Source organism: Strongylocentrotus purpuratus, unplaced genomic scaffold (genome assembly GCF_000002235.5).
Source record: "Strongylocentrotus purpuratus isolate Spur 01 unplaced genomic scaffold, Spur_5.0 spur5_scaffold_2, whole genome shotgun sequence".
NCBI lineage: Eukaryota > Metazoa > Echinodermata > Echinoidea > Camarodonta > Strongylocentrotidae > Strongylocentrotus > Strongylocentrotus purpuratus.
The window spans coordinates 15,751,218-15,878,199 of NW_022145605.1; the positions used below are offsets into that span (position 1 = coordinate 15,751,218).

Here is a 126,982-nt window from a genome sequence, read left to right on the forward strand (position 1 = left end):
GACAAGGCAAATGCTCAATAGTGAATGATGCTCGCTACCAGTTATTCAGAATGAAATGTGCATCAGAATTTGCTATGCCTCCCAATGCTGACTCATTAAAGCAACACATTCTGAGAGCAAATTATCAAGCTGCAATCTACAAGCGAAGTCTGATTCAGTTTCAACACACAACTCCCTGAACATCATGGCTGGAAGGTGTAAAATGGTTTCATCTTTATCATGCTTCCGATCTGAAAGGTGTGTGCAGCATTGTGTTTTCTGGTTGTCAGTTCATCTCTCTGTTCAAACATCATTGGTTTCAAACTTGTTTTGTGCCCCTTTAATTTCATTCTAAACACCTGTGTATAAGCAAAACAGCAAAAACAAAATTTAACCAAGCTATTAATTTGTGTATATGCTATATTTTGTAAATGTTCTGATTTTCCCCCATGTCTGAAGGAGGTGGACCAGCTCCACAGATGTCTTTTATAGACAGCCTAATTTTGGAGATGCTGGATCCAGAGGTGGTGGATGGCATACAGAATTCACAAACAGAGGCTGGAGTTGTAAGCATATATATTTAATTTTGAAGTCATACATGAACTTGTTTACAAACAAACAAGATGGCAGCCTCCTCCACAGAGAAGGAACTGCCCCGGTTCATGTTGATTACCGATGAGGATTTAGAGGAGTTTATCGGTTCTACAGACAGTGAAAGCACTAGAAAGCAAATACGGACTGTCAATATCCAAGGGGTACCGGTACTGTTCTCCTCACTTAAAATCGAAGTGCATTACCCCTTGTCCTTGCTACCAGTCAGGGAAGTTTGGTAAAAACTAACAAGTCAAACTTGATGTATTAATGGCATCGAAGATTCCACTGATAATGTCAAGTGCGAGCCCCCCAAGCAATTAACAATTACAATCGATGGGATGGCAATTGTCCAACAGATTAACCAATCAAAACTGCAGGGACCCAAAACGTTTGCAAATCTGGCAAATGTACTTCTGAGACGTGTTATCCAATCAGCCATCGCTCATGACTCAAAAGAGGTTCGGCGTTTTGTTACAGATACATATTGGGATGTATCAATCAAGAATGCAGAGAGGCTCAAACGTTCAAGGGATTCCAAGCTGCTAAGAGTATTTGGAGCAAAATCTACCCCAATAGTGGTCAACATTTCTCAGCTTCAGTAAACACAAACAGACCTCATTGACTCCTACAGCTGTCTCCACATTCATATGACATTTTTGTTGTTGTTGTATTCTATTGTAAAGGTTTATGTTTTCTTGTAGGCTATGTTTTGTATTTTATATGTTTTTATGATGTTTTTATGATGAATGAAATAAAATAAAATTCAAACTGCAAGGTGTGAAGGTGATATTTGCCCGCCAGCAGAGGTACTAATTGTCACTCCAAATCACCTCAGAAAGATGGAGTACATACTCAGGTTGTTGAAGAACTGGCCTGCGATCATGAAGAAGGTGATATCTGGTATAAAATTCAATAAAAAGGGGCGCAAGGAAAGCCTGTATCTGCATCTGGTAAGCCCGACCTCGTGGGCCAGGGAAAAGCAGCTGCAGCAGAACCACGAAGCGTAAGTCGTCGGCTACAACCCCGCTCGAAGGGGGTAGCATTGTGGAAGCAAAGCCTGCTGGCTTCGCGGAGTCAGTTCTGAATTAAAACCCAAGTCATGGAAAGTTTTCCAAGACTAAGAAAGTGTCCCAGAAACAAGGGGCAACTGACTCAAGCTCATGGCTTAGCAAACAGGAAGCAATGTTTGAACAATCTTGCGAAGAGACAATTATGGCACCTGAAATCCATGATGGAGATTTTGTGCTCAAATTTCTTTCTCCTCAGGCTGCATTGTTTTTCGTGTACGGAGGTTTCTTTACGATCAAGAACTACCCGGGAAAGGCTAAGTGCAACAGATGACGAGTCCCAAGGACAGGACACGCAAGTAAAATCTCTCTCAGGCTGCATTGTTTTCGTGTACAGAGGTTTCTTTACGATCAAGAACTACCCGGGAAAGGCTAAGTGCAACAGATGATGAGTCCCAGGGACAGGACATGCAAGTATAATCTCTCTCAGGGGATGGAACACTCCACACCCTGGCTGCGCAAAATCTAAGTAAAATACTTGTGACGTTTCATGACGTCATAATTTTGTTAACAGTTTCAGAGCTGTGGTTGATTGATTGCGTGTATTAATCTCTGCGATTAAATGATTTTATGCGACGATGAAATCTATGGGAAATTACGTGTTAAACAAATTAATATATTACGGTATGATTCAAGAGCATCTGGAGATATTTACATGTATGTATTATACTCCATTCATTACATATCAATATGGATTCTGCAACCAAAAGAAAACCAAATTTCTCTGGCCGAGAGAGGAGCATTTTAATTGATGAATATAGGAGTAATTTGAATGTTCCGAGGCTGAAGCTGGGATCAAGCTGAACATTCCATGATAGAGAGATATGGCTTGGAAGAACATTACATCAAAGCTAAAAGCAATGGTGGACGGCTTCAGGACAGTGGGAGAGGTAAAGAAAAAGTGGAACAAGTTCTGGAGATATTTATGTATTGTACTCCATTCATTACATATCAATATGGATTCTGCAACCAAAAGAAAACCAAATTTCTCTGGCCGAGAGAGGAGCATTTTAATTGATGAATATAGGAGTAATTTGAATGTTCCGAGGCCAAAGCTGGGATCAAGCTCAACATTCCATGATAGAGAGATATGGCTTGGAAGAACATTACAGCAAAGCTAAAGGCAATGGTGGACGGCTGGAGGACAGTGGGAGAGGTAAAGAAAAAGTGGAACAAGTTCAGCGCACCCTTTGAGTTGTACAGGGGCTACATCGTCCGCACCCTCTATTCCTTGTTATTTTGTTCCTGCTTGCACCGGTAGTCTGCACTGCACGAGATCAACATCATCGCACCCTTGGCATTATGTCCTGTTTGGATCAACGTAAACTTTTTGTCAAATAAAACTTTTGACATCAAATGTAATAAATTTCCTTTGTCAAATCGTGTGCTAAAAGGCTACGTACTATTGTTAAACTGAAAGGAAGTTGAAAGGGCTGCTTGAAGGTTGGTTTGAAAAATATAAAACAAATATATCATGAACTATTTCAAGCCACTAGTGAAATTATAGATTCTCAGAAAATAGTGCTATTCCTGACACATCAATCCATAATTTCAATTATATCCCGCATACTAAGAATATTGCAATCTGATTGGTCAGAAGTCAAGCATTCCAATTTCATGGATGTGTTGTTAACATTTACAATTCAAATTAAACAGCTCGTTATCTAGTGTACACAGACATGTATGATATGTTATGTTATGTGTTGACAAGTTCATCGTTCTTTCAGATTTTTACCAGTTTTATTGACTTATTAACTGAATTGAAACGATGTGCAATGTTTGTCACCGAAATAATTTGGCATTATTGGAAGCTAATTATAAGTATTGGCGTTGGACCATAGACTGTGGAAATAATAACAAGTGAGGTAAGTTCATCGATCTACAATATTCATTTCAATCAATTAATTTGTTCCTGTTTTCACGAAGTGACGGTAGTGAGGAAAATCTGCACGCAAATTGTATGGGATTATCATTCACTACCGTCACTTCGCGAAAATAGGGATGAATTGTTAGATTTTTATGGCTATACTATGCTGCTTACATAAAGAGTCTAGATCTATATAGCGCTGCGGTGCGGCGCAAGTTGACATATTTTTTCATTGTGTCGCCGCTAATAAAAACTAGTTGAAGCTAGCTGTCTGCAGAATCAGAACGCCGCGAGTGAAAACCTAGTTCTTTTAATTATGTAAAATTCACTTTAAATAGACCTTATTGCATATGTGAGATATAAAACAAATATTAACCTCCTTTACTCGGGCAATGGATACAAACTATCATCGCCTCGGTGATGATAGTTTGTACAATTACCCTCGTAGTTGGTTAATATATGCTTACTAGAGCCTCTCAGTGCATGGTTATTTGTTTACTATAGAACTATACAAAGCCAATTAGCTGCGTGCTCAACGAGGCCTGGAAAGAATGTGGCCTTCCTGGATCAATCTCTTCACGGGCACTCAGAAAGACTGCAGCAGCTGCTGCACGTGACAAGTTGTCAGTTGAAGATAGAAAACGAGTAGCCACATTTATATGCCACTCGGTTGGTACTGCCGAACAGTACTACAAAGCGAGATACAAGACTGACCAAAATATCGACACAAGAGACAAGGTGTGGAATATGCTTGTTGGACAGGAAGACCAAGAGCATGCACAGTTGGCATTTACATCATCACAAGAGCCTCCAGCAATTAGAACCCTATGAAGAAAGCCAAGCGCTCGCTTGAAGTTGACCAGTGTGGATCAATTCGACATGGCTACAACGATTAGAGCTATTATCAATAGAATCTGCTGCACAGTCAAAAATCCTAAATTCAGGGATATAACAGACGAGGCTTACCTCAATATCATGGCATCTACAAGACAGAAGGTATTCAAGCGCCAATTTTAAGACAAGGCAAGAAACATGGGACTACAAAAAGAACTTTGGTGATGGACCAACTGGTACTGGTAAACCTTTGTTTAGACTTCTAAATGTATGATCTGATTTTGTTTGATATTTTGATATGAAAGTCTTCAGATTATGAATAAAATGCTATTGACACAAAGAAACAAATTAAAGAGATATGAAGTGGTTCGAACCAACAACAAAAATAAAAAAAAACAAAAAAAAACTATAGAACTATACAGCCATCGAATGGACGTATAGCTTTATCCAATCAGAGCACCAGAAGCTCAACAACCGTGCATCTATTGAATGAATGTGTGATTTTAACCTAATGAGGGATTTCTGCTGCAAGATACATGTAAGTAGCGAAGATCGTTTTTTGGAAAAATTCCAGACAAAGCTGCCCTGAAATATCAACTGAATACTGAAGTTGGCTAAGTATTTTATCTAAGCTGAAAACTGAGTAAGATACTCATATTTCTGACTTACCGTAAGTATGGCATTGAATACCGGTCCTGGGCCCGTATTCAATTCAAGTACAAAATTTAAGCTTTTTACTTAGTATTTGGCTTACATAAAATACTTAGCCAATTTTGGTATTCAAATTGTTTGTTTGTTCTTTGTTTTTTGTTCTGTTCTTTTGTTCTGTTCTTTTGTTCTCGTTTTCATGTATGTGTGTTTTTAGGGGTAGGCTTTTATATAAGGAACTTCCCTCCTTTCTGCCTATCCCAAATGCTCTTATAAATTGCCATTGTATTTGTTATCACTTTCTTGTGTCTTTTTATATTTATAACTCCATTCTGTATTTGTATGTTTTAAATGTTTTTATGAAGAGTATTGAATAAACTTTGAATTGAATTGAATTGAATTCACACTTTTGTGTAAGTATTTTACTTTCAATCTAAGCCAACTGCATACCAGACTTAAGCCAATTATTTGGTGGCCTTGATTGGCAGGCATATGGTTTTCTTACGCAGTATTATATCCCGCGCACAATTATATCAGCGCGCATTTATTGCAATGCATCAATTGCGCATTACTTTTGATTGACCGTATGACGTCACAATGCTTATCAGTAAGTATTTTACTTAAATTTTTACTAACGTAAGTATAAGTCTATAATGCGATTTGAATACAAGATAAGTAAATTACTTAACTTAGCCATTTACTTAGTAAATTTCTTACTTATGCAGAGTATTGAATTGAATACCGGCCCAGGTACTTAACAACACTCGCCTAGATACCAATTTCACTGGATAATACTTACAAGAATTACATGTAGACTTAAATACCTAACAAGGTAACTTTCAATTTGGTTAATACACTCAAGCATATTTTAGTCGCTCTTAAATGGCTTGTAGCACCATGCTTACGCCCATGCACAGTTTCTGCAAGTTATGTGAGGAAACACTAATTAAAACAAGTGGTTAATTTACAGATAATCATGAGATACAAGCAGAATTCCATCATAAGATTTTCTGAAACTAAACTTTGCAATTTGGATAAGACATATATACAAATGAACATATAAACTCCCATAGAAATATAAATCTAGATATCATTTTTGGTGTTTGAGAGCAATATTAGGCAGTGGATGGACTCAAGTGAAAGTAATACGATTCAAGGTGCATGACAGAATACATATGAAATCAAGATCCAAGCACACAAAAATGGAATACAAAAAGTATGGCATATTTGAATAATTTTGTCATAGATTCGGAAAATTTAAATGTAGAATGAAATGATATTTAATCAAATCACAACGATTAAAATATGGTTTATATTCTGAATAATTCAGTAACTGTAAAGCTGAGAGCATATACTGACCCTATCAAATATGTACGACCCTGCATAATGCAAAATGAGTTACATGATTCAATTCATACAATGCCTAAATATTACTGAAAATGTAATTAAATCCATAGGATAAACTAAGAAATCGGCATAAGTTGATACAGTTTGTGCTGTTGATTCTGATGAGATGAAATTCCTGATTTCCTTGAAATATCCACCTCAAAACTAAACTTTACATAAAACCATAACGAATATTCCAATGCAGGAATATAACATGATACAAGCTACAAAAAACAATTATACCATTTTAATTAAAAGTTAAGCTTTAGATAGTCATGATTTGAGTTTAAATGTATTTGAAAAAAATATAAAAAAGAAATCTCTTTTCCTTTTTCTCTCTCAATCTATCTATTATAAAGTTTTGGCATTTCTTTTGCGCGAAGAAAATGGCATGAAATATTACCATGATTACAAGAATACCACTCAAACAATTCTCTTGAACATATTCTATAAATACCATTTGACACAAGAATAAATATAACATGGGCACCATCAGTCCATAATAAAAAGGCATATATTCAAGACAACTGACAACGAAAATGAGGAAATACATTTCAACTTGCGTTTACTTCCTGATGTTTAAATACTTGCTATGCTTTTATATATTTGAGTTGTGCGTTTGGGACTTGCTGCTCGCTTGCAGGAGTTGAGGTGAGATTTAGCAGAATTCTTCACTGCCCGATAGTTCACTGCATAAGACAAGGAAGAATTAGAAGTTAAAAAATGGGTTACAAACGACCAGTATTCAGTAGTAATTACACTGTACAAATGCAGACTTTGTCATAATTTCATCATCCCTAGCAGAATGGCCACCGTGATAGATGTCTTAAAAACTTTCCCCTTGAACTACCTCAGTGTCAGCATGTCTTTGCCACATCTAGGCGCCGTTGTATAAAACTTACCATTGATGGTAACTTTGCCATCAATGGCACCTACCATGGTCAAGGTTTCCGTGATAGTTACCATTGATGGTAAAGTTACCATCGATGGTAAGTTTGGTGCAATGGGGCCCAGATTGGTCTTTGTCTAAATGTTTTTTGTTGTTGTATACAGGTGTACATGGTGTGCAACTTTTATTTTTATTGGTTTAACAAAATTAAAAAATATGACTTTCACCATTGCAAACTAACCCATTAATTTCCAGTAGTGAAGTGATATTTTATGTAGTTCCGTGATTCAAGGAAATTAACATTTTTGGTTTTTGGTTTTGTGGAAAATAAAATAACTTAAAAATTTTCATGCGTGTGTGTATATAGTCGTTCATGAAGTAGGCAACTCGGCGATCACTATATAACACTGAGCTAATGGGTCTTACGCTCCTATGCGACGTGAGTACGTCCATGTGCTGCCCTCTGTATATACCCACGCATGAGCAACTTTAATGATAGTATTATGTCTTTTAAATCTGATACGTACCTTCCTTCAAAGTCCTGCTCCAGATGTTCTAGTAGCTCAGGAGCTCTCTCCAGCATGAGGGTATAGAGTTGATCTAAATACTGCTTCTGTCTTCCTGCCTCCTCTAACTCATCCTGAAGCACATGCAGTATCTCATCCTGTCAACAAATCATAAAGAAGTAGCAGATTAAATCACCGGGATTGGGTATCTTGGTCTCAGATTCTAAACAAAATCCTGGATTTAGCTCATGTTGCAATCATAATTATAAACATTTAGGTCAGTCAGGAATCCCATGACGTTTACAAGCCGCTCGCCAGTCTGATTATCAAGATATTTATGGTTGGAAAAACCGTTTTCCCAAAGGTTTTTATATCACTACAGTCTATTGGGGAAAATGAGTATGGTAAAGCCGGTCACTCAAAGATTTTTATTTGATGATCATTTTGAAGCGCACTTTTTTTTAGGGCTTCATTAATATTACACCATATCACAGACATTGGTAACACGTAGGGCCATGAATCCCAGATTTAATATTGTTAAACGATGCCTTTAATATAAGTTGTACTGCAGTACATACCTTCTTGGCTAGTTTGAGTACCTCCCAGAGCGGAGCATCGTTATCAGCGTTGGCCATGAGGTCATCTGCCTTGATCTCACCATTCCGATTGACGTCAACGGACTTTAGTCTGCTCAGGGCATCGTCACGCTCCTTCACTATGGATGATGTCTCAGAGTTCTATGATCAAAAACATACATTAAAGAAACTTTAGTTCTAATGGTCAATACTACGGGGTGACATGCTTTACTTCAATTGCTTTTGTCACCCCTGACCATCAGATTGTATCCTTCTCTCTCTCTCCGCTCCACTTTCCTGAAACTGTTTGCATGTATTATGAAATTTCTATGTATTATCTGATTGTTATACTCATTGCATGTTTTATGATTGGTCAAATAAATAATAATAATAATAATAACTACACAGAACCAACATGAACTCCCTGCGATTGCAACTAAAGCTGTATCAGGATGAAAAAGAAACTACATGTTTATGTATATATGAGTAGCTTCCCTGTCTAAACACACTGTATCGTAGATCCCTTTCTATCTTGCATTGTTTTATACTGTACATCACAAATGTAATGCATAAGAGACACGGCTTTCAACAAGCATGAGTGTGAAGGCGACAACAACATAATAATAGTTGGATTTATAAAGCACTTTTTCAGGAGGATCCATTGTGCTAAATACTCTTATTACCACAGCTCTATAAGCATATGAGATGATGATGGCATGGAGCAATATGATGCTGAATTACCTTTTGTGCCAACTCAGCTTCAAACTTTTTCATCTTCTGCTCCTGTTGTCGAACCTTGGTCTGCGATTGAAGAAAACATAAAAGGGCATAGAATTATTGTAAGAAAAACAGATGGGTGCTTACAAAAGAACTGTGCAGAAATGTCATAATTTTCTCAAAGAGTATCATACTTGGAATATGAAAATACAGCTTGTATCGAATGACAGACCATTTTTTAATTCTTCTTCATGTACCTCAATATAAATACTCTTGTTATCATCATTAATTAATGTTTAACTATCATCACTGTAAGAACAATAATCATCTCCATAAAAATATCAATGGACCACAAGAATATTCTTGAATATAAATGAAGATTATTTGAGATCAGAGATCTGCAGTACTTTCAGTATCGGTCTTCTATGAAATGTATGACTCTGAAACATACTGATACAAACATACAAAAATAGGAGAGGAACAGGACTAAACAAAGACACAAAAACAAACCTCCAGTCTCTCCTTGTCCTTTTGTAGTCGACTGATGGCGTGATTAGACTGGTTGATGTTCCCTTCATGGGCCATACGAAGCTCCTCGGATATCTCCTGGTTCCTAGACTCCAAGGTGTCAATCTATAGATAGGTTCAAAAAGACTTATGAAATATACCTCAGCAATGGTTTGGGACTTGGAGATTATTCACAAGCCTGTCTAAAAGTAGATATTAAACTTGTGGTACTTGGTTTGATCTGATGGTGTTAGTTGACATATGGGATTGTTCGATATAATTTTTTGCCAGCAATATTATCTGATTTTGCTTGACTATCATTGTACAGATCTTGTTAGTTATGACTTTTATTGGGAAGACATCACAATTTATGTTTTCAGCCATTTCTTTTAAATTGAGATGTACGTGTGGGTGGAAGTGTGCTCTATGATTTAACCAGATGAGTATGACAATATATGAATAACAAATTATATTTTGGTTATTTGATTTCACTGCTGATCATCTAAGAAATGTATTTGAAATGTTGTTACCTTTTGGTGTAGTTGTTGTACTGTGCCTTTTTGCTGAGACAGTTCCAGGATTTTATGCTCTAGAGGTCTTAATCTAAAAGGGGGAAAACAAGAAATGGAGACATTGATAATTAATCAACTATTCATGGTATACAATATATGCATTACAGATTTATGACACCATACCACAATAAAGCAGGGCATTCATCTACATTTGCTATCTAGAAATAATGCTAAAGCCACCACCTGAATTTGGTAATGAGTCTTATGCTGATTAAGCAGCAAAAATACTCCTTGTGGAATAGGGATCACCATCATCATCATCATCATAATCCTCTTTCTCCTCACTACCGTCATAACCATCATTTCATGATCATCATCCACTTTAATATCATCCTCACCATCATCATCATCATAATCACTACCACTACCATCATCACCATTACCACTACCATCATCGCCATCATCATCACCATCATCATTATTCTCATCATCATCACCATCATCATCACCACCATCATCACCACTACCATCATCACCACTACCATCATCACCATCATTACCATCATTATTTTCATCATCATCACCACTACTACTATTATCACCATCAGTCTTGTCATCATCATCACCATCAACCCATCTTGATAATGATCATTGTCTTAATCACCATCATCATCATCATCATCATCATAATCCTCTTTCTCCTCACTACCGTCATAACCATCATCATCATCATCATCATCATCATCATCATCATCATCATCATCATCATCATCATCATCATCATCATCATCATCATCATCATCATCATCATCATCATCATCATCATCATCATCATCACCACCACCACCACCACCACCACCACCACCACCACCACCACCACCACCACCACCACCACCACCACCACCACCACCACCACCCTCCTCCTCCTCCTCCTCCTCATCATCATCTTACCTGTGAACTATTTCAGTTAACCTCTTATTCTCCTGCCAGCAGGCCTCGTAGTGTTCTGATGCAGTGGCTAGCTGCCTGGTCAGTCTGTCCACCTCGATGCCAGCCTGGTCTCGTCCAGCCCGCATGCATACCAGCTGGGCCTTCTTGGACCGGTTCAAGAGGGTGTTGACCTCCAGGACACTTGACCCCAGGGTGCTGTGACCGTTCACCTCTGTGATCCTGTTGTACAAAAGTCACAGAATCAGACAAATGAGGATATATAATAGATTAGGTTCTAGCATTATTTGAACACATCTCCACACAACAATATAACAGACTCTTGTACATTTTCTCACAACATAAAAGAGTCCAATAAGAACAAACAATGAGATAATAATAATATACCATACTGATATAGTGCATATCAAAATATATTAGAAAAAGCTTAGACAGATACCGAGATGTGATTGGTCCAGAGCTCTTCACGTGATATCGATTGCGAGAATCGCAATTGTTATATTTTCCTGGCCGGTCACTTTCCAGTATTAAATTCACCAGCTGGTAAAATGAATATATCTTTAATCAATGCATGTCGCCCTCTTGAGGACTGTATGTCACCAATTACACAGATTACAACAACACTGAAGGTCAATTTTTTTTTTCCCTTGAAATTATTTTTTCCACACTTTTTTTCCCCCCAAAATGATATTTTTTAATAAGAATTTTGTTGTTGTTAAAGATATTAATTTTTTTCAATTTATTCCGAAAATTTTGTTTGTCCTTGAAAGAAAAATGGAAAAAATTTCAGACAACAAAAAATGGACCCCTCCCTAAATTTTCAAGCCAAAGCTATCTAATATATCGGTATAATGTCTCTATGCACTAATAAAACATAAAGAAGGGACTGACCTGTCACCGACACGCAACACCCCAGCAGGGAGACAGCTCTGCACGTAGACTCCGCTCTGTGAGTTTTGTTCGGCCACCTGAAAGTGAAAGCCTTGTGAGCCTGCACTGGCCTGGAGGGCAAACACTGAAAACTGCTGGTTGTGAGGCAAGGTGTGGTAGAGGGTTGCTGCACCTCGGGGTGAGACGGTCTTCTTCTTGGCTTCCTCAATCTGAAGGTCAAAGTTCAAATAGAGACAATGTAAAATGCAAAGCAGAAATATTATTATACAAAAACCATAGTGTATGCATTGTAGTATTGATATGCAAATGAGATGTCCATTTTATAGTAATTTTATTCCCATATACAAATATGACAGAATTAATCCAATGTACATCATACATTTTAGCTCTTGTTGTTTAAGTTTTCCTAGATATCAATAAAATAGTGTGACAAACTAAAAGTTTAAGAAAAACATTGATTTGAGACATCAAAACAGCTTGTCTATACTTTTCATTTGTTGAAACATGTTTGATTTTGGAATAATCAGTACATTCAACAGATTTTCTTTTGAGATAAACACAAGTAAAATTTTAGAATAGATAGTAATCAAAGGTTGACGTGCAGACAGTAGTATTGAGAAAAACAGACAGTTTTTTGTTACTCAAGTTTCCAGTGAAGAACATGAAACTGTAAAAATACAAATGCAGATCCAACTTCATCATCAAATTTGCAATAGCAATTATACCTTGACAGCTTGTAGCTGGTAGTCTGCTATGGCGATCTCCATAGTTGACAGGAGTGTGCTGTGGTCATACTGCGCCTTCAAGAGAGCCACCTCCGCAAGGGTCACTTCATATGCCAACGAGGTGCTTTAATTTATGGTGATATAAAAAAGATCAAAATTAGACATCGGTAATCATCATTAATACTTTTAGTATTAGTCTCTGACAATAACATGTATCTCATTTGGATAAATCAAAAGATAACGAAAAATTCATAACTCTCCATTTCGGCATCTACAATCATCTATTGGCACCAGTAAGATATTTGAAAATTAAAAATGTATGTACAGGTTCCTTTAGTACATGTTTCAATGAGAAACCATTTTCAAGGGAAACAAAAAATGTGGTCTTTGTAGACAAGTGGTCTTTCTATACAGGTGGTCACTAAAGCAGGTTTGATTGTACCAACCTGTCATCCAGTCCTCCTCCCAGCTCCTCAATGCCTTGTTTGATCTCATCCAGATCTCTCTGTCTCTCCTCCATCTCCTGGCTCGCTGTCTCAAGTTCTGCCAGCAGCTCAAGAAGTCTCTCTGGAAGGGATTCTAACAAAAAAGAGACAGTACTTATCATCATTTTGTTACTTCATCTTCCTCTCTGTGTCTCTGATTCTCTCTCTTTCTTTCTGTCTCTCTTTGTCTCTTTCTTTCTCTGTCTCTCTCTCTGTCTCTGTCTGTCTCTCTTTCTTTCTCTGTCTCTCTTTCTCTCTTTCTTTCTCTGTCTCTCTTTCTCTCTATGTCTATCTATGTCTCTCTTTCTCTCCCTCCAACTATACCTATTTCTATCAAGGTATCAAAGCAACAGTAACAAAATAAAAAAATTAAATAAAAAATCTCAAATATTTGTACAAATCATATCTAAAGATATATTTCAATTGTTTATGATATGAGCAATATGTATTCTTACCTGTTTCAGGACAAGAAGCTAATCTCTGTTCCAGTGCCTGCAGTCTAGCGTCCACATTCATCTGACTGTATGAACTACCTAGATCACCCAAAGCCTCTTGTAATGCAGTCAACTATGTAACAATTAAAACAAATAACAAATAACAAATATGAAAAAAGAAAACATTTAATTACAAATATAGACTTACGGTAATAAACCTGCTTCTATCTTCTTTACAATACTTAAAAATACAGCAATAAAATACTTAAAATACATGGACCTGGATCAAGCTCTCTATATCTTCCAGAAACTATTTTAATTGCAGTCTGCAATGCAACTACAACAAAACCAGGATAGATAAATGCACTCTAGTGAAAGCATAAGTGTATAAAACAATATTGCTGCTTTCTTTAATAGTTTAAACTACTTCAAACATGCATGGATAAGGACCTGGTTGTTCTATGAATCAACAAACTTGTGTTCTTTCAAATTTATCTTCAGAATAATAAAATGATTATAATATCTTTACAAATAATTATATTGTACATTTCAGAACATCAATACTTTAATATTTCTATGTGCACTTCTAGAATACAATGTCATCAAATAGATGAAGAAATTTAGTTTGAAAGGATGTGTCTTGCTATGTTTGTTTGTTTTAAAGATTACGTCAAGATTTCTTGTAAGATCAAAATCAAATTGTAACAATTGTAAGCTTACCTGTCTACTTTTTTCTTCTAGTTCTTGAGAATGATCTTTCTCATAAGTGATGTCTTCTTCTTCATCATTAATCTGAGAGGATAAAACCAAATTATCCATTAACATCCACAACATTACTGATAAAATTAACATTATCTTACATGAATTGACAGAGAGAGAGAGAGAGAGAAAGTTGAAGTTCAAACAAAGTTCATCCCACCCACAACACACTCACAAGAAAGCACAGGATAATGTAATAACAAAAATGAAATAAACATCAACAAAATGTTTGACAGGTGGAAAAATCAATAACCTGTCAATCAATATATGAAATTAACATCAGCAAAATGTGAAGCAGGTGCTACATGAATTGGAAAGTAAATTTCACAAGTCAATTACTGCATACTGGGAGAGTACATTTCAAATCTAGGGCAGGTTTGAAATTTACTATTTGCTTGGTATTTCCTGTAAGCAATTCCTCCTGAGTCAATTTCACCTGTAATGTGCTTGTGAAGAATGTGCTTCTTCATGGTTTAAAATGATGAAATGTCATAACAGCACAGCACAAGTTTATTCTGTACCAGAACAAACTTTAAAAACTTTGCTTTATTGTTGTTGTTGCTGGTGTGAAATGAATAAATATGTGCTGATCATACTGATCAAGTGTGATTCAAGAAAAGAACACCACAATTTCAATTTTGTACCTTAACTTCAAAAAGCTTTGTTGATGTGCAGTTTTTACGGTTCTTGTTCTTATTGTTGTTGTTCTTGTTGTTGCTGTGAAATGAATCAACATTTGCCTCAACATGATTCCAACAGTGAAATTTGATAACAGTTCAGGACAGGTTTAAATCTGAACTTCGATTGCTTGTTGTGAAATTAGATAACTACGCATCATGTTACTCAACTGGCAGATTAGTGCGAGTGTCATGTTCAGCAATTGGCACAGACAATAGGCAGACATTTATAATTGCATTAAGACCATTATTTAAAGCTATTAATGAAGACTAATTTCCTGTCTTAATTATACTCAAAGCTACTGTTCAATCTTATAAGTTTATGAAAGCATTATTATAAAGGGATATACACATGTATGCATACTTTGACTTGATGAAAGTAAGGGAAAACAAAGATTCCGTCGATTTCGCTCATGGGCAATGCTGTGCAAGGAATCCTGTACGACTGTGCAAGGAATCCTGTATGTATGACTAGGTTCCTTCTGCACATACTTCATCCATGAATGAAAAAAATCTTTTGAAGTGACTATTGAATAATGGTGATTTCTGGCATCACTATACCATTAAGTATTAACCATAGTCAAATCTATATATTTTCCATTCCTGAATGAAATATATGCCTTGGAAAAATGTCATATATGCTGTACCAGACACCATAGCATGGAATCATCCTCACAAAGAATTATGAAATAGTTCATTTTTGGAATGATACAAAAATGTACTGCATAAGTCTTTGTAAAGAGCCTCTGTACAATTTATGTCATTCACCTGTTACCAATAATTGTATTTCAAAAGTCAGAATACAAACTGCATACATTCCATGTTGTTTGGTATGACAAGCCATGATGTGTGTCCTCTCTAGCAACACTTATGTATGCAATTCGCAATCTGACTATTGAGATATGATTATTGGTAAAAGGTGAATGAAATAATTCATATGAGGCACTCCACAAAGAGCTACATGTATGCACTGCATTTGGATACATTACAAAAATTGCCTACTGTAATCTATTGAAGGTAATCTTGACTACTGAAAATAAATTAATACAGAATTAAATAAAAATACATGTACACCGAGTGTATCATTCCCTATTTCATCACAAAAAAATACAAAAGGGGTTTAAGAGGAAGCAGAATGAGAAAACTAGATGAGCATAAAAATCATTGAAAAGGCTACTCACTTGTAATTCTGGAATAGGACTGATGTCGGCTGCCTTGGTAGGGGCTGCTGCAGCTGCACTTGGTGTTGAGGTATCCTTCCCCGGTACTAAAGACTCCGCAATACTTGCCATCTATTCATTCAATTGAAGAAGAAAAACGGTGAGATATTTTCATTGAAATGCAAATATTTGCCTACTTTAAATAGCGCTTAGAACACTCATAATATTTTTATCTACAGAATAAGTCTTTCTTGTTATTATGTTACATACTGTATAAACTATTTTCATTCTTGGTATTATCACATCTATGATATTATACACTTGATTTAAACATTGTGTATTTGTATGTGAACTTCTAATTGTACCAAACTTATTGAACAATCCATAAAAAATGATGTGCAGTTTACATTTTGTTAATATGTACATGTTTTTTTAACATCCACAAGTATCAGTGAAATACCATATGTAAATGGAGACATCTATGAATTATTTCACAAAAGAAACCATGTTTCAAATTATATAGAAATCAAATGATATGAAGGAAGTAATAATAGTATAAATATTATGTTTCACACATAGGTATTGCATGGATTGAATATAATGATATACTCAGTGACAGGATATATACTTGGAAATGGGTCAGGGGGGTGGGGTATTAACACAGGAGCAAGGAAAATAAAGAAATGTGTATACAGGTAAAACTTGCATTAAATGATTTAATAAATAAACCTTGTTTAGTAGAGTATACTAAAAATAGACATATAAGATACAGAAATATATATTCTCATGCAAACATCTTTTTCTTCAGATACATGCGGCAAAAGAAGATTGTTGTCACTCTGGGTTATTTGTCAGCTCTAAAACTATGCTGGTCGAATAATACATAACTTACATACATACAAGTTGTTCACAACAAAATAAAGCAGTTAAAGCAACATGTATAAAGCAAGAAAATATTGTACCATGAAAATGTTTGGATGGGAGGGAGGGAGGGGGGGGGGTATCATATTGAAAGATGAGGTGTATCAATAGAATGATAATACTCTGCTCTCATAATAAATAGCAAGTACAGTGTGATAAACAACACAAAACTAAAGGAATTATATTACTAATGAGGCTTTTATCTACAGATTCACATGAATAAAGAACATACAGACAATTATTCATGGCAGCATATCTAATTTAGAATTATTTTGATGAATAAATAAATCAACCTGTGAAAATAAAAAGGTTTTAAAAAAAGGTTAGGATTTATAGAAGCCCCTTGAAATGGACGCTGAGAAACAAAACAAACTGTGTTAGTACTTGCGAGCAGATTGTGCATCATTATCCTGTTTCCCAGAATGTGGCAATGTTAATAAATTACTTCTGTCATATGGTATTGCAATATGAAAGTAGCACATAAGACCCATAAGACCCATGGAAATGGTTGGTACTATCATGAATATGGATGAAGCTGATTATTTGCATATATTCATGAACACACCTCCTTTTCAAATCTGGACCCCGTTTCATAAAACTTGTTATCAATAACAAGTTACAAGCTACTGTTATAAGCTACTGAAATCATGGTATCTGATTGGCTGAGAGCAAATTTGTCATAGAAATTTTGCATTTGTTATTGAAAACAAGTTTTATGAAACGGGCCCCTGGACAGCTTTTGGTCGTCAATGCTCTAAAAACAAAAAAATACTCGAGACCTTTTTGATATGCATGTGCTTAACACTTCATACTGGGTTAGTAAATGTTGGCTCTTTCATGAATATTGATGAAGGAGATGATCAGCTTATACATATTCATGACATACCTCCAAGTTTGGACATTTTTTTTTTGTTAGTCAATGCATGATTAAAAAAGAGCACGTAAATGTATGTAAGTCCCATATGAAATATGCAAATGTGTTATCTACATTACATGTATGGGTTAATGGTTAGTAAATTTAAATAGTTGGCTCTTTCATAAATATTGATGAAGCTGATGATACATATTCATGGAGCATACCTCTTTTTCAAGTTTAGACAGTTTTTCGTTGTCGATACGCGATGAACAAAGAAGCTCAGTAGACCCGTAAGAAGACCCCAAGCTTATCTGTTAGAATCAAACCACAGTGTTTAGGCGTCTCGTGTCTACACCTAACACCTGATCACACTTTACACTTTAAAGACGACCTATCACCAAATAATACTTTGCTCTGTATGTTTGGGGTCCAAATACCCTCCAAATAAATGCCCCCATTAAAGAAAAAACTTGAGAGAAAACTTGATAACACTCCTGGGCTGCGTATTGTAAAGAGTTATGATTGATCTTAAGTTTGATCAATACATGATGAGCCATAGACTTTTGCTCAATATTAACCTTACGATCAAGCAAGTCTTTTAATTGTACAAAGTACTTTGTTTGGTGACCGGTCCCCTTTAAGTCTCAGAAGAAAGAAAGCGAACAAACAAAAACAAGAAAATGCAGAAAAAACACATTTGTCCCCTGCCCAATCACTCCATTATCACAGCATAAAATGCACACAGTCATAACATTACATATACACCGGTATATGTAATGTTGGAAGAAAGCATTTTAAAACACAAAATCACACACAAATAATGAGAACTTGCCTTAGGACGATATAACTTCAACTTCAAGGAGAAATTATATCCATAATAGAAGGTCAATACATTTTGAATGAGATCATACATGTATGATTACCCAAAGGAATAAATCTAATACAAGAGTGTACACTTACAACAGGTAGCCATAACATCAAACTGTTATTTCACAAAAACAAAAAAAATTGTGCAAAATAAAAGGCATTGCATCAGAAAGAAACAGTGCTGAAAATTAGCATTGCATTGAAGACACAAATGTTGATAAGAGAGAAAATGTAATCTTCCAAATCAAAGAAAATAAAACTCAGTTTGAAAAGAGATAAGTTAGAAAGATAACATTGCATCTAACTGACTTATTCATCATAATTTCTTAAATATGTATTATTTAAAGGGTCAGACACAAAATTCTAACAAATTATGTTTTCTATGACCACTTGCAATCTTGAGAACAAATAACAATCAGCTTTCAAAGGAAAAGCAGGTGTAATCTTGATTACGGTTAGCTGGAAGAAATACAAGGGACAACAGGACAAACAACTGAGTTATCAATCCTTTATTGCTTTCAGTGACATTCAATAAACCAGTTTGAAATTTCAAAATTCTCAAATTACCCCTCAAAAATAAAAGGGTTTTGAAACATAAGGAGATCCCATTCTGTGTGCAGTTCATATCATTCACTCTAAAGAAATATGAAGTTGCTCCAATCACTCATTTTTTTGTTTCCCCTTTGAATAATTCCACATGTGCATTTAGGATTATCAGATTTTACAAAACTTTCATGAATAAAATATCTGATCAGAGGCAGAGGGTTGTTAACCTTTTGACTACTGATTTTTCTCATTCCAAGAGTTTTAACACAGGGCCTACCAAGATCCAGTAGGTTATGGGTTAAACAAGAGTAAAGCAATATGAGTTTATGCCCGTCTGGTTCTCAACAGCAGATAAGTAATACCTGTAGATGTAATATTTAACCGGTGGTATTGCAATTTGGTCAAAATTATCCACATCTGCCTTATATACTTGTACTTAAATCATAAACTGGCTTATTGAATGGTCACAATGTGCAAATTATCATGAGAAAACATAGTAATAATAATAATAATAATAATAATAAAAGGCATTTATAAAGCGCCGTCTATCTAGACAATTCTATTCAGAGGCGCACAAGAGAAATAGAAAGAATGAGAGAGTTTGGATGAGTGTCATAGTGCCAAGTACAGGTACTATTAAAAAAGATAGCTCAAAGTACTTACAGCGGACATCTTGGAACTAGCTCTGGACGTGAGAGAGTCCCGACGCTTGACCTTCTGCTCTCCGGCATTGGCTTCTTCTTCCTCCTGGGTCGTCCAGTGGAGGCCCCTGTTGCTACGGTCACACAGCACGAAGGCATGGGAGTCTAGCTGGAGAGGGAGTGCTTCGTCATCCATATCACAAACATCTGGAAAGGGCAACAATGAAAAGGGAAAATGTGCATTAGTCGATGATGTACTGATTTATTGTATTCATTTTTTTTTAAATTGAAACTAAATCTGCTACTTTTCAAAATCTATCAAGATCCAAAAGACCTACGTGTATAGTTTTATCCAAATAGTTTTCTAGTTAGGAAATATGTAGTTTCCTTACTTCAATGAATTTGTGTGATTTCATGCTTTTTAAAAAGTAATTTCCTTTACATGTAACAGAACGCAATTTAAAAAATTTACATTCATCTGAATATCCTGATAACAAAACAAGTATAGTTTTTAGTATAATTAATGTGAAGACCATATCTTATTCTGAGAGCCAGGACGGTGTTAACAAACACACTTTACATATGCTTAATGCCCCTCTTGCTCCAAACAGATGATGTGGAATAATCGAGAAGACTTGAGGCATCACTATCACATTCTCGATTACACGTAACTTTGATTTTGTATGTGAAAGGTAATGACACTTAGAACTCAACAAGACCCTTCAAGATCTAATAAGCAAGTCCTACACCATGGAATACAGGAGCTGCTGGACATTTTTGAAAGCAAGGGAGGGGGCTGAGCATGCGAACAGGCGTATTGATTAATTGCAGTGCTGTGGTATTGTACGCATTTGCTTGAAAGAAATATAATATATGTATACACATATAATCTGCAAAGGGCTGCAGCCCCTGGAATAATATAATCAGTTATTATACAATGTAGTTACTGTCGGGTAAATTTAAAAAGTAGGGGATAAAATTGTCTACCTCCATCCTTGTCAACTTCTAAGAGACAGAAGAGGGTTGGGTCAACGTTCTTCATCTCAAACTTCTTGAGAGCCAGAATGACCACTTCACTGGTCGGAGTGGACAGAGAGATACTGATCAGCTTGCCCTTGGGTGGCTGACCAGGAATTCTTAGGACAGTCTGAAAAAAAGGAAAATGATTAAGTCATGAGCATATCAATAAATGGGTGAAAAGTCAGAAGCTGCTGAAAACCGTTGCACTATCACATAACCCAGTATGCATACATTTGAACTTGAACTTTATTATCACAAGTGGGTTAAAAAGAACAATAAATCACCATCTTCATCGTCATCATCTTCATCGTCACTACCACCATCATCACAGTAATAACCCTGATGAAAACCCACCTTGATCGCACCACCCTGTGCAGTCTTCTGTCTGAACTCAAACCGATGACTAGAATGATCACTCCACCCATGCTGAATATCAAGTGGACATTCCTCGGACTCAAGCTCTATATCAATACCTAATGGGAAAAGGAAAAAAACAAAAACGAATGAGGTGCATCACTTCACAGAAAATGTTTTAACTTCCGTTAAAAAAAAAATGAACCTGCCGTTATCTCTGTCATAATACGCAGAGATGATTGTGGTATGTAAAGCATTGCGATGATTTAATCAAAGAGAAATCTGTTTTTAACATCATCTGCGTCATCTCACCCTTGTCTTTCCCATGTATGGTAGCTTGTAGGACCCGATACAGTCTTGGGTCCTCAATGAGGTCTAGTTGATTCAGGCATAGACCCATCAAGTCTTGAGTTGTTGATTCCTCCGTCAATTTCACTACCAGTGTCTTTGATCCACTCCCTGGTAACGCAGAAAAGAATAAAGACAATGATGATCATATATATATATATATATATATATATATATATATATATATATATATATATACATGTAGGTATACCGGTACTCTCTTTTTGTTACAAAATTTTGATACTTCAGTCAAACTTATTTTTTGTCTGTACACATACAGGCTGTAGATGCAACATAATGACCAAGAGTAGTCTGTCCTGATTTTGGTACATTGACTGTATCAACAACCATTTCGAAAACATCACTACATGTACATTTATAATTATACAATACAATTTACAAGTTCAAGCACACCACAATAAAAACATGAGCCCATAATTGAGGGAAAGTTGAGGGAAAGATAGCATAAAAACTGTATAACTACTGTAACACTAAACAGTATATAGCCATAAAAATGAATGCATCCGTAACTGCAATTTTTAAGCGCTGAACAAGGGAAGTATTGAACTAAGTAGCGGACAAGAATAAATGCACTGTACTGTAAGTCCAAAAGAATATAAATTATAAAATCATAAATAAATGAATAAATGAATGAATGTAAACAAAATTGATCAAAAAGGAGTATTTCAACCTAACGATTAAAAGATTTATAGTGTGTACCTGTTTGTCCGACATCTGTCCATACATGAATGGTGTTGCTGTCCCTGGGACTCTTCTTCCAATTAGATGGAGAAATCGCTTCCTTCAGCTTAAAAAGACTGAAAATACAAGGAGGAATAAAAGTGATTCTTACCATTACAAAAAAAAAATAGCACTTAACTTTGCATATCAACAGATTGTGAAAACATTTTAATCAGTGACTTAATTTTAATGGATGTACCTGTATGCAATTTTGATTTCTGAAAATACATTGCTCTCATCACAGCATGCCATGGTACACTATCATAGAAAACTTCATCATACAGCAGTATATCTCTATACTAATTTAAGTTTATTGACTTGGAAAAGCTTTTAAAAGCAGACATGATAATCAGAGTTTTTACAATTAATTAAAATCAGAAGTTCAAGGACTTTGATTAAAAAATTAAATGACTCCTGAAGATCAACTGTTGTCTTTCAAAATGTGATGAAAAACATAAGAACTTATTCTGGCTTTCCTGGATATAATATCTTACCCTCCTTTTTTCTTCTTCTCCTCTTTCTCACTCCCAGAACTCCTACTGCTCTCACTCCTTGTTGGTTTCACATCTCGTCTCGGACTCTCCTTCTCTATTGGGAGCTCGGCTTCATGATCCTTCCTCCCTTTTGTGGAATCCTTCATGGCCCCGTGTTCAGTCCCATCTTTTGAAATATTTGCTGGGATCACTTCGCCTATGGAATCACTGGAAGCCTTTCTAGACAGGTCCTTTTTATCTACAGAGCTTTTCCTCGTAACTGGTTCTTTGGACGTGCCTTTCAGAACATTGCTCTTTTCAACAGATTCCTGTTTAACCACCTTAGGACTGTTGGTATCATTTTTGGAAGCATTATTATCTACAGACTTAACATCTCTTGAGATATTATTGACGATCATGGCCGATTTCAGAGCTTCATTACTCTGTTTTTTAATCATAACTTCGACTTCTTCTTCATCATCATCATCAAAGTCACTGAAATCCGATTCTTCGCTGTCTGTGTCGGCAGTTTTACCAGAGGGTACAACTTTCTCTGGTTGTTTACTTGCTTGGTTAGTAACAAGTTTTGCTTTCCTTTCAGTTTCTTTTATCTCTGCCAGAAGTTCCACTACTTCCTCCTCCTCCTCCTCTTCCTCTTCCTCACCACCTTCGTCCTCCCAATCATCATCAGAATCATCTGTGTCATCGGTGTCTTCATCGACTGCATCCATTCTCCCCATGACCTTCCTCTTAACGATCTTCACATCCTTCTCTTCTTCTTCTTCCTCCTCCTCCTCACCCTCCTCCTCCTTCAGTTGCTCGTTCTCTTCTCTACTATCATTCTTCTCCGGGCTCGAGAGGAGACTGTCCCGTTCTTCTGGAGGTAAGAGCTGGATGTCCTCTGGGTCATCGGACTGTAACACACTGACCGCTGCCATGTACTTCTGCTTCTCGTAACCACTGGTATGGCTGATCACACCTGGTGGTGATATAATGTAAAATCAGCCATCAATGGCATTTAGTAAAAAATAATTGTTATTATTAATTTTGATCTTCTTTTTCCCAGATAAGTTTCAATACATTAAATGGATCAATGTGAAGGTTAAGCCTCAGTGCCAGTGGTTCTACATATATGTGTAATGCAATAATCTTTCAAAAATTGAATAATTCATGGATGTAATTGAACAAAACTCACAATTTCATCCCATTATCAAATGTATGAGCTGCAACTGCTACAATATTTTTAATTTGTGAGAATGTTTTTCTTCTTTGTAACAAAAGGGTACTCCAAATAGGTCCAGACTTGCTTGCGTTGACTTTGTGACAAAATGGTATTTTTGTAAAAAGATTATTACATAAAGTAGTTGTTCGCTTGCCTAATACAAGCTAAAGATTATTTGATTTTTCAATTAGCTCTTCAATGTTGTTAACCATTAACCAATAATTTTCTTAATTTTTACAATTACAATTAGAATATTCAAGGAGTCAAGAACGGTTATGACCCGATCCTTGTTTTAGCTACATGTATAATATGATGATATAATAGTAATAATAATGTATTTATATAGCGCATTTTTCATATACGTGGTCAAATGCACTTTACAGTTATATTGTTAACAGAAGAGGTGAGTTTTTAGATATTTTTTGAAGGTATTGACAGGTTGTTGGTTAAAACGAGATATGGGTAGGTTATTCCGCAGTTTTGGAGCAGCAGTTGTGAGGGCTCTGCCATCAAGTGCGGGTTGCATCTTGGGAGATGGATGGTTCAGCGTGAAATATCACCCACTAGCAAAGATATCATGTTCAACTTACTCAGAACATCTTCTCTAGCAGTCGTGGAAGAAGGGTTGGTCAAGTCATACAAGGTTGACAAGATTTTCTCTCTCTCCAGTGAGGAATCTATATCCATCTCATCTGCAGAGAAGTAGGGAGAATTAAAAAAATAACATTAATAATCAACTCTTGTACTGAAAAGAACTGAAGGATCTGAACATTTTAGAAACACTAACATGGGGGGGGGGGTGTTAATTAAAAGAAAATCTTGTACTAAAGAGAATCACAAATCCTCTTAACAATCCCAAGATTGCAGTCCTTTATCTCTTATAACACAGTTCCAATTGATATCAATCACAAATAATGCAATTAATATCAAACCTTCATAAGACGGTGACAAGGTCTGCTTATTTTTCACCATTCGTTTTCGAGAGAAGGTAAGGATATCAAAACTTGGGAAGCCCTCAATGTAATTTATATCAATGATGAATAACAAACAATGGGATATATTTGAAGGATTTGATATATTATTTGAAGGATCACATAACACGAATAATTAAAAGAAAGTTCACTTTAATAGGACAAATGCCAAAAACTAATTGTTCCAATTTAGACTAGAATTACTCACCAAGCAAGGACATATCAATTTCCATCAGCTCTTTGCCAGTTATATCATGATCTATAAAAGAGGATGTGTGGGTGGGAATTAAAAAGTCAAGACAGAAAAGGAGACAGTGAGAAAGAGTGAGAAAGAGAGAAAAAGAGAGAGAGAGGGGGAGAGAGATAGAGAGAGAGAGGGGGATGGGGAGAAAGAGGGGGGGGGGGGGGAGAAAGAGGGGGGGGGGAGAAAGAGGGAGAGAGAAATGTGGGGGAGGGGAGAAAGAGGGAGAGGGAAAAGTGGGGGAAGGGAGAGCAAGGGAGAGAGATAGACACAGAGAGATAAAACAGAGAACGAGTGAGATTTTCTCTGTAACTTTGCAAGATGACTTTGAGCTTGATGACAAAGTTGGATAGAATCCAGTCTACACTGAGCTTACTTATTATTATGGCAACTTATCAAAACACTAACAGAGACCGAGGTAAATGCCCTTGCAAAATAAAATATAACTAAAGGTTTCTTTTAAATGTTTGCCATATGTTGAGCTTTCTTGCTTTGACAACTAAAATGTGACAATTTTGGCCAAGATACCCCAGATGGATGGAATCCAATGAAAAAGTGTCTACATGTAGTTTGAATATGACACTTTAATGTTTTCTCTTTTGAAAATTGCATCCCCCTTCTGTCTCAACCCCTCCCCCATTTTCTATCCCTCCCCCTCCCTCTCTCTCTCTCTGTATACACCTTAGGTATGTTTCTCTGCTGGTTACAAGAACTACTGTCCAGCACATATTAATCAATTATACCAATTTTGCCTGTCATGCACTTCTATTTTGACAACCTAACAACAAAATCTGATGCAAGCCGTTTACTAACAAATTTGGCACTAGATACCTAAGGTGAATTGAAGCCAACTTATAAATATTCACAGTGTCTTCTTTCGATTCCACGTCTTACATTTGTTTTGCTATGCACTATTAGTGTGGAAACTTACCAAGAAAGTTTGAAGCTAGTTTCCTTTAAAGATAGATGGAGTTAGTTTAAATGAGGTAAAGAAGTGTCTTATCCAGTTTTCACACCTTACTCTTTGTTTTGCTTTGCACTATTGATGTGGAAACAAAATTTTGCACTACTTGTCATAGGTTAATAAATCGTATGCCAACAATTAAGAAGTGATTCCGTTTTCAAATCTTATACTTATGTATTCATACCTTATCACTGTGGAAACTTAATACCATAAAAGCTTTTGATCTTCTGGTCGGTTGGAATTCGACCGAGGTATAATATCATCACACCATAGGTACTTGTATGTCTTCACCAGCTTGAGATTGCCAAATAGCCCTCTATTTCTGATTTGGGAAATTTGCCCAAAGTTACAAATCGCATCTTCATCAGCTCGTGCATAGTGTGAGTCTTAGTGCTGGTAAGGACGCACCGGACAAATAGCAGGATATTTTGCATACTAGCCCAAGATATCTTGGGATTATTGTATTGGACAAAAATTTCCCGCTTATTGCAACTGCGGGCTGATGAAAACACAAATGTGCTGGATAATTTGTGATCGGGATAGTTAAAATAGCGGGTTATTTGGCAATTTCGAGCTGATGAAGTCGGCCTAATGTGTAAACATGGCTTTATTGCACTAACTTACCAATGAAGTTTTGAGCTAGATGCCCCAGGTGTATGGAATCCAACCAATGTATGATATCTCTCTCAGTCCATTTAGACACTTTCTTCTTGCTGAATGGCAGGTTTGATAGTGGAATCGTATGCTCCGGGCTTGCTTCTGTTACAGATTAATTTAAGGAAGGATAAGAAAGAAAAATAAATGAAAATGGAAGAATGAACTTTCAGAAGAAAAATGCAATGTTACGAAAACTGTTAAGTAAGTGAACTCAACAATCCAACGTTAAGTTATGTTATAAAAAAGGTAATGTTCAATTTGTTTGCTACGATTTTTTTATAGAATTGCTTTGCAATTCATTTTGATTTAGTGAAATTTGATCTGTTAGAAATAGGGTTGAGAAGTGATTGAACTATGGGATGCAGACAAAAAGTGATTTGAGTAACATAATTTTGTTTTTCATCTAAAAAGGATGTTTTTTATTTTGAAAAAGATTGTTACTTTTATGAAGACAATCATCAACTCAAAACAGTGAATACGAAGAAAAGAATCACAATAAAGTCAAAGTGATGAGATGACACCAGAATAAAGTATTACCGGTACATTATTCTGTGTAGCCAAGACTTTGAATATTATCAGTCGGTATAGAGTTAGTTCGGCAATTTGACTGGATAAAACTTAAGGACTTACCGAAAGATGAATTTGTCTTGCTCCCTCTATCATCAGAGAGTTGACCTCGGCTCAGTCCACTGCCCGACCCTGATGACTTCACAGAGCCTCCACTCAAAATGGACGACAAGTCACTGTCCTGTCGTTTCCTCTGCTCCTTCACTTTCTCCTTCTTTTCTCCATCCTCCTCCTTCCCATCGTTCTGTCTATCAGGAGCTTTGTCTTTGACGGACGACGTCATGGAGGGTTTAGGGCCGCTCTTGAGGGCCGACAGCGAAGGTGATTTGGGAAGGTCTGGGAAGAGATCATCCTCATCGGATGTGTCACCGAAGTGTACTGAGCTAGATTCATCTTCTTCTTCACTTGGTTCAGCTTCCTATAAACAATAAATGCACATCATAAGTTATAAAATCTATAGATGATCTACAACATGATAGTGAAAAAGTATATATGTTACATTTTTGGTATGATCCTTGAGAGAGAGAGAGAGAGGGACATAAACAGGGAGAGAGAGAGAGAGAGAGAGAGAGAGAGAGGGGGGGGGGGGGGTGGGGGGGGGGGCAAAAAGATGTAAGAGATAGACAAACAGAATAAGAGAGGTAGAGAGACAGAGAAAGATACAGAAGGAGTCAGAGACAGATAGAGGTAAATACATTTGTTTGAAAGGTGAGAACGTCATGATAAGTTTATTAAAGATGGGATTATCAATATCCCATGAAGCTAGAAGAGGTAAAAAAAACATAGTTTTGGTAGACATTTCTACCTGTGCATACTAGAATATAATCCTTACACAGGTTAAAAAAAAACATGTCAGGGCAGAAATGAGAGACTGAGAGAAGGGGGGGGGGGTGTTAAGACCAAGGAATGAAAATAAGATATGAAATAAGTAGGAAAAGAGAAAAGAAAGATAGAGTAAATGCACAAATTAGTGAGAGAACTAAACAGAGACAGAGATCATGGGAGAGAGGGACATAAACAGAGAAAGAGAGAGAGAGAGAGGGACATAAACAGGGAGAGAGAGAGAGAGACGGGGTTGGGGGGGGGGCAAAAAGAAGTAAGAGATAGACAAACAGAATAAGAGAGGTAGAGAGATAGAGAAAGATACAGAAGGAGTCAGAGACAGATAGAGGCATTTAAACAGTGAAAGACATTACAAAATGAAACAGATTTGAGAGATCAAGAGCCACACACTGATCCCTTCAAAAGAAGTTTGGAGCTCCATCCATTTAGAGCCCTTATCCATCAACACAAGTGCATGCACATGTACACTCATCTCTAATCCCTTTCCTTTAATTAGATATGGCTAAGAATATGACATTCATGACAAGGCAGTGGACTAAAAATACCTTGCTTTTAAGAACCCCTGTCATAGAGACTGCTTAGGCCGGGCCTAAAGATGACAATCCCAGTAATCTATGATACATGATTCATTCGCTGTCTGCCAATGTCAACCGATTAGTAAAGAGACATTAGATATTGACTTATTTAAAGGAGCATGCAGTTCTGGTTTAAATTAGGAAACATTATTGTAAATGAATACAGCAAATCTACATGTAGATTGAATCTTCTGGACTACAACTAAACAATATTTGCCACATGAATATGATAGACAAAGTACATCTAAATCAGGCTGATCAATCCTTTAATGTATGATGGAGCATTTCAGTTGATGGGATTTTTAAGCAATCTTTTGTAGACGTTTGCAATTTATTAGTAAAAAAAAAAACACAATTTATTCTACAATATACTTTTGAGAATGAGCTTTAGCCAGTTCTTTCTAAAAGTCATTTCCATTTACCAGTACATGAAGGGTATAGTTTAATTTGAATTATAATAATAGGTCTTTCCACAAAGCTAAGGGAAAAAGGATAAACTCACTGACTTTCTTTCAAAATCACTCCTTCAACAGTGATGATAATTTTGAGATAGTTGAATCACAGTATGAATAGATTTGTTCTTATTCTTCTAGAAAAGTCAATGTAACTGACATGAAATTTGACCTTACAAAACAATGAACAAGTTTCCTTCAACCTTGCAACAGTACTTAACAAAAAATATACTCCCAAAAAGGCAAAAATAGATACAAATTTCAATATTGCTTCCACGGCAAAAGGCCCATTTACACAGCCAAAACACCATTTAGAAAAATTATTGAATTTTTTTTTACTGCCATTTACACTACTGGGGAAAACCCGTTAAAAACACATTTGTATGTTTATATTCTGCTTCTTTGGTGAGTAGTGCGCATGCACGTCTTGTCACTGCTCAGCATGCAATTGCACAAAAGCGAGGAGAGTCACGTCACCAAAGAACAGAATCATCCGAAGATTTTTAGAGAGCAGGCATTAATTATTTACTCTGCATAAATCAGTAAAATTTCTGCCTGCGTTTAAAAAAAATACACACTCCAGAGCTGGATTTTTCAATTTCAGTTTTTTGTTGTGTTTGCCGAAAAAACAACAGAATGTGAGAAATGTTGATGATTTTTGCTTGCAGTGTAAATGCAGCTTAATGTATGCCTTAATGTAAAATTGCACCTTTAATTAAAGCTTGCATCAAGCATGTGTGAGAATGAGGATAACAGTGATGATTGAGGAAGGCTTTCTTTCAAGAGGAATTTGGTTAAATCAAGGACAAAGCTTCTGAATTCTTATACTTCCTTTCACACAACATCTTCTCTTACAATCTTGCTCTTTGCATCTACTCTTTAGAAGGACTTGTTGTTAGAACAAGGAAGTACACTATTCTCTGCTTAAATGTGTAAACCATGACTAGAATCACTATGATAGTCTGTCAGCGTATAAACAAGGGCTAGTAGTAGGAATCTGATATCATATAAACAATTTTTTTTTTTTTTTAAACAGACAAAACAGAAGAAGATGAAGAGCAAGATGAAGGAGGAAGAAAAAGAAAAAAAAGAAGAAAAAAAGAAGAGAACAAATGAGCAACCAGAATTGGATCAAAATGTTGAAATCTTATGACATATTACAAAGTAACGAAGCAGGCCCTTTCCTTGTTTTATCCGTCATACATTTATGTCAAGACTCAAAACACTATTCTTGTTCTTATTTATCCCACTACACATATTTGCACAACAAAGGTTACCTGAGCATTTGAATCTTGCAAAAGCTCTTGCTTGAGGTTTGTGATTTCTCTCAAGAGTTGTTTTCTGAGGTCACCTTCCTCAACTTCCAAGTCAACTGAAAAAATAGGGAATGAACAAATCAAAATAATAAATGGATGCTGAATACATGTACTTCATATTTAATTCACATTATCTACAACTGGTATGTACAATATTTCCTATCATATTTGAAGGGTAAAGCAGAAGTAAAAGTGCTGGCAAAATAAAAGAACAAAATACTGGCAGATATCTTTACATGTACATGCACTACATGGTCAATGCTGACTTACCAATAAATATGCTTCATATAAAGTAAAGCAAAATTTTGGGTATATTTTTCCTACTTTATATCAGTCACTCATTGAAAACATTTTATGACGGAATTCAAAATTTATAATATTCTTGTTTTGAATCTTGATCTACAAGAGAATAACAAAATCACTGCATTGTATGAACTGATTATATATATAATCTAAAAACTAAAAATATTCAAAGATGAAAAAAGAGGAATGGAAAGTGTGTGAAACAGGGTGCATATAACTTGATAGGCTTACAATAAAAAAACAGTTGAAGAACAAAAAGGTTAAATAAATCAAAGGTTAAATAAATCAAAGATTAATAAAATCCATAAGTAGTTAAAATAAAGTATGAAAACAGATTAACAGCACTTTGCTATAAATAACAATCATCAAACAGGCATCTATCAGACCTGTCAGATAATAAGCTGTTCTCATTAAAATTTGTTTCTGGAGTTTTTGTTTATCAAGGCCTTATTACTAATAAATCCATGTTTAACAAACAATATTTACAATAATTAGATTTACTCTAATAAGAGTATAGTTTCCTGCTCCTCCTTAACATTTCCTTTCCAATTATTCATTCTTACACCCCATATGAGAATTCTTAAAAATAGTCAATACCAAGATCACTTACATGTATATTTCTTCTGAGTCATGACTTTGCCTTTGTTTGTCCCAATTAGTGAACTTTGAGGAACTTTCATTTATTTCTTAATGCAAATTTTCATGATTCAATGAAATAAATTAAGAAAAAAAAAAACAATGTTAATATACATGTATGAATAACCTTCATCTACACGATTTACCAATCCTATAATTCTAAATTCTTCCCAAATATATATATTTGATGAATTTCACTACATCAGCCAGCCAAAAGTTGTTATGAAATCGGAAGAAAATCAATTGAGGTCTGTCTTAAAGAGAAAAATATTTAAAGAACAAAAAAGGAAAACATTTAGGAAATACTTAAAATCAAGTAGAAGAAAGCATACTTTTTAATAAGAGTATGAAGGAAAACACAATGTAAAAGTAATCTCAATACTTACCAAGATCATTTTCAGTTACTTGGGATATATAATCTCCATCAATATCACAACCTATAACATGAATTAATGGGAAACAAAATACGGAATGAGATTCTAAGAAAATTAGGTAAACAAGAAAAAATCCCCCTTAAAATTAAAAAAAAAGAAACCACCCCCTTAAAAAAAATTTAAAAAAAACCACCCCCCAAAAAAACAAAAAACAACACACACCATGAACACTTATTGTATTAGAAACATTAAAAATATTCTGAAAGAGAGTGCTCAGAATACACAAAGAGAAAAAGAGAGGTGGAGGGAGGTGGAGAGAGGGAAGTCTTCTACTGAATTTATAGATACATGTATAAGGCTGGCATACACTGATAATCAAAATCCAAAACTAAAGTATGTAATTAAATCTAGACTATGTACAAACAAATAATTTTGTTGTACACCCAGTTAAGAAATGACTTCCATACAGCAAAATTCACGAGCATGGCAATTACAACAAGAAATAATTGATTTGGGAAGTATCTCATTTACTTCTGTAAGGCTTCAATGCAAAAGGTGAAGGATTACCTGACCTGGAAATTGAAAAATAGGGTAAACCTGGGCAGAAAAATTCAATGACCTGAATTACAGTAAACCCATGGGTACAAAAAGATTTAGGTCATTATAACTTGCACTGACTTAAAAAGGTAACTGTAATCATAGCTGCTCAATGTGGGGAGGAGGGGGAGGGGGGGGGGGGCATACAAGAGTACATGTAGGAGGAAAAGAAGGGTTCACTGAAATTTGCTGGTACTTTGCAAAAATTACAAGGTCAAGTAACTCAAATTGTATCTGAACAATCTTTAGTACTACAGCATACAATATACATGAAAGCTGATTTCAAATAACCATCTTCAGACTCTAGGCATATACATGTACATACATGTACAGTATGTCAATGAATCTTATAATATGATTACAACTAATTATCTACAACATCTTTGCATTGGAAAACAATTTTTTTCAATCTATCTCCTATGCCATACCATAGAGAAAAAAAACATTCAAATACTTGCCCATGGGACAAGTACATTTAACTAAAGAAATCAAATATATTCTACTTACTTTCCGCTACAATATAATCAATGTATTGCACAGTCTTTTAATATCGACATTCAATGCATATTGCATGACACATTATCAAGGTACATTTTGCATAAATAGCAAAATGACTAAGAAAACACAGTGACTTCAATTCTCCCTGCATGGTTAGTCATTGTTAACACACTTAAAAGAAGAAATAATAATAATAACAAATAAAAGTAAATTTCTCACTTCAATATATGTCATTGATAATCATTATCTTAAAGGGATCCGGTAACTTTGTCTCAGATTCTGAAACAAAATTCTGGATTTAGCTCATGATGCAATGATAAATATAAAACTTTAGGTCAGTCAGGAAACCCATGACTTTTACAAGCCGATCGCCTGTCTGATTATCAAGATATTTATGATTGGAATTACAAATTTTGAAAACCGTTCGCCTGACGGTTTTCATAACACTACAGTCTATTGGGGAAAATGAGTATGGTAAAACCGGTCACTCAAAGATTTTTACTTTTTTGAGGCACTTCTTGATCATTTTGAAGCGAATTTTTTTTAGGGCTTCAATATTACACCATATCACAAACACTGATAACATGTAGGGCCGTGTATCTCAGATTTAACATTGTTAAACGATCCCTTTAAAACATTCTTATGTGCTTGTAACAAGTATTTCAGGATAGATCGATGTATAATCTGATCACTTTGACTATCACTTGAAAATCCTTCAGATGATAAAAATCATTTGTCGTATAAACCATTACAAATCTTTTTCTTTTAATATCTCCACCATGACACATGCTCTAAAGCTGAGCTTCTGAGACTTAAAGTATTAGTATTAGGTTAGGAAACGGAAGCCAACGAGACAGACAAAATACAATGTACATGCATGCAATTTGTGAATATAACACACAAATAGTTGGTACATTCCAATACATGAACAAACATGTACTGTATATATTAAAGTGACTATTTATTGTTTTGTTAAAGAAAAGATGTTTTCAGTTTTTAAATTGTGCATCAGAATCTGTTGATTTTGTTCAGAGTGTGTCCTCATTTAAGAATTAAGAGGGTAAGTACAAAATGTAAGTTGCTAAACCTGAAATGATTGAAAATGAGTAACATGCACATACATGTGCGTTGGAAACTTGGAATGACCCCTACATGTACATCATCTACTTTTAATACCCTACTGCCTGCAAGAAGTTCATTATCAAGGTTCATATTCGATGATAAATGCAACTTCATTGTTTCCTCAAATATTAAGACTGTATGTTGGTCTTTTTGTTGTAAAGATATTTCAAACATATCCACCACGTAAGGTGCTCAAGGCGCTACAATATTACCCCGGCTCTGCTAGGTTTCTGTATCAGTGCTCGCAACATTCGAGGAATTCCTTCCTGCCAGTACCCATTAAACACCTGGGTGGAGAGTGGCAAATGTAGATAAATGTCTTGCCAAAGGACATTAGTGCTATTCGTGGACACATCGGTTATGCATTGAATATTTCATACGCAGATGACACCAGACGGCCAACTTGTTCCAGCCCTACAGGACCCCGAACACAGAAATGATATGAACCACAAAGTACTACACCAAAAACTTAATAATTTGTGTACATTGTAAAAAGACAAAAGTATGAATACCTTGAAAGATATCAGCAAAGTACTCCAGGTCACTGTCATTCAACCATTGAAGAATCTCCCCTTCAGACCAATCCTCAAGAGGTTTGGACGGATGACTGCTCCTGTCTGCTCTCCTTGAAACATCATTTGATTCTGCTGCACCAGCAAAGTCCACATCTATTCCTTCAGCACTGGGGGCAGTTAGTCTGGAAACATTAGATATTTCGGACGCAGAGGATCCTGGACGACCACCCTGCTTCGGGACCCCGTATCCAGGAGGTGGGGTGTAGGTGGCACGCAAGGAGGGGTGATCGGACTTACTGGTCTGTGATGTCAGGCGGCTATGGTCTGGAGGCACACGCAGCGAGTACTCTGGGGGTGGCAAGGATTGCACAAACTGGGACGTAATCTGGTTGGAGTTGTTGCTTGGGGATGGAGATGCTGAGCCGTTAGAGACGAGCGAGGTGAGAGAGTTTGCCACAGGGGCTCGGTCTGTGACTGAGTGTGGGGAGTTACTCCCCAATGTCTGACTGTCGCTGAGGATATCAGTTTTGCCATTCTTGTTCCCCTTCTTTGCTTTGGGCGAACCCTTGAGGAGGTTGTTAAGTGATGAGAATCCTCCGGAGGACGATGACGAAGTGTCCTTTTTGTTTTCCTTCTTCTTTTTCTTCCAGCCAAACATGATGGATTATAGAGGACTAATCCTAACACAAGGTATTGCAGTAGACAGGACGGTTCACATGGTTTAGTGCAGCTGTGGAGAGACCACCGTCGTAATGTACCTGGAAAAAGCAATGGACAGAACTTGCGTAATAAGTGACTCGATCTTCATGAAAACATAACAAACACTAACAGAGCGATCAGGTAGTGAGAGAGGAAGAGATAAAGCAGCCAAGTAGAAAGGGAGGGAGAGAGGGAGAAAGACAAATTAGTCAGACTGCAGTACATCGAGAGAGGGCTGGAAGAATGACAAAACAGGTGGTGAGAGACAGAGAGAGAAACACAGAGAGAGAGAGAGAGAGAGAGAGAGAGAGGGAGAGAGAGAGAGAGAGAGAGGGGGGGGGGGGATGGATAGAAAGACAAGGGGTTAGCGAAATAGGTGAATATCTGAGAATATAGCAATTAAATTGTTGCTTAATCATGTCATAAAGGCAAATGCAGGAAATGATAAGGCTGTGTTGGCACTCTTGTTCAATAATACTTGGTATACCAGAAATAAATAAATCTCATAAAACGATATGACAGCTCTATGAAACACTACCAAAATTACTTTGTATGTGTGTGACTGTGTGCTGTGTGAAAGTGTGTTCTTACTCTTCTACATACACTGTATGTCTTTGTTGTTTATGTTTTTTCTTAAGAAAAGTATTACCATATTTTGCTGTCCAAATTGTAATTTTCATTTTCATGTGTAAAGTTGACTCTGTGCTTTGCTCTGTGCAGAATGCATGAAATAATAAAGACATAACTTTTTTCCTTCTGAAGAGAGCAGCAAAAATGCAGTATGACAAATGTAGCGGCAGCAATGTAGTTGTGCAAAATAGGTAACGATTTGCACATTTTTGATTAAATGCTTTAAGGTAGCAACAATACTCTTGTATTTCACAATCTATAAAATTACAAAATGTTTTTAGCAACTCTGAAATGTTCACTAATCACTAGACTAGACCTATTCAAAATTTCACTAAATAATGCCCTCACCTCAGAACCTAGACAGCAATAACCATCTGATTTGGGTCATTTCTTTAATAAAACTGACATTTGTTGTCATTCCCCAATACAGATGGCAACCCAGAGATCTCGTACCGTGGGGGTAAATTAGAGCCACAGCGTAACAGCTTTTCGTTCCCTTACCTACAAGAACCACATCGCCAACACAAAGGCAAAAGTTGGAGCCCGCAACAGCATCCTCAAGAAGCTAGCCAACACCAACTGGGGGACTGATGCCAGAACAATCCGGACGACAGCCCTCGCGCTTTGCTTCTCTGCTGCGGAGTATGCATCACCAGTATGGAGTAGGTCGGCCCATGCACCCAAGATTGACCCAGCTCTAAATTCATCTTGCAGAGCGATCACTGGATGCCTAAGGCCAACTAAAGTAGAAGACATCTACCTGCTCTGCGGTATTGCCCCTCCACACGTCAGAAGGTTGGTCTTGTCCCAGAAAGAAAAGGACAAACAAGAAAACAATCCACTCCACCCACTCTTCGAACAACAGCCAGTGGGCAAGCGGCTCAAATCCAGACACAGCTTTCTGCACTCGGTAGAGCCTCTTAATACTAGCCCTCACAACCAAAGGATGACTTTGTGGTCTAACCACCTTCAGACAACTCCACATAAACTCTCCCTCAGCCCGAAGGAATCCCTCGCAACCGGCTCCAGTGAGACTTGGCCTACCTGGCTTAGCCTCAACCGCCTAAGAACTGGCTACGGTCGATGCAGAGTCCTAATGCAGAGGTGGGGTCTAGGAGACGAACAAACGGCATGTGAATGCGGCCAGGAACAGACAATGGAACACCTGCTAGTCTGCCCACTCCTGCCAGAGCCATGCACCCAAGATGACCTGGAAGCCGTTAATTTCCGTGCCAAAGCCTGTGTGGACCACTGGACGGGACTTGTGTAGTGACTCGATAAGAAGAAGAAGCTTTTCGTTACCGACATTTCTCCCCCGATTTTCTTTATTTAGATCTAATTTCCTGATTTCTAAATCAGATGTAAATTAGGTCAGTCTATATATCTCCTAATTACAGTTTTCAAAATTTGCTAACCTATTATAGAATGTGAAATTTTCGGACTTACTTATATGAATTATCCAATTTGTTCCTCAGAACCGCGAAGCACTTACGTTCATGCATTCGAAATATTACCCGGCGGCCGATATATTTCCGGGTCCACCTACCAAAACATAGCCAATGGCCAATCAGAGCACTCGTTTCGTGGGAGTTCGTTGGTCAAGCCGGGCCAACTCGTATGTACTACGGTAGCTATTGGACGTTCGAAAAGAAAAAATTAATATTCATCAACTAAAACCAAGACGGATAATGTTGACGACGAGACTTTCTCGGATTAATCATTAATTTAGGATCTAAATGAGCAAGCTATCGTAAGTCAAATAAGCTATATACATGTAGTCTATATGTTATTTTTAATTAGACTCTAATTATTGTCATATTGTTGCATGTGTGAGGATGTAAAGAGTGAAAATCTCGTAGCATATCTCATTCATCGCGGTCCTGCCGAACCGAACTATTGGTTCCGTACAGTCCCGATAGGACAATCTTCAGTCTCTATAATCGGAGGTCTAGTGGAGCCAGACGTAGTCTCAGTGGAACAACCGACGATTAGAGAGACTGAAGTTTTCGGTCTACTCAGAACCATACATTATAACTTAGATCATCTATAAGAGTTCATCTTTTGTTAAATTCTAGTATATAAAATTAAAATTGCATAAGAGGGCTCAAGAGAATCAAGAAACATTTGTCTTTACATGTACTGTACAATGTATGTAGGCTAGAAGATGTAAATTATTACAAGTTATTGGAATGAAAGTTACATTCTTCTAGACTAGAGTCCTGTGTACATTATTTATAGCAGGAAACATTTCAACACCAACTTTCTTCATATGTCTTAATTTGTTCTTGTTCTACTGATTAATATTAAAACAAGTTTATTTATAATACACTAGAAAAATTGGTCATTAGATCTAGATCTAGATTAGAACTGATCTTGACAATCTACTTATCTACATAGGTCTAGTAGTAGTACATGTAGACCTAGATCTACACTCACTCAGACACTTCTATTCTAACTTCTCATCACAACATCACGACATATCACAGTCATCGGCTCACATAGTATTAAACTACTGGAATACAGGTTTAAAAGGTAGACGTTTGTTTATAACATGCTCGAGGAAGAGTAAAAGAAAATATCGGTGTTATTTTGTGTCTTTTGAGACAGTCCTCCGACAATTCTTTGATTTTTAGATTATTGACAGGCTGCAGCGCGCAGCAACACGTACCGGTACTCACGTTGAAAGAAACGACTCGGACTGAGCACAAGAGAGTCAAGACATCGTCGCACTCCCAAATTCCGTGTATGGTTTATGTCAAACGAAAATAAGACTAAAATACAGAAAATAAACTCAACAAGTTATTTCGTGTAAACACTTACATTTGATTTCTAATTCTCTTGGTGGTTTGACAATGAAAACTGCACCATCTTTCTAAATTCAAATCAAAATACGAATCCGTGTGTTCCTAAGCATCCGTAAACAATTTCGTCGCTTTGAAAATTTAATGCAAATTGATCGCGATATCGATATCAGCTGACCAATTACGCACGGTCAGTCAGTGCAGTGTACTTCATTGTAAATGAGGCAATAATTAGGCGGATATAGTAATGGGTCTAATACTAAATCCACATACCAAATGACTTAGTTGCGTATCTACTGCCATGCCACTAAGCGAAAACTTACACACACATACTATTTTTAATACATACATGTGTTTAATGCTTCAAACCGATCACCAACAAAATTAAATCCACTTGTTTTGTTTAGCATGGAAACCGTGGATGTATTCATTAACCAGGGCATGTGAGTTCCCTGATTAAACCTATTTGAGTGTTGTCAATTGGGGCAGGGAGGTGGGAAGACACCTCCCTGATTGGGGGAAGCCTCAGTCGATCAAGCTACATGTATATGGGCGTCACGAACATTTTTGTACAAAAAGTAGACCATGTTTAAAAAAAAAATTGTATTCTGTAAGTATCTAAATATACTTGAACATGTACCTTTTTTTATACTTCGGGTTGTTGATTTTTAACCATTTAGGCCTATATGACAAACTGGGGAAAAACGTAATAGTCTCAGGATTCACTGCACCGGGGGCGCATATTTTTTTTACACAACTGTTTAGCCACTTCAGTCAAATATACTGTACAAACGACTAGAGACAGAGTCTAGCATTACCCTTAGCAGTTTTGTTGGATTGCTGGAGTTGTACATGACTTGTGTACATACTCGTTATTTGTTTCGGGTTATCTATCCTCTCTTCTCTTTCATTATGCATTTTTGTGTTCTCCTTCAATCTATCCTCTTCTCTTTTGCCATGTATTTTTTTTAAATCTTCAATCTATCCTTTTTCTCCTTCGTTAATTTACTTTGTTTTAATTCCCTTCAATCTATATCCCCCAGTTCTCTTTCGTTATGTATTTCTTTTGTTCTCTTTTATTCTAACCTCTTCTCTTTTGTTTTATGTATTTCTTTGTATCTCCTTCAATCTATCCTTTTCTCCTTCGTCATGCATCTAGTTCTTTGTTTTAATATGATAGATTCCCTTTCTCCTTCTTTATGTATTTCCCTGTTTTTCCTTAGTCTAGATCTATGATCCTCTTAGCTCTTCAATTATGTATTTCTATGTTCTTCCTTTGACTTATCCTCTTCTCTTTCCTTACGTATTTCCTTGTTTTTCCTTCTCCATATCCTCTCCACTATCCGTGTTTTCCCCTTTCTATCATCTTCCCTTCCCTGGGTGTATGTGCTTGCACACAGTGCGCTGACGACCTAGACTCTTTCACCAGAGCACTTCTTGGAATTTTTTCGCGAAAATGGCTAAACAGTTGTGTAAAAAAAATATGCGCGCACCGGGGGCGTTCAAATTCAATTCAAATCATTTCAATTCAAATCATTTATTTCAAAATTCCAACATCAATTAAAACAATATATATATGAAGAGTCAATAGGCAATAAAAAAAACATTATTAAACAATGACATTTCAAGGTGAAGAAAGTGGAAAAGTAGACCGTAATATATAATTCGGTAATGACAGACTATACATTAAAAAACATAAGTGGATAAATGGAAAATGGTGAACACAATGTCAATGAAAGCTATGTTTGTGGCTCGTTAGAGTGTGTATACCTGTAGTTTATGTATAATTATGTGTGTTTTTACATTATTATTATTATTATTATAACATTTATAGAACAAACAATAATTAAATAAAAACATAAAATATGAGAACATGAGAACATGAATATAAACAAACATATATAAGAGCACTCCCAGCATGGTATCTTCCACAAGATAATTAAAAAAGAGATATCTAACAAATTAAAAGTAATCAATATGAACAAATTAAACGTTTCTTATATTGCCTCTTGAATGTATTATCAAATGAAACATTGTATGGGTTACAATTTACATTATTCCAAAGAACCGGACCCAAATGTCTCAGAGACTATCTTTATCCATTCATGAATGAACCTGCATTCAATCAGCAGATGTATGAGATTTATTGTATTATTACCAACGCTCCTTCTCCCCCTTCCCTTTTCTTCTCTGCAAGTCACTCTTTTTTATTTTTATCTTTATTGTTGTATCTATTAAAGTTGAGGGCTGCGGGCCGCAGACGTCAAGCTTCTTTGCTTATTTCTGTAGCCCTTCTGCATCTAATATATGTTAATTATACATTCAATATATTTGTTTAATTTCGTTTATTATCAGTACAAAATTATATACACTTAACATATAGTATCAAACCATATTATGTTCATGAAAAAAGGTATGATGAAAAAAAGAAAAAGATGCAGAAACCAATAAATCAAATCAAATCAAATCAAATACGCTTTCTAAAGCTGATTTGTATCCATTTTCATACAGTATACATCCGAGTGGATCAGGTACGGTTAGGATTATGATTAATGGTTAGGTTAGGGTTGGGGTTGGGGTCAGGGTTAGGGTTAGTGTTAGGGCTGAGTTTTTTTTTTTAGAAGCATATGCCTCTATTATACTACCCACCGCGTCTACCATTTAAATTGTGGATGGTGCATCTACTCGTCAAAAGATGGCGCTGAACTACTAAAAAGATCAGAGATGAGCAGATCGACCGATCGAAATGTACCCGTCTCGACTGGCTTGTACCAAGCTGATTTTATTGTTGTTGATGTTTTAGTTTTAATGGCGCCATCATTAATTTGTGAAAAGTACGCTAAATTCTGTTCACAAAAAAATAAATTAATAAGATAAAAATAACAATAAATATTATATAACGATATGCTATACTTTTAATTTTGCGCAACTTTGAGAATTCTTGACCGGCTGTCAGTACAAAATTTAATATGCCAACAAAGTTTTAGAATTTGTTTGATACGAATTCATGGCCGAGACCGGGGGCGGGGGGGGGGGGGCATGGATTGCAAATTTTTAGGTCACCCATTAGCATAATTATTTTTGTTTTATTTAACAAAAATGAGGGGGGGGGTCCTCCACCCCCCCCCCCCCCTGCGTACGCCAGATACTAGTATAGGGCCTATCTTATACAAAACTGTCATCGAAACCGGAATTATACAATTTACTAAAATGAGAATAAAACTCCTGATGCATCGCCCCCGTTCCCCAAAGTGATTTTCTTGCTGAATTTGTATATCACATAAATCACCGTTGGCTCGGATGTCCCCCCCCCCCCCCCCCCGACGCCATCAAAATTCATCAGTTGACGCGATTGCAATTTTGTTTTAATACTATATGTCATCAGAGAGATAAACGTGTATAGGAAACTGTTTATTTTTTCAATAAGAATAATAAGAATTTCATGTTAATGTACAAATTTCCCTCGAATATCAGCTGAATGTGTAATTCAAAAGGAATTTCATAGCATAGCAGTGAAATAGTGAATTCAGTCTGTGTCACTCTTACTTTAAGTGAGGGGTGGGGGTGATCTAGAAAAAAGGAAAAAAAATCCTTTGAAGAGTTTCTTCAGTGATTTGTTTTTTGTAGGCGTATCCTGTAACAACATCCTCCTTAGAATGATGTGATAAAAAGTAAAGTTACGTTTTCAAAGTTTTATTTCCTTCATGATCAGCGACCGTCTTCAGGGAGTTCCCCGCTTTTAATTCATTTATACATCGAGATGGGCCTATCAACCAAAACTTATATGCGAAAACGTCTATGGCGAAAACCCAAGACAGTACAGGTGCGCGTTACCATAGCTGTGTAACCTTTGACCTAAACAATGCACGGCACTGTAGTTACAATCCTCCGACGAGAAGACAATCCGACAATATATAAGATCAATTGAATAGCTCTTTACTTCATTTATTTTAGCTGGCAATCCATACAATTAGAACCTGATATTATTCATCATTTGTGTGGGATTCGTATCAAATTAGATGGTATTCTGTTGTCGGAATTTGACGGATTTACGTGGAGCCAAAACTAAACTCCAGCTCCGCCGCCCACCATCGGATTGCTGAGCCTATCGCCAGCCAGGTTCACTGGCGTGGATATACCGCAGTAGGCCCTCTAGCTAGGTAAAACTTGTTCACCCACAAGCTAGCAGTGACAACGTCATCAATAGAAAGGATAATCTTAGCTCAGGAAAGATGCCGTATCAAAAAGTTCCAAGGAAGACACAACCTCTGTGGCATGACTCGGATTACAAGGCACAGAAAAAGGGTGTCAGGAGTACGGTTTATTCTGTTAATGGTGACGAGTACACTGGAGAATGGCTGGACAACAAAAAACATGGTGAGATTAAAAGCAGGAAATGAAATGTGTACTACTAACTAGACTACTAGTCTACCGTACTACATCTGATTTTCAAGATTTTTTGTTGCGACTGTGGTGAGACTGTCAGTAAAAATAAAATTAATAAATTGTTTATCATCTTACTCTAGACCTAGTCTAGTCTTTTACTTTTAGACTAGTTAAAGGTGAAATTTCAAGCAGTTTATGTGGCTGATCAGTCTGAAGGTAAAGCACTGTGATGACTTTTCTCTTAATTTATGACAATGATTTGCTTCCAATCTAAGTACAACTAGATAAACACATGTATCTCTTTAAAAATTATTTTTAGATGATTTTGATACAAAGTTCTAAATCTGAATCTGAAATTATACAGCTCAACACTCTTAATGGAGTGAAATGAGTCGGACTGGGTGTGTGTGTAACATAAAATAATGCTATTGAAAATGCCGTTTCACATAAAATGTTGGGTCTTGTAATATTGTTACCTATGGATGTTGGTAAACAGTTCCAGTCTGTAAACATGTACATATACATGTATTAAATGTAAGTTATTTAGCAATACAAGTTTTGATGATGTTTTGGTGATGTGTACATGTACACTGAAGAAGTACTGATGTAGACTATGTTAAAGCATTATGCATTATTCATGATCATGGTCATGAAATATTATTCATGACGGCCCACTGAGTATCAAAGTGTCTTCAGAAATATCAATTGAAGATGGATCCATACAAGCCATACTATTCTACATTGAATAGATTCTACTAGAAAGAAATGAATATCTGTTTTGTGTATGAAATTTAATTTGTATGACCCCTACTATGATTAAAGCTGAATAAACTGTATTGTAGGCTCACATATCAAATGAGAAAAAAATTACCCCTCCTTCTCTATTCTATTCACTACTTCAACCAATTTGTGACTAATAATTGCAATGAAACTTTGTTGCTCTCTCAACAGGCAAAGGAACTTACAAGTGGAAGAAGTTAGGTAATCTGTACGATGGGGATTGGAAGGTTGGAAAGAGGAACGGGTTTGGAACATTAAGCACCCCTGTGGAGGGAGGAGGATACAAAAGGATCTACTCTGGTGGCTGGAAAAATGACAAGAGACATGTAAGTGAGAAACCTTTATAAAAGACTGCTCAAGGGAAAAAGGAAGAATAGTCCTCAAGGGAGAAAAGACTGCTAAGGGGAAGAAGAAAAAAATAAAAGCAGGTTGCCATATATATACAGGTTTCAGTGAAAAGTATTGATGGGGGGGGGGGGCACTGAGGTCTTTATAGACAGTTGGTTTTTCTATACACGTTGGAGTTTAATAAGTTCATACTTTCATGTAATTGTTTTACAAATGTATGATAATCTGAATTTGATTCTGGTATATTACTTACAAATTGTGAATCTCATTCTGGTGAGAATATAATGAGTGCAGTTTGTAGTAATATTGTATTTACATGTATTTATGTATTTACAGGAATGACATGTATGTCAGGACAACTCAAGCATTGTTACCAAATGTGCATTTAAGGATATTATGAAGTGTGAAACAACTAATAAACAAATTGCCATTTTGTGGCATTTACAAACCAAATATAAATCTCTTTTATAAAAATTGCTTTTAGATTAAGTCTTGTATCAAAATATATTAAATATGGACTGTATAAATCTAAAATATATATATTTGTTTGTTTTATACTTTTAATCAGGTGATGATGAGTAATGTTGCCTCAGAAGTAAGAAAAAGAAAATAAGAATTTAATGCAAACATAATTTTTTTTAAATACATTTAAATTGAATGATAATTTTTCTTCCATCCTCTTCAGGGTTATGGAACACATTTCTACACAGCAGAAGAATACTATGAAGGAGAATGGTATGCAGATAAGCGCAGTGGATGGGGTAGGATGTACTTTGCAGACGGAAGCACGTATGAGGGAGAGTGGTACAATGATGAGAGGAATGGACAGGGCATGCTCAGATTAGGTATGTTATCCTTGTTTAGTTATTTGGACATGGTTCTAGGATAATAATTTGATGTAGAGGGTGGGGTTCTTGCATGCATTCATTTTTTACAATTTTTTGGGGTGGGGTTTCTTCCATTCATTTTTTACAAATGTTTTTTTACTCATGCACTGCTTAAATGCATTTATAGTCCAGATAAAAAAAGGGGGAAAAAGACCCCATTTGATTTTTTCATAACATAACAATAGGAATTAGGGTATTTTTACAATGTCCCATTTGCTGGAAAGTTAACATCAGGTGATGCAATCAGTGCTGGATCCATGGGGCATAGGGGACATGCCCCCCCCCCCCCCCCTCATAAAAAATAAAAATACAAGACAAGGAAGAAAGCAGGAAGAAAAGGATTACCCTTTTTATTTTGCTTGTCACATAATTTTCAGACACAATTGTGCTCCCACAAGAAAATCCTGGATCATTTTGATAGATGAATGCACCGGTACATGGTTTAGACCCTGATATATGTCCTTTAAATGATTGGGAGGATGTGGGAAGTACATGTAGGTTTAGGCAGGATGTGTGGGTCAGGGATAGATATAGGGTGGCAATAAATGTATTCTTTGGGAAAAAAATGTTTACACACTTTGATATTTCTGTCACTACTGTTTTTGTGATGAGAACAAAATATGAGAAGAGCCAAAACATACCATTGCATCAGAATTGAATTCATATAGAATTTCCTATTATGAAAATGAACATTGGATAATCAAAGTTTTTGTAAAATGGCAATAACAAACAACAAAAGCAAATAAATATTATACACTGTATGTTTTTCTGTTTTTGAGGGAATATTATGAATCATTGCTAAGAAAAGAGGTCTTCAAATGCAATTAATATATAAATGAAGTCAATCTCATAAAATGTAGGTACGTGTTCACTTATGAGTAGATTGTCAATGCTTACAATCAAATCAAGAGAAAGAGATAGATGATTTATTTACTGTATTTAAATTTTTGATGGATTTTGAAAGGGAGTAGGTTTGATCCCATCTTCAAGGTCTACATTGTACATGCAGTAAAATGTTAAATTAACATGATTTTGGGGTTGGAATTCAGCAAGATGTGAAGAAACTGATTAATTTTATTCAAAGCTACACATAGATTTAATCGGAAATACTGAATATTGATGTCACTTTGTCATTTTCTTGTGAAGGTATCTGATTTATAATTTTTTAAAAGTTTAAATGAATTATTTATATTAGTTTCATATTTTCTTCAGAAAATCAACCTAAGACAATTTCCATTGCCTTGTGCATCTCCGTTTGAAGAGCTATTGCAAACATTACAGTGTCATATTACATAGTTTGTACCTGAGTTCTGCCCCCAATACACTAGGGTATTAAATTTGGTCATGAATTAATGATTTTTTGAAAATCTTTGCAATTATGTTTGCTTTAAGAGCACTGTAGGTTATAAAAATTATCCTGGTTTATTCCCTTCAGCATCAGAGAATCGTTACGAGGGCATGTGGAAGGATCATAAGAAGAATGGTCCAGGGAAGTTCTTTTACTTGGACAAGGGTCAAGTCTACGAGGGCGTCTGGGTCAATGACATCGCCAAGTGCGGTACCATGGTAGACTTCGGCAGAGAGGGCGCCCCAGACCCAACTCAATATCCGATCGCTGAGGTAGGATAACTTTCTTTGTTTTTATTGAGGACTAGATATACTTTTTAATGGAAATACAATTTTTTTTAAACATTTAAAACTTGCTTTATATTTATTTCTTCTTTCTTATCGAGAAGAAAGAGATAAATTATCTAGAGAAGGATTGAATAAGCATATTTTTGCAATTGATCTTGATCTGTTTGAGTGCTCTAGACAATTTCAACTACCCTGCCTTTGGTATTGAATGTAATGTACTTGGACAAATAGATATTTGCCTATTCTAGTATAATTCAAATTGAATTATACACTTGGAAATCATGGAAGACTTACAAACATATTTCATTTTCACAGAGTTGCTACTACATGTATGTGATATACATGTATCATGTCCTTTAAACTCAATAACTCTCTACACATGTTATCCTTTATCAGTTTTTGTTAAATTGATCAATTTCTCTCATAATTTTGTTTTTAGCCTACTTTATACCAGGGTGGAATTCCCTTTTAACACTTACATGTGTTGTGTATACCGGTAACATTTTCTCTCTCTCTATCTATCATCTTTTTAAAATTTCAGATCAAACTTGCAGATCCTATTGGTGTCCTCCAAGAAGCAGAAGATATGTTTCTACCAGACAGCGATTGAGGTTATACATACAATATTGATACAAACTTCGCCATGGATATATATAGGCAACATTTGAACTGAATTAATACTGTGAAAGGAATGTGAAATTCACCATTTTTATACAGTAGTCTAGCATTGGAACTTATTTCAGTGCAGTGTTCATCATATCAATTTTAATTATTACCACCGAGAGCAGAACGCTTTATGATGTCAATTAATCTCATATTTAAGCATTATAAAAAAGATAATATTGTGAAGCAAATAAAACTATCAAATTAACTTGGCACAATTTTCCAGATATTTGTGATTGTTGGAACTTGAAAGAGTTTTTGAGCTAGTTTGATTGTTTAAATATTTCAATATACATGTATTTCACATTCTTTAGATTTAAGCTGGCCTTGAAAAATTATTTGAACTATAATTCAACATCTAAAGTGAGATAAATTAAAGTGAATATGTTCATGATATGAAGTTATGTAACCTATATGTAACCTATTTAAAGTACCGGTACTGGGTATGAACACTTGAAACACACCAGGAAAAAAATATAACCTCATGAAGAATATGTGACTGTTCAAGGACGGAAATTATGACTTTATTTTAATGAGCTATAAAAGTAATACATTCAAGTTGTTTTATGACAATTTTTGCTTGTGGTACTTCTATATCCAGATCTTTCCATGCACATTTCCCTACCTGTGTGAAGGTTTATGATGAAGCTACACAAACATTTCTCTTTTTAAACTTGACAAGTATTCCTGAACATTATATGTGTATTTTTTTTGTGTAAATATGTAATACATGTGTACATGAATTGTTATTTTCTAAGAAAACGGTAATAAAGAAGTATATCAATACAACATTTGCACTTGTCTATAATTTTTCTTTCTTGTTAAATTTTACTTTTTCGTGCAGTCAGTTTGAGTAACTGATGGAGCATTACAATAACAAAACAATGAAATTATGGGGAGCATAACTGGCCAAACTTAAACAGAGAGGGGGGGGGGGGGGACGTACGTTCTCAAGTTTACAAACACTTTAAGATTTAAATGATTGAATCTACAGTTACAAATATGTTGACAGCAATCAAACCTGTATTTGCTGACAGGAAGTCGTTATAGTTGGGTATTATTCCTCCCTTCTAGCAAAAGAAGTGATGAACAAGAAAAATTAACCTCACTGTCTAAAAATAACGAACATTTAGAAAATTAACAAACACACAAAACATGGCAGACCCAAAGAAGGTAATGCACGACAACGCATATTTTATTTTCTATTTTTATTCATCGGGATATCACTAAGGAATTGATGGTTGTGGGACATCTACTCATAACTTTCTGCAATATTATGAATGCAGTTAAAAACTAGATAAGTTGGTTACATATCCACCACCCTAAAGCCCATCGCAAATTACACGATCCTCCTGTGATCCGACTTTCAAAGAAATGTCAATTACCGTACATCAGATATGGAAATCTAAACATCATCTTCCTGATTTGGGTTATAATTAATAATTAGCATTATACAAACAACCAGACTTTTAATTCAGTGCATTTAAAGCAAATTTGGCTTCAAAATTGTAGACAATCACACTAGGGGCAATTAAACTGACGACTTTGAGCTGATTTAGCTTTTTATCCTCCAAGGAAGCATGACATTTAGATTTCATTAGTCTTATGATGTCGACTGTTCAGAATCTCGGTCATTAAGATTTGACATGTTTTAAAGATAATAATAATAATAATACATTACATTTATAAAGCGCTTAATGTTTCTAAGCGCTTAACATACAAGTAATTAGGTACAACGTAAAATAAACATACAGCAAAGATCATCTCAAATGCTATAGCCAATTCTTCCAACATCTTTAATAATGGAATTCAAAATTATCTTTCATCTACCTGCATGCTGTCCGTTGCGTTCACAGCATTAGTATACGGGGTATCGTTGAGATGTGACACATTTTCCCCTTTTTAACCGGAACCCTCCCTCATTTAGAACAACAACAAAAAAGAAAAGAAAATGACAATCTCCTCTTTTTGCTTGTTAGAACTTTGTAGTCAAATTTAAAAACCTAATTTTTTTTCAGCAAGCTTGTCATAAATTTGTTTTCAACACCGCAACCATTTCGAATGTAGAAGCTATACGCTTTTGGTCATATCTGACTTATTTCCCTTTTACCGTGCCGGGCTGGTTTACCAAAACTTGAAAGTTATTTGGCTATTAAATGATGAGCTTCATGTTTCGACTATTAAAAATCATATTTTTAGAGCCCCGGTTGCGCTGTCGCTAGACCATTTTGAATGGATGAGGTTGTGGGGACATGACGGGGAACATGAACTTCTAACACTCAGGGTGGCAACTTGATAAGCGCTCAGAAAGCAGCCCAAAACTTTCGATAACCTTATATAGCATGGGGTTATAATAAAACATCAGAGATTTTGAGCACCTCCTTTCCTAGCTTGTCAGCTCTTTTTGAGACGGGAGGGGCGGCCCCCATGACGAATACCGACTGGCCCCGCGTCTGTATGACGGCCAATTGGGGACCACTGATGTTCATGCAACTAATGATTTAGGGGCTTGAAACTGATACCAGTAGGCTACTATATCCCGCGGATGGTGGTGGTGGGGTGGGGGAGGGGGGTGCGGGGACATCGAGTGCGCTCCAGGCGTCGGGCATGCGGAGCGGCGCACACACTGAATTTCGATTCTCTAGCTGATCCCCCCCCCTCCCCTCCATGACCATCGATAACACAAATAAACAGATGAAACCGGGTGCATATTCACAACTTGTAAAAAAAAATACTGCTACACCTTGTTATTTAAACCTAGTCTATAAGTAAGTTATTGAGGTGGCAGCGAGTCAGATCGAGTTACACGTGCATGCAGTATCAAAAGAATATAGAAGTGTTAAAAGCCGTGCATAGTCAAGTTAGTCAACCCTATTCCCCCTCCTTTTTTCTATCTCCATCCGTCTATTTTTATCCCGTCTGGAAGTAATTATATTAATTCAATTGGTCAGATTATGGTATAACAAAAATCAGGAACTGAGCAAGAACCGCCCACTCAAACAATTTTGTATTCTGAGAGAAAGTACATCCATGGTTGATGGTTGGTGCATTTCCGGGGTTCTCCACTCCCAACTGCGAACTCTTTATTCATTGAGAGAGACAAAAATTATACATCACATTGAATTCATACATTATGTATGAATTTAAATTTTTCATGAAACCGAAAGGTCAAATTTCACATACCGAGAGCTTTTTCAACTTATACATTTTTATTTGGTTTCGTTGTAGATATTTATTGGAGTGGAAGAAAGACCTTTGACCGGTACAGCATTTTTTTCATGAAGTCATTCGCGGAGTGTTTCGGCGCGTGCATCAGTGGTGTACGTGTACTAAAGATAGTGAATGCAGCTGTGTAGTAATGTGTATACACACCTCCTCTACTGCACTCGATAAATGGCAAAATCTGGCTGTATCGTCACGGCTTATGAGGAAACCCACTCTAAATCGTGACAAATAAATCTAATTTCCGTTTATCTTCCATCGTCGAGAATAATACATGTTGCTAATGGGTGAGTCTTCTACGATAAACTTTGTATATTTTGTTTTAATTTTGTAGGAATATAGTATTAAAGGGTTCTGGTAAAAAAAATTGGTAGTCCCTCGCTAGATAGAGCTGACATATCGTAAAGGTGTAGCCATATATCGTACGTACATTTACAGTGAGATAGCCCGTTTGTAATGGTACTGAGCATGCGCAGTTAGGCCATAACAACACTGTCTACCCTAAAATGGCAGACAGTGGAAGATGTGACCAAAATAGTGAAACACATTTCGGGGTGGACTGGGACAATGTTGTACTTCTTTTAGCCAAGGCACTCAAACAGGAGAATGCTGATGTATTTCTAGAAGTCTATGACAACTTGATACCATCGAATCTTCCTTCCAAAGAGGTAAAATTTGTTAAACAAGGACGCATTTTTATTCAGTCTGTGTCACCGTGTAGTGAAAAACCATTGCCATTGCATTGACAATTCATTGATGCACGTTCAGCTCAATCTGTCTGCGTCTGTGCACTAACTCTGTACTCACTAGATCTAGCCAGACTCGCTGTCAAGTCATCCATTTGCATGGAGTTTAACGTTGTTGTAGTTCAAAATAGTCTCTTCTTGTGATATTGAAATAAATGTTGAAAAAATTTACATTTATCTAGATCAATTCAAGGACAAAGTGAAGTTCTAATATTAATGCAAAAATGTGGTCCTGGGATCAGTCACTTTCAGTTTCAGTTTCACTTTCAGAGGGAGAGAAACCCCCAAAATATCGATAATTTATGCAGTTGAATGAAGACTGAATTGAAGTTTAAAAGTGAACCTCAGGTCCAACAGTTAAATTTAGACTTAAGCTTGGCATCCGGTCAACCACTTGAAATTATAATTTGAAGGTGTCTTCGACGGGTGATTCCTTGTCGTAAACCAATTCATCTATGTTGTACTTGTAGGCCTAGGCTATAGACTCTAGTCTATGTTTATTCAACATAGCGAAGAGAAATACGCGGCAATGGGCGTATTTGGAAAAATATAGAGTAGACTAAGACTTATAGATACGGTCCGCGTCCGTATGCGCAGTATGATTATGAATAATGAATATAGATCTAGAGGTCTACATACGTAATTACTTTCTCTTCGATGTTGAATTCGAGGATATAGTCAAGGTCTAGAACAACTGAAGATCTTGTATTGAAATAAGTTTGGCATCACACATGTACTAGATCTAGACCCTACTACTAAATCATGTAGGGTAGCGCGCCCGGTTTTTGGTCAATTTCCAGTATTCGATCAGACGCAGTTTCAACAGCTGTAACAAACTCAAAAAATAATTTATGAGCCACGAAACTTGCACAAATCGAGTAGCTGAACAACTTATCCTAACTCTCAAAATTAAATCAGGTGTAGTGCCCCGGAAAAATCTCCAACTTAACTTGAAATTGGTCAGTGTCGCACAACTTTCTGCACTTCCGGGTTTTGTTAGCACATGCGCTAACATGCATGGCCATATGTAGAAGCCTATTGTGAAACAACTCCGTGTGCTGGTGCAATGAATATGTGTGTTAAGGCTGCGACGAGTACTGAAATACTCAAGTACACGCACTGTTGACAACTACTCGAGTACGATTTCTCGTACTCGAATACTCGGCCGCCATGTTTTTTCTTTTTTCGCCCGGACACCTGGCACTGTTCACGCTCTCCCGTGCCCAGCGGCCAGGAGTGTGCCGGCATGGTACCGTACAGTGGGTAAAAATGTTTCCCAGCTCAATCACTCTCCACTCACCACTCAGAAACCGGGACCAAATGTCCGGATTTCTGTTTGGACTCGGAGGAAAATGGATTATTCTGTCATTTTTAGTTTTTAAAACAGCATTGTTTACTATTATTATTATTATTAAATCGGCGTCTTCAACTGCAAATCAAAGTAAATCATGTGAGTTTTTGTAGACAGACCTGGGATACTGCTGGCGAAGTATGGTGGTGGCAACAAAAAACAAAAAACAAAAAATTAAACATTAAAAAAAACAAAAAACAAAAAAACACAGCCTCCCAGTATTCACCTGTAAGCCTGGGAGTGTACTCGTGTACTTCATTACACAGTAATGCACAGCCTCAATGTGTGTGAAGAGGAGCTCTTCCGTGTTCGCTCCATCGCAGCGAATTTGCAAATGACGCACTTGCCAATGTGTAAGAGGTATTTATACATTACCCTTGCCATGCGGTAGCGCTCGTCCAGTATTCGGTCAACACACTGACATTCAGTGCTTTGTCGCGCAATTATGTGATAATAGTGCGCAAATACGCTTCACTCCTTATCAACGGAGATACCACGCACAAATCGCATGACCAAATTCCAGGCGGCGCGACCGAATACTGCTCCTCCTTCTCTTGGAAATAGTTTGCTTAGCATCATTCTATATTTTAAGTGACTTTAAAATCCTGTTAGAAGATTAATTTTCATTTTTTGATGTGTAGATTGCCAAATAAAGGAGGTACAAATTCAAAATATGAGCGATTTCCCCTTAAGTGACCAAATACCGGGTGCGCTACCCTAGATAAGAAATTATAAAAATATTGAAATCATTGGCAGTTTGACAATTACCGGTATTTTACATTTTGATAAATTAACAATAGGTAGTAGGATCTATACTTAACTTCTAACTCTTTGTCAATAGAGAAGATGTCATCAAAGATGTCACCAAAATTGATGTCATCCAAACTGATATAAACTTCATTGTGTGATATCTGGTTGCAATTAATGGTATTTAATACGGTACATGTACAAGTATGATGTACTTTACCACTTGAGAGACACCACACCACAATACCCTCGTTGAGTTGCTGAAAAGGTTTTTGACGAGTACTACATTGTAGCATAGATGTAGACATAGACTTTTTTATGGATTGCTATTGAGGTTAAAATTTATCTGTAAATTCACTTTAAAGATAAAGTTGAGTACTGGTCATGCAAATGCATTGTGAAAGAAACAGTGTGGAACCGCTCAGAAAAGGTTGATCATCTAGCATATCTAAGCATATCTAGCGTATTGGTGTGTACTGCAAGGTTCTGGAATCATCAAAATGATAAGAAATGTGGCCCAGTCTTGGTAAAGTTACAAGCACTATACACAAAAATATGTATATGGGACTACACAAATGGTGTTGGGTTACTTACCTTGATTTCCTTATAAATCTTTCTATGCTTTTTAATCAGCCAGTATGGCAAAATCGTTTGGCAAACAACATTTATTTGTAATCTTGAACATTCAGTGTAAGTTTATTCTGTGAGACTTCTTTTCTTTTTTTTAACCAGAACTCAAGTTTATCTTTAAGCTTGGAGGCGCTGGTTTTTGTGACTTATTTGTTGTTGTGTAGGCAATCCCATATATCATATTTTGAGATCCTGGTATCTCTGGAATTCTAAGTCAACTAAATTTCTATTAGCACCCATTCACATTCTTAAATGTTTTTTGTTTGGTAGAACATTAGAAACATGGATTAAATTTGACATTGTAAAATCTAAGCAATTAGCAATAGGTTTGTACTGTTTATCAATCTCTTTATTAATGTCAGTTGCTGCATTAAATTAAATGGCTGAGGGTCCTATAAAGATACTATGTCCCTTTTGCAGCCAACATCAAATTCTGTAGAACTTTGCAGGAATTATGAATATGTCATGTATGTCCTATCTGTGATATTTAAACGCTAGCAGTGTCCTAATATCCAAATTATGCAAGAAAACCTGTTTACTTGCTAGACTTCACTGTCAAACACTATTGAGTCATTTGAGTGACTGACTGGCTTTTTTCCCTCTTTGGTAATAACATACTGTACATAAAATGAGCTGTAAAGGGTACATTTGTCTACATCAAAGAATAACCCACTTCTTATAATGACCAAAATTAAACTGATTGAATCTTTGCGCAGCATAAAACCTACGACCATTCTGAAAATCAGATTTACCTACTGGCTCTATAGCTCTCAAGTCGATTCGACAATTAATAGTTGTTATTTTCCCACTTAAAGGTACTATGTCCCATTTCATTTGCAGACCAAGTAAACGGGTTTCCTTGCATTTGATGTCGGCTGCAAAAGGAACACAGTATCTTTAAAGACATTTTCAAGGCCCCCTTTTTTAGGGAAGTTCTAAATTAGTATTATCTTTCAAATGCCGTTGGAATTTAACCTTTTTATGTTGTTGGCCTGCAAATGGGACATAGTACCTTTAAGGGATACATGATGATGAAAGTTTGAAAAAAATTTGACCAATGAGAAAAAAGATAACTGTTTGAAGATGGTAAAAAAACAAGTTGGAAAGTTCACTCAATACATGTAGTTGGAGACAAGTCTCTTCTACATGTATGTTGTAATTTGTACCATAAAAATGTTAGTATAACTATTGCCATCTTCCTCAGGGTAATTTGGATGGCATGTTTTTGTATGTCTTGCTTTAAAATTGAGAAGAATTACCCTTTTTTTTCTTCATCTGTTTGTAGAGCAATATATCACAGTGACCAGTTTGCCACTTTCTAATTCCCTTATGTAGACCTATGTACCTTAATCTCAAACTTAAAAAAATATTCTAACTGTATCAGTTTCCATTCAAACTTTAAGCAATCTGTTTGATTTATCTACTTTCATTAAAGGGAACCAAAACCTTCATACTAAGTTCATGCCTTTTGTTCATAAAATTTCATGTTTTTCCTTCTTTCTTGTGATTGTGATAATCTACTCCCATGAAAGCAAGGTATAGAATGAAAAATGATATTCTACTTCACATGTTATGAAGTTGGATCAAGAACACAAATAAATACGAAGAAAACGAAAGAATTGTGAAATTTGATGTACAAAAGGCATGGAGAGTTGTCCACAAATGATGTCATCAATTTGAATATCGCCCTCTAGTGACTAGTCATTTCAAAAAGCTTTAACTTCCTTATTCCTTGCCCATTTTTGTTCAAATTTTCACTGATTTTATTCAAATATCTTAAACTTTACAATAAAAGTAACTTGGTATGAAGGTTTTGGTTCCCTTTAAGAGCAACTCGCTGCAAAGAAGCGGATGACCTTTCAATTCTTGCTGCGTCAGATACTATAGATATCTCAAACAGACTCAAACAAACATTGTTCGCTCACCTTCTTTTTTTTTTGGCTATCATGTTTTTCTTGTTAATTCTCATATAAAAGTCTTGACACATCGTACACATTCATGTACACATGTACAATACATTGTACTGCAAAGTACTATGTACAGTATGTACATGTAAATGGCTCTAAAGCCTTCAAGACCGAATAATCCCTTCACTGGTACACATTTCAAGGGTTCAGTGACACAATGACGTAACTCCATATTTTCCCAAAATGAGTATTTGACATCAAAATGTTCAGAAAAATGTGGACTTTCGAGGAAACACAAAGGCTTATCGGTAACTCCACCTAACACCCCATTGAAGTCAATCGCTAGTAAAACATAGAAACAACTCGAGTGCTCAGTGACACATAAACCACTTTTTCTCAAAATGGCCAAAATGGAGTTCCGTCTTTGTGTCACTAACCCCTCGATTTATAGAAAACAACACTATGGTAAAAATATGTTTGCCTGCTCATTTTCTGACCATATGGCTTCACGCTGGTATACAGTGTTTAAGTGTTTGAAGTTGTGTATGTAATACATGTACTTCAGTCAGCCATGGTTGTGTTAAAATACATTATGTATATATACAACTGCATGTAGGGTAGGCCTATGCACAGTATGTAAATGCAGTGTAGTGTACATGTACCATATTGCCTGTTGAGAACTAGAATGGTGTTAGAAATTAATATCCTTCTGGCTATCAGGAAACAGAGTGCTTTGATGCCAAAGGGAATCTGCAGGATAAAATTATTTCTTTGCATACTACATACTGTACATGTACAATACATGTACATGTACATGTATTGCGAAAATATTCACGGTACATTCAGTTTCGCGGATTTCGCGCTAAGATCGACAAGTGGGAATTTTAGAACTCGCCAATATTTAACCATGACTTCTTATGCATGTTTTGAACGGGCTGAATTGCTTGCAACGCAAATTTAAGGACCCATGAATATGTTTTGGGGTTGCTCAGCGCGAAAAATCAATCATGCAAAAATAACAGCGTTCACAGTAAAATTGTAACATTTGTGTTTACTGGGAAAAGCCCTAAACCTTGATGGTTACTTACACATACTGTACATTTGAGTTCTTAATCTCTTAATTAAAGAAATGTAGTGCTCAACACGTGTGAATCTTTGAAGCATTTTTTAAAGCATTTTATACCAAATATGTTTGTAGTGTACTGAAATGCCTTTCATGCTTTTCATTCTCTTTTACTTGGAAAATAGAACATGATAACAAATATTTTCTGATGAAATGCAGAATGTTCACAGGTCAGTGTAGTGAAACCTTTTGTTTATCATTCCATACAGATTGAGCACCTGAAAGAAACGGCCAGACGGATTGCTGAACTACCGGAGAAGGAATTTGATATTTTGATGGCCGGCTCTGTCACTGATTATCAGCCTTCAGTGTTGGAGCAGCAGCAATCCTGTGATCCCCCGAAAGCACAGACTGTTTCTTGCCACATGGCTGCCACAGATGAAACTGTAGGCATTAATGCTGGGGTAGATGGCAAGATTACAGCACCCTCAGAAACTGCTATCAAAAGTGCATCCGTGTTTGAAACTCCCAACGAATCCTCAGTGCACTTGGACTGTAACGATGTTGGAGCAAAATCTAATTTACAATTAAAGCATGCAGTTAATGATAAAGGTGCGAACAATTTAATTTCTCAGGCAAAGAAAGATGATGTGACTGTGAAGAAACATGAAGCAGCATCAAGTGAGGACTCTAAAGTTGAAAATGAAGCTCAACACAGCAACGTTGATATTGGGGCTAGCATATCGTTTGGACTAAAACGGAATGCAACTACCAGTGTCGGGAATAAGCCAAAGCTTGCTGAAAAGATCCCTGTTATAAATACCAATTCACATCGATTGCTTTCAACTAAGAACAAATCTGGTGATAGTACTCAAGGAAGCAAGCCTTCTGTTTCAAGCCCTTCCCCGCACACGATAGACAAATTGATGAATCGTGCCGTTGATATAGTTGATGCTTCCGAATACCCTGAAAGTCCAACGTGTCCTAAACCTGAATTCATTGACAATGAGAGCCTTGATCATGCTGATGCCGTAGCCTTGAACTATGTGTCAGGCGCTAGTAACTTTAGCCGCCGCTCCCAGGGGAATAATGCTATTGAGAAACCTGTGGAGCGGGAGATGCAGCCTGTGAAGCTAGAAAGCAGTAGGGAGCAGGAGGGATTGTGCTGCAGCAGTAGCAGTGGCAAGCTGCCAAAGAACTATGGAAGCATTGACTCCCCTGAACCACCCACTGGTAGTAGCATAATATCATCTCCAGAGGACGAAAACTCCCCCACTGCAAGCAGTACCACTGAAGTTCGTGATGATGGTGGTGGCGTTGGCGGTGCAGGGGGTTCTGAGGTGCAAGACGAACCCACCAAAAAGAAAAGAAAAAGAAAAAAGAAAAAGAAAGGTCAGTAGAGTGTAGTAGCTGGAGTATGAATCAGTAGAAATATGGCACTAGAGTCCTTTAGTTCTGAACATTTAATTTTCTCAAATTAAAATTTGGAATTTCTCAAATAATGAGAAAAGGTATGCTTTGGATGATCTTGTATACAAAACCAGTAGAGGGTCTTGTCCCTCATTGATATCAGTTTCTTGTGTGACTGCATTTCCATTAAGAGATTTCCTCTGTTGTTAGGACTCTCAGAAATGCATAATTATTTCCTCATTCTTTGACTTTCCTAAACATTCACTCACATACCCAAAGAGATCCATTTATGGATTTTTCCACAGTGTCCTACATGTATATGATTTCCCCACCTGTGTGTTGAACAACAAGTGTTTAAATCTTTCTTAGTCAGTTTTCAAATTGTTACGTATGCTCCTTTCAGTACAATTGAGAAACGACCTGAGAAATATCCAATCCTTCCCTCAGGCAGGGCTCGACATTCACAGGTGCACAGGATACATGGGTACCCCAAAATTTCCAATTTATGATAAGGAATGTATGCATACAGACCTTGACAATCTATATTTATACCCTCTGCAAAAGATAGTGTGAAGTCCTGCTCAGGGTAACATTCTGAACGACTCCACTATTCATTTTTAAGTATTCATAGATGCTTTTTACTTATAGTCGAGTAAAAGTTGGTAAGAAAGCTCTTCCTCAGCACCTTTTCATTGTATCTCTTTGTATTTATACGTTCTCTCTCATTCGATCAATGCATTCACTTGTTAATATTCTTACTTTTATCAACGGTCTTCAGGTAATGCCGAAGCGGATCCAGCCGGAACAGCCAACTCATCTGACCATGAGAACAAAGGGCTTACATCACCAGGCACATCAGGGGCAGAAGACAGTAATAAGATTACAGAACCAGTCTCACAGCCTTTGCCCAAGTTAAAAACCCAGCCTCCTCCGACGAATGGGCCTAGTGGAGCACCATCTAAAACATCAGCACTTCCGACGAAGACCAAGAAGGCAGAAAATAAAAATGAAAAGAAACAAACAAATAATGCAAAGAAACAAGTAGAATCTTCAGTTGAAGACAGTAAACCTGTCAGCAAAAGTATATCTTCTATTAAGCCTGACAGGCCTAAATCACTTGACATGTCAGATAAAGATGATGCTCTAAGGACTACATATGAATCCTCTAGTGATAAAAAGCTTTCAAACGATAAGGCGGTTAAATTAGATGGTGATAGATGTGCTGCAAAGGAAGACAATGCATCTGATATTAATTCAGAAAGCGGAAATGATGCAGAAAAAAGCAGTGAGGATACAAGTGTGAAGGCAAGCCAAGAGAGTTCCATGGATGAGAATTTTCGAGATGAAGATGAGTCGAATGAGAATGAGTGGCAAACATATGGAATCAAGAAGAGCAAGCGGAGAGCTCTTGCTGCAGAGGATAGGTACAGTTTGAGACCTTCACCTGCAGATAATCTGCGACGCTCTTATTACAGTGGACCATTTGACCCTAAATTGCGTAAATCCAGTAGTGAGCCCTCTGGCATGTCCAAATGGATGGATGTGAGTGATAACAGACCAGTACATAGGCATGCTTCCTTCTCACGCCACCATAATCTGAGAGAGGAGTTTCACAGCTACTCGCGTAAAGCCGACAATTTACCTGCTGACGAGATTGTTGAGAAACCTCCCCCACCTGTTTCTGCCAACTCTTATGCAGCCAAACTGAAAGCCAAACCACCTGTTCCTCCAAGTGCAAGTGGAAGGAAAAGCCAGGAAAGTCAGCCCGTTGTAGGAGACCATCAGGAAAGCAAAGCGGAAGATGGTAAAACAGTTTCGGTTTCTCTTGAGTCTGGTGCAACAGATAGTGGAGAACAACAAGAAGATCCTCCTTTGATAAAACCACCAGAAGCCAAGGACAATTTTGAAACAAAGTCTTCTACATCGTCTACAACAGGAGAATTGGACAGTCAAACTGATCTTAGTGAAATTCCTGCCAAAGCATACAGTAGTAGTGCAGTCAGTGCTGCTACAGCTGCCAAATCAGCAAGTCTCCCACGCGATATGGGCCGTATACCGGACGCAGAATTGCCAAAACAGGACAATACGAGTGCAGATAATGTTGTGCAATATCTTGACTTGCAATGTTCCAATGACACTTATGCAGCACGCCTTAAACAAAGCATTAACAAGTCAACAACAGACACTAAAACACCTAGTAAAGTACTTAGTACCCAGCAGGAAACGTCAAAAGCTAGCGATGATGTGAAACCAGCCAGGACAAGTAAACTAGAGATCAGCCATAAAGCTGTCAGCCTTGACTCTGCGCCACCTGCTCAGGCAGTGGTGCCCAAGAAATCATCCAGTGCCAATAGTAAAGACAAGGACAGTATGCGGACAGTCAAATCTGAAACCAGCCTTAACCTAACTTCTGAGGGCACTCCTGTCATTCAGGACAACTCCTTTCCCTTTGAAGCGGAGCCAGCAGAGAGCTTTGACATCACGTTCGGCTCAGTGAAATTCTGCGAGAGCGATTTCGAACTGATCGACGATGTGACGCAAAGCAACCAACAGCAGAAGGGTAAATCCGATTCCAAGCCCGTGCCTCGACCCTCTCCTGTCAATAACCATGAGAACCGAACCAGTGCCAGCTCCCCTACCCCTCCTAATCAGGTCAGTTGTGCTGATCTGGAAAAGGCCTGGATTGCCAAGAGTCCGCAGAACAATGACAAAAGTGACAATCACCATGGCCGGAAGACTACTCCGGACAGTACCTCTACAGTGCCATCAGTACCTGCAAGCCTTGCTGCCATTCTTGCAAGTGGCAATAAGAACAATACCCCACATGCTACAGTGGGAGAGAATAACAACCTGAAGAAGAAGCCGCTGGATCAACAGCAGTATTGGGCAGCCAGATTCAACCATTCAGAATTGGCAGATATGCTTTTGAAAGGTAAGAATGGTTCATTTACGTCTTAGGAGCCTCTTGTAGTGATACCAAGGCCTGGTGATACCACATACAAACCATTCTCAAAATCAAAGTCTTCAAATTTTTTGCAAAATTTTAAGAGAAGGATCCAAATCCAATTTTTTGCATGTTTTACAAATATGTTGTGATATAAATTTATCAAATTTTATTTGAAGATCTGAGATGGAATGACTCCAATACTTCAAGATCTCAATATAATGTTAAAATATATCGGTAAGTGCAAAAAAAGACAAAGCCTCCCCTTGTATTATCCAGACTGCACCTTCTGATCAGAAATGATTTATTCACTTTAATCTGTTACATAAAAATAATAATAATCCGCTTTTATATGGCGCCCAATACATCGATACAAGGATGTGCCTTTACAGATATATTATTACCCCGGTCATCGGATTCAGGCTTACCCGCACACAATGTATGCACATTTTCCACTTCCCGGGTAGAATTCCAGCCAGTCGCCATTTTACATGAGTTTGTCTGTTTTATTTCTACCACACAGAATGGGAGAAGCTGAACTTTGAGCTAACCAAGCAGTCATCCAAGGTCGTCGTCTATGAAGAAGAGTAGGACTGTCCAAGACTTGGGGATGTTTCACAAAGATCCTAAGTTTAACATCATCGAAAATATTTTGTAAAAGTCATTTTAAAAAGGCGTAAAATGTTGATTCAAATCAATCATATTGTCTATTATCAAGGAGATTTCATGTTCTTAATGTGGAATTTATGAAAAGTCTAAAATACTTGAATTTTTGCCTTTAAATATCAGTTATATTTTTTATTTTGAGGCTACAAATGGCTCTCCAACTTGAGTTAAGTTTGACTTGGGATCTTTGTGAAACACCCCACAGGTGTCAAACGTACTGTAGTGAACCAGATGCATTTATAATGCATCATTCTTTTTGTGTGTACATTTTGTACAAACTCTATTGAAAAGAAGAAAAAAACTGTTTCCCCTTTTCTTACAGATATTTTGTATGCTTTATCAAGTCTGTTGTAGTGTTTTCGGCATTTAGATTGATATTTTGACATGTTTTCTTCTTTCGGTAGGAGTTATGAATGGGAATACAGATCAATACTTCTGTAATCCACTTGTAGTACATGTGCATTGGCATTTGAGTTTCACAAGTTAATTATACAAGCCATTTAATGTGGTACTGTTTTGATTGAACACATAGTACTTTAAACAAGGAAATCCCTCTCTTTTCTGTTAAGGAATAATATTTAAAGTTAGTGCCATTATTTGTCAAAGTAAACTTAGTAAAAAAAAATGATGACAGGATTGTTGGTCTCTTTTTGGACCCCTCACAATAAGGTTACCCTTAATTAAAAAGTATGTCTAGTTTAAATCCCTCTCTTGATTTTCACATTAAGTTACGTGTATAAATGTACATTATTATGTAATGTGAAGGGGTTTCAGAAGTATATATAATTCTCTTGGATATTGCGGGCTAAAGTGCAAGTGACCTTTATATGTACATTTTGTTTCAGATTTTGTATGGAAATGCGTTTGTTTTAATTATGTTGTGTTTTACCATCTCTTTTGTTAAATGCCAAAGAAATCTTCCATTTTGGTTTGAGATGAAATAGCCCATGGTCCTTCTGAGCATGACCCAATTGAGGCCAGTACTTCTAATGCGAGCAGTGAGTCTATAAAGTAGGAATCGGATACGAGCATCCCAACATCAGTACAGTATCGGATGTAGTCTTTGACACGCGAGAAGTGCCACTATAGTTATGCCAACCCTCATAGTCGTAGCCAGGAATCATACTGCTGCTCATACTACAATGAAAAGGTGCTGACGAAGAGCTTTCTTACCAACTGTTACCTGACTAAAAATGGAAACTTTCATATACATGTTAACCGTTTTGATACATGTGCTCCACCCATATCACCTTCCTTGCTGTATTTTGGAATTGTGTTGCTCCTTCTGCCAAATTTCATCCATTGCCGGAACTTTCAGACCGTGGCATGCTGCAGAGACATTGAAGTCCATTTATAGTTTCAGTTAGGCTCTTTCAGATATGATGGCGGTAAACTGCTGTACAAAAAAAAACGCCACAGTGGTTTTGTTACGTGTGAACAACCAAGGTCCTGTGCATATTCACTGAGCTCTTTGTTATAAGACAGGAAATGTGAAGCCTATAACACTTTACGTCGTTTTATAAAACCTGCGGTTTAAAGGTAAAGACCAGTATTGGAAACGCCCCAATTTCAAAAAATGAAATGGAAGCTCTCATTACCAATCATGTGAAAGAATATGTTTTGACTAATACATGATGATAACAAATTTGCCGGGAAACCGCCTACTAATTCATATATTTGGTAAATTTGTTTCTCTCATGGTCTGTGAGAGATATAGGGTAGTCCCATATACATCTTTCTGTGTATAGTGCTTGTAACTTTACAAAGAATGGGCCAAATTTCTTATCATTTTGATGATTCCAGAACCTTGCAGATGCTAGATGCTAGATGATCAACCTTTTCTGATCGATTCCACAACGTTTCTTTCACAATGCAATCGCATGACCATAACTGGTCTTTACCTTTAATCGCATCATATCTGAACAAGGCTTTAGTGATGTCTCCTTAGCCCATCTGTAATCGTAGTGACTTGAATCGTATAGCAATGATAATTCTCTTTTTTCTTTCTTCCTTTCTGATTTGATGTATTTTCTCTTTCTTTTTATTTCTTCACTACACAAAGAAAGTACTAAAAGTAGGTTTGCACACTCATGTATATATACGAAAGTAGAGGGACTAGCTTGGACTTGCGTTATTTTTGCATTATGCAGCTTGCGATAGTCGACTGGAAAGATTGCATGAAAGGAAGAAAGTTAATTGTAGTATATGAAGAAATGGATTAAAGTGTAGATTTTAATAAGATTTCGCTTACTGAGGGGAAAAAATGTTAGTAAGCAAGAAAAAAAAAAAGCTAAACTTTAGCGTTATGTATCATAGAATCTTTATCTTCTGACATGTTGCAATATGTTCTGTAAATTGTACATGTTTTCTTGTGGACACCTGTACAGGTTTATCTGCACCCAATAGATTTAAATCGGAGTTAACGACAATGACATCGGGTGTAGAAGATGTAGAAATATAAAACTAAGAAGTGTTGAGAGAAGTGTGTGATCAGAGAGGGATTGAAGAAAAAAAAACTATTATTTTTGTACATTGTCAGCTTTACATACATGTTTCCATAAACGGCAAAGAAGCTGAAACAAAAAAAAGGAAAATGTAAGAGATGATTTTGCAAGAGAAGAATAGATTTATCTTTATAGTTCGTAGTTATTGTGAAAAAGTTAGGATTGAAATAGCTTATTTTTAATTTGGGGAAGATCTTGTTTCTTTTCTTGGTGGCTTTGCTTTGTAATCTTTTCTAAGTTTCAGAGGAATGGAGCGTAAATCTGTAAGCCTTAAAAAAAAAGAGAAAAAGTGAAGAAACAATTTGCATGTCTTGCATTCTTATTCTTTATTGTGTATGCACATTATGGATTGAAAAAATATGTACATGTTACACAAATTTCTTTCAGCTGAGTGCATGCAACATGGCTATGTTATATAGGATTTTAAAGCTTTGATCAAAAGGTAATTTCTGCCCCTTTCACAAACCCTCAAGCTCGCATAATGGGAGCACTAAATTGTTAAAGAAAATGAGTGAACAGAAGCGGTTGAAAATTGTGCGCATTGTGTTAGTTCTGCTATTATGTGTATAGTAGCACAATCAGGGGCAAATCAGGGTTTAAGAACATTGTTTCATTTGCTTTATTTTATTGTCCTTACCGGTAGTAGGAGAATGGATTTGTGAAAAAGGTTTCTGAATAAATTCTTACTAGAACTACTGAGAGCTGTGATGTGAAATAAATCTTGCAAATTGATTAAGATGATTAAATCATCAATATGATTCATAAGCATTGAGTATATGACGAGAAAAAAAAAACAATATGAAAAACCTCTTTTGATTTATAAAAAAAAAGAAGAAAACTCTGAAACACATTGAATGTTTAGCCATTCTTTTTCAATGTTAAAAATACTTGCATGCACAAGTATTTCCTTGTGCAGTTGTACAATATTGCACTGTTAATAAATGAGTCGGCTACATGTAATAACCAAGTCTAAGTCAGTTCATTTTAAATAATGAAAAATCCTTCCATTTCCATGTTTTCTTCTGAAGATTTAAAGAAAAAAAGTTTTATGGAGTTGGAGCTTGTGATAAAGTTAGTTATGTGTGCAACCCCATGAATTTTCATGCACATCAGACATGTATGATTTGTTTTTTTTAAACAAAAACCTCTTTATTTTGAATTAATTTTCTATAATTATACTAATAGATTACTCTTCTCTACTATTAGAATTATAAAAAAAGTAGTTTCATTTTTTTAAATTTGAATATTGACATGTCTTTAAAACATTTTTGCTTTTGAAAAAAAAAATGAAAAAAAAAAAAAAAGTTTTCAATCATTACCAGTTGCTTGCTTGGTAAATTGGCCATCAAACTGGAAATATTGTATTGAAGTTGAGGAATTTAAGGGACGAGCTTGCCGTAATGTACACATCATAATCTATGATCAGTGGTTCATGAAAAACTAAGATAAATGTCAAGAACATCGATATTTTACCACAGACAGGATTTCATTCTTATCGTCATTTACGTAATTAATACATGTATTTGATTTCATAACATTTCTGCCTGAGCTGTTGCAAACAAGTTATTTTCTCTTATGAAGCGTTGAAATTGGGAATTCTTGGAATACCAGTATGCCCTGCTTACAATGTAATTGTCAGTATTCAAGCAAGTATTAGATGCGTTGCTATTGCTAGAAAAAACAAAAACATTTTGCTCTTCGATTTTGCTTGATGGTAAGTAAGGTGACCATGTTGTTGTACATGAATGTACTTTGTACATTGTACATGTGGCTTGAGAGAAATCATTTCTGGCAAATATTCATTGGAACTGACACCCCGTATGAAATCCCATATTGTGTAAATAATATAGAAAGAAACATGTTTAAAAAATGCTTCCAGGAAAAAATTGTGATGGGATGTGAAAAAATACAATTTATTGAATAATTGTTAGGCCATCTTTGTAAAGTCTTCATGTACCTTTGAATACACAAGCCATTATTCCAAGCTCTAACTCTGCTGTGAAAATGGAACCTACGCTTCCTGCCTTCTTTGTGATATTACATATTACTGTTTTTCAAAGTGACTGAAATGCACTGTTTATCAGGAAAAGGTTATGAGCAATGTCATTTTGATCAACAACTCAATAAAATTACATTATTTCTGGTGATTATGTTTTGATATTGATGATACAGAAACAAAAGTATGATGAAAATGCCATTCAGCTTCTCTGTCTAACACCATGTTTGTTTTTTAAAACTTGATATTTTTGCAGTGTAATTTCACTTGTTATTTGGTATGTTTGTAACAGCCATGCATATTTATTGTTTATTTTTAGTTTCTTCAGCATTTTTCACGCAATTATCTTGTTAATGACACTTTTTCGTTTGTATGTATGCATGTGTGTATGAATTGCAGAACTTGTTTTGAACACTGCACTAAAAATTATTTTTATCCTTATTCATTGCATCTTTTACTTTCCACTAATCATCCAAATGGCCAGCATTGTTTTGACTGAACTTCTTGTTTTTAAATTTATTTTATTTCTACAAGATGAAATTTGTGCTATGTACCATCATTGTCTATTTTATAAGTCGTTAAATTTTGCAATTTTCAAGAAATATTTATCCTGTTTGCGTTACAAAACTATTTAGCACAGCTACAAACAAAGATCTTTTCATGCAAGATGTTCTTGAAGAGACAGATGACATCTTATTCATGAATATTGTAGATTTGCTTCTTTGACTGGATTTTATTTGGTTTATCCTCGAGGAGTTTCAGATGTTATCTTTTTTTTGTCACCAAAGTAAAGCAGTTAAAAGTGGTATTGTGTGAATTAATCATGCAAATTAACAGCTCTTGGGCCCTTTCTTGAAAAGGCGTGATTGAATGGGATCGATCACAAGTTTTTCAATCACTTGCAAACTTTCAAACTCATGCATGTATCTCCCGAGTTACCAGAGTTGCGATTGATATCAGGTTTAGATCGATATGAATCATTTGCAACTGATAAGACGGGGGCCCTGTCTTGATAAACAAACAATATGTCTCACAGAAGCCAGATTATGATTATCAAAGAACCGGATGCAACATACATTGTATACTGGTTTAGCTGCTATTGATGTACCAGAATTAGATCAGGATATGTTTGTCAGTTGTGTCCATACCAGGACAGATAAGCCCCAAAGATCAGACTGTTATGAACATCCTAAACAAAACCCACAATTTTGATTTCTTCAAGAACCTCGAATCATTTGTGCGTGAAAATTCTGCAGATGTTTTTTTGAACGGACTCGGCTCCTGTGCAGCTTCAATAAACATATACTACACAAATAGCTTTTGGGATGGATTTTGCTTCTGGCTCTTGCTACCAGTAAATATTTTGTAATTGTAGGTCCTATATATAACTTGCAACTATATCAGAGCTGATTTATTTAGAGTAAATAGAACTACTCTCATATTCTAGTTTATAGTTTAATTTCTATATATTATTCTTTAAACATTTCATCAAGTGATTAATGATAATGAATCAAGAGTCAAAAATTTGATTTTTCTATTTTGAAGGTTTTTTTCTTTCAAATTGTCACATTTCTTGTTCTTTTCAAGCTTTATTCTACAATCTCTTTTTGATGGTGATTTGAGTTGATGTACTGATGTGTACATTGGGCATATGATGTGGGCTCATACAATAAATGAAGCAGAAAAATGATCTGCTCACAAGTTTAAATATTCAGATGTTTGTATCCTTTGTGTGTATGTGTGGTTGGTACTCAATAAGGTAGATCAAGTTAACCTTTTCAGGACAGGGTTTATTTTTAGAGCTAAATTGATCATTACTTATTGTTCTTCAAATTGGCAACAATGATATTTGTCTCTTAAAGTTAATACAAAGTTTTGGGAAATTTTGAAAATTGGGTGGATAGTGAATCTTTACAATTTTGATATATTTGGATGCCCCTGTGGATGTATTATAATCACTAAAAAAATTAACCCCCAAAACACTTCTGTTTTCGAGAAAAATTGAATATAAAAAATTACCGGTGCTCCCGGTAAATGTTGATAAATTTCAAATAGTGCCTACGGCCGTACAGTGGTAGCTGCGACCATGAAAATCTCGGAATATGTAGTTGTGATATATATAATTTCCAAATGGGAATAGCTAATCGGTCGATTTTAGTCAAGAACCATTGTTTCATAGCTAAATTAATATCTTGACCTTGAGAGGGAGCTATACAACAAAGAGTTTATTATTTATAATTTCATAACTTTAGACTCGATTTCAACCGGGACAACGATCAATGAATATTGAAGGAACGCATATGCTTCCAATATGTTAATTTGAACCAAATTCATGACCCATACCAAAACTTTGTACGCTACAATGATAGCATAAAACACAAATTCTCAGAAAACAATTTACACGGGTGAAAATGTTGATTTGATCAAAAAAATATTATTTCTAAGTTCTCAACCAGGATTTAAGAAACTTTTGGGTGCAGTGTGTACAGAAATGTTGGCCCTTTCTGCTCTTGTATTTGGCATATATTGTAGGGCTGTGAATCAAAAGTTGAGCCAAACCACAATAGGTGGAATAATTGTCAGTAAAGGGTTAAACACGATGAGTCCACTGATTCATGAAGTGCAAAATTTCAAGGTCTTTACTCTGTACTATTACTGTACAGCCTCGTTCTGAAATGGAGCGATGAAATTATTTACTGTCTGACATCTGACCCAGTTGCATACACAAATGCCTTGAATATCATATAAATGTATACATGTATGTCAATGAATATTGCTAATTAAAAAATCTTGAAGACCCGAAGTCCTCCCCCCCCCCCCCCCCAAAAAAAAAACAAAAACAAAAACAAAAACAAAAAAAACAAAACGAAGCAAACAATAACAGCAATGCCCACAATAAAATTTTAGTACAAGATAACCATCTGGTTGGGTTTTAATGAACCTTTGCAAATATCATTTCTAATGATGAATATAGAAAAATACAGACAATAAAGAAATATCTTTAAGACACGGGTACAAATATTCAATTGCATGATAAACATATTCAAAATACTTGTATAAACTTTATAAGAGAAATTGCAGGACTTTGGCTATCTGGTAATGTTAATATAAAGGATTCTAATAAAATATAGAGGATTCTAATATACTGCACTTCATTAATATCACATTATTAGAGCTGTAACAGCACAGACAACAGAAATATCCCTAAAGTCTAAACGGTTAACTACAAGGAGAACCAAGAAACTGTTCAGAGGCACAAAATTTAATTTGAAACAAGACATCAGCACGGGCTAGAATCATTGCGAACAAGTAAGATCACTTTTTGGTAATGATGGAAGCTGCCAGAATGAATCAACAATATTTCCTAAGATACACCCATCGTAAGAGAACCATCTAATCGATGAACGGGACAAAGATATATCCAAATAGAAATGCTAAGTTTCACTATATACATGTGACCATACAATTGTGTGCCTTGTTATGCCTGGTACATGTAACTCGATAATCAATGCAAAATATATGTAATATATTTGTCGAGTAGACTATGATGTTCACCTTCTCAAGGTGAAATAATCATGATTTTTTTCTAGTCACTTGACAAAACATTTAAACATTCAGATGAAAGACTTCTAAAGGAACTATAAAAAATGACATAATTGCATCACCATCTTCTTCTCTTTTCAAACAATTCTTTGCACTGAGTACACTGAAAAATATAATTATTTATATTATACTTCAAAACAATTAACATAGTTATTTGCAACATAATTATTTACCTGACTCTTAATGTCTATACCTATATCTATAAAACAGCCATTTAAATTCATCTACAATTAAAGTTTGTGTGTCTGAATAATCACCTAGTTACAAAATATTTCAGACTTCTTTCTAGCCAAAAAACACAAAATGAGCAAAATTGAATCTTCCTCAAAACACTAAAAATAAACAATGCTTTTCAAAGAGGTACCCATTTCCTTTTCAATTTAAGAATGATAAATGTTCCCTTTTTGTTCATAAACGTAAAGCATCCATAGTCGATGTAATCTCTTCCCCCCTTCCCCAAGGAGATGGATTAAGGAGAGCAAAACATGACTAGATCTTTCCCAACCCACTCATACGATGATCAATAACTTTCATTTAAGATACATGTACCCCTTTTTCTTCGTAAACATTAAACATTTCATCCCTCTCCTGCTTTAAGAGGGCGAACAGAGTCTGAGAGCGAAAGATAGCTTAGTCTTCTTCCTCGACATGCTCAATGCCTCGCTTGGCTGAGAAGCCACCCAGGAGCCCTTGGGCGGTGTTGAATAGATTGATGGGGGTTGAGCCGTCCGTGATCAGGGTGGACTTCAGTCCCAGCGAAGAGAGCAGCTTCACCTATAAAATGAATACAAAGAGGAATGTGATTGATCAGGGGGGTGTTTCACAAAACTTGTCATCAGTGACAAATCACACTTTGTGTTATAAGCTATTGAAATCCTTGCTTCTGATTGGATATCAGCAGATTTGTCACTGATTTTTGTAATTTGTCGTTGAAAAGAGGCTTTGTGAAATTGGCCCCAGATTGTACTCATCTCAAAGGTACTATCGAATAAGTAGAAATAGAAAGATATAGAAATACAGTCAAACCTGCTTTAGCGACCACCTGTATAGAAAGACATCCTGTCTATAAAGACCACATTTTTCATTTGCCTTTCATATGGTTCTCATTGAAACCTGAACTAGAGGAACCTGCACATAGAGAATACCTGCCTATAAAGACCACTTTTCATGATTCCCTTGAGTGGTCTTTAAATACAAGTTCCACTGTACAAAATTAGATAAAATGATACTGATTTTAGAGGGCGACAATCCTTTCACATATATTTCTTTTGGTGCGTCTTTATGTAATCCAAGCACTTCAAGACCAAATCAACCACTACAGCATTAAGAAAATCAAAAGTGACATCCCTTTACATGAAACCTGAAACACATTGTGCATTATTTCATTAATAAATTAGACAAATTCAAATCTTCATCAAACTTCACCGAGAAGGTATTTCAGGGAGGAAAAAAATTAGTTTTTGTAAGTCCAAAACACATTGTCCAATGCTCACATACTTTTCTTGGGCAAGAATTAATGCCCACACTTCAGGGAAGGGGTTAAGAAACCATTGACATACCTGCATCTCTGGTCTAGCCATAGCTATGGCCTTGATTTCAGGTTTTCACTATATACATGTGACCATACAATTGTGTGCCTTGTTATGCCTCATACACTTAACTCGATAACAATACAAAATATATGTAATCTCATTGTGAGTTAGACTATAATGTTCCAATAGACTTACAATAGCTACATTTTTTTCTCTCCCTGAAATACATTCATGATGAATTTTATATGAAGATTGAAACCGGTGAGGAAACCATTCACGTACCTGCATCTCTGGTCCAGCCATGGCCATGGCCTTAATGGTGTCAGCTCCGATGGACTGCACCATGTTCCTGAACCTCTCTGTCTCGATGTCGGACATCTGCTTGGTCTTGTTGACCTCCAGTGCGTTCTGCTCCCTGACGTACTTGGTCTCGGCTTCGCGAGCATTGGTCAGACGTTGCAGCTCAGATTCCTAGGAAATGAGAGGGGTCGGGATAATTACGATATAGTTCAAAGTTTTGGGCATCCTCTTCACTAGAACGGAACAAAAAGTCTTTACAATAGTGTGACTGTACTTTATAACTCAGATGTATGCAATTTATACTGTATTAGGAAATGAGAAGGGTCAGGATTTTAAAAAATTGCAACATTAGAATATAGTTCAAAGCTTTGGGCATCCTCTCTACTAGAATACAAAATAATATGAAATATATTCTAACAAAGCTTGAGCATCCTAATAAACACACTATTTTAATCTCTTTGTGCCGTCTTTCAAAGTGTATTCTTTTAAAGCCTATCTGCACTAGTTTGGCCAGGAGGGATTACACCTCCCTGCATGGTCACTGACAGGTTGTCATTCCATCAAATCAGCTCTTAAAGCTCTTAAAGAAAAAGGGGATCATGAGGGACCAATGGTCACCGATTAGGCATTGTTTGTTTTATGGAGGGGCGCAAGTAGCTATAAGAAGTGCAGTGGGGCTTTAAACAACAATATATCACTTCCAAAGGACCAGTCAAGGCAACATAATGCAATAAAACACAGCATCCAGTACAATACAACATAGCATATGATTAAAGACTCACCGATTCAATCTTGGCTGCTTCAGCCTTGAGCCTGGCCTGGTCCACAGCAGCCTCTCCCTCGATCCTGGCAGCCTCAGCTCTGGACTGTGCCTCTGCCTTGGCCTGCCCGGTGCTCTCCACGGCCGCACTGTTAGCCTGTAGCTCCAGCAGCTCCTTGCGAGACTTCTCAGCCTCCGCCTCGTCCATGATCTTCTGGCGTTCCAGGCGACCGCGGGCCTCCTGCTCCAGACGCTCGGCCTCGTGCCTACAAGTGAAGTAGAGTTTAGAGTTTGATTAAAATTCAGTTCGTGAGGGCGCTGTTCTGCGGCGACCTGTTGCATGGTATTTCGTTCCTAGTATTGTGATCTATTTTTCGAGTTTTGTGATATGTTTTTGGGGTATAACATTTGTCAACATGTATGTAAAACCCGTCTCGTAAAATCCTATTGCCATTTCACGTTACTTGATATACATGTATATTATTTTTGATGCATGACAATATTTTTGTATGAGTGTATATGTTATATTTGTGTGTATCGCAATACCATGTAACATGAAGAATTTCCGTTGTAAAAATGGACAATAAATATGAACCTTATGAACCCTATGTCAACTCTTATTATTTTAATGATTCACACCACTTATTTGGCCCCAAAGTTGTGATTAAAATATGGACTATCTTGTACATGCTTCTCCTGTCAATAAACAACTTGTTGTACCTCCCAAGCTGTAGAAGGACCCTTTCTCAATGAATGTGTAGAAGTAGTGTTTAATTAGTCAAACATCCATTTACAAAACTCAACTTGTAAACAATCACATATTAGCATATTTTGCTCCACTTTATTTCACCAATTAGGCCATTCAGACATAAAGAAGTTCAAGTGGTTTTAATTGTTTCAAAATCCCTGTAGCAAATTAAAATGAGGAAATGCGTGTTTCAAAATTCTGTATCTTGTAATATAGTGTGTATACATAGGGAACATTGATGCCTACATTAATGTATCTTTAATCCTACTTGATTGTCTCTTCTTATGCCACTGCACAACAAGAACAAAAACTTAAAATGTTGAAATGTGGAATAACAGGATATGTGAAAGTCTCCACATATACAAACACAATCAGTGCATTTATCTTCATCACCTTGAAGCAGCACTTACACTGGAAGAAGAAGAAATGTATGTTAATTTTTTTTTCCCAGTCATTTTACAAGGTTGCTGTTCTGCATTATCTAAACATGGCAAATTAAAGAGGGAACTTTCTTTGCCTCTACAAAACTGCCCCAAAAAAATAAATTGGTGTCCCCCTTACCTGGCAGTAGCCTCCTGTGAGTTGGTGGTGATCTCGATGGCCAGCTGGACAGACTTCTGCAGGGCATCCCTGGTCCTCTGGTCTACAGGCTCTACAGACTGGATATCAATGGAGGTGATGACCAGGCTGTTCTGGGGGAACAGGAACCGCTCCCTCACCTTGTTCTTCTCATCAAAGCCAAAGACGGAGGCACGGATGATCTTGGCCGAGTTCTAATGATGCAAAGAAAGAAAAATACTAGTAATAATAATAATAATATAATAATATGTCTTGTTTACCCAGGGTAGCCTCATCAGTATTCATACTGTTCTCCCCAAGGGCCCTGCAATCATATCATTACCCCAGCTTTAGCCGAGCTACCATGAAAAGTTGCTCAAGCATTCAAGGAATTTCTTCCTACCAGGTACCTGTTTACCTCAACTGGGTGGAGTATGGCAAATGTAGCTTAATGTCTTGCCAAAGGACATTAATTGATGGCGTACCCAAACCAGAATATTTTTATTCATTGTGGCATAAGGAGAGGGCACTAGTAGTCTCAGGTAGGTGGACGTTGGTTTTCGATAAGAGGATGAAATGCTTGTGAGCAGTACCAATTAGTGCAACATAGGAGAGGGACCTTCACTCTTTTTTTCCTCTAGTTTTGCCATTTGGAGGGGAAGGGCTCTCACTACTCTGGAAATTCATTCTTTAACATGGCATGAACACGTTGGTGTCGTATGCAATCGTGTTGCCAAAGCTGTTGGTATTATTTACCGTTTGAGACATTTTCCAAGACATATTTTAGTTATGTTATATTATGCATTGATTTTCTCCCATGTCAATTATTGTAATATTGCTTGGTCAAACAATCATGATTATTTTATTACTAAACTATTTGTTTTGCAGAAAAAAGCCATAAGAATAATTTCTAATTCACCATATCATGCTCATACTTTGCCAATCTTTTCCCAGTTAAATCTCCTAAATGTTTATGACATTAATAGATTGAATATTGCAATATTTATGTTTATGTGTTCTAGAGGCTTATTACCATCTCCAATTACATCAAAATTTATTTTAAATAGTAACATACATAATTATAATACACGTAATGCTGTTGAATACCATCTGCCAAAAGTTAGAACTAATATTTCAAAGTTTACTATTTTTTATAAAGGTCCTCATCTATGGAGCACGATTCCAAACCATCTAAAGAATCAACCTTCCTTAAATAGTTTTAAACGTTCCTTCCGATTGTTTTTATCAAATTTGTACTCAACAACCTGAATATCATAGTATATATATATGTTATTTTTTTTGTATAATGTTTTCCTTTTCCGTTTTACTGTTTCTACCTGCTTTCTTTTTCTTCTTAATGTTATGTTAATTACGTACTTGTTTAGGGGTCAACGTTTAACAAGGCTAAATGCTCTTTTTTGTTGACCCCTCATTCGACATAAATTTTCTTTCTTAACTAGTTTCCTTGTTATTTTTATTGTATTCATATTATCTGTAATGTTACCCTTCTACATGTATTTATATATTTCTCTTTTTTTTTAATACTCTGTATGTATTGTATATGTTTTTTATGAAGAATGAAATAAATACCATACCATACCATACCATGTTCTGCAGCCCAATCAACAACAAAAATAGTCTGATAATTATAATTATAATTGATACACAAACTTTTATATATAGAATTCATAAATTCATATTAAAGCCCATCTGTACTAGTTTACAGGAGGGATCAGACCACCCTGCAAGGTCACTGACAGGTGGTTATCTCATCAAATCAGCTCTCACTTAACATAAGAAAAAGAGGTTCATGGGGGACCAATGGTCACTGATTAGGCATTGTTTGCAAAATAGAGGGCGCAAGTAGCTATAAGTAGTGCAGTGGGGCTTTAAAGAATTGAAAGTACCTTGTGGAAGTCATCGAACTGGACTCCTGCGACAGCTCCTCTGATCCTGGAGGCGATGGCCTTGCAGGCATCACCGATGAAGTCAGGTACACTGAAGAGCTTGGCTGAGGCTGCCACATCGGTCTTGTCTGGAACATCAAAGTGCCTATCGCAAGGAAAGAAAAAGAGTATATAATTATAAACATGAGAAGAAGTTCTTTCAATTGAAATGATTCTTTGGGAATGGGACAATATCCTTCTATAATCAATATACAAAAGCTTTCCCCGATTGCCTGAATATTAATAACATCAAATAATAAATGTACTACAACCTTGATAGTTCTTCACGTTTCTTGTGCTGTTAGGCTGCTAGGTGTACTTGAAAATGAATTCTGACTTTTCTGTAACAGAATAAGAGACAGAGATATCATTTACGCAGCGCAAAATTGGAACACAATGCAAAGAAATACAGAACACCTGTACTTTTTACCTTTTGCATGTGCAAAAGGATTTTGTTCTTCAGTAACTAAATACTCATGGTTAAAGGAAACATCCATATCCCCATTGCTCATTGCTAAAGAAACCACGGATATTCATCTATATCCTTTTACACCAGATAAAATAACAGTCCCTAATGACTACTAAACCCACAGATATAAATCATCCCTGGAATGCTCACCAGTTGTATGAGAGCTGAAGCTGCAGACGAGCGTGGTCAGCGGTCTCGATGGTGATGATATCGGTGCAGAAGTCTGGACCTAGGAGTAGGCAGAGGGCCTTGATGACGTTGGGACGCTTAGGCTTCCCTCCCGACAGGCTGAGCTGGGTGAACTGCTCATCGGGTCCCAGCATGACAAGCTCGGGACCAAAGACAACCCTGGATTGAAGAAATTGATACCACAATGTTAGAATCATTTAAAAAAATTAAGTATAAATTTGAAACATGCTCAATATCGTGAACTCACTTTTCTCTATGCAAATATGTGTGAGCTGTACAGAAAGTCATACCTCCATGAAATATAAGGGAATAATTACAATGATCAAAATGCGATTTCAGAGGTAAACTGAAAAAATCCATTGCATGTATTCATGAACCTGTTTCTACTATTTGCATGTTCTACATAAATGTGAATATCTTACCACACCCACCTAAAGATAAAACATAACTGCAGTATATCATAAATTCCTTTGTAATAATTGTATGCTATATTATTAGGGTTAGGTTTAGGGTATGATATAGTATCAAGGGGCATAAAGTTATATATATATATATATATATATATATATATATATATATTAATGGCTTCCATTTCAGAAATTCACATTAATGCATGACATATCCTAAAAATAATGTCCATATTCTCACCTGGCCTTCTTCTCCTTGTAGTCATAGATCTGTACGGCAGCATTGTGAGGCACACGGAAGGAGATGACCCTCGTCTTCTCCCTGGCCCTAGGGGCTGCTCTATCTCCTCTCCTGTCGCTACGTTCTGCTACAGGGTCCTTGGCGCTCTGCAGGAGCTCTTCCACGGCTGGAGACAGCTCCTTGGCCCACAGCTCCTCATCCTGGCTGAGCATGTAGGTCTCTCCTGTCACTGCTCGCACCTGGAGATACAGAAGGAGTTGAAACCGAGTTACAATATCCGAAGTACAATGCCAGTAATACCTACAAATAAACACTGATACATGCAAACTAGGTAGTTAAATGCCCTGAAATACACATTTCCTTATTCCTTAAAGGGCAAGTCTGATTTTTCTGCTTCTATTGTAAGAAAGTTATTTTTTAGAGTGGACTTGCTCTTTAATGATACAAAAGACAATTCTGATGAACACAAAACATTTTGAACAGTTAAAATAAAACTAGGTACAGGTAAAACCCATGTTTAATGAGCCTTCATAAATATGCTACAGTCTGCTTGTAGTAACAGTTATGCAATACTCTGCATGGGCCTCCAAATAGCCTCTAGAATTCCTTTCAGAGGAAATCTTTTCTTCTTCAAAATATGAAGGAAAAAGAAAAAGAAAAGATCTAAGAGAAACAAAAATAATTGTATGTGATTTTTGAAACAAAAAGTTACCTTTCCGGTCTTGGTGTCCCTGATGTAGACTCCTTCGTTCTCATCGAGAGGGATAGCCTTACGCCTGGTGACGACCTCGAGCTCCACGGTAGGTACGTACTCACACGGTCCTCGGATCATCCACCTGTCTCCTGGCTGACGTACAGCTCCAGCCTATAAAAGAAACAAACCATAAATGAGTCCACATTGATAAAGAGAATAACAACAATACAGTCAAACCTGCTTTAGTGACCACCTGTATAGAAAGACCACCAGTCTACAAAGACCACATTTTTGTGTTTCCCGTGAAAATGGCTTTTCATTGAAACATGTGTTAAAGGAACCTGTCTTCAAAGACCACTTTTCTTGTCTCCATTGGGTGGACTTTATAGACCGGTTTCACTGTACATGTATTTATTGTAAAACCAGAAAGTTACACAATCTGTAAAATTTGGCAATGGTCATGGCTGGACCAATCACAAAACTTTCATTCATGTACATTTTTGGTGGTGCAGCATACTGCACAATGTCCATTCACATTTATGTGTTCCAATGAATCGTCTAATTTAATGCATTTTTGTATAATAAAAATATGTTAGTTTACGTTCTCAAATGCACATTTGTTTACTTCAGCATTTAGACACACTCATAATACAGTCAAACCTGCTTTAGTGACCATCTGTCTACAAAGACCACCTGTCTACAAAGACCACATTTTTTGTTTCCCTTAAAAATGGTTTCTCATTAAAACATGTACTAAAGGAACCTGTCTACAAGGAACACTTTTTGTGTTTCCCTTGGGCGGTCGCTATAAACAGGTTTGACTGTACATGAATCATCAATAGTAACTTACAACATTGGCATCCTGCTTCAGTGACCACCTGTCTACAAAGACCACATTTTTTTCCCCTTGAAAACGGTTTCTTATTGAATCATGTACTAAAGGAACCTGTCTACAAAGACCACTTTTTGTGTTTGCATCATCCAAAGTAACTTACAGCATTGGCATCCTTGAATGACTCCTGTGCTCTGAGGATGAGACCCTCGTCTTCACCGAGGATGAATACAGACTGGATGCCTTGCTCCAGAGTCTCACCGGGTTGGAGGAAGAAGGACACCTCACCCTGAAGGAAGGAATCAAAGAATTAAAGGAGATAATTAAATATCAAATTTCCATAAATGAACTTATATTGATATTTTAATTGATTCTAATACCCCAGTCAAACAGATAAGATTACTAGGATGAAAGAAAAATAAAAGTTCAGACTATTTTGAAATATACTATAATACAATCTACATTTTATTTATTTCATTGATGTGCATGTACTTTGATTAATCCATATATAGAAAGGTTGCATTGTTGTTTTCCTTAATAAAGTGTTTCTCATTGAAACATGTAATGCCCACTCTCCTCCTTGCACTCCAGTGGGCTTTGTATCACAATTTCACTACATTGTAAGTATTATCAAGCATACCCATGTAGTTTTGGCATCATAGAGTGATATTAATTCAAGTTCTTATAAATGCATGTCAAAAAGATCATTAAAAAGTATTACAAATCTTATCTTTGTTTTCCATGGTAATAACAAACTTAAAATGGAAATTATATATATCTTAACAGTCAATAAAGAGTACTTCAAAAAAAAAATGTTTTTAAACACACAGGGGAGTTTTGCACATTTTCTATCTCATTATTGTTTAATAGTATTGCAAATTTAACAATGAGTTTTTTAGTGAAGATCCAGGCTTAAACATTGTATCAATAGCACTTACCTTGACCAGCTTCTTTTGTCCAAGCTGTGGCTTTCCATCGGGCCCGACAGGGTCCACGATGACACAGTACTGGCGATTGGTCAATGTGTTGATGTCCACAACTCCTACAACCTATCAGAGATGAGAGCACATAAAATTATCATGATTATCAGTGGCATTTCATGGGATACAAATTTTAGTCACTTTCATAAGAATTTATTTACTGATGTTTGTTAGGCTTTAAACAAAAATTGAAATAAGGTACACATAAGAAATTTGACTGCTGATTTGAACTGCTACAGTATATACCAGTTACTTTACACATCTAATGGAACATACATGTAGGCCAAATCTTCCAAATAGTGTAGATATAAATTTTAATGTTCACCGTTTGGCAATTATAACGAAAGGCAATGAAATTCAAGGCAAATATTCATTTTTTTAATGCTAATGTTCAATGAAATTCAATTAAGTTTCAGATTTATTGTAAAAAAAGAACATGGCAAAAGTCCAGAGACTAATATTGTCACATCATGTTGATGTTGAATACATTATCTGTTAATAATAACATTTATTGCAATATGTCACAAAATACTGGTCCAATGAGGACAATGCACCTAGTTGAGGAGAATGGTGTAGTTTCTTACCTCTTCATATACATCAGGAATGTGTGCATCTGTGTCAGCCATATTGATCAGCCACTCCTCACCATTCTTCCTCGTCTTGCCCTTCATATCTACAAATGTGCGTGTGGCTCTTAGGTGAAGAGCATTCTTTTCTGTGAGAACGTAGGCATTGACGGTATCGACGACCTCCTCGTATGCCCCAGGTAGGTATGCTCCGACCTTCTTGACCTGCCATTCCTCACCGGTGACCCTGGCGGTGCCCTCCCTGTCGTTGGTCTCCTTACGAGCCCTGAGCTTGATAGCCTGGTTGGGTCTGATGATGGTAGCCCTGATGGTCTCGTCGACCACAACCTCCTTGCGGGGGATGTAGGTCCCGGGTCCCTCAAAGAGCCACTCGTCGCCGGCGACGCGCTTCTGGGTGCCATCCTCGAAGTCAAGAATGGCTCGTAGCCTCAGGGCAGCGTTGGCCTGGACTACCTTCAAGGCAGTGACGGCCTGTATGGGGGTAATGCAGAATAGAGATTTATTTAATTTCATTTATTTTATTTCACTCTCTTTTAAAAAAACATCAAAAGTATATACATGTATGTTCATTATCAACATAAGATAAAATGAAGTGGGGAATCATGAAAGCCAAAACTGGCTTGATGAGAATGATCCCCAAATAAGTACTTCGCATAAACAAGATACAATCTTATTTTATATAAAAAAACATTGTAAGATCGTAAGAACATCGTAAGATTGTAAGAACCTCGTAAGATGACGGTAATGATAACATGACTTCAATATATTTCCTCACTGTTACTCAACTTACATACAGGACATCCTTACTGTAAAACCAAACAGATATATTGTCAAGGTAATCTTGGGTTGTCCATTGAGGATGCTATGCTCCGATTGAAACATATATAATACATTATAATTCAAATAGGAATTTAGAATTTCAAAGTAGCTCAGAATTATGAGCATGTTGCTATTTTTGAAAATAAATTCTGACTTTTCCTTTACAGAATAAGAGACAGAGATATCATTTACGCAGCACAAAATTAGAACACAATTTTGGGGTTTTCCAAAACTGTACAAAGAATTTTGATATCCAGTATCATACCTGTAGGACAAACAAACATCTTTAATGCCAATGTTTTGAGAAAATATTGAGCATTATCTATTGATGTGGAGATAAAAATATAACGAAGTTCACTCATGCAATATCCATTTAACCCGGGACCCGTCTTATAGAGAGTTGATATTACCGCAACTTATTTATACCTGATACCAATTGCAACTATGTACATAAGAGACAGGTGAGTGCAAACTTGCAATTGATTCTGATCAATGGCAACTCTTTATAAGACAGGTCCCAGGTCTCCAACTAACATTTTGTTTGTTTTTCAAGGGGATCTACACCACAACATTGGGAGTCTGAATGAACCAGGTCCCTGTTTATTTTTGACATTTTGGGGAACCTGACTGACACTTTTGAGATTGGGTTGTGGTCAGACCCCCTTGAGGTCAAGCCCTGACCGAATGCTTCATTGCGGATTCAATCTTACCTGCTTCAGAACTTCCCCAGGGTAGAGAGGAAATGGCTCCCTGGCTAGCCTGATCTCCTGGTCAGCGTGGAATAGCTTGACCTGTCCGAGATTATCATAGACCACCTGGTCGGTATCGTTCCTGACCACAGGGTTCTCAATGATGCAGTAGTGCCTGGGAGGGATGGTGATCATCTTCTCGGGACCGAAGATGACCCTGGAGCGAGAGAGAGAGAGAGAGAGAGAGAGAGAGAGAGAGAGAGAGAGAGAGAGAGATTAGGATCAATCAGTTTCTGCTTGAACATATTATCACCACATAACTTAACTTTGATAAAATTAATAGCAAAAAGTTAATTATTGCACTAACTCTAACCCTAATGATGTAAAGATGCTATTTCATCTCTACTTGCTAGCAGGTCTTAGCCACTACTTTTCCATTTGGAAATCCAATTTTGAAATTCTGGCTAAAATCTTTCATGCAAATATTGTAAAAGAGAAACATAGCTCAATATGAACTTAGCAAAAGAGTAAAGAAGGCAACAGAATATTATTTGTAATTCCATTTTCTTTGTCCTCTTTTTGTTTGTTTTTTGTGTACATTTTTAGGATCATCTACTTATAAGTTTTTGTAACTTTTTTGATGATCCAACCACTTCGTAATTTCCTTTAATGTATTTTCCATTTTAGTGGTTTATCTATGTTTGCAAAAAAGTATTGTATTCTTTGCCTTTGTATGTTTTTATGAAAGTGGTAAATAAATTCAATTCAATTCAATTTTAGTTGCATTGTGTTCTCTTTTTGAATGATTTTTCGTTTTCTTTTTGATGAAGTAAATATTTTATCTCTAAACATAGAGTATTTTTGTAAAACTTTGTCAAATATTCTTCAAAAATACAGAAACAGGATGGTAAAGTATGTAATTCATGAAAACCTTCCCTGTAACATTTTTTTTCTCCATTTATTAAAATATGCCAAACTGGTGGCAATTTCTTTCAAAATTATCTACAAATATGACGAAAATAGCAGCTGTTCTACTCTCCCTCCTATTTATATAAGTAACAATTACAAATAGTCCAGGGGGGGGGGCATTTCACAAAACTTGTCATCAGTGACAAATGACAGATTTTGTTATAAGCTACTGAAATCCTTGCTTCTGATTGGTTATTAGCAGATTTTTTCACTGATTTTTGTCATTTGTCATTGAAAAAGGGCTCTGTGAAACAGACCCCAGAAAAGAAATTACTAATTGTTAGACCTACCTTTCATGGTCCTGGCGTATGTAGGTCTTAGGACCCACCACGACCTTGGTGACATTGTCATTGTGGTCCAAGACATGGATGTAGTAATAGGGCGGGATACGGAAGATGGACTCGTCCTGGTTGCTACCCCTCTTAGAAGCCATGGCTGCTGGTCAAAGGTCAATCACTTCTTCTTAAGGAATAAAGGTCAAATTGGCGATGGATGGATATACCTCAGAGTGACTCTGGAAAGCAAAAAATGAAGAAAAAAATAAAAAAATCAATCATGCAAACCTTTAGCTGACTGCAACTAAAAAGTATGTGAAACTGAAACAAAATAGATAAAAATAACAAGTAATTAGACACAACTCATGAAAGTTAACAAAGAAGTCTTTGTGAAGTGATCTTTAGTCACAAAATGACAAGATTTTTTCGTTGTTCTTACTATGTCAAGTCCAATTAAAAAGTTACAGAGAATTCATTTCAATTAAATCCAAAGTGTGTAGCTGACTGTAATTTTAGTAATATATAAAACTGAAACAAAACACAAAAACAATGAACAGAAGAGAAACTGAACATAAACAGTCATATCAATAATCAAGCGATTCAACAGTCACATCCAGATTTTACTGCTTACAACTCTCTCAAAGATTAAGTGCTCAATAATTAAGCTCAATTTAAAAATCAAGCAACCATGCAATCAGTCGTTTGAATTACATGTATGTTCCAATACTTGGACCACATTCATTATTTGTTCACTCTCCTCAATATCAAATTGAAAGCACTATAATCTGAAGATAAAAGCATACTGGTACTACATTTGATCTAGCCTATAATCTAGGCGGAGTGCCGAGCTTTTTTCTTTGCTGCTAGACTAACCCTTAGAAGCAGAACGTCTGATACGGCGAGACTACGAACCGTGAGTCGCGAAGCGGCTCACCGCCTATAATCACTGGTCTAGCTAATCAATATTCATATATATTCAAAATGGCGGATCTATGAATCATTCAACAGCCCTACCAAATAAGGTACACCTATGTTACGTTCGACCAGTGATTGCTTGGTATATTGCACTCTTTCCAAAACCAGTAGGTAATGCAACAAAAATATCCCTGCCGGCTTCAATAACGCTACGAATAGCGGATTCCTGCAGTTCTCGGAATTTTCCATTAGGAATGCCTAGTTTCTTGGCCGCATATGATAAACTTTCTCGCAGAAGATCGTCGTCGCATGAACTACCCGCCATCTTGGATGAAGAAAATGACGTAATGTCACGTGATTTATAATATGCATATGCATAGACTCTTCTCCATACGTGTTTCTGATTGGTTGAGTTCATTTCATATTCATGAGGTTTTTTCGTACGAAAAACTGCCACGGATTCATGGTCGATAATAAAAAAACAATGACTAAAGCTAGACCAGTGATTATAGGCGGTGAGCCGCTTCGCGACTCACGGTTCGTAGTCTCGCCGTATCAGACGTTCTGCTTAGGGTTAGTCTAGCAGCAAAGAAAAAAGCTTGGCACTCCGCCTAGATTATAGGCTACATTTGATCCAGATCAGCTCTGATTAAAAAGAAAAATATCTTCTTTGATTTATTGCAGCATTCTATCTAAGATTTGTACAGTATGTACATGCATCAAAATATATTTATACATGTATATGCAAGTGTGCATATTTGGAAATCTTTCTATAAATGCTTACTTGTAATGCTATACAAAATTATCGTTGAAGTACAAGGTACAATGTTACATTAAAAAAAACTCACAATAACATGTAAGCTAATCACTAATATCAACCAATGAATAATTGAGCAAACAGAAAATCCAGCTCAAGCTATACTGCAAATATTGATCTTTTGTAATATTGATGTCTTACATGTATGACTGGTTGTGTTTTCATACATGTGTGACACACAAGTGCAGACGTATGAATGCACAATGCAGCTCGTACTAATGAAGTCCTAAGTCCTACAGAGCTTGTACTTTAGTCATATTCCCATATACATCGCCTAGCTGTTTAAAAAGGTTCAAAACAAAATGCTCCTATATGACAATTTTCAACACGAACCAAATTCTTAACTTCAATCCAACAATATACCTAATCCTAACGTTAAACCTAACACCCTATAGCAACCCAGACCCTAACACAACATGTATATTTTCGAAGAAATTAAGCACAGAGCAATTGTCACCAAGGCAAATGTTGGATCACTATTCTAACCATATAATTCAGATTTTAATCATTGCCTAGATTCTAGAGGCCAGCCAGTTCTATTTCAACCCTCGACCATTAGACTAACTGTACCAAATACTGTCAGACACTACAGACCTGTACCAAGGCCGGCAGCCAAATGCTCATTCTCTTTTGCTGGACCATCCATCTGGAACACTTTACCACAAGACCTCTGCCTATATAGTACCAGTACAGAAGATTCTTTCACAAAGAAACTTAAAGCCCAACTCTTTCCATCTTGAATCCATAATTGTATATTTTGAGTATCTGAATTCCATTTCGTTCATAATATCTTAATTGCTGTTCCTTATTTTATTGTTATGATTTTTATGTTTCTTTCTGTTGAAATAGCGCTCCGATCATTTTTTCTTTCTGTAATGGTGCTCAATAAGAATCAATTATTTTATTATTACACATATAATTTGTCTATATTGCCGGCTGCCAACAAGAAGGATGTTTAATACTGCCATTTACAATACATAGCTCTTATTGAACCTTCTTGCAGGCAGCCGATGTTTTATCAATTGATCCACCCACCTGGCCTTGCCCCCAAAATGATAATTGGTATGCAAGAATGACTTTAAAACTGAACTTGAGTGAGGGAATTGATTGGTAAATGGTAAGTTTGGTAACTAATTTAAACATCCTGTTTTCTCGATTAGAACAAAAGGCCATTTCCTCCACTGTGCTCTAAATTTTGGCAAAGAGTTTCCTGTGCAATCTGCAAATTTACTTCCGAACCCACCCTCTGCTAATCTCTAGGCCCCAACTGTAATGAAATTGATAATGCACTTGTGTAGGATGGTTAATTTATTATAACTGAATAAAGTGTGAATTCTAGCACCATAAGTGTCATGCCTGATGGACCAACACGTGTAAGCACCATTATTATTATCATATGATTGTTATCATTATTATTTCACATGTTGTTTAATGAACTATGTTTTGGGATTGATTTATAATGGTGAATGCAAACACCAACAGCAAAGCCCTATGTCTATACCTCCCTGTCCTTTAGCATAAATATTGGAATTACAAAAATATGAAAAAATATAAAAGCAGCTTCAATTTGAAGAGGAATATAGTCAAGTTTAATTTTAAAGTTTTCATTTATCATTACAACATAGTGGGGAGGGGGGGGGGGACACTGAAAGAAAGTATTGCACCACCTAGCATCATGCTGAAAAATAGCATAATAAGGAGTTGATTATGTCAGAAGTTACAATGAATTGCACCATCCTACATCATACTGCTTTAATCTGTTGTATTCATTAACATGTCACCACAACACGATGCAACATGATGCAACACAATGCATCGCAATACAACTCAAGTCAGAAGACAATTTAACGCTAGACAACATGACAAAGCACTGTGATGATGACCTGCATGTGTCCCAACAGGAAAATCATTTAGTTACAGTGACTTGCTTGAGTCAGGAAGGAAGATAACAAGGTCTCATCAATCAAGACCCTACCTTTACACTTGAAACAGTGGTGCGTGTCATCCAGGGTGCTACTTTCATGAAAGCATGCACTTCAAATCTCTGTAATGTATCTTATAAAATACAGATAAGTGAGTACGCAGAGACCTTGCAGGCTTGCAGGCACCTCTTTTTTTTTTTTTTACATTCCCCATGTGCCATTTAATAACATTAAAGAAAAACTACCCCAGAGCAATCACCCCCTCAAAAGAATTTAACAAAAAAAATGTTGTAATTTAATACCAGATCATGTATATATATGAGCCTTTTAAAAGTATAAAGATATTTGTCTGGGGAACTAGAGCACGAGTACCAACATTGAATAAAATGTGTGAATGCATGTAGCATGTACACAGTGTAGTTTTAAAACAACTGTACAAGAACTATGAAATCCAGTTGGCCAGCCAAGAAAGGAAGAGCAGAGAAGGGGGGGGGGGGGGGTGGAGGAAGCACTTTCTTGGAGACCAACAGGAATCTTCTGTGGATTGCACAATCTTACATCAGATGTTCTTGTTGCACCATCTCGAATCAGAGTGACTTCAATTTCATCCAGTGGTCAATGATGTATTGTGGTGCAATACAAGTTAAGCGAATGCATTACCATGCATGGTGTTGTTTAGAGAAGATTAGATGACTATTGATGAGACATCACTGCACTGCATGCAGGGAAGATGCCAGCAGGCTGTGACTGGCTGCATACAGCTGTCAAGGTTGATTTTAAAATGATGATGAGCCTCTATCAAAGTATTAGACTCGGGGCTCTCAGAGATGTCACAGGTAATTGGCTCACAATCCGTTACATGTACCAGCCCCATGACATACAGTATGTAAATCAGCTAGGGATCCACATGAAATAGTTTTATGCGGGGCCTGGATTGAAATTTTAGGGCCTGCAAACTTGAGCCTCAGGTTAAGGTTCTGATTACTTTTTTTATTATTTTTTTTAAATATTTTTTTTAGTTAGTTAGTGTCAAACCCTGCATTATCATTTAGATACATGTAGATCTTCTAAGTATTTATTATGAAGCATTGGGATTTCCTATTGATTCACAGTAGCTCAGAAATGCAGGAGGATGTGTTTAACTTAAAGCGTTTCTTGTTTTCTTTTTTTCTCTCAGCTCTTAGAGCTACAGAATTAAAACGTCTCATGAAATTCAATGCTCCAATATTATTGCTCTCTGTAAAAATATCCTCCCATATGCATGCATCATGGCTTCCAACTGCGATGGGAATTTGCTTTGAATGAAAGCATACATACAAGAGGCGCATACTGGTCAAAGAAAACTTGTGACAGTTTGATTGAAATTGGATGAATATACAGTTGAGCAGCAACAGTATGTAGACTACATGGCATGCATACAAGACGAGGAGAATTGTCAGGGAAAAAGTGACAGCACCTTAACAACTTAGATCTACCTCTCAGTATATACGTACAGATCAGAGTACAGTAGAAAATAAATATCAAGACAACAATGCAATAAGGCCTAGACTCTAGAATTAATAATAGGTTCCAGTTTCTACATCAGCTTTTTTTTAAAATAATAAATTCAAGCAAAAAAGAAATTCAATCCTTTTTTCTGGACTTGGTCTACTGCTCAACCTGCAAGGGTGGCACACTAAAATTAATTCATATGAAATACTGAAAGCAAAGGTCAAAGTCTTTTTCCTCCTATCCACACAATTCTCCTAGATCTATCCACATTCCACAACCCCAAAAAACAAAACCGCGCATGCATGCTAATTTTAATTCAACTCACCTGCAATAATAATGGGCACTGCTCTCACCAGGCCGAAAAAATGTAGATCATTCCTCACTTTTTTCACTCAATTTTACCACTCGTCTACCACTGTGCAGTGTCTGCCTGTGAATGTGTCTATAGTCTCTCCATTTTCAATCTTCAGATAAACTAAATTAAAATGTAATTTTGCTTCTGCTTTTATACTCACCTCGATAATTCGGCTCTCTCCAATCCCCTGTACAGTCCAAGTCCAGATAATTGACCACGGTTACGAGTATTGCATTTTCTGTATGCAACCGCCAATACTTCCGGATTCGCATACGCGCCTATCCTCGTATTACACGCGTCTCTATGGCAGCCCAAAATAGCCCATTACATAATTGTTTTTGCAAGCTATGGTGCAATCATCGACCAATCGCAATGCGTGGATTGGTCCCCAACCCCTGGGATCGGAACGCCTTACGAATTAAAAGGAAATTTGCATAACAGAATAGGTGATGACGTACTTACTTGCATTGCAGATGACGCGGTACCAATAATGAAATAATAGAGGCATTCGCGAGGGATGGTACAGTACAAAAAGAAGATTCTGCATTTATATTGTCAATTAATTTTCCCGAGACTCACCAGACATAGCAACAAAATCAGCTAAGTTAATATGCTAGCTCACCAAGATATCTGGGAATTCTAACTTTACATATCATACGACGACAATGTCCCAGAAATGTTTACTGTTCCTTTTGAATTCTGACCCGGTACAAATAATTTTGTCTTAATTTTAGTTACCTCAAGGTATTACATGAGTTCGATGATCGACATGCTAGTTAGGCCCAGACAAAAGTAATCTCTTGAATGATTATTTATAATCCATTCATATTTTATCCACGCCATCAAGTTTTTTCTTTCGCTTCTTAATTGATACGATTTTGATATGATTTTGTAAAATAACATTCTGCTATAATTATTATGTGATCCAATATGATCTTTGGGGTGTTGTGGTATAGTGGTTCATTAACTTGACCCTCATTTCAAGGGTGGTAAGTTCGAATCCCAGCCCGGCACTAACATCTTTTGGCGAGGCATTAATCAACATTTAAGTTTGCCAACGGAGCCCCAATTGGGTACCTGGCAATCACTTGGCCGGGTGATAATAATTGAACCCTCACCAAGATCAGCACTGAAGCTGATGAGGCTTTCCTGCATGTGTGAACAAAATTATCATTATGATGTTTTTAATGGAATGTGGAAAATAAAACTTGAATTTGAACTTGAACTTTATGTAGGGCCCAAAAACGTATAATGTCATTCTCAGCAATTTAGTCTGTTGACTGCTAATGTGAATGGATCGGAGCTCCATTATTTATATGAACCAGTAACTAATTTACTTCAGATTTTGTTTCTTCTATTTTTTATTGTTATAATGTTTACAAAAAATCACTCTATTGAGGTAAATTGTGGGGGTAGGTCGGGGTTTCAAAAAGGAACCCAATCGTTAGGTACAATGATATTAATTCGCCAAATCTCAAATTGTCCTTTAGTCTGCTTGGTACCACTTCTCAATTAATCCATATTTGCCTGAATTAGGTTCAAGGGAAAAAACATATTTCATTGAAAATGTGTCAATTTGTCTATTGTCTATTGCTATTTCTATTCTATTCTATTTTAGTATTAATGTACTTTCAATTTTTTGTTGTTGCTGTTCTTGTAAAGGTGATATGTGTTTACACTTTACAGACCACCTCTTTTCCACATTTTCAATGTCTTTATAACTTACTTGTTATGTATCTATTCTTGTTGACGATGAACTTGTTGTTACTGTTCATGCAGAGGCGGTGGAGCGACTTGAAAAGTGGGGGGGGGGGGGGGGGCACCAACAAAAATGACACTTTCTGAAAAAGGGCACCTTCAAAGGAAAATCTCTGAGCGAAAATATACAATTTTTTTAGACATTGGTATATATCCGTATATTGTGATTACATTATCAGGGATTAATTTCAATATTTGTTTATCTTTGTACATCATATAAGATTTTGCTTGAGCATCATACTTTGCAGACATTGTTCAAGATTTGTGAGGTCGCAGTGCGAAAAAGTACATCTTATAAAGAGGAAAGACCAAATCATGATGGGGTTATTAGCACATTCTCATAACGGAAGACTGAAAAGACCTTTGATAAGTTACATAATTATAACATCTATAACTACGAACGAGCGTATCGAGCGAGCTTTGGGGGAAATTGTTCTTATATAGTCGCTTGAAATTAGGGGCACGCTTAATGATGAGAGGAAAAGGGTAGACTTATCGAAATGGTTAAGACAAAAGAAATAGGAGCAAATGTCAAAGGACAAGGCTAATAATCCGAGGTGAAAATGAGGCACTTCTTACAACTGATAAAAGAGCCACGTACCAGGGATGAAAAGGGATTTTTATAAGAATGGGAAATGGGCATTTGTCGACGGAAAAGAGGCACCCATCAGATTTTGATAGAGGCATTTATAAAAATTGAAACGGGGCATTTATGAAAAAGGGATAGGTTCCTTATTAGAAAGACCAAAAAAGGGGCACATAATCATTGTTAAAAGGGTAATTATCAGAGGTGAAAAGGGGCACTTATCGCATTTGAAAAGGGGCACTGACCATACATGAAAAGGGACACTGACCATACATGAAAAGAGGCACTTTTGAGAATGTAAAATAGGCAATAATGATAAAGGGAAATGTGCTTTTGTTGAAAGAAAAGGGGCACCGATCAAATTTTAATAGGGGCATTCATCGGAGGTGAATGGGGGTTTTTATGAGAAGGAGGGAAGTAGCATTTATTAGGAAGGAAAAGGGGGACGTGTCAAAATAAAACGGGCATTTATAAGTGATGAAAAGAGCACTTATCAGGAAGGGAAGGGGCACTTGTCAAAGTTAAACGAGTATCTCTTAGAATTGAATAGGGTCAATTACAAGAGATGAAAAGGGGCACTTATGAGAATGAAAAGGAACTTTATTCATAGATGTAAACTGGCATTTATGAGAAGGGAAAGGGGCTCTTTTTTAAATGGGGGCACTTATCATAAGGAAAGGGGGCACTTATCAAAAATGAAAGGGGGCACATGTGAAAATATAAGGTGTGCTTATCCCAGTTAAAAAGGGGTAGTTATTAAAAGGGAAAGGGACACTTTTTACAAAGGAAAGGGGAAATTGTCAAAGAAAAAGGGGAACCTCTCAGATTTGAATAGAAAAATTATCAGAGGTGAAGGGGGCACTTAACACAAGTGAAAAGGGGCGCTTCTCGAACTTACTAGATATTAAGAAAGGTACTTATGAGAATGGAAAATGGAAACTTGTCAAAGGAAAAGGGGTACGTGTCAAAATAAGAGGGGCTCTTATGGGTGGAAAGGGGAAGGGGCACTTTTATAAATTTAATAGGGGCCCTTTTAAAGTAAAAGGGGCACTTTTCCTATGTAAAAAGGGGCACTTTTGGGGTACTTGAAAAAGTGTGGGGGAACTGGTCCCCCCTGCCCCTTTCGATGTCTGTGGAAATCAATCAATCAATCTTGAACCTTGAATCTAGATCGTGATTTGGGCTGTGAGCAAGAGGCCGAGGTCGAGGAGTTTTGGTGCCGACCTTTGGTACAGAACTGTTGAAATATGTCGCCCTCATGTGTTTATATTTGACAATTGATAGTGATGCGAGATTTAAAAAAATACTTTGTAGATCTACGCAGCGACTACTATCTCACAAAATGGCAGGTATTTTACGTGAGCGACACTCAAATGTGCCTCTTATTCAAGACGGTAGGAAATTAAAGAGTCATGAAACTATTGAGAAGGTAAATCTATTCATTTTATTTGTAATTTTGATGAAATGGAGAGGAAATCTTTATCCGGTACTTCCCTTACAGTCCCATACATGAATATTGCTGTTAGTTCATACTAGACTCCATCCATCTGATCTCACTTGTTCTTTTGTTGGGCGGCTGAAGCTGTTTTGTTATTGTTGCTTGTTTGCGTGTAGACCGAAAGCTTCAGTCTCTATACCGTCGGTTGTTCCACTGAGACTACGTCTGGCTCCACTAGACCTCCGGTTATAGAGACTGAACGATCGCCTATGCCAGCCTATGTTGAAGATATCACGGCTAGATTTTAGCCGTTAGGCCCCTCCCACAAACATGAACAAACTTGCCACGGCCGTATTGTTATGCCCCCAAAATCCCCCAAAATGTCATTTTACCTCGTGCATATCCAATTTTACATTAGGCCTAGGCTATAATACATCGGTTCCACTTACTCACTTGATTGAAATAATCCGTTTAATTAAGTAAATTATGGGTCAAAATCGACATCCATGTTGAAAATCTTGCAAGCCGTGTTAAACTCTCGCTGCCGTCAATCTCATCCCTTCTAGTCTACGCCGAAGGCAAAATGATTATGAAGGAAAAACTGTGCGCCATCTACACGTTCGTAATGGCGTTATCACAGTTTTTCCTTCATAATCATTTTTGCCTTCGGCGTAGACTAGAAGGGATGAGATTGACGGCAGCAAGAGTTTAACACGGCTTGCAAGATTTTCAACATGGATGTCGATTTTGACCCATAGTTTCTGTTTCTGTTTTACATCTGAGGACCATCCTCATTCTGTCTTCTGTCTTGACTCTCGATAATCGATGCTCATTAAAAAAAAATCAATTGATTATCTGACTTTTTCTTGGCACCAAATGAGCCAAGTTAAAGATGAAGTTGAGTTCTGGTCATGCGATTGCATTGTGAAAGAAACGGTGTGGAACCGACCAAAAAAGGTTGATCATCTAGCATATAAGAATTTGTGTGTATTGCAAGGTTCTGGTATCATCAAAATAATAAGAAATTTGGCCAAGTCTTGGTAAAGTTACAAACACTTGCACAGAAAGATGTATATGGGACTACACGAACACGTGGCGTAAAAAGCCGGCCCCCGATTTTTACGATGTTACATGCATATTTAGAATATGAAGGCATTTGAAGAGCCATGCTTTTCAGGGAACATGTCTTAACTGATGTTCTTCCACACTTGCATAATAAGAATGAGTAATGCTCACAAATTATTTTTCACCTCTTCCCAGAACTCAACCTTCTCTTTAAGTCAAGAGTCAGGTTATTATAAACATTTATGGGCAACATCGTGTGCATAACTGCATATGTATTATGGTATTTAACTTTTGAGAATTTAACAGACTTATTTTATTTCTCTGTTTCTTGATTGATCCCGCAGAAGCCGACAAAGAAAAAGGGTGAAGCTCCTGCGCCACCTGTGAAACGACCAAAAAGATGTTTTCATGAGGTAAGTTTGAACTTGGTGTCATACGTTTATTTTCTACTAAAAAATAATATTTCATAATTTTTCTATCAAATCAATCACCAAATTTATCAATATCGTTCATTTGCTTGAAGCATTGAATCCGTGGACCATCTAGATTGAATGTATAAACAATGAAAAAGATTTTGAAATAACAGTAATTTCAACTTGTTTTAATAGCATTTTTCAGTTTCAATTAACAGCACATGTAGTGCTTTAAAACTGTGTTACTGTATTTAACAACCTTTGTACACTTGCAGTGCTTGACTTGCTGTCATTTCCCAGGCATGCATAGACCAATGCAATCCAACCTAATTCTAACAAGTATCCCAGCTTCATTATATTGCCACACAGGTCTTGTATTTTAAGAATCTCCTAATTGTTTGTTTCTAGTTAGATTTCTTTGTGAAATGAACAAAAACAAGTATTGATTCTGAAATTATTTTTTGATTGTTTTGCAGGGCATGAGAGTATGGGTTGCAAACAGCAATACAGCAGACCAGTGCCGCTGGCTAAGAGCTACTGTCACAGCATCAGGAAAGAATGGGAAAGTGGGCGTCAGATTGGAAAGTGGCGAGGTAAGGAAGACAAATAAGGGAGAAAACATCCACCATTGATAGATCAAGACAGATAAAAGAGTTAAGAATTCTAGAACACATTATGGTGCATTACCACATTTTGTATTTAGAATTTAGAATTTAGAATGGTGCAGTCTATTGGAATACAATTTATTCTATTCAGATTCATCCAGATTTATTCCTAAACCTGATATACTGACACTTTTTAATATTCAAAATATATGGTACACTAAATAAAATCTTGCAGTGATAAATCATTCAAGTCTTATGATACTTATACAAATACAAAAGCAAAGTCTATTATTGTGGTATGTTGGCAAACAAGGATTTCTTAATCTTGTCTATCAAAAAAGAAAAATCAAGATTATATTCATTATGAATTATTCTGTTATTTACTCATTTATCACTTTCTTCAGCTGTTCATCAACTGCCACAAATCTGATCTGTTTGTGAAATTTGAAAATGTTCAATACAGCTGATAATCTTTTATTGTTATTATAAATCAGGTCATTGAAGTCTCCAGGAGAGAAGACTCACTGCTGCTAGCTGGCAACAACAACTACGCAGAAGTCGATGACCTCACAAATCTTTCATCTCTCAATGAAGCAGAAGGTATATAATGCATGCTGTTTATATGTAGTTAACAAAAGGGCATAGCAATGACAATATCATTTTTCCTTGCTAATGCCTTTCTACCAAACAATGATCATTAGGAAGAAGAAGGAAAAAGAAGAAAGAGAAGAAGAAGGAAAAAGAAGAAAAGGAAAAGAAGAAGAAGAAGAAGAAGAAAAAGTAGGAGAAGGAGGAACTGTGGGGAAGAAGAAGAAGAGGGAGAAGAAGAAAAGGAAGAAGAAGAAAGAGAAGAAGAAGAAAGAGAAGAAGAAGAAAATGAAGATGAATAAGGAGAAGAAGGAGAAGAAGGAGAAGAAGAAGAAGGACAAATAATCAAATCATTTTTCATCCAATTTGATCTCATGATCTTTTTTGTTCCTTTTTCCTATCACACCCACAGTATTGGAGAGTCTTGAATGCAGATTTCAGAATGGTCAGATCTGCAGTAAAGCAGGTATCACCCTAGTCAGTCTAAACCCGTTCAAGGAGATCCCTGGTCTGTATGATGACACCGCCGTCCAGCGTTGCCATCAAGATGGAACGTCCAAGGTGGGACATTTTTAGCCTTTAGAATTGTTACAATTTTCAAGATTGTTTGAAAGGTTTTGGTGCTATTTATGCCAGAAAGTTCTCAACTGGTTGTTTTCCTGCAGTTGCCTATACACGTATATGTATGCTCTTTCATGGCTTAGCAAAGTTTAATGGCATGAATAGGTGCATCCAGAGCGCAAAGTATATGTATGCTCTTTCATGGCTTAGCAAAGTTTAATGGCATGAATAGGTGCATCCAGAGCGCAAAAGGCTTGATTTTTAGTGATGTCTATGTACTAAAAGTTCTTATTTGACACATCTGCATGAAAGTTTGGAACATATTAAAGCTAATCAAAGTCATACTTGTATTTAATAGCTCTGTATCCTAAAATGTGGTTCTGCATTTATGTGATAAAATTGTGATTTCTAATATAATATTTGCGATTAAAAAAATAAATGTGTGAATACAAATATACAGTTGTATTATACTTTTTGAATTGGTCATAGTAGTATTTTTAATAACTTTAGAAATGTTTTAGGCTTATCCCCGGTATATCATGCTTGTCGAACTCAATTTCATTATGTCAGTTTAACCATGCTGCTTTTAAAATACAATTCATGAATTCATACATACTATATCCCATTGGTGATTTTTTTTTTTTACTGATTTGTTTGAGATTACTGTTCAGTTGCTTCCTTTATAACTTTTGAGATGTTTATTACCAATGTTGCCAATTTTACAGACCGACGCACCCCATGTGTTTGCAGTGGCTGAGAAAGCCTTCTCCAGCCTGCGCTATGCTATAGGTAGCCCCAACCAGTCAATCATCGTCAGTGGAGAGAGTGGAGCTGGAAAGGTAATTCAGAAATGATATTCTGTGTCCTTAATTGTAGTTTTCCAATAATTCTAACTTGTCTTTTTGTGAAGTTATTTACATGAATATCAATGGCTCCCTCTAGAGTTGCTGAGAAATTATTTGAAATTGAATGTCCTGTCATTTACTTTAGCAATTCAATGATAACATATCATTTTTTAAAAAACTTTTTGTTTCTTATTTATAGACTTGGAACACCAGGTGTTTGATGAAATATCTCACTTCAGTGGCACTATACAAAAATCCAGGGTAAGTGAAACCATTTCTGATAATATTTTATTTTAATTGATTTGATGTATTTTCCATTTCACATATTAAAAATAAAAACACATTATAAAAAAAATGATGATTACACTGTTTCCCATGGTTCTGGAGCTTCTCAAAGGCAATTGCTGAAAACTATCCTTGCTGAAAAAGGGTTCTAGCACAAGGATACAAATTATGTAAGATTTTGCAAATTTGAGGAAAATTATCAGAAATATATTTCATACCGTGATGATTTTTATTACTATTCAAAATGATATCAGTTATATGTAATAGCTTATTAACAATATTCATTATTGCTCTACATCTCTTTGATGTCATTTTCTCCAGGGGCTTTTCACCTCCACCTGTGAAGTGCATTGAGAGGAGGATATTGGATTCAAATCCTATCCTTGAAGCATTTGGTAAGTAACTTTTTGATTACCCTAAAATATTCATATTAACTTTGTCTGTCCTCATAATTGACAAATGTCTATGTAAGACTAGATAAAAGGCAATTTTAAGTTCTTGTAAAGTGAAAAAATTAATTCTAACAGCATCTAACACAGATATCTCTATACATTGTCCCGTGTACTTGGGGAAAAAAATTCAATGTCATGTGAATGTTATGTTATATTTCATTATTTTCTTCCCATCATTTTGCACTCAGGCAATGCTGGCACTGCCCGCAATCACAACAGCAGTAGGTTTGGAAAGTACATTCAGCTACAGTTTGACAGGTATAATTGTTGTCCAATGATATACATGTACATGCATTTATTATTTTATAGTTATTGCCCTAGCAGTATGCAAGATTTGGAGTATGCAGTCATTTCACAGTAAAATTGATATTAGGTATGTACAGTGCATGAGTACATAGATGCTATTTAAAATGCCTTGATATATGAATCACACCGAATCCTACAATTATAGAACAGGGATAGGAAGAAGATGGTGATAAAATGGGAACACCAATACGATTGGAAATGATTTAGGGCAAAATACATACATGAACGAATAAGAAAAAACATTTGAGAAGTGACAATGAGATAAAACAAGAATTAGAGATTAGACGGATTTAAAAAAGAAGAAGAAACAGATGTCAGATATCTATGCATACTTTTTTTCAGATATGATTTTTGTAAACAAAAACATATTAACTTGCATTGCAATAAACCGCTAAAATTATAAACTTTCCAGAGCTAACTGTATAAAGACTTTAATTATTTGTTCCACCCAGGGGTTCTCACATCATTGGTGCATCTATACAGACCTACCTCCTTGAGAAGACTAGACTTGTTCACCAGGCTGATGGGGAGACTAACTTTCACATCTTCTACCAGGTAGCTAGAACTATGATTCTCAACCCGTTGACTCCTGAATCGTTTCATTCCCCAAAGGCTTAGCACAGGAGCCATCCTGTTCTTGTATGCGATGGGTTAATTAAATTGGAATGTCCACCCTGGTATTAAAGGGTACCAATCACTAAACACATTTTACTATGTGTTTTAGGGGTTCCATGTGGCTTGACTGTATTGAAAACATGAACATCAACATTTACTTTCATGAAGTAATATTGCAAAGTTTAAGTTTACTATCAAACTACATTAAGGCGACTTGTGAGTTCATATTCCATATAATAAGGCATGCATGGTGCCCTAGTTGGACTTGATTTTTGTGCAGTAGGGTCTGTTGTCCTTCGTTCTCTTCATAATCCTTAACCATTAACCCTTAGTATGCCACATACATTTTTAAGTTGACTTTTATACTTTCTTGCTCTTCACAATTTATTTTGTAGGTTGTTATAACCCATTGTGTAAGTTTCAACAAAAAAGTAGAAAAAGAATCGAAATTTATTAGGAACAGATATTTTGTCAGTAAAGTTGTACAAAGAGAATAAATTTGATAGTGTAATTAGAATATAAGTTTTCACACATTGTTTTGCTTTTCTTAAGATTGTGAAGGAGGCAACAGAGGAACAGAGAGCAGAGTGGGGTCTGACCACGCACACAGGTGATGATGTCATATTTGCTTATCTCCCATTGGATGATGGTGGCCCCCAGGGAGCCAATGAGAATCAAGTATTCAGCAGGACTCAGCAGGCTATGGAGAATGTGGGCATGACTCACATGCACCAGGAACACATTTTCCAGGTAGGAGGGAAGGAGAGAGAGAGAGAGAGATAGGGAGGGAGCGAGAGAGACAGAAAGGGGTAGAGGAATGGAGGAAGGGAGAGATGGAAATTGAGAGAGAGAGAGAGAGAGAGAGAGAGAGAAAGGGAGGGAGCGAGAGAGACAGAAAGGGGTAGAGGGATGGAGGAAGGGAGAGATGGAAATTGAGAGAGAGAGAGAGAGAGAAAGAGAAATGGTGAGAGAGAAAGAGAGATGGGAGGGAGGGAGGGAGAGAGGGCAATAGAGAGACAGAGAGAGACAGTGAGAGAGACAGAGACAGAAAGTGGTGGAGGAAGAGAGAGATGGAAATAGAGAGAGAGAGAGAGAGAGGTGGGGAGGGAGAGAGGTGGGGAGGGAGAGAGACAGGGAGGGAGGGAGTGAGAGAGAGAGAGAGAGAGAGCGAGAGAGACAGAAAGGGGTAGAGGGATGGAGGAAGGGAGAGATGGAAATTGAGAGAGAGAGAGAGAGAGAGAGAAAGAGAAATGGTGAGAGAGAAAGAGAGATGGGAGGGAGGGAGGGAGAGAGGGCAATAGAGAGACAGAGAGAGACAGAGAGAGAGACAGAGAGAGAGACAGAGACAGAAAGTGGTGGAGGAAGAGAGAGATGGAAATAGAGAGAGAGAGAGAGAGAGGTGGGGAGGGAGAGAGGTGGGGAGGGAGAGAGACAGGGAGGGAGGGAGTGAGAGAGAGAGAGAGAGGGAAAGGGATGGAGGAGAGGAGGAAGGGAGAGATGGAAAAAAAAGAGAGAGAGAGAGAGGGAGGGGGGGGGGGGAGAGAGAGAGATGGAGGGGGGGGGGGGGGTTGGAGGGAGGGCGTGAGAGAGACAGACAGGGGTGGAGGGAAATAGGAGGAAGGGTGAGATGGAAATAGAGAGAAAGAGAGAAAGAGAGAGAGAGAGAGAGATAGAGAGGGGGAAGAGAGGGAGGTTGGGGTCATAGCTCAATCTCTCATTACACACACTTGTATAAACACAGGCATAAGCATAGACAAGACGGAGAGAGATCTTATCTAAATTGGAGAAAGGGAAATAAGCTTTTTATGTAAACAAAATGATGTGAGGCGGGGAAAGAGATGGGTATCAGGGAAAAGAAGGAGAAACAGGATATGTAAACTGATAAAAAAAGATGCAAGTAAGTTTAAATATATTGCAAAATAACAGACTTTTATCTTTTGTTACTGTTATTATATTATACATGCATTTTTTCATCATTTCATTAGCTCTGTCATGTACATTTACATTACTAGCTATGGTATAAGTAGTACATATTTATGTTTGCTGTTTTAGGTATTGAGTGGAATTCTTCATCTAGGCAATCTGGAGTTTACATGTGATGAGGAGTTTGATCCCTGTGAATTAGACGAGGAAGGTAAATGAAACTCCCACCCGTTTAATACACTGTCCCATCTCTTTTTTTTTTGCATAATCAGAGTTGTAATTTGTCAGTGTATACTTCTTTGAATTTTTAATAATTTAGCTGTTGTATTATCAGAAACTTTTATGGCCAGAAACTGTTGCATATTGTTCACCATGACCATTTTGGGGCCAGAACCTTTGGGTATTGCAAAAACTCAGTGGCTTAATTAATGCAATTCTTTTGTGTTATGAACATGAACATTTTTTGTGTGATTTGAAACGTGTATTGTATATAATTAACACGTGTTTCAATGGGATGTTGGTGAACCTATGATAGTTTCGTAAAACAATGCCCAGATATATTGGCTACAGTTACTAACCTTGATTGTTATAGTACTGGTACCTGCAATTAGAAAAGATGAAAAACAAATGATTTCCTGAACATCATCTTTCCAGTGAGCCGGGATTCTTTGGAGCATGCCTGCAGACTGCTAGGTCTGGATCCCACCAGTCTGACCACATCTCTCATCTACCGTCGCATCACTGCCTCACACAACAAGCGCCAAAGTGTGTTCATGAAACCATGCTCTGTGGAAGAGTCTGGTGTGAGGAGGGATTGTGTGTCAAAGGTCATATATGCCAGGTACATGCAGATGTCATTAGCAGTACAGTGCATTGCAAATTATGGGAGAAATATGTGTCCTATTAGTCAGGGGGTTACTCAGCGGATAAAAGCAACATATTTGGCATGAGGCTCCGAAGGGTACAAATTTACCTTTTGTGTTATCACACATGCTAGAAGAAGGGATATGAAAATTACTAGTGTTTTGTCAAATATTATATAACAGTTTATAGTCTGATTGGGAAGTTGCCTTTCAGACAAATTTACTTCCTCCTTGCTGTGAATAGTAAAGTGCTTGTGGATCACCACACCAATACAATTATATCTCTAAGATAATATCTTAAACTTCGTTCATGACAGTTTATTCTTGTGCAAAAATTTAAAAGTTTATTGTATTGTATTTTGTATATTTTATACCACTTTGATTACAGGCTTTTTGATTGGCTAGTGGCCTTCCTAAACAAGCACACATCAGCCAATCAGTGGCATGCTTTCATAGGTCTCCTGGACATCTACGGCTTTGAGAGCTTTGCCAGCAATAGTCTTGAGCAGCTCTGCATCAACTATGCCAACGAGAAACTACAGCAACACTTTGTGACACACTTCCTCAGAGCACAACAGGTACTCTACATTAGATTTTGTCTTTTTGGAGCCAGAAGGATGTTGTCTCTGTGTAAAATGACTGACATGAGTTAATGCCCTTCTGGATGCAAACAGATAATTTGTAAGATAGCTACGGAAGTCAAAACAACATTTCAAATTAAGGCCTCAAATTGCATTTTAGGACACCCGCCTACAATGTTGGGCTAATGTACTTGTTCAGGAGTTTATGATTACTACATGATTGAGATATAGATTTCAATTAATTCCATTTGCCATATGTCATCCAAAGTAGGAGTAAGTCTACGAAGATCTTGTGTAGGAAGAAGTCTTTAAAATGATATGCCTTTCTTGTATAGCAAATATCGCATTGTGATAGAACAAGACTTTGGATATTATTACCCTGGCTTAAGCTCTTGCGGCTGTAGCGCTCAGTGCATTCAAGGAATGAATCCTACTAGGTACCCATTTGCTACATGTGGGTCGAGTGTGGGAAATGTATAATTAATGTCTAGCCAGAGGATGTTAGTGCTGCGGCAGGGTTTCAAGCCCTGTACCATATGTTTCACAGTCTGGAGACTTATCCACTCGACCACAACACCTCTACATTACATCTTCATCAGATTATGGTTGAATTTAATGTTTGTATGTTTCGAACTGAAAACTGAGTAAAAATTAGGTATTGATGTTGATAACGTTTGAATTTTTTTTCATTTCAATTTTTGCAGGAGGAATATGAGAAGGAAGGAATTTCTTGGGATTTCTGCACCTTCAGTGACAACCAGCCCTGTCTGGAGACCATTGAAGGCAAGCTCAGTGTATTCTCTCTAATGAATGAGGTGAGTGTCTGTACAGATGGTACCTTATGATGTATTTGGGTTATACAGCATTGAGGGTAATAACAATTATTGTACCCTGCATTCTCTATTGCTCAGTGGTTAATTTCCTTAACTGAATAGGTAATTCTTAACTGATTTTCCTGAATTCTAGCTAACTTCAACTTGGGATCAAACACTTTACCCTAGACCTAACCTAAAACCCTCTTGCATCCCCAAGTCTTAACATTCGTTCTTTGACGAAATACATCCCAAAGGAAACATTGCTGGAGCAATCGTCTGATCATGAAGTAAAATCTCACTGAATAGACTTTTTACAGCATTTATACCACATGAATAAAGTGGTTAAGTTGAGAGACTTTGTTTGAATTACATTATTTGATGTATCTTATGGTTTTCTCTTCTTATTTATAACCTCTGGGCCCTGTTGCATACGGTAAGTTTTGAGTAATAGGGTCCTGACCCTATTCATTGTGTTATTATGCTGAATGCAAGTGAAATCGAGTCAGATACCTGCTTGTTATTTATATCCAGTAAATTCATTAATTAATAATCATGATTGATGTAATGTTTGATCACTTTGAATTGTATTCCTTTTTGTGATACAGGAGTGTCGGCTGAACCGCCAATCTGACCCGACATCTTTTGAGGACAAGCTCTTAGCAGCAGTGGAAAGTCCATTCTTGACCAAGGCTCCTATGGGTCACCAACAGTCAGCCTTCACCATCAAACACTTCGCAGGAATGGTCACCTATGACTCTCATGGCTTGATCGAGAAGACCAAGGTCAGTTTACATTAAAGCGAGACTGCACTACTTGTAGCTACTTGCGCCCTCTACAATGCCTAAGCGATACCCGTTGGTCCCCCTTGACCCCCTTTCTCTTATGTTAATTGAGTGCTGATTTGATGAGATAATCACTTGTTGGTGACCATGCAGGGAGGTCTAATTCCTTCTGGCCAAACTAGTGTAGATAGGCTTTAACACTTCCAAAGGAAACTTTCTCGTAAGGAAGCTTGATGGGACCAGTCCAGCCTTGTTCACATATAATACTGTAAATTGCTACCCCCCCCCCAAAAAAAAAAAAGAAAGAAAAAGATTGAAAAATGCTGTAGCCAGGTAAAGTGACATGAGCATTGAGCATTATACACTGCAAATTCTCGATGACACACATGAGCAACCCTAAGGACCTCTGTTGCACTTACATGTAACTTCTGTTTTTACCCTCACTTGCAATTCAGTCATAATTAAAATGGTGATTAGTTTGCTGTGGCAGTTTTGTTTTACTATGCCATCTTTGAACATGGCTGGATAAATAAAGTGGAAAGGGGTCCAGTTATGATGTACTGTATGTAGTATCATGAATTTTTGGGTCAATTTGTGTTTATACCAGATATACAGTAGTTGGAATGACAATAAATTGTTTTGTTGACATTCTTCCAGGACCACAAGAAAATTACCATCCATTCCAAGAACACAATTAAGGCTTGTTTTCAATGACAAGTTATTAAATTTGCCTTTTCTTTCCCTTTCTTATCAGGATCCGATCCCGATGGAATTGATTGAAGTCCTGATGGCGAGCACGAATCAGTTTGTGACCAAGATCATTCAGCCTGAACAAGAGAGGTTGCAGGTAATGACTACAGACCTTAAAAATTCACTTAATTTACAGCCATTTGTAATTTGTGCAGTTTCTTTCACTGTAACAGCTTATTCTGAATTTTGAGCTCCTACCCATACTTTTGAAATTGTGAAATATCTGTACATGTTGTACGGCAACATTTCCATTGCCTTACTTTTTTAGAGACATTATGACATGATGTAATGAATCTTCATTGTTTATTCAGACGCCCTTAAGTAAAGGCAGCTCCCTGCTTTGGAATGGTAAAAGGCCAATGCGGTAAATACTTTGGCAGTTAGCTATGATAACAGCAAAGCAAGGAAAGTGCCCGAAATGCCCTCTTGGTGGATATTTTGCCTTTTATAAATGTCTGCATTATTATTTAAGTTACGAGCTGGAATTTTGTTTAATGTGACATGAAGTGTAAGGTCTGTTGAACAAGGTTTATTTATTCAGATTTCCTTTCCAAACAGTGTCTATTGATAATATTTGAGTTTTCTGTTTTTCAAATTTGGTTTCTCCTTTTAAACGTATCATTTCAACAGGAACTTCAGAGCAAGGGTTCCAAATCAAAAGTCAACATGACTGTTGTTTCAAGATTCAAGGTATTACTGTAGTGGCATGTACAATAGCAACTAAACTATTCATACCCTAACCAAGATTTGTAATTTTTCATGAATGTGAAAAATTGATTTGTCCCAAGTACATGTATGTTTCTTGAGGATGTGACATATTCAAGCTTACATCTAAATTATTCAACAAAGGCCCTAAATTCAACCAGTCCACCTTTTATTCTTGAGTTATAAAAAACGAAAAAACATATTTTACAAGGGGTATGTACTCTTGGCATAGATCATGCATAACCTTAATGACAGATATTGGGAATAATCTCAAACGCTCAATCCTAAGATTACACGAAAATAAAATATTTGACAGATCATAAGAACCACCTACTCGCCCATCTATCTATTTTCATTGTGACAGTCAAACATGTCTATAGCGACTGCCCAAGGAAAGCACAAAAAGTGGTCTTTGTAGACAGGTTCCTTTAGTACATGTTTCAATGAGAAACCATTTTCAAGGGAAAGCAAATATGTAGCCTATGTAGACAGGTGGTCACTAAAGCAGGTTTGACTATATTATTTTTCTCATTGATTTAATTAATCAGGAGTCTTTAGGGAGTCTAATGAACACATTGACCTCTACTACCCCTCACTACATCCGATGCATCAAACCCAACCAGCAGTGCCAGCCAGACTTGTTTGACAGCCGTTTTGTCGCCTCCCAGCTGAGAGCGTGTGGTGTCTTGGAAACCGTGGCCATCAGTGCTGCGGGCTTCCCTTCAAAGTAAGTTAGAAATTAACCTTTAAAAATTTAACAAAACTAATCTTGAGATCAGGACCCTGCCTCATAAAGAGTTGCAATCGATCCAAATTAATTGTATGTCCTCCAATCAGTAACAAGTTTGCAGTCTCCTATCTCTTATGTACATATTTGCGATTGATATTAATCACAAATAAGTTGCAATTAATATCAACTCATTATAAGATGGGGCCCTGGTAATGGTATTACACTTCAGAGAAACTGATTCTAAATTCTTCATCATGCTGTAAATGAGTTGTCTGGATGAGCATGGTGTAATCAAACTACTGGAAACTAGCTGTTCATTGAAAAGGACGATTAACCCTCAGTCATTTACACATACAGACTGTGTATTGTGTCTCTTGGTCGGTACTACTAGCTTGCTTTCTTGATCTTATGGCTTATTCACATATGATGCAGGATGCAGAAATGTGAAGCACATTATGCTCATGTCATCATCTGAAGAAAAAAAAAGAGAAAAACGCATAGTTTTTCTGTGTTTTATGTGAACGAGCCTTTAGTTATTCTTCTACCCTCCCATGCAGAATTCTACATGAGAAAGGGCATTCTTCCAAAAGGAGGAATACATGTGACTCTGATAGATAGTTAGGTAGACTTATCCATGTTTTTTTTGGTGGATATTCATATTTTTTTTCTTCAATTCATTTATTTCTAATATCATCATCAGGTTATCACATGCAGATTTCTGTCAGAGATACAGCATGCTTCTTCCAAGGAAAGACAGGAATGGCATGGGGTCAGTCCGAGACAGGTGTAGACTCATCTACAGGAGTTTGTTTGGTGGTGATGATGATAAGGAGAACCAGGCAGATAGCAGCTCTGCTCAGCAGCTTGGCAAGACTAAGATCTTTCTCAGAGAAGGGCAGGTAGGTCAACACAGGTCATAATTATTTGAATGTGGTGTCTCATGTTTTCCTCCATCTTTATGACTGTTTTGTTGTCTATATCTAATCTATCATGTATCTGTCTATCTACTCCACCTATCTAAAAGAAAACGCCCCACATTTCACATATTCTCATTTTCTAGTTGGAGTATCTGGAGAGTCAACGTCTCAAGAAGCTTTCCCAGTGTGCTAACATCATCCAGCGAGCCTGGAGACTACACAGAGCTTTGGTGCTAGGAGAGAGAGAATGGGCTGCTTCTGTTATACAGGCTGGTAGGTTCGGGGTTCAAACCCAAGCTCTAGATAGTGTCGTCTATCCGTCACTTAGAAATTGATATTAATTGACATTGTTTTTTGTTGTTGAAAATCACAGCTTAAAATGCTTTTGAGCATCATCATTCTGGTCAGCAGTCTTCATGAAGTGTGTAGACATATATTAGATGATAAGAAAAATATTCCAATAACTATAATGCTTTAATTAAAAGAAAGATACTCTGTCATCCCGCCCCATTTTGCATTACACACATATAAGAAGTCTGCTTTAAAGGTACTATGTCCCTTTTGCAGCCAACCTCAAATGCTGTAGAACTTTGCAGGAATTATGAATATGTCATGTATGTCCTATCTGTGAAATTGAAACGTTAGCAGTGTCCTCATACCGGTATTCAAATTATGCAAGGAAACCCGTTTACTTGCTAGACTTCACTGTCAGACACTATTGAGTGACTGACTGGCTTTTTTTCTTCTTTGGTAATAACATACATGAAGAGAGTTGTAAAGGGTACGTGAGCATTTGTCTACATCAATAACCCACTTCTTGTAATGGCCAAGGGGCGAAGTTTTTGCATGTGTGTCTTTGGCAAATGTTGCAATCAACCTCCAAGCTGTGAGAGGATACCATGATCGATATGCCTCAAACAGTACACTGGATGAGACTATTGCCAGTTCTCAAACAATATTCATTGTAATACTTGTGTAATAATCGTGTAGTGAATGAATAGAAGGGGAAATTGTCTTAATATTTCACCCTCTGCAGAAGTTGGAGCATATGTCATTCTTATTAATTTTGTAGTTGAACAGCTATACATTTACATTTGGCATCACATTATTAAAAAAATGCATGTGCATACATGTATTCTTATCTGTATTTTCCATCCGTATATTTTTTAAATGTCAAATTCTCCACCAGGCTACAGAGGTTGGAGAGTGCGCAATGCCATTAAGATCATGGATCATGCAGCTAGGGTGATACAGCATGCCATGCTGGACTACCTGTTCAAGAAGAGACAGGAGAGACTGGATGCATCAGATTATGAGGATGATTATGAAGAGGCTTATGTGGAGGACATTGAGGAGGAAGAACAACAAGAAGAGAAGGTAAACAAACACCAGTCAAAATAATCAAGGCTTACAGAAGGATGTTGAATATTTAAAAAAAGGGAATGAATTATAGGGGAAATATCTTGATAAAATGAAGATGCACAAATAATTTGGATATTCAATAATGACTTGATTATATTTAGGCTAGGTTTAAATTCTGATTATTTGAGTAGGTTGATTAGTCCTGCCATTTGCAGAGCTAAAAATAATCTCTGAACAGATAATAACATTTTTGCTAACTAAATAATAAATGAAAACCATATTGTCATGACCACTTTCTCATTGTCATTTTATTATTGAATTCAATTTATTTGTTCATTTTTGTAACAGAACTAATTTTAATTTTAAGGGAAAGGAGAGGTTGACACTTGACTGCCATGATAAATCAATGGAGTAGGTTAAACCAGGGACCTGTTTCTCAAGGCCATTTTTCAATGACAAATGACAAAATTCAGTGACAAATCTGCTGATAACCAATCAAAAGCAAGGATTTCAGTAGCTTATAACAAAGACTGTCATTTGTCACTGATGACAAGTTTTGTGAAACGGGTCCCAGATCTAAATTAGTGTGGTTTCAAGAACATTGGCCAATTGCTTTTCAATATTATCAATTCCAGGTGGATAGCCCATCTATACCTGCCCCTAAGCCACCCAGGAAGTCTGTCCACTTTGCATCCAACCTGACCACCGTCCGAGAGATTTACTCCCCCAGTCCTGTCCCCACCCCAACCCTCACACCATCTCCCCAGGACCTCGTCCCCAAGAAGATCGTCTTCACCGAGAACTCACCAGACTTCAAGAGCCTCTCTCCTGTCTCTTATCATCATGGCAACAAGGGAGTGGACAGGAAAGATGAGGAGAAGGAAGAAGAGAGAGAGATGAAGGAGAGCGAGGATGAAGGAGGAGTGATTGCTACGGTTACCAACATCTTGAAGAAGCCTGCAGTTGAAATTGCTTTGGCAGGACTTGTGACGACCTTGTTGATAACTGGGCCTCTGAGATGGAGTTAATTCAGTATGATGATTTTCAAATGAAATAACTTTTGTTGAATCTCTTTATAAATGTGTATCTCATGGATACCATTTGATGCCTGAGCTAAGATTTGACAATTGGTTTATTGTCTTGACGTTGAGATATTATTTGTGCTCTGTGGTATTATCATTGTGTGCAGCATGCAGTACTATTGACAAAGTTTTTAATAAAATAAATTGCTATACATGTATTAATTGAGGAAGAAAGAGAGATAGAGGAGAGGGAGGATGAGAAAAGGGTGATTGCTATGGTGACCAACATCTTGATCTCTTTCGATTTTACAGTGAGGACATTGGCAACAGGACCAAAATTATATTCTTGAAGTATACCAGAGGCTATGTCAAAACATTTTAAACCTTCATCATAAAGGCTCGTTCAGATAATGACGCAGCAAATCTGCAACATTGTTTTTTTATGACCGATGTAAAGTGAAATACACATCACATTTCTGTAGCTTATCACACAGAGCTCAGTGAATACTTGCGGGACCATTATTGTGCGAAATTGCCTTTCATCTGAACGTTCCATTATTTTGGTTTTTAGCCTAAGCCAACATGGACCATGATATCGAAAATGAAATCCCTTCTTGTTCAAACTTCTTAATATACTGACAACAAAGCGAACAGACATTCGCTGCAGGATTTATTTCATCAAAGAGAAGGGATTTAGCCATGAGTTGTGATTAAAACTTTAGGGGAGGTAGAAGGTTATGGGTAGGGCTACATGAAGTGTTATGTTGAGGGTAAAGTTTGGGGATTGGGCTAGTGCTGACTGCGGAGTCAACACAGGACTCAAAGTTACCAAAGTTAGTTACCAGTGAAAATGTAATTGTTTTCTGGTCAATGTTGATAGATAGGGTGATGAAACAATATCCCCAAACACCAATATTTCAAAGTACCAATATACATGTTTATGTAAATGGCAGTGCCGATAGAATTGCATGAAAACAAATGAAAACACTGCCACTGTCTCCTCCGAGTGTACTTTATGCATAAGTTATACTATATTTTGGTTGTCGTTCTGCTGTAGAAGTCATGATATAGAGACTTGGAGGTTAATATTTACAGATGTCTTTATTTGAACAAATTTTCGTCATGATTCAATGTCATGATCCATCTTGAGAACTCCTAGTCTCGTCTCGAGACTTACATGATATCAACACAAGTTTAATGGGTCAAATGTGTTGCTAGCACATTAATTCCAGTGGTGTTTGCTTCATGAGCTTATCGTGACATTGTATGGATTTCACATACATGTACTCTCTTTTTTTAATTCAGGTGGTGTATTCCCATGCTTTTGTAGAAAGATCATGCCATGCAATTTTAAAGAATGTATACTTTTACTGTCGTTTAGAAAGGTCAATCTTAATTTTTACACTCGTACTTGTTCGTTTTTCTTTAATGTATGATTTCTACTTGTTCAAAGTGTTTTTAAAGCAATCAGGATTAACATGATCATGTGCTATTGTGTAAATAATGTTCTTGGTAATGGTGCTTTAGACAATTTCAATTAAATCTACATGTATATTGAAAATATATTATGTAAAGAGACCAATTCAGATTATATATTGCCGTCAGAAGATCATAGATGTCATTATCCATTTCAACAAAAAGCAATGGACTGTACAGTATAATAGTAATAAAACAAATTGTTTTAATGCACCTCTTTTGTTAAAGTGTATTTATTGTGTTGCAATGATTAAGTTTTGTCTCACAGGGGATTGTTTCACTAAACCATCATACAAGCAAATATTAAGATACCGCTGACGTCCAAAGTGAAATGCGTGTTGATTGTAATATACATGTTTCATTAGGACACTGCCTTAGCGGTTATAACACAAGATGTGCTGAATGCTCATAAGTGTGTATATATAGGTATGTTGGCCCGACTTGCAGTTGACTCGACTGGAGCATGCTTCTAATTTAAAGCTGAATTCAGAAGAGTTCTTAACTGCTGCTGAGATTTTCAATCAAAACGGTGGCTCTTGATCCTAAAACCGCACACAATGAATAACATGCAGAAATAAAACTTTGGTTTAGAATTGTGATAACCTCCAAATACATGTAGCTGAAACCACATTTGCAATGAGATGTTATGATTAGATATGAGGATAAGTTACAAAGATTAAAGTATAAAATTAAAAAGGAGGAACACATAGGCACTCTTTACTATTACATAAACTTTTAATTCTTTTTCATTTCTTGACAACACAATACACAAACAGACTACATTTACATAAAAATATCCTGAACATCACAATTATTGCATATTAGTCAGTGTATATCTCAAGTAACCAAAAAACAAAATCTATGTATTATTTTTTGTTCTCATGAAAAATTCTACTTAAACAAAACTATTCAAAGATATTAGTAAAATTGCTCCTGATTATCAAATCTGTAAAATCTTATAATCTTTCCACTGAATATATGACAATATGTGTATATTGTTTGAGGAAATACTCTAAAAATTATTTTACCTCATTTATGACTTCCAACATATTAAGTAAATTTTGTATTGTCTTAACAATTACAGACAAGGAAACAAAGACCATAATTTATTATATGAATTCATACAGGTAAAAATAGCCAAAAGAACTATCAAAATGAATACAGGTGTTTCATCTCATATTTACTTGATCAAGATTACACTTTTAAGACTGATAGTGCAGTGATCTACATGAAGTATTGTGTTTTCAACACATTATTTCTCATGACTGGTGACATAAAAAAACAAACATTGAATTCCCATCTTAACCCACGAAACAAGATATCTACACATAACAAGGAATGACGAAAAGTTAATAGGATTTATCTACCAACCACAGTGCCCATTCAGTGAAAAATATTGTGGAAAAGGCTCCAATTGTAATGAAATAGTTCAGTTACAGTATATCTTTACAGATAATTGATAATGTGAAACCTTTCAGAAAGAAAGACAAAAATCAGTTCTTCATATTGATATCAGGGGGCATTGGTGCACTGAAGTGCTGATCCTCGCCATTCGTACAAAATGAGTCGTGTCAATTTATGGGATTCTTACCAAATACCATACAACCTACAAACTTTTCAAATTTAAACAATAAGTTGACAACATGACAGTGGTAACTTGACCTTTTCAACTTATCTTGTGTTGTAATTATACCATTCATATACAGTTCTTTTAGAATGACATACTTGTGGATAAGTACTAGTATGCACCAAATGTCTTTTTCTTTTGTATAAAAAATCTGATCTGTAAATTAGAAAATAGAAATATGACACAATGACACACATTTGCAATGGGAAACGGCAACACATTGATAATAACAAATGGAATATTCCATAGAATGGTTCAGATGAGGTGACAAACTTTACATAACAGAAGGCATTGTTAAACAGGTAGTTCTACTACAAACAAGCTCTCACATAAAGAAGTATAGTGTGAAAAAAAACTGTTTCTTTCGTATTGAGCTCTTTTTGTCTTTTAAAAAATAAATCATATCAACCTTCCACAAGATAAAGGCGGTACAGGACACGAACAAATAATTTAAAGACCTTAAGCTTGATACAAAATACGCTCTGATTATTTTCCAACTATTTGTTTTCACAAATTGGCTCTCCATCTTTGCTCACATATACATAAACTAAAATAAAAAGTTGGTATGAACTTTCATTTGTGCAGAAAAAGATAGATTCTACACTTTGGATCAGCTTTATTTGATTACATTTAAAACTCAACTTGTTGAGATATCCTGTGGAAAGACAAAATGACTATTGCATGATCAGAAATTGTTTAGGGTTAGGGTTAGACTTGCATCTTTTTCTAATGGTCAAATGACAGTGGTTCTCATGAGAAGAAATACTGAGGAACTGAACAAATATAATGTTGATATGGCACCAATTTTTTCAAAGCATGAAACTTTGTGAATCTAGGCTACGAAAAAGAAAATTTGTGAAAGTTTCTTGGATCCAAAAACAGTTCTGGTCTTACAGTATAGAGAGTGAAAGGCAGGTGCTAAAGGAGAGAAAGAGCTTGGCGTTGGTCTAAACGGCCGTGGCGAAACCCAGTTGGTTGTTGGTGCGGTCGAACTTGGAGTAGTAGGTGCGGAGGAAGGGGTCACCCAGGATCCAGAGGGGGCCAGCTGGGGGTGGGACATCCAGACCGATGAATCCAGATATGCAGAGGGTCACTGTACCTTGCTGAACCTGAGGTGGATGAAAAAAATAATATGAGAGGCTATTAATTCTACTCCGATATTTCAATATTATAAGCCTTATATTCCTGAACATGCTCGATTGGATTTATTGTTGAATATCTAATGACATTGCCTTAATTATTATGATAACTATTTATCCACATCTTTGATATATTTTTCTAAATCTTTATAATACTGCTCACCTAGTGCATTGTGAAAGAAACCATCAACACATTATTGAGAAAGGTGCAGAATAATTCTGTATTGCACTGTTTTTAAATTAAGTGATCTCATATTTCAAACATTCATAACTCTCTCATTATTGAACCAATAAATCAATTTTCACCTTTCTGTTGAAAATTTCTTATTTTACTGCTTTCATGCAAGTGAACTTATTACAAGGGTTGGATTGCCCCATTAACAACAAAATATTCGAGAATAAAACAATTTACATGGCCACATACCTTGAGGACGTAGTCTTTGCCTTGCAGGGTATAGGTCTTGCCAGCGAGCACAATGGATACGTCAGGAAGGGTAGGTATCAGGTTACAGTCAATCATATACTGAGAACAAAACAAAGAGAAAATATTTAATGAACATTACATCTATTCATTCAATTGAGGCTAGGTATCTGTCCTGGAAGACAGAAGTCTCTCATCTACCTTTTTACATTAAAAAATAAAATTCTGTTGACATGAAAATTGTCTGATGGTATTGGTACCAAAAAGAGGTGTATCACACAATTTTAATATTTGGATGATCCAAGTGCAGGGGCATGATAAAATATATTAACTATTAAGCAGTATATTTGTAAAAACATAATCAAAGCATGCAAATCTTTGCATTCTGTAGCAAAAAAAAGATGAATTACATTTATATCAAATAAGCTGTTAAATTTCTAACCCCTTTGTGTTTGTGTGTCTTGTGAAAAGAGCATCATTGTTCTCTATCATTTAAATCTCCAGATGCAAAGAGGGCAGCAGCAATCTGAAAATGGAGTTAAGCTATCTTCCCAGAAGCCCCTGCAACGTGTAGGGTACCGGTGTCTATGATCCCCCCCCCTCCCTTGCAAATTATCCCAATCTAATCCCTGAGCCCTTCTTAGGTTTAATATTGCTTCCTACCTCTCCAGATGCGAAGGGGGCAGCACCAATCTGTAGCTGGAGTTTAGCAATCTCGGCAGAGGGTCCGGCAATGAGGGAGGTACCGGTGTCAGCGATGGCAGCACAGTTGGTGCAATAGGTTCCATTGTTGCCCACCGACAGGCTATGTGGCAATACAGTATGAGATGAATTGCAAAATAAATACGACCAAAAACCTGTTTCCTACACAAATTATAATGTATATACATACATAGCACATTGTATATTTCATTTCAATTTTTACATTCTGTAAAACCTACTTCTTTTTCTATAAGCTATTTGTGTCTGATTTTACTTGAAAGCTCCTAAACAAGTAGAAAATAAGTGATTCAATGCTCAAGTGTGCAACATACCCCCACCCCCAAAATTACCATATATTACCCTTCTCCCAAGGAAGGTCAGCCCAGACAGCTATCTCTCTTAACAAAATACCACAAATATCCCCAGAGATAAACTACATGTATCTAGGGAGTGATCAAATGACTATTAAGTATTTGGCATTTCCTGTGCTGTCGAGAGGAAAAGCGAACTGAATCAAAGTAACCTTTAGGTCTCTCCTTCTGATATGACTGCTTGTGGCAATGTGCAGGTGGACCTCTACACTGGCCTTTCTCCCACTCTTACCGGTATTTTAATAGTGCATTGGGTTCCTCACTTGCATAAGTGGTGACTCTTCTAAACACAAATATTATAGCAAACCTGCCAACATTTGAAAATAAGAATTAGGAATTTCTAGCATGCCTTAACAGGCGTTCGCACATGCAGCGGCAGTTGTGCAAAAAAGCAAATACAAATTCGCCGCTTGATCATGCTGCCATTCAACCCACGCAATACATGAACTCTCAAATCGCGGAACATTCAACATTTTGAAAAGTCAGAGTATTCCAAATGTTTAGGTCCCCAAAAATCCAGTAAATCAGAATTTTCTGGATTATTCGTAAGGGATGGCAGGTACATGTTTGTTATAGGGGTAAGTATGAAGAGGGTTGTTTTCTAAGATGTTTTAAAATGTTCGTCCTTACCTGTCCATCTTGATCTGCCAGTAGCCTTGTCGAGTGACCGGTACGTAGTTGAAATCTCCTGTGTAGCGCTTAGGGTCTGCACCGCCGAAGACTATCTCACCTCCAACTGCAGCTGTTGCATCCCTGTTCAGGCAGGAGAAAAAGAGAGATAGAGAGATAGAGAGAGAGAGAGAGAGAGAGAAAATGAGAGAAAGAGAGGAAGAGAGGATGAGAGAAAGAGAGAGGTAGAGAGAATGAGAGAAAGAGATATGGAGGGAGTGAGAGCAAGAAAGACAGAGAGAAAGTAATAAAAAAAAAAAACTAATAAATCTTGGTTTCCAAAAGAGATCACATGACAGTCTGATTTACTACCTTCTATCCTGTTCAACATGTGAGTTATGATTAATGGTTTCCCTAATTACTGCAGTAAACAAACAAACATGTCCTGTAATTGTATTTCTTCATGGTTTCATATTTTCTATCACTGCAAGTGAGATCACCCAATACGTCTGAACTTTTCAGATGATTTTAACCCGTTTGGTATTCTTCTAACATGATCTTTCAAGAGCTTATCTGCTATACAAATATTGACTGTGTTGTACAATTAGTCCTCTTGAAAGAAAAGAAAAAGAAAAAAAAACGAGACAACACAAGTTGTGCTTTCAGGAATTGGGGTAGAAGGTGAGGTTTTGGAATCACTAACAAAAAAAATGAATTTGATCTTGCTGGTATTCACATGGACTGTACATAGATATGATCATATGGGACTACAGTACATACACACAAGTGGCATGAAAATTTGATCAAAAAGTTCAGTTGTATTTCCATATTTTGATTTGAAGGGCATTTGAAGAACAATAATTTTGAGGTGCCACAGGCATGTACCTATATATGATATTCTTCCAAACTATCATCAAAAGAATAAGCTCAAATAATTTTTGATTTTGACAAGAACTCCATATCATATATGAGAATTAGACTAAACTTACTTTGCAAGGTAGACTGAGAAGACAGCATCCGTCACAAGTCCCTGTTGGACAATGTTGTCGAAGACAGGCACCTTACTGATCCTGGTGATAGTCGGGTAACCCAGTCCAAGGATACCATCAAACTTGGCTGCTACAAAGGTCAAACCGGGTTCAGCGGTTGCCTCGCCAAAACTCTGGTTCTTTGCCTTCAGAGCTCCCAGCTGCAAGATTGAGACACACCAGTACAAAAATAAATATGATGATGGAAGCATGAACAAAGGTTGTTTGAACGATGGTCCACCATATTGCTCCTTAGAAGACCCTAGAAAAAACACTGTAACTAACCCCATACCTGCCAACCTGAGACAAGAGAAATTAGGAGTAAATTTTTCTGGATGGACTACGAGGTCGCGAACCACCGAAGGATTGGGGTAGTAGCCCGTAGATTGGGGGGGGGGGGGGGGGGGGGGGGTACACAGGACTTTAGGGTCTGTTTTTTTTTCTCTCCATTTTAATGGTGCAAATGGGCCTTTTCCTTCAACCTATTCGCCCCACACATAAACAATTTTTGAAATGTGAACACTCACAAAACTACATGTTTCACTACCCACCTCAGTTATAGGAGCCCTATTTTGAAAAGGTATATAGTAGTAGTAATCCAAAATAAATCCGAGGAAGTCCGGTAAATAACAAGCTTCCACGATCGCAGTCATCGCACAAGCATTGAAGAAAACACGCCAATGTATACAGTGTTTATGCACGGCGTATCAACTGCACATGTAATATAAATACACGTGGGCTACATGTATACGCAGGTATGAATAAACATCCCCAAATTGCTGATGTGAGATGCTTGTAGGATGCTTTACAGGACAGAATGGACATTTTGCCATTGAAAATGGCGGACGCACACACAAAATATTAATTTAAAAAAAAAATTATTAAAAAAAAAAAAATAATGAAATAAAATAAAATTAAAAAAAATCGGAGTTTTGAGGCATGCACTCGGAATTCGGAGTTGGTATGAAAAATGCGGAGAAACTCCGCCTAAATCGGGGTGGTTGGCAGGTATGTAACCCTACACCTCAATTAAACCCAATTGCAACTTTACCCTATCCCTACATGTACACCTTTGATGAAAAATTGACCAGAGCAACTGACCCTAAAAATGATGCAAGCATAAATATAATTTGTGAACTTAGCCCATAGTGTGCAGTGGATGCTGCACAAGGACGATAAATCTAACTGTGATAAGACTATGAAAATTTACACTTTTCTTTGTGAGAAAGAATCAAGGAACTTGTATCCACTATGCTTATTTGCCCTGGCAGTTTACTGTGGCATATATATGGACAAGATTTTATAATTACCATCATTATCATTACTACCATTCTTATTATTATCACAATCCTCCCCTCCTCTCCGTTTCCCCCTCCTCCTCCTCCCCACCCCTCCTCCTCCTCCTCCGCCCCCTCCTCCTCCTCCTCCCCCTCAAGTATCCATCCTACTCACCTCTATTACATCATTGCTGACAAACCCAGAGCAGGAGCCTGATCCATACTGAATGGCCCACTTAGTTCCGTTCTTTTTGTAGGTGGAGGACTTGGAGCTGTCATATTTGCGATGAAATTCTGCCAGTTAGAGAAGTATAATTAATGATTTCAAAGTTTACTGCATACTCTTCCTTCTAAGAGGATAATACTTGTGATAACATTTTGACAGTTGGAGAAGTGTAAATAATGATTTCAAAGTATACTGCTTACCGGTACTCTTTCTTAGAGGATAATTCTTGCAATGAAATTCTGTCAGTTAATGATTTCAAAGTATAGTCATCTATGCAATTTGCATTCAATATACCCAATATTTGTACCAAGTAATTGTACTAATTTGTAACGAGGCGCATCACAGAGACATAAATGTATGAATACAGTTGACAACATTAATTAAATGACCGATTGCAAATCAAAAGGGGTGAATGGGTCTATATTGAGCTTACTGCAGGCAATGTCAAGGAAACCGCACTGCGAGGATGGAACCCAAAGATCAGCGCTGCCTGTGTCAAAGACTACGGTGAACTCCTGGGGAGGTGTGCCCAGCGAGATGGGTCCATAGTACTGGGCCTGGGAAATGAAAACAAGAAAGAAAAAGTGTGATGGTGGTCTTTTTAACAGGTGCCCGGAGTTTAAAACATAAAAATAGTAAATGCACGAATGCCTTCTGAAGTTCTGATGAGGCATTAATCATCAATTACCAGGTATATAAGAACAAGAAAAAAGAAAGTGTGATTGCTTAGTTGTGGAGCAGTATCATTACTGGATTATTGCGGGTATCGAAGCCTAGTCTTTGTGCTAGTGCCCTTTGGTAAGGCATTGATTTAAATCCTCCTAACCAAGTCCCTCATATAGGACTTGTAGCTGTAGGCTCCCCGATTGCACTAACTTTCTTTGCAGAATAGTATATAAATGAACAAGCATCAAGCACTCATTCTCCAATCATATCTAGGCTATGAATAATATAAAAATTTTACTCAGTTGTACATAGTAATTTTAAAAGTTAAATATAAAATGAAGCTATGCAAAAGAAACCATGAAAGCAACATACAAGTTTTTATGTTATTCATTGTTTTCTTCATACTCCTTTTTAACTATCCTGGGTGAAGGTTTTTGAGGTTGATTTATAAATAAATTCTAGTGACCGGTGATTGGTACTCTTTAACCAGTTGACAAATGAAAAGTCACATTTCCCATAGATTTAAAACAGGAACCACCAGGACCCTGTTTCATCAAACAGATTATCAATCACAAGTTACAATGACCGTTATAAGCTACTGAAATTGTGGCATATGATTGGCCGAGAGCACATTTGTCATAGAAATTTAGCATTTGTTATTGATAACTAGTTTCATGAAACATGTCCCTGCATGGTTCCGGTAGACAACAGGAGAACTTGAAATAGATATTGATCTTTATTTCATTCATCATAAAAACATATAAAACAAAAAACATAATGCACAAGTAGAATACAACAAAAATGTCATATGAATGAGGGGACAGCTAGAAAAGCCAATTAAAGGCTTTATCGATGCTGCCACCAAAACAAAAATACAGTATAATATTGTTATTTAAAAAGGTGATTTAAAACAAAAACAAAGAACTAATGCCTAAATAAAGGCAAATAAAAAACATTCTATACTTACATCGAGATAATCACTCATGTTGATGGGCCAAGGGGCGCCCAGCCTGTTGTTGTTCATCATGTTGTACTTGTTGGAGAGCTGAGACAAGTCCTTGAAAGGCAGACCTGTATTGGCCATCTGACGACGTACAGTTTCCATCTTGTACAGAGGAACCCTGCAATTGAAATTTGAAATACCAGTAAGACAGGAGTTGAAAGAGGTTGGAGTTTTAGTGCAGACAAAATTTCTCAAAGCGACACTTTATTGAATTATCTGTTTTCATAAGGCAGAGCTAATGACACAACATTCCCAGAATTGTGTGTAATAAAATCAACATGCGTTTTTTAATGAAATAATTGTCTGGCATGCAGAATTAATTAATAAAACTGACATTTGCCATAGATCTAGATCGAGGTTGTCAATCAGCAAAACAACCACTGATATCAGACTGAAATTTCTGGTCTAATAATTAAACTTAAAGTTAGGATTAATGTTAGCTAGCTGTGCGTAAATTGAAATACGAAAGTGTGGAATTTCGCTAGTCTAATTTAATATTTAGTAATTTTGATACCTCTGTTACTTTAGTTACTGCAGCTTGCAGAAAATCAGGGCATCGTAAACTTTTATGAAACTGTCACTGTCTAGGTCTAGATCTAGTTGCAATGGACTGTTGGAGAATTCAGAACTTGTACTTTTGAAAACCTTGTGAAACAATGCCCCGATTTCTACACTTACCAAACAGTGACTTAATCATGCTTCTTCATTCTCCAAGCCAAGTTAACTTTGTCATTGACTTTGCCTTTGGCTTAAATTTAAAGTTAAATGGCCCTTGCCCTTGGCCTTGGGACTTCTCATTTTTTACTTCTTAGATTCTAGTTCTTACAATTTTTACGTTTCCCCAATTCCAACTTACCTGACAAGCTGAGCGTGTGCCGCAACAGCAAGCAGCAAAACTGCCAAAAATGTCTTCATTTTTCCAATCCCTCTGCTGTAAAACTTGTAAAACTGTAAACTTGATACACTTCAACTTCCCACAGATTCGAAACTAAACGTCCTTTTACTTTGATCTTCTGCAGTCAGCTGACTTAAGCTGTCGCTTCTCGAGTGATATCGTATACGCGTACGTACGCCCGTACCGTACGAAGACAAAAGGTGCAGCAAGCGCAAGTCACGGGATGTCATGTGATTATAATGCGACCTCTACAGCTACAGTACAGTTACGAGAGATATTTAAATCACATGACCGCGTAAATTGTCACGTGATGTCATTCAGCGCTCGGATCGGCCGACCGAGTAGGCTTATTACCATGTATGTAGAACCATTATTAGTTTTCATAAAATATATTGCACTGTTTGCACACAATCACAATGTCAAAATGTCAAATTCTTTTTAAGCAGCTTTTTAAAGTCTAGCAGTTCTGCTTTATTGCCATGACAATCCGAACACCTTTGAAATTGTAAAGTTGTTTAATTAATACCACTAAGTAATGGCTAAAAATGCTTTCTAAGTTTGCCTATATTGATATGGAATTATGTGTGGGGTAAGTATTGAGAATGGAAATTGTAAATGCGTGTTCACTAATCACATAACATAACTCTCTTTTTAATTTAACTACGAGGAAACAAAGTTGCACTGGCAATAAAATACATGATAAACTGTATTCCCTTTTCATTATTTTATTGAGGTGAATAAACTGCAGACTAAACACTTGCAAAGCGTAGTCATGAAAGCAAATAAATAATGATTCAGAATGAGAATCACATGAATGAGGATCGTGATCGTGGATATTGCACGGAGTTTAAATTGTCAAGAATGAGATGGACATGAATAAATGCAGTGAATGAATAGAGCTTACGACAATGGTAGAAATGACGTCGAAAGTCCAATGAAGATGATGGTGGATAAAACGAAGAAAGGGGCTCACGCGATGATTTTGCCGAGGCTTGATGGTTGAAACGCGACTTCATTGACGTGGTTGAAGAGCCGAGAAGAACACGATGTCGATGCCGACGCTCGTGATGATGATGATGATGAATGTAGCGTTCGGGCGAGAATAGAGAGAGAGAGAAGAAATGTGGCGCTCGACGACGAGGCAGCGAGTCGCTCGATGTCGAAGGCCAAGGTTGAAGCGTATTGAAGACATGAAGCCGGTGGTGAAGAAGAGCAGTGGGTCGCTCGATGGATCGATGAGCCGGACTTTGAAGTGAAATCATCAGAGTTGCAGTGAGACGGACTCGTTGATGAAAGTTCAGACGAGCTCGTGTGTGAAAAGAGCTACCGGAACGAAGAAACTGGCAGCTCCCAGCGGAGAATCAAGAGCCATTATGTCGGGTCCTGATTTAAACGTTCCACTGCAAGACTGCCCGTCCTTTGAAGACGGCAGAGAAAGAATTGATGTGCCATACAAGAGGTGATATAGGCACGGAAAAGAATTCTCCAATTGAAAATGAATTAGGTTATAATTGAAAATGGATTTGCTCCTGGTGTATGCATGAAGCAAATTGTGGTAGAGGCGACATTCTCAAATTGACGTGTTGCTTCCATGAAGAACTTTGAGAAGTGTATAGAGAAGAGAGTTATGATGGAACGTAAGTCCTCTATGCCACCATTTTAGACACCCACACTTCTCACCAACCCTCATTTCTAAAGGAGAATTATAAGGGAAAGATAACGACATTATGTAAATGAGATTTTATAAACTATTTGAATGCCAGTAACTCATCATAAACGAAACCGAAATCGGCCATTCGGGGAAGCTTCGCGACGGTTTTTTTTTCTTGGGGGGGGGGGGGGGTCGATTGGCCGTCGGGCTGGTTTCGCTTTCGTCGTTTTGACCCTCTGATCTCTCCTGATCTCTCCAAAAAGAGATTAGTGTTTTGACCGGGCTCTTAATTATCTTTTCACAAAACGGATTATACACCGTTTATTTTGGACGGGACATGTATACGTCTTTGGGGACCGTCCCACGTGAGTGGCGCCTATGCATCTTGCTCTCCTCATGTAAAAATGGAGGTGAATAATGCCTTAATATGCTGCGGCACTCACGTGATGTATTATGAGGATCTAATAGGATAAGGATTATTGGAGATTGACCAAGCATGAAGGCAAACACATGCAGAAATTATTCTTTTTATCTCCACTCCACAGGCCTATACAGTAGTGAAGATATTAAAAAACAATACCATGCGCTTAATAATAATAATAATAATAATAGCCTAATAGTCCACTCCAAATTTTATTAAACCGAAACGGTAGAGAGCGTTTATGTTGAAAAGGCCAGGCCCGTTGAGCCAAATTTGCCGGCAAGTTAGCCGAAACATTTTTAGAAGGAATCTAAAAATTTGATATCATCATTTGAAGAAAAGGAAGAAGATTTTTTTCGACAATGCCATAACCGACAAAAACGGACGTACGAGGAATATTGTTCTCCTGCTTCTCATGCTGCATAGATGTTAGAGATATTGCAACAATTTGTAATTAGATGTGACATTTCAGTAACTGTCTACAAATGAAACTGTAACCCCGAACAAAATAATGATTAGAGATAAGAAAATATGTAATTTATTGCCATATAATCATTATCGTTCGAAATTAAATGAAAGGCATGCTTGATCTTTTCAAAGAAGTTGTCCAAGAGAAGGAGGAAAAGAGATCTTCAACCTTCATGGCAGGCCCAAAGTTATCCATCATTCATTCATTGATTTAATTAAACGATTGAGTTAACCATTCGTTCATTCCTTCCTTCCTTCCTTCCTTCCTTATTATTAATCCGATGTTCAACTACCCATTTAATATTCATTAACATGCTGTATCATTCTTGCTCAGTATTGCCATATTAACTTCGGCTACTCTATAAAAATGCTAAGTTACAGCTATTCTTAGCCTGGCGAAGCGACAGATGGATCAAACATTGGGATAGAATAAATTTATGTCCCATTTGCAGGCCCCAAAAATGAAAAGGTTAAATTGAAACGGCATGGACACTGCTCACGTTTAAATTTCACAGATAGAACATACGTGACATGTTTATAATTCCTGCAAATTTCTACAGAATATGATGATGGCTGCAAATGCGACATGGTACACCTTTAAGTTACCCATTTAGTTCCAATGGCATCGCGTAACATGATAGATGACACGGTAGTCTGGCTTTCCACAATCCTCCTCATCTAAAAAATGGGCGAAGAAAAAGGGGCACGGAGGGGTCACCCCTACGCAAAGCAAGGAAATGTCTATCTTGTTTATAATAATAATACTAATAATAGCTCACATTTATAATGCGCCTAATACTTTGTTTCTAGGCGCGGAACATATTATTACCCCGGTCATCGGATTCAGGCTTACTCGCAACACAATGTATGCACATTTTCCACTCCCTGGTGATAAAAGTTGCCCCTCTTATGAGGACCGAGGATTAACCCTTTTTTTGCGCCATGTGTTCTTTTTTCTTATGGCAATAACAAAATACGGTCCTCTTGATTGAATTTATTTTACTTTATATTTTCATTCCAGGGCAATGATCATTTAAATGCATGTGAGGATAAAGAACTAGGTCGCCTCCTTTCTTTGGAGTTCACACTTACCAGAAAACAGGTCATTGATTTTTCGAATATAAATCACATGGGCATTAGAACAAAGCAACTGCATACGTTGGGTGGTGCACCCCCCTTTTCGGGCAGAAACACACAATGTCCCCGGATTTGAATCACGGATTTTAGTTGAAGTGACAGTCTATAATTCGTATCCATCAATGTATGGTGAATGTGATTAGGGGATAAGTGTTAGAGCGGGGAAAATTGCATACGTCATAATGCATTCACGATCGAGGTCCAATGTCATTGGTCAGTCTGATATCAGTCTGTTCGCATTGACAGCTTATTCCCTTCTTCCAGCAATAGAGCCATATTCAAACGCTTCTCTTCACGTAAATGTCGTGCAGGATTGTATCGTAGGGGAAAGTTAGCATCATGTAGGAAAGGGCCGGACGACAAATTATGATTCTTTTTCATAACATTTTTAAAGCACGTGACCGTGAATCTCCTTTACAAAAAAGGTACAATCCTGCAACTTTTCAGTGTGAATCTGATGTCTACTTGAACCAGGTTTGTCCTCCAAATTCTCCAACCATCATGTTGCTGGTAGTGAAGTGACTGATTCGACCTCGCTCGTTCTCATCATGAACGATTGATTTTTAAAATCATTTCCATCTATCTTCCGACATGGTTCTTTTAATTACGATGACCGTGTGTCTCTTGTTTTGCGCGGGAAACTTTTATTTGACAACAGGACAGTTTACCGAATCATTGTCTCTGAATGGTGCACAAGGAGGTGAGTATATTGTTTTGCTTGCGTGTACCATTTCCCTCTTTTAATAATGGGCGTTTCATTAAGATCAAGCTATTACACATTGGGTTGGCCTGCACATTGAGAAATATAATGCTTTTCTTTTAATTTGTGCCAAACCGTTTCATTGGCAGCACCTCTCCGATCAAATGCATGTTTTAATTTTAAATGTCACGAAATCTTACAAGTTGCGGATCTCCATCGTGAGGGGAAGGATGCAGCATTAAACATCAAAAAGTGCAAATGTGCGCATTATTTTAATGGTCCAGGATGGGGTGGAAGAGTCAATATTTGCACCCACGGGTGCTGCCACAGCGGTCGATGTTTTCACATCTATTCTGCTAGAAATTACTCTTTACCAGCCTTCATATACTTTGCTGATCTCTGAGAAGTGTCTAACTTTCGTTTTTAAGTGGCCCAAACATTGTGGAGCGTGTGTGCAGCGCTTTGTAACTGCAAGGAAAAGGCGCCATATAAAATATCTTTTGGATTGGATATGAAAATTGATTTTTAAAATTTTTTTTTAGTGCATTCCTTCCAAAGGAATGCCTTACAAAATAATATCATGACTATTTAATAAGCGTGGAAGATAAATACAGGAGTCAAACAACTATCACAAAGCAAAACATTATACGAGTAAGAATATTCATAGACAAACGTCTTATCTTACCATTTCAACGTAATCACAGCAAAATATCTGAAATCTAACATTTCAAAAGCTGAAAGTGAATACGGGAAAGAAAATCGTTTGCTTGTTTTTTTCCAGGGCCTTATACAGATTTTTACCTACCAGGAATTTGAATATAGTGTCACAGCGAATATGATACGATCGATTTTCAATATTTTGACTCATTGATGTTTAGAGAACATGACAGATGGCATTTCAATTCAATTTAAGTTAACGTTTCTTTTCCAAATTGTCGTATGTTCAAATATGCAAAGGGAAAATATTTTACATATGGCAAGTTTTCTAAGCATGTCGACACATTAAAAAAAAAATGATGAGAAAACAATTAAAAACCGCATGTGGTGAAAAGAACGAGGACATTGGAACACACACACAAAGGACAGACAACGACACAGGCATTGCAAATACTTTGATATTAATAGCGGTGTAAAAAAGGTATTAAAAATTCGCAATTTTGATAACTTGTCTTGATACAAGGCTTGTATTCACATTCAAAGTTGATTTCTTTCTTATAACTATCGAATTCTCATAATAAGTTTGACAGTGATTATGTTCACTTAATCTTTAGTGATGTACGTCTACAATTAAACGAAATCAGAATATTTTCGTATCTTATCATTGCGAAAGGAATGTATTGAATAAACTAGAGAGAAATAAGAGAAAAATAGACAGAGATAAAAAGAGAGAAATAAATAAACAGAGATATGCAGACAGGAAAAGAGGGATGAAGAGAGAGAGAGAGAGAGAGAGAGAGAGCGAGGAAGGAAGAAAGAGGAAGAGAGAAAGGAGAGAGAATGAGAGAGAGAGAGAGAAAGAGAGAAAGAAAGAAGTTCCTTATTTTAATTTCGATTCAATGAAAAGGACGTGTCAGTTCAATAAAAACAATGACAGGTAACAGACAAACATTATTGTTAATGACAGCAATCGAGTATGTACAGTTTTGAAGAAGTTCTTTCAAATCAGCAAACACATTACTGTGGACATTCGTTTATCAGTTTACACGAGGTCGTGCCATAATGACATCGAGAAACATCCCGGAGAAACATCTTTGGAATTCTTTTTGTCATATCTAAAGTGAACAATGACGATGATATCCTCATATCATCCTAGCAAAAGCACTCTATTATCTTGTAGTATACGACGAGAAATCAATGGAGAAAAGATAAAACGCATGGTTTTAATTCATTTTTCCTTCTTATTGCCTTCCTCTGTGAGGAATGAACTGCTATAGTTGCAAGAATGGTATTTAGGTATATACAATCAGTCATGATTTTATATCTTTTGTATTTTTCCGGATAATTTCTTTCAGTGATATAGTCTTTGAGATAGAACGCTAGAGACCTAAAAAGTGATAGAGGGAGGTGAGAGACAAAGACAGACGGGATGAATGAAGGAATAAGGGTGCAGTCTAGGGAAGGGGGAGAGAAAAGAGGACAGCGAGAGAGAGAGAGAGAGAGAGAGATGGAGAAAAAGAAGGAGAGAAAGAGAAAGTGTGCGGGGAGAAAGAAGAAGAAGAACTGAAGCATAGGGTAGCGGTAGCGCAATATACAATTCAATTAAATTTCTTGTTATAGACCATTGTGATGGCAGTTCTGCCATCGC

At 36.8% G+C, this 126,982-nt stretch overlaps 6 protein-coding genes across 9 annotated transcripts; 3 read left to right on the plus strand and 3 right to left on the minus strand.

The window, feature by feature from the left end:
- Positions 1-6,479: 6,479 nt before the first annotated feature.
- On the minus strand, positions 6,480-39,086 carry LOC589102. Of its 3 annotated transcripts, none has more exons than XM_030991784.1 (28): positions 38,930-39,086; positions 34,778-35,538; positions 32,061-32,111; positions 30,697-30,791; positions 27,613-27,967; positions 26,950-27,084; positions 25,329-25,379; positions 24,740-24,841; positions 22,949-23,906; positions 22,434-22,531; positions 21,678-21,824; positions 21,366-21,484; positions 20,979-21,138; positions 20,014-20,198; positions 18,162-18,248; positions 16,182-16,292; positions 14,285-14,356; positions 13,586-13,697; positions 13,092-13,224; positions 12,646-12,769; positions 11,921-12,129; positions 11,033-11,251; positions 10,100-10,172; positions 9,573-9,695; positions 9,087-9,146; positions 8,349-8,507; positions 7,792-7,928; positions 6,480-7,064 (listed from the first exon to the last, which is right to left on the minus strand). In XM_030991784.1, exons 2-28 carry the CDS (start codon positions 35,436-35,438, stop codon positions 7,034-7,036), a joined length of 4,767 nt encoding a protein of 1,588 aa, XP_030847644.1. In that variant the 5' UTR covers positions 35,439-35,538; positions 38,930-39,086; the 3' UTR covers positions 6,480-7,033. The 3 variants fall into 3 exon arrangements, with proteins under 3 accessions (XP_030847644.1, XP_030847645.1, XP_030847646.1); XM_030991785.1 differs by lacking the exon at positions 38,930-39,086 and adding an exon at positions 38,788-38,923; XM_030991786.1 differs by lacking the exon at positions 18,162-18,248.
- A 3,682-nt stretch (positions 39,087-42,768) lies between these two features.
- LOC577234 (MORN repeat-containing protein 3) lies at positions 42,769-47,850 on the plus strand. The gene is made up of 5 exons (XM_777475.5): positions 42,769-43,287; positions 44,248-44,402; positions 45,110-45,269; positions 46,747-46,931; positions 47,488-47,850. The coding sequence occupies exons 1-5, from the start codon at positions 43,143-43,145 to the stop codon at positions 47,554-47,556; spliced, it is 714 nt and encodes a 237-aa protein (XP_782568.2). The 5' UTR covers positions 42,769-43,142; the 3' UTR covers positions 47,557-47,850.
- A 3,054-nt stretch (positions 47,851-50,904) lies between these two features.
- Positions 50,905-62,327, plus strand: LOC577686 (uncharacterized protein DDB_G0284459). 2 transcript variants are annotated; one of them, XM_003726157.3, is made up of 4 exons: positions 50,905-51,118; positions 57,545-58,667; positions 59,464-61,617; positions 62,153-62,326. In XM_003726157.3, the coding sequence occupies exons 2-4, from the start codon at positions 57,611-57,613 to the stop codon at positions 62,218-62,220; spliced, it is 3,279 nt and encodes a 1,092-aa protein (XP_003726205.2). In that variant the 5' UTR covers positions 50,905-51,118; positions 57,545-57,610; the 3' UTR covers positions 62,221-62,326. The 2 variants fall into 2 exon arrangements, with proteins under 2 accessions (XP_003726205.2, XP_782993.3); XM_777900.5 differs by lacking the exon at positions 50,905-51,118 and adding an exon at positions 51,176-51,499 and having other exon boundaries at positions 62,153-62,327.
- A 7,369-nt stretch (positions 62,328-69,696) lies between these two features.
- Positions 69,697-89,080, minus strand: mvp (major vault protein; the record flags this gene model as incomplete). Its single annotated transcript, NM_001123517.1, is given in 14 exon segments — positions 69,697-71,172; positions 72,213-72,401; positions 73,013-73,256; positions 74,300-74,511; positions 76,204-76,348; positions 76,862-77,059; positions 77,549-77,787; positions 78,261-78,413; positions 79,238-79,363; positions 80,013-80,123; positions 80,639-81,112; positions 82,171-82,366; positions 83,409-83,632; positions 89,054-89,080. Coding segments are annotated over 13 exon segments (2,574 nt in total). The 3' UTR covers positions 69,697-71,028.
- Positions 89,081-92,533: 3,453 nt separating this feature from the next.
- LOC593938 (unconventional myosin-XIX) lies at positions 92,534-110,549 on the plus strand. The gene is made up of 23 exons (XM_030991788.1): positions 92,534-92,666; positions 94,085-94,153; positions 94,630-94,746; positions 95,253-95,358; positions 95,759-95,907; positions 96,633-96,746; positions 96,952-97,013; positions 97,359-97,432; positions 97,678-97,747; positions 98,248-98,350; positions 98,963-99,160; positions 100,463-100,544; positions 100,988-101,174; positions 101,585-101,774; positions 102,482-102,592; positions 103,198-103,374; positions 104,129-104,221; positions 104,755-104,814; positions 105,378-105,556; positions 106,260-106,458; positions 106,620-106,749; positions 107,666-107,853; positions 108,474-110,549. The coding sequence occupies exons 1-23, from the start codon at positions 92,580-92,582 to the stop codon at positions 108,864-108,866; spliced, it is 3,138 nt and encodes a 1,045-aa protein (XP_030847648.1). The 5' UTR covers positions 92,534-92,579; the 3' UTR covers positions 108,867-110,549.
- Positions 110,550-111,049: 500 nt separating this feature from the next.
- Positions 111,050-120,470, minus strand: LOC575021 (lysosomal aspartic protease). The gene is made up of 9 exons (XM_030991789.1): positions 120,262-120,470; positions 119,370-119,523; positions 118,170-118,293; positions 117,686-117,804; positions 116,195-116,394; positions 115,227-115,349; positions 114,187-114,328; positions 113,527-113,625; positions 111,050-113,072 (listed from the first exon to the last, which is right to left on the minus strand). Exons 1-9 carry the CDS (start codon positions 120,318-120,320, stop codon positions 112,911-112,913), a joined length of 1,182 nt encoding a protein of 393 aa, XP_030847649.1. The 5' UTR covers positions 120,321-120,470; the 3' UTR covers positions 111,050-112,910.
- Between the last annotated feature and the right edge of the window lie 6,512 nt (positions 120,471-126,982).

What these genes read in the sequence shown, in the direction of transcription:
- LOC593938 (XM_030991788.1), top strand. Translation starts at nt 92,580, where the DNA reads ATGGCAGGTATTTTACGTGAGCGACACTCAAATGTGCCTCTTATTCAA. An exon ending in GCTGCGGGCTTCCCTTCAAA is followed by an intron (nt 105,557 to 106,259) that starts GTAAGTTAGAAA and finishes TATCATCATCAG; the next exon opens with GTTATCACATGCAGATTTCT. An exon ending in AAGAACAACAAGAAGAGAAG is followed by an intron (nt 107,854 to 108,473) that starts GTAAACAAACAC and finishes TATCAATTCCAG; the next exon opens with GTGGATAGCCCATCTATACC.
- LOC577234 (XM_777475.5), top strand. Translation starts at nt 43,143, where the DNA reads ATGCCGTATCAAAAAGTTCCAAGGAAGACACAACCTCTGTGGCATGAC. An exon ending in ACAGGGCATGCTCAGATTAG is followed by an intron (nt 45,270 to 46,746) that starts GTATGTTATCCT and finishes TATTCCCTTCAG; the next exon opens with CATCAGAGAATCGTTACGAG. An exon ending in CTCAATATCCGATCGCTGAG is followed by an intron (nt 46,932 to 47,487) that starts GTAGGATAACTT and finishes TTAAAATTTCAG; the next exon opens with ATCAAACTTGCAGATCCTAT.
- LOC577686 (XM_777900.5), top strand. Translation starts at nt 51,338, where the DNA reads ATGGCAGACAGTGGAAGATGTGACCAAAATAGTGAAACACATTTCGGG. An exon ending in AAGAAAAAAGAAAAAGAAAG is followed by an intron (nt 58,668 to 59,463) that starts GTCAGTAGAGTG and finishes AACGGTCTTCAG; the next exon opens with GTAATGCCGAAGCGGATCCA. An exon ending in GGCAGATATGCTTTTGAAAG is followed by an intron (nt 61,618 to 62,152) that starts GTAAGAATGGTT and finishes TCTACCACACAG; the next exon opens with AATGGGAGAAGCTGAACTTT.
- LOC589102 (XM_030991784.1), bottom strand. Translation starts at nt 35,438, where the DNA reads ATGTTTGGCTGGAAGAAAAAGAAGAAGGAAAACAAAAAGGACACTTCG. An exon ending in AGGACAAGGAGAGACTGGAG is followed by an intron (nt 9,147 to 9,572) that starts GTTTGTTTTTGT and finishes CTTCAATCGCAG; the next exon opens with ACCAAGGTTCGACAACAGGA. An exon ending in AAGCTGAGTTGGCACAAAAG is followed by an intron (nt 8,508 to 9,086) that starts GTAATTCAGCAT and finishes TTTTGATCATAG; the next exon opens with AACTCTGAGACATCATCCAT.
- LOC575021 (XM_030991789.1), bottom strand. Translation starts at nt 120,320, where the DNA reads ATGAAGACATTTTTGGCAGTTTTGCTGCTTGCTGTTGCGGCACACGCT. An exon ending in TGGCAGATCAAGATGGACAG is followed by an intron (nt 114,329 to 115,226) that starts GTAAGGACGAAC and finishes ATTGCCACATAG; the next exon opens with CCTGTCGGTGGGCAACAATG. An exon ending in GCAAAGACTACGTCCTCAAG is followed by an intron (nt 113,073 to 113,526) that starts GTATGTGGCCAT and finishes CATCCACCTCAG; the next exon opens with GTTCAGCAAGGTACAGTGAC.